The sequence below is a fragment of the Carettochelys insculpta genome, chromosome 33 (genome assembly GCF_033958435.1).
Source record: "Carettochelys insculpta isolate YL-2023 chromosome 33, ASM3395843v1, whole genome shotgun sequence".
Classification (NCBI taxonomy): Eukaryota; Metazoa; Chordata; order Testudines; family Carettochelyidae; genus Carettochelys; species Carettochelys insculpta.
The window spans coordinates 3,117,194-3,256,053 of NC_134169.1; the positions used below are offsets into that span (position 1 = coordinate 3,117,194).

The following is a 138,860-nucleotide window of genomic DNA, read 5'->3' on the forward strand; positions in this document are numbered from 1 at the left end:
TCGTCAATGATTTAGATATTGACATAGGAAGTTCGCTTCTTAAGTTTGCAGATGATACCAAGCTGGGAGGGTTGCAACTGCTTTTGAGGAGAGGATCGTAATTCAAAATGATCTGGATAAATTGGAGAAATGCTCTGAGGGAAACAGGATGAAGTTAATGAGGACAAATGCAAAGTGCCCCACTTGGGAAGGAACAAGCAGTTTCACACACACAGAATGGGGAGAGACTGTCTTGGAACGACTACAGCAGAAAGGGATCTAGCAGTCCCAGTGGACCACAAGCTAAATATGAGTCAACAGCGTGCTGCTGTTCCAAAAAAAGCAAACCTGACTGTGGGACGCGTTCACAGCTGTGTTGTGAACAAGACAGAGAAGTCATTATCCCGCTCTACTCTGCGCTGGTTAGGCCTCAGCTGGAGTATTGTGTCCGGTTCTGGGCAATTTACTTCAAGAAAGATGTGGAGAAATTAGAGAGGTCCAGAAAAGAGCGACAAGAATGATTAGAGGGTTACAGAATGTGACCTATGAAGACAGGCTGAAAGAATGGGGCTTGTTTAGTTTGGAAAAGAGAAGACTGAGGGGGAATTTGATAGCGGTTTTCAGATATCTAAAAGGATGTCATAAGGAGGAGGGAGAAAACTTGTTCTTTTTGGCCTCTGAGGATAGAACAAGAGGCAATGGACTTAAACTGCAGGAAGGAAGGTTTAGGTTGGACATTAGGAAAAAGATCCCAACTGTCAGGGTGGTCAAACAGTGTAATAAATTGCCAAGGGATGTTGTGGAATCTCCATCTCTGGAGATATTTAAGAACAGGTTAGAGAAATGTCTATCAGGGATGGTGTAGACAGTATTTGGCCCTGCCATGAGCGCAGCAGCCTGGACTCGCTGGCCTCTCGAGGTCCCTTCCAGTCAAAGTATTTGATGATTCAGAGTCAGCCAGGTGAAAAAGCAATGCTCCAGGTGAGGTTTGAACTCACAGCCTCAGCATGTCTAGGACAGTACTGCTCTATAAGTACTGCACGCTAACCCATTGCGCCACTGGAGCTCTGTTTTTAGAGGGGACCCAGGTGACTTAGGGGTCAGGTCATATTTCAGCAGCAGAACCTGTTTCGACAAGTCACAGCCCCTCACCTCCATCGCATCCATGTTGCCAAATGCCGCTATGGCCTTGGGACCCACTGGGGGAGTCACAGAGCAGAACCTGTCTGGGGGACCAGTGTGAGGCAGATCACAAACCCTCTCCAAGGCTGTGACATGGCATCAGGATCCTCCCCTCTTTACACTGGGGCAGCAGCTTGGGGCCCATCCCCACTTACCCCCCCTCAGCCCCCTTGGCTGCCTCTCTTCCAACTCCAGCTTGTGCTTCTGCTATTCCACACAGCTGCTGTGGTTAAGGCACTAAAAGGGCTCCTCCGCTGAGAGGAATAAGGGGATTTTGAAAGGAGTTGGGTCCTTTCCAAAAGGACCCCCGTGTAGCCGTGCCGAGCCACGTGCTTCCGAAAGCAGCGCTGTCAAAGTACCGCAGCTGGAAGCGTCCTAATGCTAATGAAGTGCTGAATATTCAACTCAGCACTTCATCAGTAATCTTCAAAATGGCCATCTGCATGGGCATTTCAAAGTTTTGGCCAAGTGTGGCCGCAGCCCAAGTGGATGGGAGAGCTGTCCCCCACTCACATGAAGCCAGCCTCCCTGAGTGATGGCAGCTCTGTGAGTGGGAGAAGCCAGGTCAGTAGGGGGAAGCTGTGGTGTGCACCGGGAGAGAGAAAGTTTAATAAAACCCCATTTGTAAAACCCCTGAGGGTTGGGACAGAAAAGGGAAGCTGGGGAAGAAGGGTTTGTCCAAAGGGGCCGGAAGATCAGTGGCACAAGCTAGAGTGAAATGTGGGGGTAGGTCAGGGTTACGGTGTTTGACTGTAGATCAAGTGGTCTTGTTTCAAGTCCGAGCCTCTCCTTTAAAAGGCAGCTACTTGTATGACTACAGCTGTCTCACCTTTCCCTACACACTCTGGATTTGTATTATATGGGGCGGGGGTTAAAATGGAGATCAGCCCTCATTGTTTGCCAGAGCCATTGCATATATACCTAGCAAATCCCTCCCTCAGTTGAAATCTGGCTAAACAGGGCAACTGAAAGTTGACACCGATATGAATAATTTTGGGTCTCATTTCTCTAAAGAGGTTCTCATTCAGAGTCTATCAAATGGATCACATTCAGCAATGAAGTAGCTGCACATTTTGTAAATGTGTGTGGACAGAGGATGTCAATTTTGTAGGAATTCACAGCCAGAGCCATTGTGTGCTTCCTCAGCTCAATATTCAGACACAAGCACCAACATCCTTCCCCATATCTGTATTTCTGTTAATTTTCTGCAGGCTGGTTATTATAAAAGAAAAATGAATCTGTTTCAAAACTCTGGGGGTTTCAGGGAAAGTCAGTCTCCAGCCAAGTGGAGTGGGCAGCAAGACGGTACGGGCTCAATGTCTCCGGGAGAAGAAGGGTAGAGATGGGGTAGGAAGGAGTGTCCTGAGAAGTGAAACAGCTGGAGGGTGGCATAGAGTGCAGGGTGCCAGCTTACAAAAATCTCAGAGGTGCCCAAAAGAGCCAAAATTTGCCAATCACATTGTGTAAAAGACAGCACACAGGATTCTGAAATCTGAATTCAAATGTCTGTGGTTTGTTCTAAATCTCCCTCCCTCCAAGGGCTGGGCTTTTTTGCACACAGGTGTATCTGAGTTACAGCTCCTCATCCTGCTTAATGAGTGAGGCCCACTGGAGCTAAGCCTCTGGTTGGGCTGACTCACTGTAGACAGACAGCCAGCCCCCTCTCAGACCAGCATTGCTGGGAACACAAGGGAGCCAAAACAACAGGGCACTTAACATAAATTCCAGCACAGCCTTTGAAGCTGTGAGAAGCACAGGTGTGCTGCTACAATGTGCCTCTGGGAACATATACAACGATTAGGCTCACAGCAGACAGAGAAGCTGTGACAGACATGGCTCTTAGCCCCTACTAAATAACGTGATGCACACACACCAACATCCTAGGTGGGAAAATATTTACCCTAATAAAAGGAGTGTCCAGTAGTCGGAACTTATTGTTTCTCTCCCTTGCAAGTGTAAACTACTCTTGCGAGAGCTGGCATCGCCCAGACAGACCAGCCCCAATTTAGCATAAGAAAGGAGAAAGAGAATAAAGGAGTACAGAGGTATAAGTATGGGACCTACAGCACCATGATTTTTGAGTGCTTTTCACTATCTATCTGCTGGTCAGATAAGTGACAGCCTCCCAAGGCTTCTGCAGCTAAAAGGGTCCCTGAGCCTTGTCCCTTATTCGTCTTTCTGCGGAATTGAGTGACCGATCCTGGCTTGGCACCGCTGGAATCGAGAGATGCAAGGAGGGTAAGAAGCACCCACACCTGATCTCCTATCTGTAGTGTACACGTATTTTGACATAGAGCTCTATACTTTGTTTTCTTTCTTTGGGATTGTGGCTTCAGCTTTGTAACTTGTTTGTGTGTGTAACATCTATACATTTAAATAAGTAGGCACTAGCAATTTTGTAACCACATGATTAGAATCTAGTTTAATAAATTTTGGTAACCATTTGTGCATAAGCCTGACTTGTTTCTCTGGTTTACTGTAAAGCAGCCAACACAATTAAAGAACCTCAGCCGTTTTGGCTATAAAGCCTGGCCATTTGGTGAGAGTACTAAGAGCCTAGCGTTGAGTTGTGCCGCCTCCACGGGGCAAACTCTTGGGGCGCCTGTCAGTCAATCCTGACTGCCCACTGCGAAGGGGCTCTGAGCTCTAGCAGTTAAAGTCACGGGTGTTTAGGACCTTGTGGCATCCGTCAGCCTAGCCCGGGCTGCCCGCCGTGAAGGGACAGTGCGTCCTAGCGGTTAAAGTCACGGATGGTATAAAACGGGCATAGCTGGCACCTCACCAAACATCCTCGGCCATCGGCTAACACTCACCCACATGCCTGTAACAGGTTGGGGCTCTAGAACTCATCAGTCTGTGTTGAGATGTCTGAGGTTGTGTTTCCCATAGCTTCTCCTTCGTCTACATGATTGGTGGCGGTGCCTGTACCTGGAGCTGCCAGGCTATTTCTATTGCAGGCGTGGCACTTAAAGGAAGGAGCATGAAGATCAGGCTAAAATATCAGGGGACAGAAGGGGAAAGGAAGAGTCCCAGGCTGGAGCCCAGCTCACCTTTGCTCTTCTGGGCCCCTGGAGGTGGGACTGCTGGTACTGAACCTCTGCGGGATGGCTCAAATGCCACTGAGCACCCGAGAACAGTGCAAGAGAAGGGGAGGTCCATGGCTACATGCAGCCAGAGGACTTCCGTAAAGACCCCTGAGCCTGGAAGCTCCCCCTCAACCCTCACTAATGCCACCCCCAAAGCAGCATTTGTGCTGATGCCATCATCACAAGGTGGTAGGAAATCAGCCAATCCCCAACTGGGGCTCCTTAACTGCAGGCCAGAAGGTATGTCCCAAAGAAGCTTTTCCCTGGCTGCCAAGAAGTGCAGAAGAACCTGGAGTGGGACATTTGAATGGAGACCTGCCCCAGGCCCAAGCTGTAGCTGCATCTCTTGCTGTTAAGGGCAGAGAAACATTCATTCCCCCTGAGCAAGTCTCCTTTCCCAGATGGGCACTGCCCAGCCCACTGCTGGGAGGCACCAGAGACCCTGAGCCAGCCTTGGGGACAGGCCCTTCCCTCAGAGGCAGCTGCCCATTTCACAGGCTGCCCCCTCCTTGCCAAGGCACCACACCCCTGGCTGAGTTTGGGGCCCTGCTGAGCCCCAGGGAGCAGCACACAATTCGGCTGCCTTTGCAGACAGGTTGGGCCCTGTCAGGGTAAATGAAATCATCTCACCCCTCCACTGGCAGCCTCCCCTTGGGGCTGGGGCTCAACAAAAGCAATTTCAACCCTGAAGATGGGATTTGAACCCATTCCTGCCAAGTACAAGGGATTAGCAAACCATCACCTTCGCCACTCAGCTAAATAACCCCACCTGCATGGTGGGTTTTCATACCCACCAAAGTCAATCCTGCCAGGAACCTTCCTGCCACTTGCTGGCTGGCTGGGCACATCGGATGGGCTGGTTTGGCCCACCAATGCTACGCTCACTCCTGTCCCCTGCAGTGCAGCTTCCTGGGGTGAGCAGGGCCCCAGACACAACCAGGGTGCATTGCCACAGCCAGACATGGGGACAAGGTGGGGGCAGCCCTGTCTCAGCTGCAGCCAGTGACATGGGCAGCTGCCTCTGAGGGAAGGGCCCATTCCCAAGGCTGGCTCAGAGGCTCTGGTCTCTCCCAGCTGCTGGGCTGGGCTGGGCTGGGCATCGCGCAGCTGGGAAAGGAGTAGACACTTGCCCAGGGGGATGAATGTCACATTCCCCTCTCTCTGACACTGGGGGCAAGAGATCAGCCTGCAGCACCAGCCACAGGGCCCAAAGCAGGTCTCCATGTGGATGAGTCACCCTGGAGATCCTGGGACCCCTGCTCAGTTCAATGCATTGATTTCTTCTGCTGCCTGGTTAGCAGCTGTTTACCTCCGACCATGTCTCCACTTGGTGCAGATTATTATGAATTCTGAGCGGATCCTCCAAAACAGTTGCAAACCCTCCCAGCTTGATTTCATCTGCAAACTCCACGTGTGCCTGGAGAACACAAGGCCAGGCACATCTGGGGGCATTGTGAAGTCTCCAGGCAAAGTTAAGCCATTCTGCTGGGGTGGGCTCATGCAGGTGAGTTGTGGCTCGCCTGCTTAACAATTATAATGTCTGTTCAGCAACACCCACCAGGTGTTGCTCACCTCCCTTGTCTCTGGCTCTGTCCAGCTAACAGCTGCTGCCTCACAACCCACAGCTTATTTCATTTCTTAACATTTCCTGTGCATTGAGGATTGTCAGATGTCGAGATGAAAATGACTTTCAGCAGCTCCTGACTTTTTGCTGCTCTCTCTCTGGGCTGCTTTCTGTGCCAGATCCCCCTGACACACACAGCAGGGAGATGGGAGTTACTGGTTGCTCTTCCCAGCTCTAGTATGTCACACTCCCCTTGAAGTCCAAGGCATAATTCCTGGGTGCAGCTGTAACCCTCTGCTGGAGCAGCTGAGTGTGTGAGGGGCTCTCCCCATTTCTCGAAGTTTCTCCAGCTGTGTGCGCCAGGGCAATTGGTGCCTCGTGGATGGAACTGCGGGGATGGAAAAGGTGTTTGACAAGGGCTTCTGTAGTGTAGTGGTTATCACGTTTGCCTAACACGCAAAAGGTCCCTGGTTCAAAACCAGGCAGAAGCATCAAATTCTCCATTACTGTGTCTCCCTTTTACACTGGATGGCTCATCTCCTTGTGCCCTAGCCAAAGGCTCCAATAAGTCTGACTCCTGGGTGACAGAAGGTGGTGACATCAGCTGAGCATCCCCTTTGCTCTCAGTGTGGGGAAGCTTCAAGTGTTAGACCAGTCACTTTCAGGAGGCTTGTGGTTTGGACCCTGCTGCCCTCGGTGGTTGGTCTTTGGAGGCCTCCTCTACCTGCTGGCCTCCTTTGCTTGATTTCCTAAGGGAGAAGGGAGGCAGGAATGGTGCACACACAGTCAGCAGCTGGCGCTTTTATTGGCAGTTCCCATCTGCACTTGCCTCGGTGCACATAAAATTTTCTCTCCACATGGAAAGACAAAATTAAAATGAAGGCTGCTCTCATTTCCTTGTCTGCCTGTCCCACCCCATCCCACCCCTGGGAAGGGCAAGTCATTTCCTATGGGGCTCACTCCCTTCCCCACACTCTGCTGTCTCTGCCTTTTGCATCTCACCCACAGGCTGCTCTGAACATGCTCATCAAGTGACAGGTCTTGGGGTACGGCGGGGACGGGATCCTGAGTATCGCTGTCAATCTTGGCTGGGTGCAGACAGACGTGGGGAATTTCAGCTCCGTCTGGGTCGGTACCTCGCTGAAAGAGGCCAGTGGTAGCCACATGTTGGGGCAGATCTTCATTGTATGGGTAATGGTTATGCTGGAACCCATCCTGCCCTCCACCTCTGCCCTGCACGGAGGGATCGTGTCCCACTCAGATGCCCTCAGGGATTCAGTGCTGTGCCCTGGGCTTCCAACCTCCTGCTGCCGCTTGCTTGGTTCCTCAAGCTGCTGGCATCCCAGAGTGAAGGTGAGCTGAGCTTCTGCTGTGAGGAGCTGGAGAGGGGGAGTTGGTTGTCATGGGCACCAGCTCACAGGTACTTCCATGGGGGTCATATCTGTGATCTCCACCCAGTATCCTCATGTACCCCAAAGCCCAATTCCCAGCCTGGACCCTTGACCCCTTCTACATCCCACTCCCGACCAACAGCCTAAACCCACTCCAGAACACCAGCCCAGAGCCTGGACCCCCATTTTCACACCCACCCCCGAGTCTTAGGCACCTTCCACACCCAGAGCTCCCTTCTGGCAGCACAATTCCCTAATTTCCAGCAGCTCCCTAAAGCCCGAACTCCCAGCCAGAGCCCTCACACTCCTGTACCCCAACCCTCTCTCCCAGAAAGGAGCCCCTCCCCCACTCAGACCCCATGGTCCCACTCCCACCACATGAATTGTGTTGTGTGCACCAGGGTGAAGGTGAGGTGTCACACGTCAGCTGTGTATTGCTCTTCCCTCTGCCTTGGGAGACATAAGAAAATTCACGACGCCTGGGAGGGAAAAGTTGAAGAGAAATCCAGATGGGCCAAGGGCTTAAATAGGCCCTGCCTCTGGGCCCCTGAGCCATGTCTACACGTGCACGCTACTTCGAAGTAACGGCACTAACTTCGAAATAGCGCCCGTCACAGCTACACGTGTCGGGCGCTATTTCGAAGTTTCCATCAACGTTAGGCGGCGAGACTTCGAAGCCGCTAACCCCATGAGGGGATGGGAATAGCGCCCTACTTCGACGTTCAACATCAAAGTAGGGACCGTGTAGTCGTTGCGCGTCCCGCAACATCGAAATTGCGGGGTCCTCCATGGTGACCATCAGCTGAGGTGTTGAGAGACGCTCTCTCCAGCCCCTGAGCTCGATGGTGGCCGCGTGGAGCGGCCCCTTAAAGCTCCTCGCCCCCCTCCCTTTCTGTGCAGGAAGCTGAGAGAACGCGCAGGCGGCAGCCCAGACACTCGGCCAGCCTGCACGTCTCTGAGTGCCACAGACACGCACCCCAGCTGTGATGGTCGCATGGCAGCCCCCCCAGCGCCCCCAGGGGACCCCCCCAAGGGGAGCCAGGGCTCACAGCCCAGCAGCAAGGCGGGGAAGCGGCAGCGGGGCCCCTCCTGGACGGAGGCCGAGCTTTGGGACCTGCTGGGGCTCTGGGGCGAGGAGGAGGTGCTCCAGGTAATGGGGAGCAAGAGGCGGAACGCGGATGCATTCGCTTGGCTGGCCAAGGGCCTGGCCACCCGGGGTCACCCTGCCCGCACTCCTGACCACGTCAGGAGTAAGGTGAAGGAGCTGCAGCAGGGTTACGCCCGAGCCTGGGATGCGGCCCACATGGCCATGGCCCCAAGGACAGCAGGGCCATGTCCCTCACAGGAGTGCATCAGCCCCTGCCCGCCCCCCGCACTACAGCGCCATGCCCCATCCCCGGGGCAGAGGGAGCGGAATCTCGAGGGTCCCCCGGGAGAAGGGGGTGGGACACCCCGCAGCAGCAGCAGCAGCAGCAGCAGCATGTGATGGAGTGGGGCGAGTGCAAATGCGAGACTCAGGCTAGATATGAGCAGCAAGAGCCGAATAGCTCCCAGGGGCAAAGGATGATCCTGGGGCTACAACTGGCAGGTGACACCTCTGCCCTGAGCAAAGAGGAGGGAGGAGCCGAGCTGGCTTTGAATCGGGGGTGGCAGGTAGAGGCTAGGGGAAGGGAGAGCTAGAAGGCAGCCAGCCTGAGGAGGGGGAAAGCTGCACTCCAGAGGGGCACCCCTTGGGGCCTTCTCCCCAGGACGGGTTGGAAGGACCGTCTCTGACTGCTGTACTGTCGCTTCTGGGAGAAACTGGGCATCTGTTGCATAATAAACCTCTCCTGTCATACCTGCTGAGTGAGAGTCGCTCCTGCCAGCGGACGTGGTGCAGTGCAGGGGAACCCCTGAACCCCATCACAGCAGCATCTCCCGGGGACGGGGATGGGGAACCTGCAGCAGAGGGGTGGGGGGACAAGGGCCACGGCTCGGGGTCCACACTAATGGCTGTCTCCAATCTTCTTCCCCTCCTCCTGTGTTCCGCAGCTGCACCCTCCGAAGGACCGGAGAGCACCGGCGAGGCGTCAGTGGTCCCAGAAAGCCGTCCAGGGCCATCACTCCAGGCCAGGCCCTCGGCAGAGGACCGACCGGCCCCACGGCGGGCAAGATGGCAGACCCAGCACCAGCAGCTGCCGGCGACGGACCCCCAGCTGCTGGCCATCCACCGCCAGCAGGTGGAGGTCGCCGAGCAGCGGCTGCGGGTGAAGCAACGCCGCCTCCACCTGCAGGAGTGGGTGCTGGCCTGGTGCCAGGAGGCATTGGGGGCCTACATGCAGACTTTCAACCGCATTGCGGACTACCTGGCCCCCCCATGCCATGCCGGCTGCCGCTGCGCCCGCCCTGAGTGATCCACCCACAGCTGCACCCGCTGCACCACCCACTGCTCCAGCTGCCGCGCTGTCCGACGTTGCACCGCCACCTGCCACCGAGGGCCATTCCACCGAGGGGGACCTGGGGCCAGCTGACACTCGCCGGCCGTATCTCCTGGTCCACCTGGCCCCCAGCCAGCCCCGGCCAGGGCTGAGGCCGAGGCAGGGATCCCGGCCGCCCACCCCCAGCGCTGGACTGTAGGGGCCTGGGGCCCAGGACGTGGCCCCCCCTTTGTATATATTCCCCCCACTTTTAAGTCTTTTTTTGCTTTAAATAGTTTGTATTTGTGACCCCCGTTTTCCAATGCTGATCCTTCCCCGCCCCATGTAAATAGTTCTCCCCTTCCTTGACTTCCCCTTTCATATTATCCCTGTTTTTATAATATATACATATATAAGTTAGAATTTCTGTTATAATAAGAGTTCAAAAGATGTTTGATTTGACAAACAACTCTCTGCTTTTATTTTTACAAGAAAAGTGGGGGGGGTGCTCTTGGGTGCTCTGTGGTGTGGGTGTAGGGGCAGGGAGTATTGTGGAGGGTGGGGGGGCATGCCAGCGTTCACCCCGCGGCCTTGTTGAACTGGGCCCGCAGGGCCTCCCAGACCCGGGTCCCTTCGGGGTCCACCTGATGACTGGGGGCAGCGGATGGCTGCACATCGGCCCTGCCAGCCTCCACAGCCCAGCCGTGAAAGAAGGCCTCCCCCTTGCTCTCCACCAGGTTCTGTAGGGCGCTGCATGCACCCACAATCTGGGGGATGTTGGTGGGGCCTGAATCCAGGCAGGTGAGGAGACACCTCCAGCGCCCTTTGAGGCGGCCAAATGAGCGCTCCACCACCTGGCGCGCGTGGTTCAGGCGCTGGTTGAAGCACTCCTGGCTGGCAGACAGATGGCTTGTGTAAGGGTGCATGAGCCAGGGCCGGAGGGGGTATGCCGCATCTGCGATGACGCAGAGGGCATGGTGGTGTCCCCCACAGGGATCTCCCGCTGGGGGATGTAGGTCCCCGCCTGCAGCCGGCGGCACAGGCCCAAGTTCCGGAATACCCGGGTGTCATGGGTGCTGCCAGGCCAGCCCACATAAACGTCATGGAAATGGCCCCGGCTGTCCACCAAGGCCTGGAGGACCACTGAGTGGTAGCCCTTCCTGTTTACGTAGCGTCCTCCACTGTGCTCCGGGGCGCGGGTGGGGATGTGGGTCACATCCAGAGCCCCGAAGCAATTGGGGAAGCCCAGGGTGGCAAAGCCCGCGATGGGGGCATCCGGGTCCCCCAGCCTCACGAGCCTGTGGAGGAGCAGGGCATTGATGGCGCGGACGACTTGCAGGGGAAGCACATAGGAGAGCACCAATGAGGGGTGAGCAGGGTGTGTGTGGCCCTCCCCTGCCAGGGCCCCCCTCCCCTCTCCTGCCCTCCCCTCCCCTGCCCTCCCAGAGCTGCCTCCCCCTCCCCCCGTGGGTCCTCTTACCTACATGAGGACAGCCCCGACGGTGGCCTTGCTGATGCCAAACTGCTGTCCCACGGATCGGTAGCTGTCGGGAGTGGCCAGCTTCCAGACAGCGATGCCGACCCGTTTCTCCACTGGGAGGGCATGCCGCATGGCGGTGTCCTGGTGCCTGAGTGTGGGGGTGAGCCACTGGCACAGCTCCATAAATGTCTGCCGGCTCATCCTAAAGTTCCTGAGCCAGCGGTCATCGTCCCACTCTCCGAGCACCAGCCGCTCCCACCAGTTGGTGCTGGTGGGGTAGCTCCACAGGCGGCGGTGTGTGAGGCGGGGGGGGGGGTCAGGGTGCTGCATGGTTGGGGATTGAGTCCTGCTCTCCTGCAGGCTGCTTCTCCTCCGGTGTGGCAAGGAGGTGCTCAGCTGCCTCCCACATGGCATGGATCAGGGCGAGCACTGCTCCTGCAGGGGCGGCTGGGTGGACCTCTGGCTGCTGCTGCTGCTGCTGCTGCTGGGGGTCCATGACTGTGTCGCTCGAGGTGTGCGTGCCTGTGGCTCTGCAGACCGCGTGCTGTGCAGGCTGCGTGTGTCTGGGAGGGGCCCTTTAAGGGAGCGGCTAGCTGTTGCCCCGGAAGTGCTAGTCCGCCCTGTGACCCTGTCTGCAGCTGTGCCTGGCACCCTTATTTCGATGTGTGCTACTTTGGCATGTAGACGTTCCCTCGCAGCGCCCATTTCGATGTGGTGCTGCTCAACGTCGACCTTGCCAGCCCTGGAGGACGTGTAGACGTTACTCAGCGAAATAGCCTATTTCGATGTCGCTACAACGAAATAAGCTATTTCGATGTTGCGTGCAAGTGTAGACGTAGCTATAGAGGTCAAAGTTATTGCAGGTATATTTGTGAACCAGCCCAACAAGAGACCTAGCTCCAGGGTGCCTCATTCATCAACCAGGAGAAGGAAATCCTCACTCACATGCATAAAGAATCCCCTTTATCTGACAGACAAGAAAGGGGTTTACAGTGAAGAACCAGAAGGTCCCACTGAGATTTGAACTCAGATCACAGGATTCAAAGTCCTGAGTGCTGACCATTACACCATAGGACCTCCCATTTGTTTTTCTCTCAGCTCCAGTAACTCTTTTTGGGCTGGCACCTTGTAGCGCTTGCCACCCTCCAGCTGTTTCTCCTCTCAGGACACTGCTTCCTGCCACATCTCTGATGGTGTCCTCCCCCAGACATCAATCCCTGCCCTTCTCTCTGCTAAGCCCAGAGAGACTAGACAGGTTCATTATTCTTTTAAAGTAACCAGCCTGGAGAGAACTAATGGAGAAGCAGAGACTGGAAAGGCAGGTGGTGACTGTTGAGGAATATCTGGGTGAATAACCCTGGCTCTGAATTCACACACATTTAAAATAGTAACAGAGAGGAAGCCGTGCTAGTCTATACACTATCAGAACAAAAAAACAGTCAAGTAGCACTTTAAAGACTAGGAAAATAGTTTATTAGGTGAGCTTTCGTGGGACAGACTCACTCCTTCAGACCACAGCCAGACCAGAACACATTTAAAAGTGCGCAGATACATGTTACTGAATGTGATACATTTTATAGACTCTCAATGAGCACCTCTTTGTTCACATCACTCTCTAATGTCAGCTGAGGGAAGGGTTTGCTAGGGTTATATGCATTGGCAGTAGCACATGTTGAGGGTTCATCTCCATATGACAAATACACATAGAATAGAAATCCAGAATGTGATGGGAAAAGGGAGGACTTTAGATTTGAACAAAAAATCTCTTAAACTGTATTTAGACAGTCTACCACTGAACTGTACCACCACACAAAGAGTGCCCCTTGGATTCCTTCATCTTCATCCCCCCCGCAGGACAAACACTGTTTCCCCCAGCTTCTGTCCCTTCCCCAGCTCACAGTGGTTTTACAAATGGGGTTTGATTAAGCTTTGTTTCTCTATGCACATATTACAGCTCATCCTCCGCTCACCTGGTTTCTCCCACAAACAGAGCTACCACCACTTAGGGAGACAGCTTACCAGCATATGTGGGGCAGCTCTCTCTCATCTGCTTGGAGCATCATGAATAATTATAAAGAGAACCTACTGAAGGACACCCACAAATCAATCAGATGCTGCTGGGTTTGCAATCACTGGCAGTAACTTCTTTATCTGGCACTTTTGATGATCCTGCAGCTTCCTTGGGGTTGCTGAATAAAGGAGCTTCAACTGTGCTAAAATGTCAGACCTAGTGACAATGTCAATATGTTTTCAGTAAGAGGGTGCTGTGACCTGTTGGATAGTCCCCAGTAGAGTTCCAGTGAAATGTAACCCATTAGTCCATTTAGAGTTTGGACTTAAATCCTGCAGTGATCAATTGGGGAAAAACTTTGTTCATGAAAGTTTAGGGATGGTGAAGCCTGCACCCCCCCACCCCCAACCCCTTATCTAATGAACCAGGAGCAAGCCTCTGGGCAAAAACTACCAAACATGGTGAGTGGTGGCATTGTAGCAGGTCAATTTGTAGATAGAGATAAGAGGAAGGGCACAACATGCACCTATCTTGCATGCTGAGATGTGGTTAAACAAATATGCAGGGTTAAAGGACAAGAAATAACAGAACCAATAACAGATCAATAACTGACAGCTGAGGCAATCGTGTAAATAGCAATGAATGACCTCGCCGAACTGTATTATGAGGCAGAAAAACTGTTCAGACCCAACACAGAAACCAGTGCAATTTGGACCTCACTGATCAGTGTCACACACATTTTAAACTGGTCTCACAGCAGAATTTCCAACAATCTTTTTCCCAGTCTCATAGTCATATCCATGTTCCTACTAGGAAAGCAGAGTGGCCTCTCCACAGTAACAAATCTCTCCCCATTTTCCAGCCATAAAGAGAGCCCAGCTCAGTGGTGGAACACTTGATGCTGATGAAGATATCCCAGGTGCTCCCGTTTGGGTGGTTTTCTGAACAGAAATCAGTTTTCATCTCTTGTCCCAGTATGTTGGGGGGTTGCACTAGATGCTTGAGAAGAATTTAAACTCTTAACATTTTCCTCTGCAAATGTACCAACACCAAGCAAACCTGTCCCTCGGCTGCCTCACCTCCCAGCCTCCGAGGCTCAGGTTTCTGTTCCCATTGATCACACAAAGGTACAATTCAATGCACATGTGCAGGGCCCTGCTGGCCATGGGCTGCACTGGGCAGGAGAACCAGACCCACAGGCAGGGCTCTCAGGAGTCTGACACAGAAATGCCCTTGGTGCAGGCTGAGCTCACAGCACCTTGGCTCTGTCACACACAGTCAGCCACAGTGGAGCCTGCCCTTCACCCAGGAATAAGCTCATGGCTCTGAGCAGGAATTTAGTCATCAGGCAGGGGGCAGAGCTGCCAGGAGTCCCAGAAAGGCCCTGAGCCCAGAGCCAGGCAGAGCCCTTCCTGAGTGGGGGCTGCAGGAGGGACCAATACCAGAGAGAAAAGAACCTGATGGCTCAGAGCTGCCAAGCCACATGCATTGGCCTGGAGCTCCCAAAACAAGACAACAGTTAGCCAGACAAATGCCACTCCAGAACCAGGAGTCAGTAAGTCCCCCTGAGAAGAAAGGATGAGATGCCCTTGGAGGGACTCCTGCAGACAAGGCTCTTTATTAATTAACCTTGGGGCTTCCAGAGAGGCCAGAGTCCTGGGACCACAGCCCCTGCAGAGCACAGGTTAGTGAGCATAAACAGAAGCATAGAAATCTTCCTCAGAGCCCCAATTTAAACTGCTTCTGCCAGAGACAACTACGTGTCCACTGCGGCTGCTCTCACAAAATGGAGAATCCACCAAAACACTCATCAGACACAGACTTTTGCAGTTCACAAAACCATCCCTGGTGTACCTGCCCATGGAGCTGAGCAAACCTGTGAGAGCGGGGAGGGGACAGGCAGAGCAGCGCAGAGGAGACCCAGAGCTGTGACACCAGGCTGCCAATCCCCAGCACCCCAGCACAGGGGCATTTGGAATTGTTATGATTGTGTCAGCAGTGATGCCCAGGGACTCCACCCACCAGGCTGGCCCTGCACAATGCCCTGAGCATGGGAGAGAGCCCCTGGCCAGAGCAGGTAGGACACCTAGCAAAGGCATCCCAGGAGTTGAACCCATAACCAGGGCATGAGTAGGCTCACAACAAGCAGCTGATGGAGCCATCCCTTTGTAAAGGAGCCTTTGGAACAACAATTCATTCAAGTGCATCACCCTGTGCAGGCCCTGAGTTCTTCTGTGCTTCTCAGCAGCTGGGGAAAAGCCTTTTTGGGACTTATCTGCTGCCCCACAGCTGAAAGGAGCCCCACAGTTAAGAGGCCCCTCTTGGGGAGTGGCTGATTTTTTATCAGCAGCTGCTCTCAGAAATGAAGCATCTGCCAAAGCACTGCATGTGACAGACCTCTGCAGCTCACAGAGCCACCCCTGTTGCATGTATATCACCTGCCCATGTAGATCAGTGAAACTCTGAGCCCAGGGAGGTGACACAGGCAGAGGAACCTGTTCAGAGAACACCAGGCAGTGCAAAGCCAGGCTGCCAGGCACCAGCAGCCCCAGGCAGTGGCATTGTGATGCAGGCAGGGATTCCCACACAGCCCTCCCACAAGCCTGGCACTGCACAGCTCTCTGTCTGTGCTGGAGCTTCCCTGTCCATAGCAGCCAGGCCACTTAGTCAAGATGCCCCAAGGGTTCACGTAGAGCTTGAAACTGTCACCATGGCATTTTTAGCAGGTGTGTCTAAAGAGCTCAGCCAGCCAGCTGGTAGGAACTGGGCTAACAAGGGTCATCTTTGGAAAGGAACCAGGGGAGCTTCTGGGACAAAGGAAATCAACAAAGAGGTGGGGAATTAGCTCAAATGGTAGAGCGCTTGCTTAGCATGTAAGAGGCAGTGGGATCGATACCCACATTCTCCAATGAAACTGACATCCTTGAAATTTCCTGTCCAAGAAATGAAGGAGAGCTGCTTTTGCCCCCCCTGCACAAGGAAGCTCACAATGTACATGGGGGTTTGGGGCTCTCTGTGTTGAAGGATGTGCAATGGCACAAGAGAGCACTGTCAACATCTTGTCTCCCAGCTGGTGGGAAGAGGAAGTGCTCTCATGTGCAGGCTGGATTTGAAAAAGGAAGTCAGGGCCATGGGCTGCCTCAGGTGAGAGAAAGTGGTGATGCACAGGTGAGCCGTGTACTGATGAGGGAGATACCCCTGGAGCAGGTGGGAACGAATAGCAGGTGGGTCATTTTGGTGGGCAGGATTCACACCGCACCTGCAGAAGGTTCTGGAGTTGGGGTGACAGCTGTGGGGTCTGCTCCTGTGGGCTCTGTGTCTGTGGTAAGAGAGCAGCCAGGGCAGCTGTTGCTCCAAGGCCATGTGCTGTGGGTGAGCTGGGAGCAGCTGAGCTCAGGAGCAGGCAGCAGACTGGGGTCCCTCTAAAGGAAGGACATTGCAGCAGGTGGTGATGGTGTTACCCCTCTGCCAGGGAACATGGGCCATGTTAATGTCATGCTCAGGGGAAGAGAGGGAGGGGACAGGCAGGGTGTGAGTTGACACCCGGCAGGGGCCCAAGACATAGGGTGAGGGGCAGCAGGGTCTGAGGGAATTCCTAGCCAGGGCTCAGGGCAGTGGGGAATGGGAGACAGAGTCTGAGGGGGAGATTCCAGGTTGGGGTTCAGGGTGGTGGGGGAGGGGTTGAGGGGATGCCTGGGTGGGATGCTGAGCAGTGGGGGAGGGACAACAATCTCGCGCGAGGAACCACACTGCACCTACAGCTGCCTGTTGCTCCTTTCCGAAAGGGCCCTTGTGAGCTGTTTCTCTGTAGCTTGGATAGTTGAGGTGGGTAGCGCATGGTGCTCATAAAACCAAGGGGTCGAGCCCTTGCTAGCCAGTAGACAAGTGCAGGGTGTTCCTCTGTTACCCTTTGCTGGACTGCTATAGGCACCAATGTCCAAAGACATGAAGGAAGTTGAGTGGCTTCTGGAGACCAGACAAGAGTCTTGCTCAGGAGGCTTCACTCTGCTTTGCAGGGAGGATCCCTGCCCTTTATTCTTTTCACTCCATTACCCTTCCGAATGTGCCTTCACTGGGGTGCTGATGAGTGACAACCTGACCTGCAGGGCTTGTTATCTTCTGAGCAGCTGCTGCTGTGCCTGTCACAGCCCTGGATTTATAAGGAGGTTCTACACAACAAAGTTATTTAAAAATAACCATCCCAGCCTCTGCACAAGGCAACCGCTGCTTTGAAATAATTCAGAAATAAATAGGGGACGGCTTACTTTGAAATGGGTAAACCTCCTTGTACAAGTACAAGTAACAGCAGCTGTGTGGAAACGGGCTGCAAAGACAGGGGTAAAACCAAGTTTGAAATAAGCCATAGTGTGTCCATTGGCTGCATCTGAAATTAGCTTCCTGTGTGTAGATGCAGTAGAAGGAAATCTTGGTCTTGCCACTCACTGGTGCTGCAGTTCTCCCAAACACTTCATGCACCCACAGTAATATTACCTAGAGTAAACCTCCTTTAACCAATCGTCTGGATCAGACTCTGACCCTCCCCACACAGACGCTGCCGTCCAGCGCAGTTAGTCGTGGGAAAGGAGAATGGGCCAAAGAGGATCCTCCTTGCGCTCACGTTCCTCACCATGAATTCTCTCCCCAGCCTCCAGGGCAGAGCTCTCAAGAAGGAGACTCCCTGAGCAAAGCCCTGGGGGGTCTCTGAGATGGCCCCGGCCCTGCAGCCTGTCCCACCTGGCCATTGTGCTGGACTGTCTGTGAGGTCACCACCTCCCCACCTCCTTTAACCAATCATCTGAGGTTCTTCCAAAGGCCCTTGTGATGTCACAGACACACCCACCAGTGCCCTGCAGGGCTCATGTCCTGCCCCTGGCAGCCCCCTCTGCAAACGCACCCCAAGGGTCTGCAACAAAAAAGGCACATAAAAAACACAAAAACCCGAACTCCTCCCATCCTCAGTGTCCTGTGGGATCCTGGCACTGGGGCAGGTGGGGAGAGAGGAGGGGAGACTGGTGGATTCTGACCTGTCCACTGCAGACGGCACAATAAGTGAAAGGAGCATTTTAACTCCCCCCATCCTCAATGTCCTCTGGGCAGCAACTCCAGCTTCCCTCTGGCACAATGTCTGTGCTGGGGAATGGGAAGGTGTTGTGGACAGTCCAACCATGTGGGTTGGCCCCACAAAGACATATTTCTTTAAAGTGCAACAAGACCATTTTTTTGGTTTAAGATACAGACTAACACAGTCACCTCCCTATCAGCAAGCAGTGACATAATAAGGTGGCTTAGCTGGCTAACATACCTGACTAATAAACAGGAGATCATGGATTCAGCTCCCAGTGCTGCCCTGTTGTATGTCTTTCTGAATGTTTCCCTACGTCTGGCTGGGGAGCAGAGAAGACCTCCCTTGGCAATGTCTCTCCCTGCTGGGGAAGGTAAAGGCTGATGGAAAAGGAGCTTTGGAAAGAATCTAGTCACAGCCTGGAGCTCGGGAAAAGGCAGTTGTGATGGGTGTGGGGAAGGTGCTGCTGTGGCTGCCAGAAGAGAGTCTGTGCCTCACAGCTTTGTGGTTCTGGGGGCTGCCTCTGCCAGCCAGCTCCTCCAGCACGTTTGTAACACAGACACAATTCCCTGTCGGCAGGAGCTCTGTTCTGCCGTGTCTGCGGGAGCAGCTCCTGCCCCAGCCCTGCTGCTGCAGAGAAACCCCACAGCCCTGTCCCTGCACACCATGTGCACACACTAGTGCGTGACAGGGAGCGTCTCACTCCCAGGCACACCCAGCTGTGCCCCCACCCCAGTGGTAATTCACCTCTCACCCCAGCTGTCCCCAGTGCTGACCTGACACACCTGAGATCCCTCTTGTAGCTTCCTTTTGCTTCCTCACCAACATTTCCTAACCCTGCTGGGAAGCAAAACCCCTGCAGTGGACATGAATTGTGCAGGTGGGAGACGTTGTGACACAGCCCCTGGGCAGGGCCCAAGGTTTCAGCTGGTGACTGTGCAGTGCAGAGGGAGGAGGAGTTTGGCTGCCAGGGGGGAGAGGTGGGAGGTGTGAAGGGGAACCCGGGCAGGGCTTGTGGCTGAGGAAGGAGGGGAAAAGGGCAGTGGGGGGGTTGGCAGGGCCTGAGAGGACAAGGGGATCAGGGCAGTGGGGAGGGGTGGGAGAGACAGGATCTGAGGGACGCACTGCAGGGCCCAGGACAGCTGGCAAGGGGCAGCCGGGGCTGGGGGAACTCCAAGCTGGGCTCCGAGCAGTGGGGGATGGGTGAGAGAGTCTGAAAGGGGAGGCCAGGCTGGTGGGGGAGGGGAGGAAATCCCAGTCCAGTGGCCCTGCAGCTGCCTGTTGCTCCTTTCCAAAAAGGCCCCTTGTGAGACTTTTTGCAACTGGCCGGCTAGCTCAGTTGGTGAGAGCATGGTGCTAATAACGCCAAGGTCATGGGTTCAAGCCCCATGCTGGCCATGGGCAGGTCTTTTCTGCTTTCCTTCTTGTGGCTGCTCTGGGCAGGAGGCCAAAAGAGCTGAAGGAACCAGGCTGAGAGGCTGGCAGGGAGCAAGTCAGAGTCACCACCCCAGGCAGAGGGAAGGGCTGCAGAGTGGGCCTGTGTGAGGTGAGGATCCCCAGCTTCCCAACTCTGCAAAACACACCTCCCACAGGAAGGAGCAGCAGGAGCCCTCTGCCAAGGGCACCAGCCCCCTACAGCAGCTCCAGTGGCTTTCTCTGCTCCCCATCTCCCCCCACAAAGGCCTTCTGACCTCACAGGCTCCCTCCCTGGACACCTGCTACTGCAGCACCACAGGCCCAGGTAACTCACCAGTGGTGCCAGTCCCTGCCTGCCCTGCTCCTCTTCCTGCCTGAGTTCTGCTTCTTCACTCAGGTCCCCCAGCTGCTGCTCTGGTGGGCAGAGGGCTGGGGAAGGCACAGGAAGGGCCCTTGGGGGTGGGATGCAGAAGCACAAGGAGCAGGCCCTGGAGGAAGTCCATGATGAGCAGCTTTGCCCATGGGAGCTCAGGAGAGGGGCCGAGAGGTACAGGTGACAGGGTGGATTGGATGGGTGGGTGTCTGCAGAGGTGGGGTTGGCTGGCAGCCCTTGGGGAATGGGGGGAGGCCTGTGGGGAGGAGAGGAGAGAGCAGCAGGCAGCTGGTGGCAGAGCTCAGGGGAAGAGGTAGAGCTGGGATAGGAAGAGGTGAGATGGGAGGAGGAGCACAGGTGGCCTCAGAGGGAACAGGCCAAGCAAACAAGATCCCCTCCCACTCCTCGGGAGCTTCCAGCACTGGCACCAGCCTCCCCCGTGCAGCTGTCACAGGCCACAGTGGACATTCTGGTGCTTTACATGATGCTGACAGGCACTGACCAGAGAGGTGCAGAGTTATTTCAGAAGAGTTTATTCCAGAATTATTCCTCCAAAATAATCTAGTTTACAATAAAGCCTTCACGCTGCAAGGAAGCCCCAGAATAAACAAAGTATATTTCAAAATGGCACCTCCATGCACAGCAGAGACTGTCTGTGAATAGCGACCCTGGGGGCATGCTGGGGATATCACTGCACAGCAGAGTAGTTTTGGAACACGCTATGCAGCCCCATTCCAAAATCTGTTTTGGAATCTGCACTATGACGAGGAGAATGAGGTTTCGCACCTTGCAAAAATCTGTCTGTTATTTCTGAATTATTTCAGGAACCTGCCCAGCTCTCTCAGGGTTAGGACCTTATTTGGAGGTTTCAGGGTTTGAGGCCCAGGCTGGGAAAGCTGCATTCACCTTGCCTTGTGCATCAGGAACCCAAGAACCCTGCCCATGCCTGGGGCCACGTGCTGGGTCCCAGACTATCAGGTGAAACCCGAGAAAGTAAAAAAGCCCAATACCGGCCTTCTCTAGCGTGCTGTAATCATACAGAGGTTCGTACGCTGCATTGCGGCTACAGCAACCTGGTTTGAAATCCAAGTCACAGCAGTAATAGTCCAGTGTTTGGGTCGTGCTGCTTTTATTTCACCAGGAGGATGGTGAAACACTGCAATGCTTTACCTAGAGAGGTGGTGCAATCTTCATCCCTGGAAGTTTTCTAGTCCTGGCTTGAACAGGCCCTGACTGGGATGATTTAGTTGGGGTTTGTCCTGCTTTAGGCAGGGGGCTGGACTGGATGACCTCCTGAAGTCCCTCCAAGCCCCAGGATTCCGTGATTCTCATCTCATCTCCACAGGAATGAGCCTGGACAGCTCAGTCTCTGGCTGGGGGAAGTGCCGTGGGGCACATGCTCAGGAAGCCCAGGATGGAGAAAAGGAGCTGTGGGAGAAAGAGCAGCTGCAGAGAAGCAATGAGGGCAGAGTGCTACGGCCGGCTGAGGGTGAGAGGTGCCCAGCGTGCAATGCCAGCCTATCCAAAGATGTCAGTAGCATTTGGGGAGGGGTGCAGGCCACCATTCAGGGCTCTGTTTCTTGCAGCCCAAGTTCAAGGTCAGAGGCACCTGCTGGCTACACTGCACTTTTGAAGAGAGATTTGTGTGGTGTGTGTTCTGTTTAGGCCTGTTTGCCCCTCTCCAGAGGAAGGTCCATCAGTGGCTCACAGACTGTTGCACTGAACAGCACTAGGCCAAGGGAGCTGGAAGGAGGACCCTCATTCACTTCCGCTATTTAGTATCACTGGGGACTGCAGAACCGTAACCGAGTGTTTTCCCTGCCTTCGCTTTGCCCAGCACCAGCTGGATCAGACTCTGACCTTCCCCACACAGACGTCTGCCGTCCAGCGCAGTTCGTGGTGGGAAAGGAGAAGACGCCAAAAAGGCTCCTCCTCGTGCTCACATTCCTCATCCTGAATTCTCCCTCCAGCCTCCAGGGCAGAGCTCTCAAGAAGGAGACTCCCTGGGACAAAGCCCTGGGGTGTCTCTGAGATGGCCCCTGTCCTGCAGACTGTCCCGTCCATCCATTGTTCTGCACTGTCTGAGGTCACAGCTTCACAGCCTCTTTTAACCCATCAGCTAAGGTTCTTCAAAAGGCCCTTGTGATGTCACTGCCACAACCACCCCTGCCCTTCAGGGCTCCTGTCCTGCCCCTGACAGCCCCTTGTGTAAACACACTCTCAGGCTCTGGAGCAAAAAGGGCACATAAAACACCCAACAACTCCTCCCATCCTCAGTGTCCTCCAGGCTGCAACTCCCGCTCCCCTCATGTCTGTGCTGGGGACTTGGAAAGTGTTGTTGTGGGCAATCCGCGGTGGTCAGTCCCACTAAAGCTCATCACTTCATCAATTATTTCATTAGTCTTTAAAGTGCCTGTTGTGATCATGAGGGTTAGCCAGCAGCCTGGGAGTAAAAGGGTTAACCTCCTCACCCAGGTGGGGTCGGCCAAAAGGAATGTAGGTAAGAATTGAATTTCGGCTCCTCCAACTTCTGTTCTCTGTTCTTTCTTCTTCTTTCCAGCCATGAGGGTATCTCCCTCCAAGAACAGGCCCTCCCATCTTCTGTAAGTAGGGTAAAGTTTCGATAGATCCATTAGGCTTTATTGTTTTCTGGTTTGGGAAGTGGGATCAGATGTCTGTGCACTTTTTAGAAATCTTCTTTTCCTCTCCTTGTAACTAAGTTCGAGGCCCATGGTGGAGACTCCCCATCTGTTTTACTTTGTGACTCTTCCATCTCGCCATGAGACTTGCAACACAAATATTGTTCTCATAATAAAAGTTCTTTCTTTTTTCTTTTTATTAACCTGGTATTGGTTCATGTTTGTGTCCTGGTTTTTACTTTTGGGGCTGAGATTTCCCAAGTAGTCTCTCCCTGGTTTCCTTATTCTTACTTGGGTGGTGGCAGCAAATTTTATCCCCCAAATCTAAGGTTTCTAGGATTTTTGGGGGGAAGTTTATACCAAAAGCTAGTGGATAAGGTTTTGGAGGTACTTCTGCTGTCCCCCACTTCTGCATTTATCTTGTTAGATGGGGAAGGAGCTATGACAGGGTGGCAGTGGTGTTAAGAACCCAGGACTCTTTTCTGATTGTTAAGATACAGACTAACACAGCTACTTCCCTGACACCAAAGAGAGCTTTTCTAAGAGAAACACTGTGTCTTAGCTGCTCTAACACACCTGCTAGTTCACAGGAGCTCTGGAGTTCAACTCCCAGGGGTTCCTTGCCCTACGTCTCTCTTAAAGTTTTCCTATGTCTGCCTGTGGAACAGAGGGGACCTTCCTTGGCGAGCCCAGTCATTGGTGTGGAAGGAAAAGGATGATGGCAGAGGAGTGTTGGAAAGAATCCAACCACAACCTGGAGTTTGGAGAAAGGCAGCTGTGACAGGCCTTGGGAACGTGGCAACCTCTGCCTGTGGGGCAAGGCAGGACAAGAAGAGATACTCTCCCCTCATGTCCCTTTGTCATTGACAAAACCCACATAAGTTAGGAGAAACGTCCCAGCAGGGCACTGTGGCTCCCCTGGCCCTGTGCCTGCCAGGGAAATGGAGGTTAGGGAAACAGCAGCCAGTGGTGCCTGGCCAAATATTTCTGGGAGCCTCTCACCTGCTTTGCAGAACCACTGGGCTGTGCTGGAGAGTTCAGAGAGGGGGAGCTGTTCCAGTCATTCCCAGTGGTGGGGCACACAGGGACAGGCCTGTCCCTTAAACCCCTTCCCCCATTGCCTCTGCACAGTGGAAAGAAAAAACCTGAGCCACAGCCCCGGGATAAGTCCTGGAGCAAAGCTCCCTCTTCCCCTGCCTCTGCTAAGCTCACAACCCTGTAACAGAGAGACATGAGTGCCACATCTCACCCAACACTGGCTCGGAATGAAGGGAACTGCCTCTTCTCTGACCCACCCTGGGTAAAACCACCCCACTAGCATCTTGCTCATGGCCACAGCTTTCTCTCTGGCCTGGCCAAGTGCCACCTCCCTGACCCTCACCCATCCAGGAGGTGACTGTGATGAGCATTCTCCTGGCCTGCTGCTCACACAGTTCCCCTGTCTTTGTAGCCTCCACAGGCTCCCTCTTCTCCACCTCCTCAACCACAGGCTGCAGCTTTGATGGATGGAAAAGGTCAACAATGAGGTATTCCATTGGCAGATACAGCCAAATAGAACCTGCTCTAGAAGTTTCCACAACCTATTCGGGCTTATTTGCCAAGGGAAGAACGAATTGAAAATCAAGACCCTGGTATTCGGCATAATGGTGGGTTCAAATAAGAGAGGCAGAGCCCAGAGAAAATGGATACATGATATAGTAGATTGGCGTGGAGCTCACCTACAGAAACCAAGGTGCACTGCACTGGACAGGGAAAGATGGAAGGCAATAATGATGGAGTCATTGGACACCAATGGTCACTGAGCTCATGATTGATGATGATGATGGTAATGAAGATGATTATGATGCCAAAAGCCTCCTGGGTGTGTTCCCTCAGCAGTCACATGCCCACCTTTCTGGGCAGGAAGAGAGGACATCCGCCTCATGTTTTGCAGCTTTGTCTGCACTACAGAGTTATTGCAGAATAGCTTATTTAAGAATCATTCCTCCCAAATAAGCCATTTGATAATAACGCCTTCACGCACCAAGGAAGGCCCAGAATAAACAAAACCAATTTCAAAACAGCACGTCCCCACACAAGACAGCCTAGCTCAGATCACAGCCTGAGATACCCGGGCAGGTTACTGAACGAATTTAGAAATAGTGGATGGCTTTTTTTGAGGTCTTTAAACCTCATTCTACTAGGAATAGTGCCTATTCCAAAAGAGAGAATGGGGGCTGTATGGACAGGTAACTGGGGCTCTTTGAAAGAATAGTTTATTCCGAAATAATGCTGCTGTGTCGCCATAGCGCCCGTGTGCTTCAAGATGCTAGTGGGGTGGTTTTACCCAGGGTGGGTCAGAGAAGAGGCAGTTCCCTTCATTCCGAGCCAGTGTTGGGTGAGATGTGGCACTCATGTCTGTCTCTTCCAGAGCTGTGATCAAAGCAGGCTGCTGGGGGCAGAGCTCACTGGAAGAGGCAGAGCTGGGATAGGAAGAGGTGAAATGGGAGGAGGAGCACAGGTGGCCTCAGGGGGAGCAGGCCAAGCAAACCAGATCCCCTCCCACTCCTCGGGAGCTTCCAGCACTGGCACCAGCCTCCCCAGTGCAGCTGTCACAGGCCACAGTGGACATTCTGGTGCTTTACATGATGCTGACAGGCAGTGACCAGAGAGGTGCAGAGTTATTTCAGAAGAGTTTATTCCAGAATTATTCCTCCAAAATAATCTAGTTCACAATAACGCCTTCACGCTACAAGGCAGCCCTGAAATAAACAAAACATGTTTCAAAATGGCACGTCCATGCACAGCAGAGCCTGTTTGTGAATAGAGACCCTGGAGGCCATGCTGGGGATATCACTACACAGCAGAGTAGTTTTGGAATACGCTATTCTTGAATAACTGAATTTTTAATAACTCCAATTACCTGCCCATGCAGCCCCATTCCAAAATCTCTGTTTTGGAATCTGCACTATCGCGAGGAGAATGAGGTTTCGCAACTTGCAAAAATCTGTCTGTTATTTCTGAATTATTTCAGGAACCTGCCCAGCTCTCTCAAGGTAAGGACCTTATTTGGAAGTTTCAGGGTTTGAGTCCCAGGCTGGGAAAGCTGCATTCACCTTGCCTTGTGCATCAGGAACCCAAGAACCCTGCCCATGCCTGGGGCCATGTGCTGAGTCCCGGACTGTCAGGTGAAACCTGAGAAAGTAAAAAAGCCCAATACTGGCCTTCTCTAGCTTGCTGTGATCATACAGAGGTTCGTACTCTGCATTGTGGCTGCAGCAACCTGGTTTCAAATCCAAGTCCCAACAGTAATAGTCCCGTGTTTGGGTCTTGCTGCTTTTATTTCACCAGGAGGATGGTGAAATACTGCAATGCTTTACCTAGAGAGGTGGTGCAATCTTCATCCCTAGAAGTTTTCCAGTCCTGGCTTGAACAGGCCCTGACTGGGATGATTTAGTTGGGGTTGGTCCTGCTTTAGGCTGGGAGCTGGACTGGATGACCTCCTGAAGTCCCTCCAAGACCTAGGATTCTATGATTCTTCCTCGAGTGTCCCCGTGGGTGCTCCACGATAGGTGTCGGGCTCGCCCCAGCGCCGCAGATCGGAAACTTTCCAGCAGTTTCTGCTGGACCGCGCATGCGCCGGCGCGCGCCGCTCCCTTGCGCACCCCCGGCCACGTGCGCGATCCGGTCCCTGCCAGTTCCTTCTTAACCGCCATCGGCTGCAGACGGAATCCGCCCAGGCTGTGGCCACAGTCAGCGTACTTCGAGTTTTTAGTTAGATTATTGGTTTCTTTTCTTGCAAAAAAAAATAACAATAAAATAATATATGTAGAAAGATTAGTAAAAGAGAGGGAGGAGCGGAGACAACGCGGGGACGTGAAGGCCAGTAGGCCTCCTGCCGCGGCAGGGTGGGGTCCGTGAGAGGGGAACAGACACAGAGACAGTGCTAAGTACCCTATTAACAATCCTGTGCTAACAGGAGGGAGTTTTGAGAGGGGAGTTTAGAGGGGGAGCTTGGAGGGAGCCAGTGACTTCTATTGCCCTTAAACTAAATCCTTTATAACAACCTCTATCTGAAACATTTAATTAACCCTCATATATAATTAGAGTAGGAAATGGAGGCAGAAGCCCAGCAGCAGAGTGGGGGCTATCCTGTTTATTGTGTCAAGTGCAGTATGTATGACTACCTACCCTGTGGGTGGGTGGCGTATGTGTGCGCTCGATGCAAGGAGCTGTTGGCCCTCAGAGACCGAGTGCGTGCTTTGGAGGCCAGGGTGGCTGAACTGGAGGAGCTAAGGAAGGCAGAGGTGTTTGTTGATGAGACTTTCCGGGACATAGTAGGGCTGTCCCACCTCCAATCTGACAGTCCTGATGCTGTTACGGAGGATGAAAGGCTCAGGGAAGGAGAGCAGTCAATGGGAGCAGAGGGAAACCATCCCATAGTTGGGACCCTCCTTCCAGAGGGTGATGTTGTATCCTCTCATACCGAGGATACTTCTCCGGGGGAGGGAGCGCCAGCTGTTAGGAAGAAGCAGGTTTTAGTAATGGGGGATTCGATCATTAGAAATATAGATAGTTGGGTTTGTGATGACCGGGAGAACCGTATGGTGACTTGCCTGCCTGGTGCGAAGGTTGCGGATCTCTCGAGGCATCTAGACAGACTTATGGGCAGTGCTGGGGAGGAGCCGGTCGTCGTGGTACATGTTGGTACCAATGACTTAGGGAAGGGTAGAAGAGATGTTCTGGAGGCCAAATTTAGGTTACTAGGAAAGAGACTGAAATCCAGAACATCTTTGGTGGCATTCTCTGAAATGCTTCCAGTTCCACGTGCAGGGCCAGATAGACAGGCAGAACTTCAGAGTCTCAATGCGTGGATGAGACGATGGTGTAGGGAAGAGGGGTTTAGATTTATTAGGAACTGGGGACACTTTTGGGGTAGGGGGAGCCTATACAGGAATGATGGGCTCCACCTAAATCAAGGTGGATCCAGACTGCTGGCATTAAACATTAAAAAGGTCGTAGAGCAGTTTTTAAACTAAGAGGTGGGGGAAAGCCAATTGGTGCGGGGGAGCACCTGGATCGGACGGAGACTTCTCTTACACGAGGCTCCATAGATAGGGATTCCCTAGAAGTTAGTCAGATAGGGAACGTGGGAAATAATATATGGGCAAGATCAGATGTGAAACAATCGCATATAAAAAAATCCAACGCGTCTGTGAAAGGCGGACATATAAATAGTGGTAGTTTTCTAACATGCTTTTACACTAATGCTAGGAGTCTGTCTAATAAGATGGGTGAACTGGAGTACCTCATATCAAAGGAGGAAGTTGACATAATAGGCATCTCAGAAACATGGTGGAATGAGGACAATCAGTGGGACACTATCATACCGGGATATAAATTATATCGGAAAGACAGAACAGGTCGTGCGGGTGGCGGAGTGGTACTATATGTGAAGGATAATATAGAATCAAATGAAGTAAAAATCCTAAAGGAATCAAAATGTTCCATAGAATCATTATGGATAACAATTCATTCCTCTAATATGAATATGGCATTAGGAATATATTACCGACCACCTAACCAGGACAGTGATAGTGATGCTGAAATGATAAGGGAGATTAGAGAGGCTATCAAAATAAAAAACACAGTAATAATAGGAGATTTCAATTATCCCCATATTGATTGGGTGCATGTCACCTCAGGACGGGATTCAGAGATTAAATTTCTTGATGCCTTAAATGACTGCTTCTTGGAGCAGCTAGTACAGGAACCCACAAGGGGAGAGTCGATTCTTGATCTAGTCTTGACTGGAACGCAGGATCTGGTCCAAGAGGTAACTGTTATTGGACCGCTTGGAAATAGTGACCACAATATAATAACTTTTAATATTCCTGTGTTGGGAAGAACACCGCAGCGGTCAAACACTCTGGCATTTAATTTCAAAAAGGGGAATTACACTAAAATGAGGAAGCTAGTTAAACAGAAACTAAAAGGTAGAGTAATTAAACTAAAATCCCTGGAAGCTGCATGGAAACTGTTTAAAGACACCATACTAGAGGCCCAACTTAAATGTATACCCCAAATAAAAAAACACAGTAAGAGACCTAACAAAGAACCACCATGGCTTAACAGCCATGTTAAAAAGGCAGTGAGAGAGAAAAGGGCAGCTTTTAAAAAGTGGAAGTCAAATCCTAGTGAGGAAAATAGGAAGGAACATAAACACTCCCAAATTAAGTGTCATAATGTAGTGAGAAAAGCCAAAAAAGAGTTTGAGGAACAGCTAGCCAAAAATTCAAAAAACGATAGTAAAATGTTTTTTAAATACATTAGAAGCAGGAAGCCTGCTAAAAAAGCAGTGGGGCCCTTGGATGATAAAGATATAAAAGGAGCGATCAGGGAAGACAGTGCCATTGCGGAGCAATTAAATGATTTCTTTGCTTCAGTCTTCACGGCTGAGGATGTTACAGAGGTTCCTAAATCTGAGCCTTTTTAGGTGACAAATCTGAGGAACTCACTCAGATTGAAGTGACATTAGAGGAGGTTTTGGAATTAATTGATAAACTAAATAGTAACAAGTCTCCAGGACCGGACGGCATTCACCCAAGGGTTCTGAAAGAACTCAAATGTGAAATTGCGGAGTTATTAACAGTGGTTTGTAACCTATCCTTTAAATCCACTTTGGTACCAAATGACTGGAAGACGGCCAATATAACACCAATATTTAAAAAAGGCTCTAGAGGAGACCCTGGCAATTATAGACCGATAAGTTTAACATCAGTACCAGGCAAATTAGTAGAAACACTAGTAAAGAGTAAAATTGCAAGGCACATAGAAGAGCACGAATTGTTGGGCAAAAGTCAGCATGGTTTCTGCACAGGGAAGTCGTGTCTAACTAATCTACTAGAATTCTTTGAAGGGGTTAATAAACATGCGGACAAGGGGCACCCAGTGGACATAATATACCTAGATTTCCAGAAGGCCTTTGACACGGTCCCACACCAAAGGCTTTTATGTAAATTAGGTGGTCATGGGATAGGAGGAAAGATCCTTTCATGGATCGGGAATTGGTTAAAAGACAGAAAACAAAGGGTGGGAATAAATGGTAAATTTTCACAATGGAGGAGGGTAACTAGTGGCGTTCCCCAGGGGTCAGTCCTGGGACCGATCCTGTTCAACTTGTTCATCAATGATCTAGAAAATGGTGTAAGCAGTGAGGTGGCAAAGTTTGCAGATGACACCAAGTTGTTCAGGACAGTCAAAAGCAAAAGGGATTGTGAAGAACTACAAAAAGATCTCAGCAAACTGAGTGATTGGGCAGCAAAATGGCAAATGAAATTTAATGTGGGTAAGTGTAAGGTAATGCATGTTGGAAAAAATAACCCAAATTACACGTACTACATGATGGGGTCAAATTTAGCTACGACAGATCAGGAAAGGGATCTTGGAGTTATAGTGGATAGTTCTCTGAAGACATCCATGCAGTGTGCAGCGGCAGTTAGTAAGGCAAATAGGATGTTAGGAATTATTAAAAAAGGGATCGATAATAAGACAAAAGAGATCATACTTCCCCTATATAAAACTATGGTACGCCCACATCTCGAGTACTGCATGCAGATGTGGTCTCCTCACCTCAAAAAAGATATATTGGCATTAGAAAAGGTTCAGAAAAGGGCGAATAAGATGATTAGGGGCTTGGAAAGGGTCCCATATGGGGAGAGGCTAGAGAGACTGGGACTTTTCAGTTTGGAAAAAAGGCGATTGAGGGGCGATATGATAGAGGTATATAGAATCATGAATGGTGTGGAGAAAGTGAATATAGAAAAATTATTTACCTTTTCCCATAATACAAGAACTAGGGGACACCAAATGAAATTGATGGGTAGTAGGTTCAAAACTAATAAAAGGAAATTTTTCTTCACACAGCGCACAGTCAACCTGTGGAACTCCTTGCCCGAGGAGGCTGTGAAGGCCAGGACTCTATTAGGGTTTAAAAAAGAGCTTGATAAATTTTTGCAGGTTAGGTCCATAAATGGCTATTAGCCAGGGATAAAGTATGGTGCCCCAGCCTTCATAAAAAGGGCAGGAGATGGATGGCAGGAGATAAATCACTTGATCATTGTCTTCTGTTCTCCTTCTCTGGGGCACCTGGCATTGGCCACCGTCGGCAGATGGGATGCTGGGCTCGATGGACCTTTGGTCTGACCCAGTATGGCCATTCTTATGTTCTTATGTTCTTATGTTCTTAACACAAAACTGCACAAATGCAGCACTTTAAAGACTAACAAGACAATCTATTTGGTGATGAGCTTCAGCTCAAGGTGATCACGACAGCTTAGAAGGCCAGAACGTTTTCCATTGCACCACACACCTCTGGCACACAGAGACTAGGGGCACCCAGCGTATGAGCTCCCCTCTCTGACTCTCCTGGCTAAGAACCATCCATGTCCCTCTCCCTTTATGTACTGGGACAGAGTTGTGCCCTTCACTCCACAGTGACACACCTCTGGGCCCCAGAATTCAAGGAAACAATTCCAGAACTATGAGAAAGATCCCTGCAGGGCAGAACATTTTGAAGAGAGACACAGGCAGACAGACGGACAGAGACAGACAGATTATTTGGGTTCTTTTTTATGTGGTCTGTTTTGCTCCAGAGCCTTTGGGTGTGTTCACCCAAGGGGCTGCCGGGGGCAGGACGTGAGCCCTGCAGAGCAGGGGTGGGTGTGGCAGTGACATCACAAGGGCCTTTTGCAGAGCAGTCACTGATTGGTTAAAGGAGGTGGGAAGTGGTGACCTCACAGACAGTGCAGAACAATGGCCAGGTGGGACAGGCTGCAGGACAGGGGCCATCTCAGAGTCCCCCCAGGGCTTTGCTGCAGGGAGTCTTTTTCTTGAGAGCTCTGCCCTGGAGGCTGGGGAGAGAATTCAGGGTGAGGAAGATGAGCGTGAGGAGAAGCCTCTTTGACGTGTTCTCCTTCCCCACCACTAACTGCGCTGGATGGCAGACGTCCCTGTGGGGAAGGTCGAGTCTGATCCAGCTGGTGCTGGGCAAATCGAAGGGAGGAAAACAATAGCTTAAGGTTCTGCAATCCCCAGTGGAACCGCACAGTAAATGAATCAGGATTCTCCTTCCAGCTCCCTTGGCCCAGAGCTGGAAAGTGCAACAGTCTGTGAGCCACTAATGCCTTTTTCTCTGGCGCAGGGCTACCAGGCCATCTGACACAGAAAAGTCTCTTGTAATGTGCAGTGCAGCTGTACATGACAAAGAGACCTGTTCTACCGACTGCACGGGCTCCACGCTGAGGTCAATTGTTTCGTCCTTAATTTGTTGTGTCGATATTGTGGGAGGTGTAGGAAGTTTTTGGGAGAGCTGCAGCATCAGTGAGTGGCAAGATCAAGATTTCCAAATACGGCGTCTACACACAGGAAGCCTATTTCAGATGCAGCCATTGGACGTACTATGGCTGATTTCAAAATGGGCTCCAGTCCCTGTCTTAGCAGCCCCTGTTCCCAAGAGCTGCTCTTTCTCATACAAGGAGGTTTACGCCTTTCAAAATAAGCCAACCCCGATTTATTTCTGAATTATTTCAAAGCAGCGGTTGCCTTGCGTAGACTCTGGGATAGTTATTTTGAAATAGCTTTGCTGTGTAGAACCCCCTTATGAACCCAGGGCTGTGACAGGCACAGGAGCAGCTGCTCAGAAGACACCCAGCACTGCAAGTCAGGTTGTCACTCACCAGCATCCCACGGACAGGAGATTTGGAATGGTAAATGAGTGAGGGGAATAGAGGCAGAGCCTCCCCCACACCCAGCAAAGCATCTGCATCCTGCCACCTCCTCTCAGCAGGACTCTGGCCTGCTCCCTACAAGCCACTCAACGCCTTTCCTTGATCTTTGGCCCTTGCTGTCTCTAGCAGTCAAGCAAAGGGGAACAGACCAGCACCCTGAAGCTGTCTCCGAGGTAGCAAAGGGCTGAGTGTTAACCAAACAAGGCAGCCAACCCACAGAGGACCAGGCTTCTCCGAGGTGCTTTCAGAAAGGAGCAACTGGCAGTTGCAAGGACAGTATTACCCCTGCAGTGAGATCGCTGTCCCTCCCCCACAGCTCAGCATCCCACCTGCGCATTCCCAAACCCCCTCCCACCACCATCCTGAGCCCCAACCTGGCTCCCCCCCCCCGCCCCAGTCTGTGTCTCCCATTTCCCACTGCCCTGAGCCCTGGCTAGGAATTCCCTCAGACCCTGCTGCCCCTCACCCGCTGTCCTAGGCCCCTGCTGGGTGTTGCCTCAGACCCTGCCTATCCCCTCCCTCTCTTCCCCTGAGCACAACATTAACGTGGCCCATGTTCCCTGGCAGAGGGGTAACACCATCACCACCTGCTGCAACGTGCTTCCAACGGGGGTACCCCAGTCTGCTGCCTGCTCCTGAGCTCAGCTGCTCCCAGCTCACCCAGAGCACAGGGCCTTAGACCAGCAGCTGCCCTGGCTGCTCTCCTACCCACAGACACAGAGCCCACAGGAGCAGAGCCCACAGCTGTCACCCCAACCCCAGAACCTCTGCGTATGCAGCACTAAACCTGCCCACCAAAATGATTCACCTGCAACTCACTCACACCTGCTCCCGAGGTATCTCCACATGAGGTAAATGGCTCACTTGTGCATCACCACTTTCTCTCAGCCAAGGCAGTCCATGGCCACGGCCTCCTCTTTCAAATCCAGCCTCCACATCAAACGTGTGTCTGTTCCCACCAGGTGGGAGAGGAGATGCTCAAAGGGCTCTCATGAGCCCTTGCCCACAGCTCAGCACAGGGACCTACAGATCCCCTCTGTACCTTGAGAGCTTTTTGGGGGGTAACTGTGAAGGAGGCACTACTCTCACATTACTTTGGAAGAGAAGTGTGGAGAATAAAGTTGTCATTAGAGAATGTGGGTATCAATCCCACTACCTCTTGCATGCAAAGCAAGCGCTCTACCATTTGAGCTAATTCCCCTGGCTATATGCAAGGTGACTAAATAGAGGTTCTGAAATGGGGTGTTAATATTCTTTTTAGAATGACATCATATGAAATAATCATCAGACTCATTGCTCCTTGTCAGTTATCAGCTGCTTAAATCTGATTGTCAGTCCCTATGAGCTGTTCCAAATATGTATTTACAACAAAGATATTTATTTGTACCCATGCGGCAAATCTACACAACACCAGCATTGGTGCCACCCATGAAAAATTCATAAGAACATAAGAACATAAGAACATAAGAATGGCCATACTGGGTCAGACCAAAGGTCCATCAAGCCCAGCATCCCATCTGCCGACGGTGGCCAATGCCAGGTGCCCCAGAGAAGGAGAACAGAAGACAAGTGATTTATCTCCTGCCATCCATCTCCTGCCCTTGTTATGAAGGCTAGGGCACCATACTTTATCCCTGGCTAATAGCCATTTATGGACCTGACCTGCAAAAATTTATTCATTCCGCCCCAAAGGAAATTCCTCCAGCCCGAGGATGGGCAATGTGTGAGGGAACACGGATGTGGCCTTGGTTCTCTGGTGGCTGACAAAGGAAGGGATGAGGGCTGCAGAGGTTGAGCCTCATTGGCTGCTGCCCTCCCACAATGGCTAGACCACTGGATGGAAGCAGTACAGAAGCTGTTATTCTCGATAGTTCTGCAGAAACCTTTTCCTCCCTGCCCTGGAATTGAATGGGGGGAGGAAGGTGAGGAATCTTCCATGTTACACCACTGAGGGGACAATGCTACTCCTTTTGCCTGACACCTCTCAGATATTCATGTGATTTTTCTGGCCAAGGTTGTGAAACTTATTTATTCAGCCTAGTGCACTCCCCTGTGGGAACAAGAGCCCCCAGAATGCAGGTGGGCGCCTCCACTTTGGTCTTCATTTCAACTCCTCTCTCGTGGAACCTATCTACTAAGAAGTGAGTCCAAAAGGCCTTCTGAGCCACGCTCAGAGAGGAGGTGGTGGTGGTAAGAGTCTTGTTTCAGCCAGCTGGCAGTTTACTCTGCTGCTCTACAAGCCTGCAACAAATTTTTTGCAATTAGGGTAGGTAATTTGATGGCTCTCACCATTTGACTGTCAACATTTTCTCCCTTTCTTATTTCTGAGGAAAGCTTTTGAATTTAGATTGTGCAGTATTGGCACAGTCTGCTCTTTTGGGTAAGAAGCTGAGAGGGAAGGCTGCTTCCAGTAATAAAGAAACTCACACAAAGGTAGTCAGTAGCAGACTCTTAACAGCACCATTCCTGGGTGCGCTTGAATCACCATCTTTCCAGTTAACAGCCACAGGACCACCACATGGCTGCAAAGCCACTCGCCAGCAGAACACTCGCCCTCTGCCAGCGTCAGTGCAGGATACCCACCAGACTGCATGCTGGGTAAAGCCTTCACAGCTGAGTGGTGTGGTGTAGCAGAAGTGTGCTGTGCTCATAACCCAGTGGTCAAGGGATGAAAATGGTTCTCTGCCAGCTGTAGAGACTTTGAAGATACCAGCCTGGCCCACTTCTGCTGCAATTCTGCGTCAAAAACTTTGTGACTGGGGTCTGCAATTTGATTGTTTTGGCAATTTTACCCTCCACCTCGTCTTTCTTCTTATTAATAAATGCAAAAGGATTGGCCCAGTGGGCTCTTTTGGGTAAGATCTTCTGGGTACCTTGACCTGGGGCTGCGGCAGGTCCTTTGGAACTGGAAGAACCTGGGTGGATTTGGTGAGGTTGGTTTATGTCTGTGTAAGGAGGATATGGGCTGTGGCACAAGGGAAGTTGGGGTGTGCAAGAAACCTGCTTGTGTGACTTCTTGCTGGCCAGGCTGTCAACAGATGTGCTCTTTGTAACTGATCTGGTGCCATGTGGGGAGAACACCCAGTGCTGGGCTGTAAGCAGCCCTGTGTAGCAAAGGGGTGTTGCACCCCCATCCCCAGAAGAAGGGGACGCCTGCTGGAGGCCTCAGTGGGTGAGCCCAGAACAGCTGTGCCCAGCCCCACAGAGACTGACACAGGAGAAAGGACATGCTCATGGCAGGACCCGGGGCTCACTAAAAGGGTGGCCTCTACGCCAAGCAGAGGAGCCTGGCTGAGGTCCTGGAATCAGGAGACAAAGACCATACACCCAGGTGGCAGATTGGCCAGAAGGGCCCACCTGCTGCTTTGACATGACCCCAGAGGTGGAGATGACCCTCCTGCTTACCTGCTACTCAGAGGTCCTGGACTGACCTGAGCTCTCTGCCCCTCTGTGAAGTCACTCCAGGGAAGGTCCTGATCTGCTGGCTGCCAGCTACCTGTGCATCCCAGACCGACCCAGGGGTCCAGGACCAGCCTGAGCCTACAGCTCTGCTGTCACTGCACTAGCCCAATGACGTAGGCATGCCCGACTTTCCAGACTTGATGGCGGCGACTTACCCAGAAGACATAGAACTGCCCAGCCTCCCAGATAACATGGAGTGGGACCTTGAGACAAGGGAGGTGGAGGTCGGAAGCAGCCGGGGGAACGCCCCATCAGAGCCCATGTCGATGGGTTTTGGGGGATCCCCACTGACCAGAGCTGGTGTGCCTGTGCCCCCTCCCCATCTCCTTTGCCTCTCCCAACCCAGAGTGCCTTGGTGGTGTGCTTGGGGCTGTAACCTGCTTCAGGGAAAACCCACTGGCATAATGTTTGAACCGCTCCGCCCTGCCCCTGCCCCAGGGCTCTTATATTGTTTGGACTGCCCCGCCCTGCGAACAAGCTGCTGAGGCTTATTAAAGGCTGCGCAGCCCTGCCCCAGGCCCATGGCTTCTACACAGACTGGTTGTGTAGAGGCTGAGTCTGACTAAGGGACTGCTCTAGGGCTGCGGCTTCTATCTTGACTGCCCACCTGCAGCCCTGTTAAATGGGACTGGGGCCCATGGAGACTGCTGTCTGCCCAGAACCAGGCAGTGCCTTGATTTGGAGAGCTCTTGTGGCCTGCTCCACCCCAGAGGGGGCGCACATGCCTGACCCACACCTCTACACCCAGTTTGAAGCAATTTGCCCTGGTTTGGCTCTCTCAGCTGTGCCCAGAGTATCCTCCTGTCTTCCAGACACATGAAGAGAGAGAGAGATCCAGTGTATGGAGAGGTTCCTGGCCCCCTTATCCCAGTGACCCCTGCCTGCCTTGGGGACAGGTGCTTCTCGGCCCAGGTTAGGGAGTGTCGGCTGGGATATCTCGGCACAGCTAATTCAACACACTGCATGAGTCCAGGAAAGGTGGTATCATTGCACGTGGGCTCTCCCTGGGCCCTCTTCTCTGCAACAGTGAGGTCCTGGGTGTCCTCCTCACCCCGGCTGCCACCCTCAGCCACCCCCTCCCAGACAGCCACCCACCCAAAGCTCCTCCTTCACAGGCCAGCTCTGCGCTTTGGCTGTGCGGGGAGGAACCAATGGTCACATGGCAGCTCCACCCAGGCGCAGCCAGTGTCTCCCAGGACAGGACAGAGCAGGCCCGGCTCAGGCAGTGCTGCTGCGTTAGCTCAGTGGGTTTATTGAGGACACAGGCACAGCTGACAGCAGGGTCACTGGAACAGCCTGGCCCAGAGCTCCTGGCGCAGGGCTGGGAGCGTCTCACCAGGGAAGAACTTCCCCTTCCCAGTTCCCAAAGGCCCCATTGTCCTTCTCGCAGAGCGTGGAGAGCACGTGCAGCATCCCTCGGACACTCGCCTCCACCGTCAGTAGAGCCTGCGGGGGGAAAGCAGAGTTAGGGGGGAGCCTGCCCTGGGACTGACTCAGGACACCAGGGGCCCACAGGCAGGGTCCAGCTGGCATTCCCTTGAACTGTCCCACACCCGAGTGGCATGAATTTTCTTATGTGTGTCGAGGTGAGGGGGTGCAACACGCAGCTGACGTGTGACTCCTCCCCTTCACCCTGGTGCACATAACACAATTCATGTGGTGGGAGGGGGGCCAATGGGTCTGAGTGGGGGATGGGCTCTGGGCTGGGACAGAGGGTTGGGGTACAGAAGTGTGAGGGCTCTGGCTGGGAGCTCGGGCTTTAGGGAGGTGCCAGACATTAGGGATTCAGGCTGCCAGAAGGGAGCTCTGGGTGTGGAAGGTTCTCAGGACTGTGGGTGGGTGTGAGGATGGGGGTCCAGGCTCTGAGCTGGGGTGCTGGAGTGGGTTTAAGCTCTGGGTTGGCAGTGGGGTGTAGAAGGGATCCAGGGTCCTGGCTGAGACTTGGGTTTTGGGTACATGAGGACACTGGATGGAGATCACAGATATGACCCCCATGGAAGTACCTGCGAGCTGGTGCGCATGACGACCAGCTCCCCCTCTCCAGCTCCTCACAGCAGCAGCTCTGCTCACCTTCACTCTGGGATGCCAGCAGCTTGAGGAACCAAGCAAGCGGCAGCGGGAGGTTGGAAGCCCAGGGCACAGCACTGAATCCCTGAGGGCTTCTGAGTGGGACACGATCCCTCTGTGCAGGGCGGAGGTGGAGGGTAGGACGGGTTCCAGCACAGCCATTACCCCTACAATAAACATCTGCTCCTAACACTTGCCTACCACTGGCCTCTCCCAGCGAGGCACCTTCCTGGATGGAGCTGGAACTCCCCATGTCTGTCTGCACCCAGCCAGGATGGACAGCCACACTCAGGATCCCATCTCCACCATGACCTAAGGCCTGGCACTTGGTGAGCATGTTGAGAGCAGCCTGCGGGTGACATGCCATGAGCAGAGACAGCAGAATGTGGGGGATGGAATGAGCCCTCTAAGAAATGACCCACCCTCCCACAGGTGTACAAGGGTCTGAGAGCAGCGTTCCTTTTAATTTCATCTTTCCATGTGCAGAATAAATTGAATGTACACCAAGGCATGTGCGTGTGGGCACCACCAGTAAAAACACACCCTGCCAGCTGCGGGTGCTCTGTTTATCAGCTGGGCTGCATTTGAATTTCTCCTGGATGGCCCCCCAAGCACTCAGCTTCTAGAAAACACTTGTGAAAAGAAAACAATAGTGTGAGCTGCAATCTCTCAAGAAGGGCAGCAAGACACAGAGATGCAGAGGTAGCTGCACTTTGATGAGCCACTGATGCTGAGAGGCTTCCAGTGGGCTGTGACAGGTGAACACACCTGAGAGCCGTGCTGAGGCAATTCTTGGTTATGCAGGATCTGGGTAGGTCGGGGAAAGTGGAAATGTGACATTGATTCTCCTTTGGATTCCATTTTACCAGGCCCCCTTGAGTTGAACTGGGGATGGTCTCAAAGTGGGGTATGTCCAACCCTAGGATGGGTAAAATTAACAGCTCTGCCCTGGCCCTTCCCTGTGCCAAGACTGGCTAGACTGGGGGTGAGCCATCCCTGGCCCATCTCTGCATGGGGAGTTCTCTGGCAGGATATGGGCACTGTGCCTTGAGTGAGGAGCCACTGCAATCATGATCCACATTGCACTGCTCTCAGTTGTGCTGTGTGTACAGGATGGAGAAAGTGCATGAAAGGCTGGAAGAGCGTGTGCTTGGAGGTCAGGATTTTCCTGTAGAGTTCTATGGCTTGTTAATTTTGGCACCAAAGCGGAGGGCAACACTCTGCACAGCTAAGGATGTAGATGTGCGATTGTCGAGGTAGTGAGAATCAGTCAGGTGCCTGTACCCAGCCGTGCTGCAGCTGGAGAGGTTCCTACACTGTTAGAAGACGCAAGGTCGAGTTCTCCACAAGGGGTCTCTTACACAATGCAAGGCAGCACTTTCCCTTGCATGACCTTATTTCCATTTGCTGCATGCGGGACACATGGTAAAATTACTCAGGTTTGAGCAAGCTCACGAGCAATCCAGCAGACCGCAGGCTGCAGGGTCACACGCCCGCCCCAGATTTCTGTCAGGGTTCCCATCAGAATGTGCCCAGCAGCAATTTTTGTAATCTGTGTGGGAGGAAATGACGGGAGCTGCTTCAGGCCACAGCATATGGGGTGGGTTGGAGGGATGACTTGGCCTATGTCTTTGCAGAGCTTTTCTTTTCTCCTCACCCTCCTCTGTAGCTGGAAATAAGTTGTTTTTTCTTGCCTGCCCAGAATAAAAGACAGCTAACAGCTGCAGGCTGTTGCTGGCCACCAACATTAGCCAGCCACCTCCTGTTCCCAGACACAGTGTGGGCAGGCAGGGATTGAAACCGAAGGCTGCAGTGTTCAGCAGGGTCCAGAGGGCCTGAGTGGGTGGGGTTCAGATGACTCAGCCAGAGAGGGGTCTTAGCACACAATCCATAGAGCAGCCCCTTGCACATTGGGACAGGTGTTGGAGGGGGGCTTGGGAGTGTGTGCAGAAGGTCTTAAGCTCTTGTCCGGGGGTTGCTGTGGATCCTACATGTTTGTGGTGCAAACAGCCTGGAGATGAATATCTCAAGACAGTTCCCACTCAGCAGCACAACGGGCATAAAACAGGTTCCCTGCCTGTTCTAGCTCCGCGCTGCCCCTAAGGTCGCGTCTACATTAGCAAGTACATTCGAAATTAGAACTGGAAGACCGAGCTCTTTCGAAAGAACCCGCTGAGCGTCCACACACACACCCTGCGCCCTTTTGAAAGTAACTTTGAAAGATCTCCCACGTTCTTTCGAAGTCAGCCCTCTGTTCCCAGGATGGGAAGAGCACCCTCCTTTGACAGAGAATTTCGAAAGAGATCAAGTGTAGACGCTCCGCGGCCCACTCATTCGAAAGGGAGAATCCTCCATGGCTGCAATCAGCTGGCAGGCGGTGGCGACGCTCACAGCACAGACGGAGCTCTATGGTTCTAGTGTCCGACCACACTTGAGAGGACGCAAGCTCTCAGAAACCCTCAGGCAGGAAGCTGAGAGCGTGGAGTCGGCAATGAGGCCACATTGCTCTCCAGCTCACCAGCCACCATGACCGACAGCCAGTCCCTCACACCACCCAGACCTATGGCCAGCCACCCAGATCCCCACCCACCCCAGGGGCCCTCCAAAGACAGCGGGGAGTTGTCCCAGGAGGCGGGCCAGGCCCTGAAGCATCGAGCCCCCTCCTGGACAGAAGCTGAGATCCCGGACCTCCTCTCCCTCTGGAAGGATGAGGAGGTCCTCTAACAAAGGGGGGTCCTTTGCTGCTATGCAGTCACCTTCCAGCGGCTGGCAAAGGGGCCGCTCAGCCACAGCCACCCCACCTGCACGCTGGACCAGGTCCGGTCAAATGTAAAAGAACCGCAGCAGGGGTATTGCAGGGCCTGGGACGCACCTGGCGGTTGGGGGCAGCCCCCACAAGCTGCCCCTACTACAAAGAGCTCCACTGCCTCCTAGGGGCTGAAGTAGGCTGGACCTCCCACCATTTTCCTCAACACATCCGTCGGGGACACAGAGCCAGAGACAGCGACCGAGGACGAGGAGCACCTGGGGTCATTCGCCAGTACCAGGCGACCACGGACAGCACAGCCACTCGACCCCACCAGCGATAACAATGGCTCAAGCGAAAGGGCTCCTGTCATTGATCTTCCATCCAGGCCATCCAGCTGGGCCCTGTCTGACTGTGCCTCGCCTGCCTTCCTGGAGGGACCCCTAAGTAGGTGCCATGCACACCAGCCTCCCTAGTGCTCAGGGAGGGGGTGTCAGGTCCCACCCGTGGTGGCCACAGGCATCCCACAGGGCCACCATTCCAGGTGCATGTGGACCCTGTACAGTGATGTTCCCCGGGCTCTCAGGGGGATGATGCGCGGCACTCAGCACCACATAGATGGGACAGCATCACGGGCTGCCCAGACATGGAGGCAGCAGGGAAACAGCATCAAGGAGATAGTTTCAAGCTCCAGGTGAGACCTTGGGGCATCTTGGCTCAGTGGCCTGGCTCCTATGGACAGGGAAGTTCCAGAACACACGGGGAGCTGTGCAATGTCAGCCTTGTGGGAGGGCTGTGTGGGGATCACTGCCCATCACTGCCCGCATCACAATGCCACTGCCTAGGGCTTCTGGTGCCTGGTGTCCTCTGACCAGGTTCCACTGGCTGTGTCACCTTCCTGGTCTCAGGGCTTCACTGGTCTACATGGGCAGGTGATATACACACAGCAGGGGTGGCTCTGTGAACTGCAGAGGTCTGTAGCATGTGGTGCTTTGGCAGATGCTTCATTTGTGAGAGCAGCTGCGGAGGAGATCAAGGACAGTCAGTGTCTGTTGGAGGAGGGGTTCACATTGGGGCTCTGGGGCATATTTTTATGCTTTTAATTACTGGCCATGTGTGTGATTTGTTCCTAGAGCTGTTTTCGGAGCACCCCATCTGGGTGTCTTTACTAGCCAGAGCTGTTAGAAAGCACCACCAGCACCCCCAGGCAGTGGCATTGTGATGCAGGCAGGGATTCCCATAGAGCCCTCCCACAAGGGTGGACCTGCACAGCTCCCTGTGCGTGCTGGAACCTCCCCATCCATAGCAGCCAGGCCACTTAGTCAAGATGCCCCAAGGGCTCACCTGGAGCTTGAAACAGTCACCGTGACGTTATTAGCAGCACTGTCGAAACCGCTCAGCCAGCTGACTGGAACTGGTTTTACAAGTGTCATCTTAGGAAAGGAGTCAGGGGAGCCGCAGGGACATATGGATTCAATAATGAGGTGGCTGGGGCAGAGCATCTACCAGCCTAGAGGGGAATTAGCTCAAATGGTAGAGCGCTTGCTTAGCATGCAAGAAGTAGTGGGATCGATACCCACATTCTCCAGTACAGACCTTTCCCCCAAGAAAACAGGAGACCCCTCCCCACTTCCTTCTTCTTGGCTGCTCCCCAGGAAGCTCTCCATGGAGAGGGGCTTTTGGAGGTGTCTGTGCTCAGCTGTGTGCAAGGGCACAAAAGAGCCCTTGGACCATCTTCTCTCCCACCTGCTGTGGGGATTCTGAGCAGTGGGGGAGGGGTAGCAAGTTAATTCCAGAGGCCCCAGGGACCCTGCAGCTGCCTCTTGCTCCTTTCTGAAAGGGCCCTTGTGAGCTGTCACTGTGCAGGCTGGCTCACTCGGCTGGTGTGAGTATGATTCTCCGAACACCAAGAGTGGGGTCCCAGTAAAAGGGAGGGCCAGATCTGATAAGGTCTATTCTGTCCAGGTGGAAATGGCCCATGATCAGTAGTTTGGATCAAAATAGGAAAAAGCAAGTCAGATCACACAGGGGGATGTGGCCCATTGTCAGAGTCTAATGTGGAGCTGTTAACACCCAGGGCAGAGAAGCTGCTTTTGGAAGGAGCCAGCCACTCCCAGTCTCTGTTTAATCCTTGGTTGATGGAGTTAAATTTGCAAATAAATTGCAGCTCAGAGATTTCTCTCTCCATTTGATTTTTAAAATGCCTTTGTTGTAGAACTGCAACTTTCAAATCTGTTCCTGAGTGTCCAGGGAGATTGAAGTGCTCTCCCACAGGTTTGTCTCCATTACCCTTTCTGATGTCTGGTTTATGTCCATTTAGTTTTTCATATAGAGACTATCCAGTTTGGCCAAAGTAAATTGCAGTGGGGTATTGCTGGTGCCCGATGGTATATATTATATTAGCAGATGTGCAGGTAAAGGAGCCCCTGATGGTATGGTTGCTGTTAGGTCCTGTGAGGATATTCGTGGTGTAGATATGTGAGAAGAACTGGCAGCAAGGTTTGTTGCAGGGCTTGGTTCCCTGTTTAGTGTTACTGTGTTGTGATCTTTAGTTGGTGGTGAGGATTTGTTTCAGGTTGGCAGGCTGTCTGTAGGCGAGGACAGGCCTGCCTCTCAAGGGCTGTGAGAGTGAAGAGTCATTGTCCAGGATGGTTTGCAGATCACTGATGATGTGTTGGAGAGGCCTTAGGTAGTGGCTCTTTGTGATGGCCAGTGGTGTTCTCTTGTTTTCCTTGAGAGACCTGTCTTGTAGCAGGTGGCTTCTGGGTACCCGTCTGGCTCTGTCAATCTGTTTCCTCACTTCCTTCGGTGGATATTTTAGTTTGAGGAAAGCTTGGTAAAGGTCTTGTAGATGTTTGTCTCTGATGGAGCAGAGCAAATATGGTTGTTCCTTAGTGCCTTGCTGTATACAATGGATCATGTAGTCTCCTCTGGATGGAATCTGGAGGCGTATAGATAAGCAAAGAGGTCTCTGGGTTTTCCGTATAGGGTGATATTTAAGTGACCATCGCTTATCTGCACAGTTGCAGTAGTGTGCAGGAAGTGGATCACTTTTGTGGACTGGTCCAGACTAAGGTTGATGGTGGGGTAGAAAATTGAAATTCTGGTGGAATACTTCAAGAGCCTCCTTCCCAATCAATGAAGCAGTTGCAGATGTTCTTTCAGTGAGCTTTCTCTGTTATTAATCTTAGCGTCTATATTTGCTGTATGGTCCTTTTATCTTTCCCAAATCCCACCTGCTTGCCTGTTAGATGTTCTTTTATTTTTTATCTCAATCTCTCCATCAGTATCATCAGCAGTAGCTTGCCTAGACGACTTGTTAGGGCAATCCTTCTGTGCACTGCCTTTCTTGTGTATTGTCGCTAGCGCGGTTGTTGTCCATTCCTCAGTGGACTTTCCTTCCTTCCATGCAATCTTATATAGTCGGTGTATTTCCTGACACGTACTTTCTCTGCTGTTTTTGATCATCTCGCGCATGATCTTATTTCTTGAGCAGTTGTTTTTCTATAGTCATACCATTACTCTTTCAGATTCTTTCCTTGAAATATCAGATAAAGCTCTGCTATGGGCCCACACCTGACTCCCTGCCAGACCCAACACTTGGGGCTGCCCAGCTTTGATGGTGTTTGGATCTTATAAGGCACCGGAGGAAGCTCAACTTGTGCTAAGTGGGGTCACACAGACCAGGCAGAGCTGTGAATGACAGCCCAGCAGCACCAGCTGAATCTCCCTCCAGGCAGGAGGAAGTGTGAGGAAGGCTTTGGCAAGGAGAAGTCAAGTGCAGCTGGGGTTTGTGTGGCGGGGTTGGTTGGTTTTGTTATGTCTAAAACTCTGATATGTGATGTTTGCTTTTCCTCCAAAGATGAGTTTTGCAAGGCCGAGTGTTGCTCAGGGAGCAAGAAGGCTTGAGTTGAACTCCCTGATGCTCCCGCCACAGAGTGTGTTTGCTGCTCTCCCTGACTTTGTGTTCCCTGTGTTTCTCTTACCATCATATGCCAACAATGCCCAGATGCTTTGTGTATTGGACAGACTTCTAATTCCCTTCAACAAAGGGTTAATGGGCATAAAACAGGCATCAAAACACTCCAGATCCACAAACCAGTTTGTCAACATTTTAATGGAGTCACCATTCTATTAATGACTTAAGAGTATGCATGTTACTGAAAAAAAAAATCCCACCCCTATTCAAAGGGAAACAGCTGAGCTGTCTTTTCTGCTCAAATTCAGGACATTGACACATTGTTTGAACTGGGATGGGGATTTTCTGATTCACTAAAGAGGCTTATTTGCATACTTGACTTAATCTAATTCTTGACCACCGCCCCCCCCGGCTTCCACCCCTCTGCTCTGTGATATGCTCACCTTGATCATTTTTTTCTGAATTGTCCTCCTTGATTACTGTTTTAGGGTCTCTGTGCCTTTAATATCGAGTCTGTTCTGGTATGGCTATGGTCTGCAGAAGTGGGTCTGTCCCATCAAAGTTTGCCTCCTAAATTGTTTTCCTTGTCCTTAAAGTGCTACTTGACTGATTTTTGTTTTGACAGAGTGGTTTGTGACCTGTTCCAAGTGGGAAGCTGGTTTCTTGCTTCAGGACTGTGAAGAGAGCTTGGAAATGACCTTGGAAAGGTAAAGTTAGGTGCAGGACTTCTCAGAGCACTGGCTGTGTGTTCCAGACTGGTTCTGGAGTATGCCCAGTGCCTCCATTCTGATGGTGGCTTGTTCCTCAAGGGGTGGGAGAGCTCCGGGGCTCAAGTCCCAGACAAGCCCTTCTTCTGCCTTTCTCTGATATCTTACCCAGACATCTGGGGGGACTGATGTCTCTTTGCATGTTTTCCCTCTGTTCATTTGCTCAGTATGATGAAGCAGCCTTTTGCTACTGGATGGCTCAGCTCAGGCATGAGCTCTGTTAAGACGTTGTCCTCCCAGCGTTTATGTCCCTCCTTGTCACTGGGGCAGCACCACTTGCTGGTGGAAGCCGCAAATGTCCAGCTTCCGGCTTTGCCTTTTTCCTGGATAACTTGGCATTTCCCCCTTTCTAGGCTACAGTCCTTTAAATCACTGTCACTCCCACAGTGACCCAGGCAGTCCTCTTGTTCCCTGCCACAAGCCACATCTATGCCACACCCTCAGTGGCTGTTGGAGGAATCCCTTCTTCTGGTTGCGGCTCAGCATGGACTCCACATGCAGCACTTCTCGGCTTTCCCTTCTCAGCTTCCACTTCTCCTTCCCTGGACTGCTTCCTGCAACTCCCCTTCATTTGGCTGTGCTGGCTATGAACCCTCAGCCCTACAAGGGGCTGCCCTTTACCTGAAGCCTCTGTCTTACCAGCTTCCATCCCTGATTTCTAGCCCCATCTGCTCCTGCTGACAATCTCTGCTGCCAGCCTCTTCCTGCAGGTGCAGCCTGGGCAGTGATTCAGCCAGACACTTAGACACTTGAATGTCACTGAAGAGGATTTCCAGAGTTCCACAACAACCTCTGCAGAAGTGCTGGGGACCATGGCTGGCTGGGGCAGTGGTCTCCTGTGTTTATCACTTCCCTGATTCCTGGAGCTTTGAGGCCAGCAGAACTGGGGAGGAAACGGAGATTAAAGAAAACCACTGGAACTGCTGTGGAGGGCAGGTGCCCCTGGCAGGGTGCTCCTGCTGCACCTTCCTGTGGGAGGTGTGTAGAGCAGTGCGAGCTCCTGGGGGTCTGGCTTTGTGCTTTGTCCAGCCTCACCTGGTCTAGACCCACTAGGAAGCCTGTCGCTTATGTAGAGGTAGTGACCATTAAGCCTTCCTCTGAGACATGGGCTGGAGACCCGGGCTCTGGTTGGGTGTTCTTGGACAGCAAGAATTTTGGCAGTCAGGTCACCAGAGTGGGGACAGAACAAGACCCCTGTGATGAACAACATTTCCTGGGATGGAGAAAGGCTGGCCAGGCTGTGTCCAGGGCCCAAGTCCTTCTCAGTCAGGAGAAGTAAATAGCCGAGCGAGGGGAAGGATGGAGATGGGCAAAGCCCCTTCCCAACAGGCTGGCCAGCCTCACCCCATGTGCATGCTGGAATCTCCTCCCATCAGGGCTCTAGATTGCTCCCTGCCAGCGAAGTACACGGTGGCAGGGCCGTCCTTACCCATATGCTGACTGCACAGCTGCATAGGGCACCTCAGCATTTCCCATTTCATTCCATTCATTGCAATGGGAGCTGGGCACCTGAGTCCCCAGTCCCAGCCCTGTGTTCCTTCTGTGCTGTGTGGGCCATGCTGCCAGAGAACAGAGAGGCCCTGGGGATGCCAGACCTGATATACAGGCTCAGAGACTCTGCGTAGACAGTCCTGTGCCTCCAGCAAATCCTCCGGGGCTGCAGGGCATTGGGTAGCAGCAGTGTACCTTGTGCAGCAGCGTAGATTGGGGCCATATCAAACTCTGGTTAAGCTGTCTGGTTGTGCAGTGGGGTAAAGCAGGTTCACCACCCACTGACAGCAGCTCCTGGGGGCGAGAGGAAAGTGTCTCCATGCACTCCCTGCCACTCGTAGGCACCACCCACCACTTCCTATTGGCTGTGGTTCCCCCTTCGTGGCCAATGGAAAATGGAGGGGCGATTCCTGCATTTGTGATGTCCCCCTTCACTGCCTTCCCCAGGGGCTGCAGGGGATGTGTCAGACACTAAAGAGAAGAGTTGAGACTCCAAGGCCAAGCAGCAGCGCATAGAATTTCCAAAGTCTGGAGAAGTGAAGCAGGGCCAGGGTCAGTGGGAGTCACAGACTCATAGGACTCAATAATTGGAAGGGACCTGAAGTTCCCATCGAGTCTAGTCCCATTTTCTCATGGCAGGACCAAGCACCATCTCTAGTGGGGTGAGCAAACCTCAGGGGGCCTGAAATTTCATAAGGGGGGCACAGCCCAGTGAGCTGCTGGGTCTCAGGCTCATCCACCTCATTAAAAATGACAAAATCTGTGACTGTTTCGTTGTCTGCGTCATCATATTTATACACCGATGAATGAAGTTTTTCCGTTCTACAGACTTGTTTTCTTACACACGCCCAAATGGGCTTTTATATATATGAACATCACTGACATTTCGGTAGGTTCTGATCACATGAGACAGGTTGTGGGGGAGCTGCTCATTTCAGGGATGAAATGTGGGGACCAACGTAAAAAGTTTCCTTCTTTATATTTATCCAAATTCTAAAATATCTCCAAAGATGGAGATTTTGCCCTTACCCGAGGCAATTTATTCCAGTGCTTAACTGCCCTGACAGGAAATATCTCCTAATCTCCAACCTCCCTTGCTGCAATTAAAGGGGAATTCAATTTAACTAAAATTAAAGGGAAGGAATTTTATGATTTGTAGCTGTATTCCCAATTCGATAGATTGATTGATGTTTGGTATCTATCTATCTATCTATCTATTGGTCATTACACTGGCCAGATTAGGGATTGTAGAACTCACTGCTCAAAGAATTAAATTTAATCTTGAGAGAGAAATAAAACGGTGAAATGTGCAGACCTGAGCACAGAGATGTTCTTGCATCCAGAGGAGCCACCTTCCCAACACCTCTTACACCTGCCTTTGACTGAACTCTTGTCTGTGACTGGATTCTTCCCAATGCTCCTCTCCCATCCACCTTTGCCTTCTCCGCCAATGACTGCGATTGCCAAGGGAAGGCTCTGTGGTTCCCCAGACACATGAAGGAAAACATTGCTCATGATGTGCGACAAGGCACCACTGGGAGTTGAACCCAGGATCTCTTGTTTACAAAACAGGTGCTTTACCCAGTTAAGCCTGGGTGCCCCCCCTTGTTTCACTGGTGGGTCCTGACATGCAGGTACCTGTATTAGTCTGTGTCATCAGCCAAAGAGCAGTCCTGGAGCACTTTAAAGACAACCAACCTAATTTATCAAGTGATGAGCTTTTGTGGGAGCCGACCCACTCTGCTGGACTGCCCACAACAACCCCTTCCCGTTCCCCAGCACAGACATTATGCCCGAGGGAAGCTGGATTTGCCGCCGAGAGGACATTGAGGATGAGAGGAATGAAAAACCCCCTTTCACTTCCTGTCCCCTCTGCAGTGTGCAGATCAGACTCCACCAATCTACCCTCCTCCCACCTCACTTGCCCCAGTGCTGTGCATTCTGTCTGGACTGTCCGTGTGCCTGGATCATAAGAAATAACATAAGCTGTTTGTGACCCTGACCTACCCCCACATTTCACTCTTGCTTGTGCCACTGATCTTCCGGCCCCTTTGGACAAACCTTTGTTCCCCAGATTCCATTTACTGTCCCAGCCCTCAGGGGTTTTACAAATGGTTTTTTTTTTAAACTTTCTCTCCCCAGGTGCACACCACAGCTTCCCCCGACTGACCTGGCTTCTCCCACGCACAGAGCTGCCTTCACTCAGGGAGGCTGGTTTCATGTGAGTGGGGGACGGCTCTCCCATCCACTTGGGCTGTGGCCACACTTGGCCACAACTTTGAAATGCCCATGCAGATGGCCATTTTGAAGATTACTGATGAAGTGCTGAGTTGAATATTCAGCACTTCGTTAGCATTAGGACGCTTCCAGCTGCAGCACTTTGAAAGCGCTACCTTCGAAAGCACATGGCTCAGCACAGCTACAGGGGGGTCCTTTTCGAAAGGACCCAACTCCTTTCTAAATCCCCTTATTCCTCTCAGCGGAGGAGCCCTTTTAGTGCCTTACACACAGCAGCTGTGTGGAATAGCAGAAGCACAAGCTGGAGTTGGAGGAGAGGCAGCCAAGGGGGCTGAGTGGGGGTAAGTGGGGATGGGCCCCAAGCTGCTGCCCCAGTGTAAAGAGGGGGAAGGATCCTGATGCCATGTCACAGCCTTGGAGAGGGTTTGTGATCTGCCCCACACTAGCCCCCCAGACAGATTCTGCTCTGTGACTCCCCCACTGGGTCCCAAGGCCATAGCGGCATTTGGCAACATGGATGCGATGGAGGTGAGGGGCTGTGACCTGTCCAAACAGGTCCTGCTGCTGAAATATGACCTCACCCCTAAGGCACATTGGTCCTTTTAAAAACACAGCTCCAGTGGCGCAATGGGTTAGCACACAGTACTTATAGAGCAGTACTGCCCTAGACATGCTGAGGTTGTGAGTTCAAACCTCACCTGGAGCATTGCTTTTTCACCTGGTTGGCTCTGAATCATCAAATACTTTGACTGGAAGGGACCTCCAGAGGCCAGCGAGTCCAGGCCGCTGCGCTCATGGCAGGACAAAATACTGTCTAGACCATCCCTGGTAGACACTTCTGTAACCTGTTCTTAAATATCTCCAGAGGTAGAGATTCCACAACCTCCCTTGGCAATTTATTACACTGTTTGACCACCCTGACAGTTGGGAACTTTTTCCTAATGTCCAACCTAGACCTTCCTTTCTGCAGTTTAAGTCCATTGTCTCTTGTTCTATCCTCAGAGGCCAAAAAGAACAAGTTTTCTCCCTCCTCCTTGTGACACACATTCCGATATCTGAAAACCGCTTTCAAATTCCCCCTCAATCTTCTCTTTTCCAAACTAAACAAGCCCAGTTCTTTCAGCCTGTCTTCATAGGTCACATTCTAAGAACATAAGAACGGCCATACTGGGTCAGACCAAAGGTCCATCTAGCCCAGTATCCTGCCTGCCAACAGTGGCCAGGGCCAGGTGCCCCAAAGGAGGTGAACTGAAGACAATGATCAAGCGATTTGTCTCCTGCCATCTGTCTCCAGCCTTTGACTAAAGGCTAGGGGCACCAAACTTTACGATTGGCTAACAGCCATTTATGGACCTAACCTCCAAAAATGTATCAAGCTGTTTTTTAAATTCTGTTAGAGTGCTGGCCTTCACAGCCTCCTCCAGCAAGGAGTTCCACAGGTTAACTGTGCACTCTGTGAAGAAAAATTTTCTTTTATTAGTTTTGAACCTACTACCCATTAATTACATTTGGTGTCCTCTAGTTCTTATATTATGGGAACAAGAAAATAACTTTTCAATATTCACCTTCTCCACACCATTCATGATTTTCTCTAGACCTTTAATCATTCTTGTGTCTCTTTTCTGGACCCTCTCTGATTTCTCCACATCTTTCTTGAAGTGAAGTGCCCAGAACCGGACACAATACTCCAGCTGAGGCTGATTCAGCGCACAGTACAGCAGAAGAATGACTTCTTGTGTCTTGTTCACAACAGACCTGTGAATGCATCCCACAATCATGTTTGCTTATTTTGGAACAGCATCACACTGTTGGCTCATATTTAGATTTTGGTCCACTATTTCCCCTAGATCCCTTTCTGCTGTTGTCATTCCAAAACAGTCTCCCCCCATTTTGGGCTGGTACATTTGCAGAGGAAAATGTTAAATGTTTAAATCCAGTTCAAACATCTAGTGTAACCCCCCACATACTGGAGAGGGAGATGAAAAGATATTTCTTTTCAGGAAACCCTGTGAAAAGGAGCTTTTGGGACCTCTTCAGCTGCAGCCAAGTGCTCCACCACTTTGCTGTTTACCAGTGGAAAATTGTGAGACATTTGTGGAAGCAACTTGACCTTTCTCTGAAGGAATGTGCACATGACAGTCTGGCTAGCCAAGGAGTACATGGTACCGGCCTCCCAAGACTGTCCAGAAAAGGCTTAAGTTGCAGGTTGCCTGGTGTAATGGGCAACACTCAGCAATCTTAACTGTGTAATCTGAGTTGAAATTTCAGTGGGACCTCCTGGTACAGTGAGTGTTGGCTGTAAATCTCTGTCTGTTCAAGGACTGGGCCTTTTTTATCCACAGGGACACCTGAGTGTGGGACTTTGCCTCACGCTGAATGAATGAGGCCATCTGGAACTTCACAAAGAGTATCTCACCTTCAGAGGAACCGTCTGGAAATTGGCCCATGTCCCCCACTGGTTCAAAGCCCTCCCCACGGACCCAACCAAAGGGGAATTTTTTGCTGTGTTTAGCTCAGCTGCTCTGAGGGAGGCTGTGGCTGAAACCCTCCTGCAATCTCCTGCCACTCAGCCAGCCACTGTTTTCCTGAGAGAGGGGCCCCTCCTAATCTCCACTATCTCCCCTCCACCAGCAGCCACCACAAACCTGGCACTGCACTTAGTTAGCTGGAGTAAATGCAAGTCGTTGTCATGCCACCATTTCCCACTGGTGTGGTCTGTCCCCTGGCTCAGCCACCCACCAGCCTGGCCCACTTTCCTCCTCAGCCAGCACTGGAAAGCTGAAAACCAGCAAAGCAGACCCCACAAACCAACATGCTCTTTCTTGTTCCTTCCACTGTACCAACTGATCTGTTAACAGAAGGGAAGGAAGAAACTCTGGCATTGAACGCAGACCACCTGCTCGGAAGACAACCAGGCTAACACTTACACCACACCCTCTTTGCCCTCCTTGTAACACCCAGAAATAGGGATCACTGAGAACCTGTCTTCATCCCCGGTGCAGCCACAGCACCTCTGGTGCAGTTCAGTCGTCTTCTCCGCTGGATATTAACTTTCTCTGAGAGGCGCGGGGGCTGGCTCCAAGCACAGTGCTCTGGTTTGGCTGCCACTTGCTGCGTGGACAGTCTCAGGTGAGACTTTGACAGGGACTCTGCACCAGTCACACCTAACGTAGGTGTCATACGGCCAGCTGCCTTCTGCTCTGTAGGGGCTATTTTGGGATTGGCAACAAACAAGGAAGAGGAAAGGCCCGGAAAGGCTGAGCGGTTGTAACTGAGAGAAAGGCTGCAGGTGGATCTCAAAATAACTTACACATTTTGCATATTTGGAGATACGTTATTTTGAACTTGGGGGATTGGAGGATTTGGAGGATTCCATTGGCCCTCTTGTGATGAGGGGAAGTGGAACTGGAATACCACATTGAACATCTCTGTATCTCGGTCTGATGAGCTAGCTGCTGCAGCCTACTGTTGGGAGTAAGGGACCTTGGATGTTTGGCAGGTACTTCGAAGCACCTGCTGCTACACTGCCTGTCAGTGCCTCAAGGTCAGCAGCTTTGAAGTTCCCAAGGTGGCCATTATGCTTATGAAGTGCTACATATGCATCACAGCACCTCATTTGTCTCCTCCGACATGCCTGCTTAGCACACCCCATTGGATGGAGGGGGCTTGTATGGAAGCACCCAGAGAGGAGTTACTGACACTGAACGCAAACCCAGCAATACCTGTTGGATAACGTGGTATCCGTCACTAGGTTCTCCCCTACTTCTTTGTAATCACTGCTGAGGCTCCAGGCAGATGGGAGAAAGCTGCCCTTCATGCACAAATCATCTGCCTCCCTAAGCTGCGGTAGCTCTGTGGGTGGGAGAAGCCAGGTCAGTGGGGGGGCAGCTGTAGGGTGCCCCTGGAGAGAGAAAGTAACAGAGAGAAAGCCGTGCTAGTCTGTATACTATCCAAACAAAAAAGCAGTGAAGTAGAACTTTGAAGACTAACAAAATAATTTATCAGATGAGCTTTCGTGGGACAGACCCACTTCTTCAGACCAGAGCCAGACCAGAACAGACTCAATGTATAAGGCACAGAGAACCAAAAACAACAATCAGAGTTGACAACTTCAGACTCTCTCAGACAAAGAAGAATGTTCAGTCTGCTTTGGAAAAAGAGACTGCTGAACTCTCTTTCGTATTCAAATTCGACACATTAACATGCGGTTTGAATCAGGATGCAAATTTTCTGAGATACTGTGGGGCGCTTTTGCATACTTGGCTTCATCTAATACTTGACTCCCAACCCCCAACTCCACCCCTCTGCTCTCTGATTTGCTGACCTTGATAATAATTTTTTTCTGATTTGTCAACCATGATGACTATTTTTGGTTCTTTGTGCCTTAAATATTGAGTGTGTTCTGCTATGGCTCTGGTCTGAAGAAGTGGGTCTGTGCCACGAAAGCTCACCTAATAAATTTTTTTTTTTGTCTTTAAAGTGCGACTTTACTGTGTTTTTGTTCCAGAGAGAGAAAGTTTAATTAAACTCCATTTGTAAAACCACTCTGGACATGGAGAGGAAAAGGAGCTGGGGAAGCCAGGTTTGTCCTGCAGGGGCCTGAAGATCAATGACTCAAAAGAGAGTGTCTGTCACTTGCGTACAGAGGAACGGCAAAGCCCAGGGCAGGAAGAGGAAAGTGCTTGTGCTGCCAGCGGGAGAGAGCTCACTCCATCAGTCTCCTCAGGCTGAAGGCAGGTGGTAACAGGAGCCTCTTGGGTACCCACAGCTTTGAGTCTCTTCCTTTCCCACAGTGGCCCATTTTCACCAGGTAACACCTTTGTACTGCAGACAAAGGGGGAGGTGGAGCCCAAGGAGTTTAGATTGAAACTGGGAGTTGGGAAGCAGTTAAGTCTGGGCTGGGAGGAAGAAAGACAAAGGAGGGGGCAAGGCCTCAGCTCTGGGGGCCCTCAGGGCCTCCTCTCCCCAACATGGATTGGACTGGCTGTCTCCGCCTGCTGTACTGACTCTTCTGTAAGACGCTGTGTCCTGTCAGCTAATAAACCTGCTCTTCTCATGCTGAGTAAGAGTCACTCCTGCCTGCAGATGGGGTGCAGAGCTTGGGGAAGACTGAACCCCATCACAGATGCAAACAAGGAAGTGATATGAATATGCAACAACTCATTTGCATAAAGGCAACCACATGCATTTCTAGAAGTACCCCTAATGCACCATTGCTCCTCTCTGGTTTTCAAAGCCCCCATTTTTATTTACCTTGAGACTGACAGTAGGGTCAGAGAGCTTCACCCCAGGTGGGATTTGAACCCGCAATCCTTGGCTTAGAAAGCCAAGGCCTTATCCATTAGGCCACTGAAGTAAGAAAAAACAATGAGGGATAAAATTCTCTCTCAAACATGTACATTTCTTACTTTGGAAGACAAGAAGTTGCTCTTTCTCTGTGTTTGTTCTTTCTTTGTTGTGAATCTGAGAAACACCCAGGGACTAATTCTGCAGTAGCAACAAAGGAGTGACCCACACCCACCTAGATGTTAAGTTACCATCCCTGGCCATTCACCAGGAAGGGACATGTAGGAGACAGGTTCACAATGGCCATGAAAGGCAGCTGCTCAATAGGCTGTTCGCCCTGAGGTGCCTGGCTCTGAGACACACCCAGGATCTTTCTGGCACCCAGTGGAGCATGTAAAGTAAGGGACATTGACATGATCATTTCTCCTCTCCTCCTGTACCTACACTGAAGGCAGCAACAATGTTGGAAAGACAAAGAAATCTTTGACTTGGCCTAATTGGAAAAGCATCCCAGGAAGCACAAACTGCTCGAAGTTATGGGGAAGGGAAACCTTCCAATCTGGCTCAGCATGAGCACATTTAGGAATTAGACTGGAATTTCTCTTGTAACAGTTCTGGACTCCTGCACCAATTCCACCTCGAAAGACATACAACTGATCTTTTTGTGGGGAATAAATCTCAGCTACTGAAGTTTTGATTGACATTTGGGGAGTGTGAGCAAGGAAATGTGCAGGGAACTGGGCTTGTTGACCTCGTGAGGTCCCTTCCACTTCTAGTACTCTATGAAAGAGACTGGAGGATAGTCAGCCCTTTGATTTACTGAGGGACTCATGAAGGAGCTCAGTCTGATAAGAGGGTCTACAGCTGTGAAATGTAAGCCTTTTGTCAGAATAAGTCGGGAGCAACCAGGGTCTGTTTCAACATCGAGGGGTCCCTTTTCATCCATTTCACATAGAACCGGCTGCAGCCCCCACCCAGAAGCCTGGGAAATTTGCAGAGCCCTGGGTGCCTCGCAGGGGCAATGCTTCCCCACTCACAAGCACAGAGTCTGAGTGTAGAAAATGAGCTTTTAATGAAGAGGCAGAAAAGTCATATGGCATAAGCTTGGGAAAATACCACACCCAGAGTTCACAACCAAGCCTCAAGTAAGTATCCCAGCTCAAGCAGATGGAGCAGTGCCCTTTGCCTCTCAGGCTCAGCAGTCCTATACTGGAAAGAGCCAATCCACACACCCAAGCTTTCTCCGTACCCACTTCAAAGTCTTCCCAGTCCCTGCACTCCCTGACACATCACTTTCGACTTGTCTACACTCGCCCCTTCATAAAACTGAACAGGAAGAGGGGACATTTGAAGAATAGGTGGTCCTTTCGACAGGCCCCCCCCACACACAGATGGTACAAGATTCGAAAGTGGCACTTTTCAATCGCCCTGTGCTCCATTATGCTTATGAGGCACTGCACGTTGATGGCAGCACCTCATCGTCATCTTCCGACCTCACTCATCACCATGCCCCTTCCGAAAGGAACAGGCTAGTGTAGACATGGCCCTTGCTGCATTCCCTCTCTGAACTGGAGGTAATGCAACCTTTGTGCTGGACCGGCGTTCCGCATCCCCTGCCAGCTGCCCACCCGCCGCTCACACCTGCTGGCTGCTTCTCACACCAGATGTCCCTCTCCTGTCTTGTGGGTTTTGCAATAGGCAGAACCCTGTGTTTGAAGCACTCCAGGGCCTCAGCTACCAGCTCATAGGGGATTTCAGTTCACACTGGTATTCAGCTCTGCATCGAGGTGCAGCATCTCGATATTCACCAGGATGAATTCTAGCAGAATAGTTATTGACCCATCTTTAGGTCCACCTTCTAACAGCGGGGGGAAGAAATAGTCAAACCAGTTTTACCGCTGTATAGCCCAAAGGCTTCCAGCAAGCTGAATCAACCACTAGTCCTACCCTTTTTCACTTCATAAGGCTTCCATGAAGGGATCCCTCTGTAATCCATATCTGACACAGCAGTCATGAGTGCCCTGTAGCCCACAACAACTTCAAGCACTGGTGAGATTCCACAATTCTCACATTGGGGAAAGTCATAAAATGTGACTTTCCAACAACAAGCTATTTACAAGACATGAAAACGCTTTGCTTCACTTGCTCCCATCAGGCTTTGTTTTCAAGGCATTACATGGGCTCACCTTTACATTTGAGGACACATTCCCCAAATCCTTCACCAGTACAAAGCTCCTGTTGGCACATTCTTTACAGGAAGAAGAAAATTTCTGAGAAGCAGGAGATTAGCTGGTGTCTCCCTGCAGAGAGTTCATGAGCAGGGCGGGGGACCGTACATGCACTTCACCGAGCTGTGCCTCTTCACACTGACAGCCATGTGACAAAAAAGCAAAAAGGGGCTACTTGCTAGTGAAGAGGAGACAGTAAGGTGTGTTCTGGGGCACTCAGAAATCCCAAAGTCAGACTGTCAGGGTTTAAAGGAGAAACAACCCTCCAGACCACACTCTGGCAAGCAAGTAATGAAGCCTCGGTCTCTGATGAGACAGCTCCCTGCAGCCCTATTGACAGTCCCAGAGCAGCTGACTGGCTGGCTGGCCCTACTTTAGCCAGCACAGGAATAAAAAGCTGTGGAAACAACCAGTGAGAACTCACAAATGTTACAGCTTCTTACCAAGGCCATTGATGACCTCTGTCCCTACACAACTTGCAGGGGAAAGAAGAACCAGGCAGCAGTTCTCTCTCTGTGCTGGAGTCCACAGAAGCAATGAATGCTGGTTTCCCTCCCCTGGGACTCAGCAGGTACAGTTACAGTCCCCCCTATCCGGCACCCAATTCTCAGTCTGATAATCTTTTGGTTGATCTGGAGCTGCTGGACTTGTGGAGGGTATTTCATCTCCTCCAGCAGTTACTTTCTTTCCCATTCTCAGAGTCTGGGCCGGGCTCAATGGGTGGGGAACCAGCCAGAGGGGAATTTTAACCCAAACTTGGCTCTTCTGAGCGTCTCGAGCACAATGGTTCTCAACTTGTTCACTACTGTAGGCTGCATATGAAACCACAGTGTGTAATGTGGGCTGTGTCCAATACTACCTGTGTGTTTGTGAGGATGTCACAAGTGGGTGCTGACTGAGCTGCAAACAGGTCACAGACTGTGAACCACTGCTCTGGTGTGGAGCTACTGGAGCTGATGTGGAGGCAGACAGAGGAGGCAAGTGTCCTTTTGCACACAAAGAGGGCAGAGCAGGGACAAGGGAACTCAGCTTTTCAATCTTCTAAGCTGATTGTGACGCTCCTCAGGGACACCCAGGATTGTGAGGGACCTGCTCCCACCAGCCTGTGCTACCGTACAAGCAAGGCGCTAACACACATCCACACACTGTATTTCCAAAAGTGAGACCTCTTGACAAAGCTGCTGCACTATTTTGTAGCTCTCTGTAAGGCCCCTGCTAATCTTCTAACTTCTTCTTCATGTTTTCTGTGTTTCCAGATTCCCAGCAGCCTGGATTCACAGTTCTGGTAATTACAAGCAGTCTTGCACCTAAAGCACCACATTCCCTCCCCTCTTGAGAAGCCCTCTTCATTTTAAAATAAAACTGATTCTAACTACAGCAACAAATATGGAATAAGCCACTCTACTGTTGGCAGAAATCCTACATCGAAAACACTGTAAATACTACACACCATGGTCTCTAGTCTAGACAGGGGGTCGTTTGGATCTGGCAGACCTTCTCTCAAATCCAGTTCCTGATGCAATATCTTCTTGTGTTGGCAACTACGATGAAGTCATCCAATGGGGTTGGGTGTTGGCATCATCTCCTTTTGGTGCACAGGCAGGTTTCCAAAGGACCCCGCAGACTTTGAAATCCCCCCATTCCTATCAGCAGAGTAGCTGGCCATTAGCATGGCTATTTTGAGGTTTTGGCCAAATGTGGCCACAGCCCATTTGTCCTTATTGATCCTCATGACATTTCTTTTGACCCCACCCTGCAATTTATCCAAGTCACTCAGGACCTACCCTCCAGCAGATCAACCTCTTCCCCTCGTTTAGGGTCATCTGCAAATTTGCTAACGGTGTAGTACTCCCCCTCATCCAGCTTTTCAATAAAGATGTTGAACCTTGCAAGACAGAGAATTGATCATGAGGACATTATACTTGAAACCCATCTCCAAACAGAGATGTCAGTTTCAACTGTTGGGGTCTGGCCATCAATGCAGCTTTCTATCCATCTTCCTGTTCATAAAGAAATGGCAGTGGTGGGATTTGAACCCACGCCTCCGATGAGACTGGAGCCTAAATCCAGTGCCTTAGACCACTCGGGCACACTACCTACAAAAGGCACTTTAAGCGAGCATCAACCTCTCTTGACATTTCCTGAGTTTCAGAACAGTTTACACCGAGTACATACAAAGTTTTAAAACGCCTCATATGTCATACCTAGTGAAAATGTCAGCATGTTTTCAATAAAAGGGGGCTGTGACACAGTATTCCAAAAAGATGGCTTTTAGCACATCCTAACCTTCCCCTGCCGTCTCTCTTGGCTGCTTTTTATCCCAGATCACACTGACACACAGAGGAAGGTGATGGGGATTACTGGTCATGATACTCTTAAAGCTGGAGTCACAGTTCCTGAGTGCAGCTGCCATCCTCTGCTCTAGCAGCTGAGCCTTTGAAGGGCTCCCCACGTGGGCCAAGGTGAGCAGTGACTTGTGGATGGACGTGATGGGAGGGGAACCCAACCCAGATAGAACTTCTGTAGCTTTGTGGTTGTTACATTTGCTTTACATGTGCAATGTACTTGTTTAAAGCCCCATGAAAACAGCAGTGCTTTGGTTGCTTTGCTCCCCTTTGGGGCTGAGAAGAGCTGGTCTCATTCTGTCTCCGGAGTAAACCCAACTGCTGTGTGAAAAAGGGTAGAGGTATCAGCAGAGCTTATACGTCGCTCTCAGACTGGAGAAGCTACACAAGTTCAGCCGTTCTTTTTCAGGAGGCTTGTGTCTTGGCCTCCTCTGCCCTTGAGGATTGACTGACTGAGGCCGGCTCTCCTGCTGGCCTCCTTTGCGTGACTTGCTAAAGGAAGAAGTGAGGCTGGAACGGGGCAGAAGAAGGAAGTAAAGCTGAGGCAGGCAGGAGAGCAGCTTAGCACCTCAGTGCAGTTAATGGAGCACCACTCTTTCTCCTGCCAAAGCCTGTGCAGGTGAGGCTGGCTGCAGGGAGGCAGAATCCTGTGCCTGTCCAATGGTGCTCCAGGAGTGGCTCCTGGTAACCCAGGAAGAGAAGTGGGATTCTGGGTGGAAGGAAAACCAGCAAAGCTCTGTCTGAGTGAGTAAGGAGCAGGTCCTGGGTGGATTGGGCAGTGGTGGTCTTGAGGGGCTCTCTGTCAGCCTTGGGGCAGCAGGGACCCCTGTCCCTTTGTGACTGAGCCAGGCTGGTGGTTCATGGCTTTGGATGTGTCTGGTTGTGAGCAACTGGGACCACAAACCCTCCACCTGCCTGTGTGATGGGCAGATGTGCTTAATATGACATTTGAGGGAAATGGTTTAGCTTTCAAATATCATAACCTCTTTTCTGTCTGTGAACAGCCTTTGTAGCTGGGTGCAGGATGTGTCTGTCCGTCTGTCTGTCTGTGCTACAGAGCGTGTGGTAGGTTTCTGGGTCACACTCACAGACGATTGGGCAATACGCTGCCTCGCCTGCTTCATGGCCCATCCTGTAGCACCTGCTCTCTTGTTGGCTCATTGGGAAAGCGAGGGGTACAGCTGAAGGCTCAGCAGCTCGGCTTTGCATGAAGTGTGGGCGTCTCAATTATCGGTAGCAGCCGAGGGCAGTTTGAGGCCCTGTGGTCAACATCTAGCCTGTTAGCCCCCTTGTCTGTACGCTTCAGTCCAGGGTCATGCTGACACTGCACATCTGTGTTCTGAAGCATCTAAACGCTGGGCTTGAGATAGGCGCGTCTGTGCTTTCCAACGCTCTAAGACTGTGCTGTTCCTTTGTGCTGTGTGCTCAGCGGCACCGAAAAGGGGCAAGATGGAGTAGAGCAGGGGGATTGTGTCTGGTTACAGGACCCCAGGGGCTCCCGGGCGGGACAGTCACACGGACACCTGCCTCAGGCCCTGTGGCTGGTGCTGCAGGCTGATCTATTGCTCTCAGTGTCAGAGAGAGGGGAGTTTGACATTCAACCCCACAGGCAAGTGTCTGCCCCTTTCCCAGCTGTGCACAGCCCAGCTCATCCCAGCTGCTGGGAGAGACCAGAGCCCCTGAGCCAGCCTTGGGGACAGGCCCTTCTCTCACAGGCAGCTGCCCATGTCAGTGGCTGCAGCTGAACCAGGGCTTTCCAAACCAAATCCCCATGTCTGGCCGGGGCACTGCACCCCAGCTGTTTTGGGGGCCATGCTCACCCCAGGAAGCCGCATTGCAGGGGACAGGAGTGAGAGTAGAACTGTTGGGCCAAATCTGGCCATCCTGTGTCCCTGGCCAACCAGCGAGGTGCAGAAAGGTTCCTGTCAGGGTTGAGTTTGGGAAGAATGAAAAACTTGCAGCACATGAAGATGAGGTGGTGAAGGTGATTGATTGCTAATCCATTGTGCTCTACCTACAGGGGTTCAAATCCCATCCTCACTGCATCTTTCTTTGTTGATTTCCAGCCCCATTGTTTGCAACTTCCAGCACACCTGAGTTTGCTGCCTCCCAGCTCCTGTGTTGGGCAGACTCCAAGCACAGGACACCTCTGTGAGGCTGAGCTGAGCTCTGGCTGCAAGAGGTGGGGGGTGGGATGATTTCATTTGCCCTGAAAGTGCCAAGCCTGACTCCAGTGTCAGCTCCACTCACCTCTGCCCCCTTCAGGGCTGCTGTGTGGGGCTCAGTAGGGCCCCAAACACAGCCAGAGGTGTAGTTCCCTGGCAAGGAAGGGGCAGCCCTGACTCAGCTGAGGCCAGGCACAGGTGCAGCTGCCTCTGAGTGAAGAGCTGGTTCCCCAAGGCTTGATGCAGTGCTCTGGTCTCTCCCAGCTCCTGGGCTGGGCAGTGCACATCTGGGAAAAGAGCAGATACTTGCCCAGGGGGAAGGAATGTTTCTCTGCCAACTGACAGCAATAGATCCAGCCACAGGGCCTGGGGCAGGTCTCCATTCAACTGCGCCATCCTGGGCAAGTCCTGAGTTCTTCTGTGCTTCTCAGCAGCTGGGGAAAAGCCTCTTTGGGACATATCTCCTGCCCCACAGCTGAAAGGAGCACACAGGAGCTGCTGGGTTCAGCTGCCAGGGGTGCCAGGCTGCGACCTTCTGCGGCACCTGGTGTTGGCCCTGACAGGACATGGGGCTGGAGGGACCTTTGTTTTGACCCACAATGGATGTTCTGGAGGTTCACATGCTGGTGACAGGCCAGTGCTCCAGGCCCCCCTGGGACACTCCTGTCCTCATGGGAAAGGAGCAGCTCTGGGCTTTCAGGTCAAACCGCACATGGCGGCTGTCACACTGTGGGGTGGCAATTGCAGTGCTGCTGAGCCCGGCTTTGTGTGCTGTGTCTGAGACTGGAACCCCCAAGCCTCTTTGGGGTAATGACTGCAGCAGGATAGGTCAGTGTCCCGGCCCCAAAGCAGCCAGACCCACTAAAATGCCGGAGAGTCCAGGGAAACACCTCCCTGCCCCTGGGCTGTTTTCATGGGCGAAACTCTCTTCCAGCCTTGACCTGAGTGAGACACTGACATGGCCACTTCCCAGCCCCAGCCCTGCGCACTGAGCCACGAGCACTAGTAAATGTTCTACCCCTGGAGCTCATGACCCTCGGAATAAGCAAATGTCCTGACCCGCACAGCTCATTCCAGAGACCACAAACTCTCTGCAGCTGCCCATGGCTCCTTTCCACCGAGGCTGGCGAGATGAACTGGTTATTGGGAGTCTCCTAATGCTCCCATGAGGGGTTCAAGTCCTGCTGTACCTTTTAGCTCACCTTTGCTTGTTGTCCTGGCTGCAATGGACAAATAGGCTCTACGATGCCCAGGGGGCTGTGCAGGGGTCAGCCTGGAGGGTGGGGGGTTGCTGGGTGTCACTGTTGGTATCACCATAAGAATTCCAAATGCCTCTGTCCAGGGGTGCTGGTGACTGGCAGTAACCTGCTGTTACTGTTCTTGGCATCCTCTGTGTTCCTGTGCCTGTCACCTGCCTGGTCACACAGATTTGCTGAGCTACTTGGGCAGGTGAGGTACATGCAACAGGGCTGGTTGTGTCAACCGCACAACTCTGCCACTTGCGAGCATTTTGGTGGGTGCTCCATGTTCTGAGAGCAGCCGCAGTGGAGATGTCGTTGTCTCCGGCAATAAGAGTTCAAACTGGGGCTTGTGGGGTAGATTTTTGTGCTTCCTTTCATGCTTACTAAACTGTGCTGTGCATGGGCTGTGCCCCAAGGGGTCTGTTCCCTCTGGGTGCCCAGAGGTAAACTCACAAATGAGCCTTTTGGGGGAAGGAGTCACTCACTGGACCTCTCGCCCCTTCAGTCTCAGGGCGAATTACTGACCCATGGCTGTGGGGCTGGCATCAGCCTGGCTCACTCGTCTCTTGCTTCGGTAGCTCTGAGCCAATGTGTGAGACTCGGCAGTTATGTTTCTTTGTTTCTCTGCTGCATTGGTCTTTTCTGCAGCTCCCTCTGTGGGAGGACTCTGCCTGGCCCTCTGCCCAGCTCTGCCCCCTGCCTGGTGACTATTTACTGCTCAGAGCCACAGGCTTGTTCCTGGGCCTGGGTCAGTCTCTGTTGCTGCTGGCTGAGTGTGACACGGCCTAGGTGTGTCAGCCTGCACCAAGGGCATTTCTGTGTCAGGCTCCTGAGCCCCCCGGCTGTGGGTCTGGTTCTCCTGCCCAGTGCAGCCCATGGCAAGCAGAGCCCCGCGCATGTGCATCGTACTGCACCTTTGTGTGATCGATGGGAACAGAAACCTGAGCCTCAGAGGCTGGGAACTGAGGCAGCTGAGGGACGGGTTCGCTCAGTTTTTGTACGTTTGTAGAGGAAAATGTGAAGTGTTTAAATCCATGTCAAGCATCCAGAGCAACCCCAAAACATACTGGAGCCAGAGGTGAAAATGGATTTCCATTAAGAAAACCATCCAAACAGGGGCATCTGGTAAAGCTTCATCTGCAGTCAAGTGTTCCACCACTGAGCCAGGCTCTCTATCACTGGAAAATGGTGAGAGGTTTGTCCCCAGCCCATCTCAGCGTGGGGATTTCTCCGGCGGGATACAGGCACAACAGAAAGTTCCTCACCGGATGGGAATTCTGATCTAAAGCCCATGTGAATTGCAGGCAGACAAAATCTGACGGCCCTGCCCAGCACTGCGCTGGAGGCTGGAATGATGGCAGCAGGATGGGGAACAAGGGGAATACACCGAGTGACAGGGATTTGTGCAAGTAGCAAACCCAGGCAGCAGTCAGGCCCTGCTGGGTGTGCCCTGTACCTTGCTGCAGCGATAGGAGATGATTTGGACCATTTCCCAGCCACAGACATTCTGGATGGAGCCAGCCATGCTGCACATGTTGACGACGGCCGCCTTGCTGCAGCTCAGCCCTCTCTGGGGGCTTCCCTGGGCAGCCTGCTTCAGCAAGGGCAGGAAGGCCTGGGCAGAGGGGAGAGCAGAGCAGCCGTGGGGTCAGAAAAGGAACCAGAGTTCTGCTCGTGAGGCTGGGCACCAGAATGGAGGGTGGGTCTCTGCTCTTCCCACTGATGCCCAGCCCCCAGCCAGCCCAGAAGCAGGAGCCTCACCCAGGAAGGTGTGCGGAGCCATGGATCCTACTCATACCCTGTAGAGGCCAACAATGATCCCCAGCTCATGTCCCTGCATTCACAGTCTTCATCCAGGGCAGATTGGGGGGGTCTGTGGCTCCCCACTGATGCCCACTTGGGTCTTGCCATGGCCCACCTGCAGCTGTTCAGCAAGGAGGATTTGCCCAGGCAAGGGTACCCCCAACTGCGGCAGTGGACGGTCAGGTATGTACCCCACACGGCACACACCTCTGTGACATGGGGCGGGGGCACCAGACATGACTCGGAGCCCCACACCCCCAGCGGACCCCGACCTGCAACTGCACAGTAACAGCCCCAGGCCCTGCTCAAAGGTTTCACACAGGGAAAGCGGGGAAGTCAGCCCCACCCCCAGGGCACAGTGATTTGCACTGGGCTGGTAATAAAGCAAAGGGGTTGTGTGGAGGGTCACAAGTGGGACTGAAGGGCAGAAGGAGACAGAAAGGCAAAATGTTCTGCTAGTTACACCGCAGCAAATGCTCACCCTGAAAAGCTCCAACCGGGGCGGCACAGCCCATCCCCCACTCCGTGAGAGACAGGAGATAACTCTGCCCCACAGCTGGGCCCTCCTCGCCCCACCCCTGGGGTGTGAAGAGGGAGAAAGGAGGGTGTGGGGATCACAGAGTGAAATTCAGGCTGAGGGAGCAAAGGGGGGCAGGACTCCAGGCTCTGCTGGTGGGACCCTGGCACTGGGGCAGGTGGGGTGGGAGGAGGGTAGATTGGTGGAGTCTGATCTGCACACGGCAGAGGGGAGAGGAAGTGAAAGGGGGTTTTTCGTTCCTCTCATCCGCAATGTCCTCTCGGCGGCAACTCCAGCTTCCCTCAGGCACAATGTCTGTGCTGGGCAATGGGAAGGGGTTGTTGTGGGCAGCCCACCAGAGTGGGTCGGCCCCCACAAAAGCTCATCACTTGATAAATTCGTTTGGTTGTCGTTAAAGTGCTGCAGGACGGCTTTTTGGCTGAAGACACAGACGAACACAGATACCTCCTTGTCAGGACCCACAGCTCAAGCAAGGGGGGCATCATGGCTTAACTGGTAAAAGCGCCTGCTTTGTAAACAGGAGATCCTGGGTTCAACTCCCAGTGGTGCCTTGTTGTGCATCATGAGCAACATTTTCCTACAGGTGTCTGGGGAACCAAAAAGCCCTCCCTTGGCAATCCCAGTCGTGGCTGGGGGAGGCAAAGGCTGATGGGAGAGGAGCATTGGGAAGAATCCAGGCACAGACAAGAGCTCACACAAAGGCAGCTGAAACTGGCGTTGGGAAGGTGGCTCCTCTGGCTACAAGAACAGAGGCTGATCCTCCCAGCCCTGTGGCTCTCTGGCACTGCCTGTGCACAGCTGCTGACAGCGCAATCTCAGCTGGGCAGGAGAGGGAGAGTTACTCTCCTCTCACATCCCTTTGTTTGTCACTGACAAAACCCAAACGAGTTAGGAGAAAAGTCCCAGAGGCTCTGTGGCTCCCCTGCCCATGGACCTCCCAGGTAAGGGGAGATTAGGAAAGCAGCACCCAGTGGTGACTGGCCAAATCTTTCTGGCTGCCTCTCACCTGCTTTGCAGCACCTCTGGGCTGTGCTGGAGAGTTCAGAGAGCTGCAGGAGGCGGCTGCCGTCCTTCTGGAGGAAGAAGTAACAGACACTGACAGGTGGACAGCTGAGGTGGCTGCAGAGTGGGTGTGGGGAGCATGGGAGGAACCCCAAAGCCCTTTGTCTGTTACTAAGGCAGGGAGGTGATGCCCTTGATTCTTGTTATTCACCAACAGGTCTATGCAGCCAAGGGCTCAGCATTAGGTCCTGGGCCACTGAGCACTAGGGAATCCCATTTACAGTGTGTATTGCCTCCTGGCCCTCTCCTGCCCCAGACCTGCCTCTGCAGAGACACCCCCCACACTAGTGAGCAGCAGTGTTGGCCTGTGCTTGGAGTCTGCCCAGCACAGGAGCTGGGGGGGCAGCAGGCTCAGCTGTGCTAGAAGTAGCATCACACAATAGGACTGGAACTCAACAAAGCTCAGCAGGATGGTGCCTATAAAGGTTCAGTGAGGATGGGATTCAAACCCTGCAGAGCACAATGGATTAGCCGTCCATCCCCTTCACCACTCGGCACCTCACCCACCGTGCCTGGAACGTTTTTAATATGTCCCAACTTCAACCCTGCCAGGAACCTTTCTGCCACTCACTGGCTGGCCGGGGACACGGGATGGGCAGGTTTGGCCCAACAGGGCTGTGATCAATCATGTCCCCTGCAGAGCTGCTTCCTGGGGTGAGCAGGGGACTGTGGTGCCCTGCCCTGGGAGCAGCACAGCTCAGCCCATGTGTCCCTGCTGGGTGGGTCCAGAGCAGGGCCATGGGCAGGGTTTGCAGCCTTTGTGTCTCCTCTTGACACGCTCTGCTCCTTTCCAGCTGCTCTGTTAGCACAGCAGCTCCAGCTGGATTGGCCCCTTCTCTGCCAGGTCAGTCTGTCAGGGGCTGATGGGAGGCAGGTTCAGGAGCAGGCTGTGGCTGGGTCTGGCTGGGACTGAACATGTGGGATCGGGCAGGGGCACTTGCCTGGCACAGCTTCTTTTGGCTGAGGGGCAAAGATAGCTCTGTGATTCCCAGCCAGTGACATCAGTGAGGGAAAAGCCTTCAAGTACATTCTGGGACAGAGTTTCTGTGCACTAGCAGCAATGCATCTGCTGGGCTCTCCTGCTGTACAACACAGTCTGGTTCAACATCTTCTTGTCACATGGGTGCTGGGCTTATCTGTAAGAGAGGTTATAGGAGAAAGAGATGAGCCCTTCTGGGCGTAAGAGTGAGCCCCACAAACAGAGGCATTCATGCTTCTGCCTGGTTTTGAACCAGGGACCTTTTGCGTGTAGCCAGCACCTGTACCAGTCACCTATTTTCTGCTCTGAGAACTACAAGAATGCCAGGTTTGTAATACACCAAAGGAGATTTTGCCCCTGTAGGTCACTTCCCCACCTTGCGGTTGTGCTCTAAGATAGCTGTTTGGTCTCAGCCTGTGGCCAGAACAATGCCATGAGAGAGGGAGGGAGCCACACACCTGTCTGTGGTGCTTGTGGTGCCCTCATGTGAGAATGGGCCAGCCCTCCCCTTGTGGCCTTGTGGGACAAGGGAAACACAAGGGCCCACTCCTCGGGACCTTCCAGCACTGCCACCAGCCTCCCCAGTGCAGCTGTCACAGGCCACAGTGGACATCTTGAGTACCGGTTCTGTTCAATATCTTCGTCAATGATTTAGATATTGACATAGGAAGTTCGCTTCTTAAGTTTGCAGATGATACCAAGCTGGGAGGGTTGCAACTGCTTTTGAGGAGAGGATCGTAATTCAAAATGATCTAGATAAATTGGAGAAATGCTCTGAGGGAAACAGGATGAAGTTAATGAGGACAGATGCAAAGTGCCCCACTTAGGAAGGAACAAGCAGTTTCACACACACAGAATGGGGAGAGACTGTCTAGGACCGACTACAGCAGAAAGGGATCTAGCAGTCCCAGTGGACCACAAGCTAAATAGGAGCCAACAGCGTGATGCTGTTCCAAAAAAAGCAAACGTGACTGTGGGATGCGTTCACAGCTGTGTTGTGAACAAGACAGAGAAGTCATTCTCCTGCTCTGCTCTGCGCTGGTTAGGCCTCAGCTGGAGTATTGTGTCCAGTTCTGGGCACTTCACTTCAAGAAAGATGTGGAGAAATTAGAGAGTTCCAGAAAAGAGCGACAAGAATGATTACAGGGTTAGAGATTGTGACCTATGAAGACAGGCTGAAAGAATTGGGCTTGTTTAGTTTGGAAAAGAGAAGACTGAGGGGGAATTTGAAAGCGGTTTTCAGATATCTGAAGGCGTATCATAAGGAGGAGGGAGAAAACTTGTTCTTTTTGGCCTCTGAGGATAGAACAAGAGGCAATGGACTTAAACTGCCGGAAGGAAGGTTTAGGTTGGACATTAGGAAAAAGATCCCAACTGTCAGGGTGGTCAAACAGTGGAATAAATTGCCAAGGGAGGTTGTGGAATCTCTATCTCTGGAGATATTTAAGAACAGGTTAGAGAAATGTCTATCAGGGATGGTGTAGACAGTATTTGGTCCTGCCATGAGCGCAGCAGCCTGGACTCGCTGGCCTCTTGAGGTCCCTTCCAGTCAAAGTATTTGATGATTCAGAGCCAACCAGGTGAAAAAGCAATGCTCCAGGTGAGGTTTGAACTCACAACCTCAGCATGTCTAGGGCAGTACTGCTCTATAAGTACTGCGCGCTAACCCATTGCGCCACTGGAGCTCTGTTTTTAGAGGGGACCCAGGTGACTTAGGGGTCAGGTCATATTTCAGCAGCAGAACCTGTTTCGACAGGTCACAGCCCCTCACCTCCATCGCATCCATGTTGCCAAATGCCGCTATGGCCTTGGGACCCACTGGGGGAGTCACAGAGCAGAACCTGTCTGGGGGACCAGTGTGAGGCAGATCACAAACCCTCTCCAAGGCTGTGACATGGCATCAGGATCCTCCCCTCTTTACACTGGGGCAGCAGCTTGGGGCCCATCCCCACTTACCCCCCCTCAGCCCCCTTGGCTGCCTCTCTTCCAACTCCAGCTTGTGCTTCTGCTATTCCACACAGCTGCTGCGGTTAAGGCACTAAAAGGGCTCCTCCGCTGAGAGGAATAAGGGGATTTTGAAAGGAGTTGGGTCCTTTCCAAAAGGACCCCCGTGTAGCCGTGCCGAGCCACATGCTTCCGAAAGCAGTGCTGTCAAAGTACCGCAGCTGGAAGCGTCCTAATGCTAATGAAGTGCTGAATATTCAACTCAGCACTTCATCAGTAATCTTCAAAATGGCCATCTGCATGGGCATTTCAAAGTTTTGGCCAAGTGTGGCCGCAGCCCAAGTGGATGGGAGAGCTGTCCCCCACTCACGTGAAACCAGCCTTCCTGAGTGATGGCAGCTCTGTGAGTGGGAGAAGCCAGGTCAGTAGGGGGAAGCTGTGGTGTGCACCGGGAGAGAGAAAGTTTAATAAAACCCCATTTGTAAAACCCCTGAGGGTTGGGACAGAAAAGGGAAGCTGGGGAAGAAGGGTTTGTTCAAAGGGGCCGGAAGATCACTGGCACAAGCTAGAGTGAAATGTGGGGGTAGGTCAGGGTTACGGTGTTTGACTGTAGATCAAGTGGTCTTGTTTCAAGTCCGAGCCTCTCCTTTAAAAGGCAGCTACTTGTATGACTACAGCTGTCTCACCTTTCCCTACACACTCTGGATTTGTATTATATGGGGCGGGGGTTAAAATGGAGATCAGCCCTCATTGTTTGCCAGAGCCATTGCATATATACCTAGCAAATCCCTCCCTCAGTTGAAATCTGGCTAAACAGGGCAACTGAAAGTTGACACCGATATGAATAATTTTGGGTCTCATTTCTCTAAAGAGGTTCTCATTCAGAGTCTATCAAATGGATCACATTCAGCAATGAAGTAGCTGCACATTTTGTAAATGTGTGTGGACAGAGGATGTCAATTTTGTAGGAATTCACAGCCAGAGCCATTATGTGCTTCCTCAGCTCAATATTCATACACAAGCACCAACATCCTTCCCCATATCTGTATTTCTGTTAATTTTCTGCAGGCTGGTTATTATAAAAGAAAAATGAATCTGTTTCAAAACTCTGGGGGTTTCAGAGAAAGTCAGTCTCCAGCCAAGTGGAGTGGGCAGCAAGACGGTACGGGCTCAATGTCTCAGGGAGAAGAGGGGTAGAGATGGGGTAGGAAGGAGTGTCCTGAGAAGTGAAACAGCTGGAGGGTGGCATAGAGTGCAGGGTGCCAGCTTACAAAAATCTCAGAGGTGCCCAAAAGAGCCAAAATTTGCCAATCACATTGTGTAAAAGACAGCACACAGGATTCTGAAATCTGAATTCAAACGTCTGTGGTTTGTTCTAAATCTCCCTCCCTGCAAGGGCTGGGCTTTTTTGCACACAGGTGTATCTGAGTTACAGCTCCTCATCCTGCTTAATGAGTGAGGCCCACTGGAGCTAAGCCTCTGGTTGGGCTGACTCACTGTAGACAGACAGACAGCCCCCTCTCAGACCAGCATTGCTGGGAACACAAGGGAGCCAAAACAACAGGGCACTTAACATAAATTCCAGCACAGCCTTTGAAGCTGTGAGAAAGCACAGGTGTGCTGCTACAATGTGCCTCTGGGAACATATACAACGATTAGGCTCACAGCAGACAGAGAAGCTGTGACAGACATGGCTCTTAGCCCCTGCTAAATAACGTGATGCACACACACCAACATCCTAGGTGGGAAAATATTTACCCTAATAAAAGGAGTGTCCAGTAGTCGGAACTTATTGTTTCTCTCCCTTGCAAGTGTAAACTACTCTTGCGAGAGCTGGCATCGCCCAGACAGACCAGCCCCAATTTGGCATAAGAAAGGAGAAAGAGAATAAAGGAGTACAGAGGTATAAGTATGGGACCTACAGCACCATGATTTTTGAGTGCTTTTCACTATCTATCTGCTGGTCAGATAAGTGACAGCCTCCCAAGGCTTCTGCAGCTAAAAGGGTCCCTGAGCCTTGTCCCTTATTCGTCTTTCTGCGGAATTGAGTGACCGATCCTGGCTTGGCACCGCTGGAATCGAGAGATGCAAGGAGGGTAAGAAGCACCCACACCTGATCTCCTATCTTTAGTGTACACATATTTTGAAATAGACTCTATACTTTGTTTTCTTTCTTTGGGATTGTGGCTTCAGCTTTGTAACTTGTTTGTGTGTGTAACATCTATACATTTAAATAAGTAGGCACTAGCAATTTTGTAACCACATGATTAGAATCTAGTTTAATAAATTTTGGTAACCATTTGTGCATAAGCCTGACTTGTTTCTCTGGTTTACTGTAAAGCAGCCAACACAATTAAAGAACCTCAGCCGTTTTGGCTATAAAGCCTGGCCATTAGGTGAGAGTACTAAGAGCCTAGCGTTGAGTTGTGCCGCCTCCACGGGGCAAACTCTTGGGGCGCCTGTCAGTCAATCCTGACTGCCCACTGCGAAGGGGCTCTGAGCTCTAGCAGTTAAAGTCACGGGTGTTTAGGACCTTGTGGCATCCGTCAGCCTAGCCCGGGCTGCCCGCCGCGAAGGGACAGTGCGTCCTAGCGGTTAAAGTCACGGATGGTATAAAACGGGCATAGCTGGCACCTCACCAAACATCCTCGGCCATCGGCTAACACTCACCCACATGCCTGTAACAGGTTGGGGCTCTAGAACTCATCAGTCTGTGTTGAGATGTCTGAGGTTGTGTTTCCCATAGCTTCTCCTTCGTCTACATGATTGGTGGCGGTGCCTGTACCTGGAGCTGCCAGGCTATTTCTATTGCAGGCGTGGCACCTAAAGGAAGGAGCATGAAGATCAGGCTAAAATATCAGGGGACAGAAGGGGAAAGGAAGAGTCCCTGGCTGGAGCCCAGCTCACCTTTGCTCTTCTGGGCCCCTGGAGGTGGGACTGCTGGTACTGAACCTCTGTGGGATGGCTCAAATGCCACTGAGCACCTGAGAACAGTGCAAGAGAAGGGGAGGTCCATGGCTACATGCAGCCAGAGGACTTCCGTAAAGACCCCTGAGCCTGGAAGCTCCCCCTCAACCCTCACTAATGCCACCCCCAAAGCAGCATTTGTGCTGATGCCATCATCACAAGGTGGTAGGAAATCAGCCAATCCCCAACTGGGGCTCCTTAACTGCAGGCCAGAAGGTATGTCCCAAAGAAGCTTTTCCCTGGCTGCCAAGAAGTGCAGAAGAACCTGGAGTGGGACATTTGAATGGAGACCTGCCCCAGGCCCAAGCTGTAGCTGCATCTCTTGCTGTTAAGGGCAGAGAAACATTCATTCCCCCTGAGCAAGTCTCCTTTCCCAGATGGGCACTGCCCAGCCCACTGCTGGGAGGCACCAGAGACCCTGAGCCAGCCTTGGGGACAGGCCCTTCCCTCAGAGGCAGCTGCCCATTTCACAGGCTGCCCCCTCCTTGCCAAGGCACCACACCCCTGGCTGAGTTTGGGGCCCTGCTGAGCCCCAGGGAGCAGCACACAATTCGGCTGCCTTTGCAGACAGGTTGGGCCCTGTCAGGGTAAATGAAATCATCTCACCCCTCCACTGGCAGCCTCCCCTTGGGGCTGGGGCTCAACAAAAGCAATTTCAACCCTGAAGATGGGATTTGAACCCATTCCTGCCAAGTACAAGGGATTAGCAAACCATCACCTTCGCCACTCAGCTAAATAACCCCACCTGCATGGTGGGTTTTCATACCCACCAAAGTCAATCCTGCCAGGAACCTTCCTGCCACTTGCTGGCTGGCTGGGCACATAGGATGGGCTGGTTTGGCCCACCAATGCTACGCTCACTCCTGTCCCCTGCAGTGCGGCTTCCTGGGGTGAGCAGGGCCCCAGACACAACCAGGGTGCATTGCCACAGCCAGACATGGGGACAAGGTGGGGGCAGCCCTGTCTCAGCTGCAGCCAGTGACATGGGCAGCTGCCTCTGAGGGAAGGGCCCATTCCCAAGGCTGGCTCAGAGGCTCTGGTCTCTCCCAGCTGCTGGGCTGGGCTGGGCTGGGCAGCGCGCAGCTGGGAAAGGAGTAGACACTTGCCCAGGGGGATGAATTTCACATTCCCCTCTCTCTGACACTGGGGGCAAGAGATCAGCCTGCAGCACCAGCCACAGGGCCCAAAGCAGGTCTCCATGTGGATGAGTCACCCTGGAGATCCTGGGACCCCTGCTCAGTTCAATGCATTGATTTCTTCTGCTGCCTGGTTAGCAGCTGTTTACCTCAGACCATGTCTCCACTTGGTGCAGATTATTATGAATTCTGAGCGGATCCTCCAAAACAGTTGCAAACCCTCCCAGCTTGATTTCATCTGCAAACTCCACGTGTGCCTGGAGAACACAAGGCCAGGCACATCTGGGGGCATTGTGAAGTCTCCAGGCAAAGTTAAGCCATTCTGCTGGGGTGGGCTCATGCAGGTGAGTTGTGGCTCGCCTGCTTAACAATTATAATGTCTGTTCAGCAACACCCACCAGGTGTTGCTCACCTCCCTTGTCTCTGGCTCTGTCCAGCTAACAGCTGCTGCCTCACAACCCACAGCTTATTTCATTTCTTAACATTTCCTGTGCATTGAGGATTGTCAGATGTCGAGATGAAAATGACTTTCAGCAGCTCCTGACTTTTTGCTGCTCTCTCTCTGGGCTGCTTTCTGTGCCAGATCCCCCTGACACACACAGCAGGGAGATGGGAGTTACTGGTTGCTCTTCCCAGCTCTAGTATGTCACACGCCCCTTGAAGTCCAAGGCATAATTCCTGGGTGCAGCTGTAACCCTCTGCTGGAGCAGCTGAGTGTGTGAGGGGCTCTCCCCATTTCTCGAAGGTTCTCCAGCTGTGTGTGCCAGGGCAATTGGTGCCTCGTGGATGGAACTGTGGGGATGGAAAAGGTGGTTGACAAGGGCTTCTGTAGTGTAGTGGTTATCACGTTTGCCTAACACGCAAAAGGTCCCTGGTTCAAAACCAGGCAGAAGCATCAAATTCTCCATTACTGTGTCTCCCTTTTACACTGGATGGCTCATCTCCTTGTGCCCTAGCCAAAGGCTCCAATAAGTCTGACTCCTGGGTGACAGAAGGTGGTGACATCAGCTGAGCATCCCCTTTGCTCTCAGTGTGGGGAAGCTTCAAGTGTTAGACCCGTCACTTTCAGGAGGCTTGTGGTTTGGATCCCCCTGCCCTCGGTGGTTGGTCTTTGGAGGCCTCCTCTACCTGCTGGCCTCCTTTGCTTGATTTCCTAAGGGAGAAGGGAGGCAGGAATGGTGCACACACAGTCAGCAGCTGGCGCTTTTATTGGCAGTTCCCATCTGCACTTGCCTCGGTGCACATAAAATTTTCTCTCCACATGGAAAGACAAAATTAAAATGAAGGCTGCTCTCATTTCCTTGTCTGCCTGTCCCACCCCATCCCACCCCTGGGAAGGGCAAATCATTTCCTATGAGGCTCACTCCCTTCCCCACACTCTGCTGTCTCTGCCTTCTGCATCTCACCCACAGGCTGCTCTGAACATGCTCATCAAGTGACAGGTCTTGGGGTACGGCGGGGACGGGATCCTGAGTGTCGCTGTCAATCTTGGCTGGGTGCAGACAGACGTGGGGAATTTCAGCTCCGTCTGGGTCGGTACCTCGCTGAAAGAGGCCAGTGGTAGCCACATGTTGGGGCAGATCTTCATTGTATGGGTAATGGTTATGCTGGAACCCATCCTGCCCTCCACCTCTGCCCTGCACGGAGGGATCGTGTCCCACTCAGATGCCCTCAGGGATTCAGTGCTGTGCCCTGGGCTTCCAACCTCCTGCTGCCGCTTGCTTGGTTCCTCAAGCTGCTGGCATCCCAGAGTGAAGGTGAGCTGAGCTTCTGCTGTGAGGAGCTGGAGAGGGGGAGTTGGTTGTCATGGGCACCAGCTCACAGGTACTTCCATGGGGGTCATATCTGTGATCTCCACCCAGTATCCTCATGTACCCCAAAGCCCAATTCCCAGCCTGGACCCTTGACCCCTTCTACATCCCACTCCCGACCAACAGCCTAAACCCACTCCAGAACACCAGCCCAGAGCCTGGACCCCCATTTTCACACCCACCCCCGAGTCTTAGGCACCTTCCACACCCAGAGCTCCCTTCTGGCAGCACAATTCCCTAATTTCCAGCAGCTCCCTAAAGCCCGAACTCCCAGCCAGAGCCCTCACACTCCTGTACCCCAACCCTCTCTCCCAGAAAGGAGCCCCTCCCCCACTCAGACCCCATGGTCCCACTCCCACCACATGAATTGTGTTGTGTGCACCAGGGTGAAGGTGAGGTGTCACACGTCAGCTGTGTATTGCTCTTCCCTCTGCCTTGGGAGACATAAGAAAATTCACGACGCCTGGGAGGGAAAAGTTGAAGAGAAATCCAGATGGGCCAAGGGCTTAAATAGGCCCTGCCTCTGGGCCCCTGAGCCATGTCTACACGTGCACGCTACTTCGAAGTAACGGCACTAACTTCGAAATAGCGCCCGTCACAGCTACACGTGTCGGGCGCTATTTCGAAGTTTCCATCAACGTTAGGCGGCGAGACTTCGAAGCCGCTAACCCCATGAGGGGATGGGAATAGCGCCCTACTTCGACGTTCAACATCAAAGTAGGGACCGTGTAGTCGTTGCGCGTCCCGCAACATCGAAATTGCGGGGTCCTCCATGGTGACCATCAGCTGAGGTGTTGAGAGACGCTCTCTCCAGCCCCTGAGCTCGATGGTGGCCGCGTGGAGCGGCCCCTTAAAGCTCCTCGCCCCCCTCCCTTTCTGTGCAGGAAGCTGAGAGAACGCGCAGGCGGCAGCCCAGACACTCGGCCAGCCTGCACGTCTCTGAGTGCCACAGACACGCACCCCAGCTGTGATGGTCGCATGGCAGCGCCCCCAGGGGACCCCCCCCCCAGGGGGAGCCAGGGCTCACAGCCCAGCAGCAAGGCGGGGAAGCGGCAGCGGGGCCCCTCCTGGACGGAGGCCGAGCTTTGGGACCTGCTGGGGCTCTGGGGCGAGGAGGAGGTGCTCCAGGTAATGGGGAGCAAGAGGCGGAACGCGGATGCATTCGCTTGGCTGGCCAAGGGCCTGGCCACCCGGGGTCACCCTGCCCGCACTCCTGACCACGTCAGGAGTAAGGTGAAGGAGCTGCAGCAGGGTTACGCCCGAGCCTGGGATGCGGCCCACATGGCCATGGCCCCAAGGACAGCAGGGCCATGTCCCTCACAGGAGTGCATCAGCCCCTGCCCGCCCCCCGCACTACAGCGCCATGCCCCATCCCCGGGGCAGAGGGAGCGGAATCTCGAGGGTCCCCTGGGAGAAGGGGGTGGGACACCCCGCAGCAGCAGCAGCAGCAGCAGCAGCATGTGATGGAGTGGGGCGAGTGCAAATGCGAGACTCAGGCTAGATATGAGCAGCAAGAGCCGAATAGCTCCCAGGGGCAAAGGATGATCCTGGGGCTACAACTGGCAGGTGACACCTCTGCCCTGAGCAAAGAGGAGGGAGGAGCCGAGCTGGCTTTGAATCGGGGGTGGCAGGTAGAGGCTAGGGGAAGGGAGAGCTAGAAGGCAGCCAGCCTGAGGAGGGGGAAAGCTGCACTCCAGAGGGGCACCCCTTGGGGCCTTCTCCCCAGGACGGGTTGGAAGGACCGTCTCTGACTGCTGTACTGTCGCTTCTGGGAGAAACTGGGCATCTGTTGCATAATAAACCTCTCCTGTCATACCTGCTGAGTGAGAGTCGCTCCTGCCAGCGGACGTGGTGCAGTGCAGGGGAACCCCTGAACCCCATCACAGCAGCATCTCCCGGGGACGGGGATGGGGAACCTGCAGCAGAGGGGTGGGGGGACAAGGGCCACGGCTCGGGGTCCACACTAATGGCTGTCTCCAATCTTCTTCCCCTCCTCCTGTGTTCCGCAGCTGCACCCTCCGAAGGACCGGAGAGCACCGGCGAGGCGTCAGTGGTCCCAGAAAGCCCTCCAGGGCCATCACTCCAGGCCAGGCCCTCGGCAGAGGACCGACCGGCCCCACGGCGGGCAAGATGGCAGACCCAGCACCAGCAGCTGCCGGCGACGGACCCCCAGCTGCTGGCCATCCACCGCCGGCAGGTGGAGGTCGCCGAGCAGCGGCTGCGGGTGAAGCAACGCCGCCTCCACCTGCAGGTGTGGGTGCTGGCCTGGTGCCAGGAGGCATTGGGGGCCTACATGCAGACTTTCAACCGCATTGCGGACTACCTGGCCCCCCCATGCCATGCCGGCTGCCGCTGCGCCCGCCCTGAGTGATCCACCCACAGCTGCACCCGCTGCACCACCCACTGCTCCAGCTGCCGCGCTGTCCGACGTTGCACCGCCACCTGCCACCGAGGGCCATTCCACCGAGGGGGACCTGGGGCCAGCTGACACTCGCCGGCCGTATCTCCTGGTCCACCTGGCCCCCAGCCAGCCCCGGCCAGGGCTGAGGCCGAGGCAGGGATCCCGGCCGCCCACCCCCAGCGCTGGACTGTAGGGGCCTGGGGCCCAGGACGTGGCCCCCCCTTTGTATATATTCCCCCCACTTTTAAGTCTTTTTTTGCTTTAAATAGTTTGTATTTGTGACCCCCGTTTTCCAATGCTGATCCTTCCCCACCCCATGTAAATAGTTCTCCCCTTCCTTGACTTCCCCTTTCATATTATCCCTGTTTTTATAATATATACATATATAAGTTAGAATTTCTGTTATAATAAGAGTTCAAAAGATGTTTGATTTGACAAACAACTCTCTGCTTTTATTTTTACAAGAAAAGTGGGGGGGGTGCTCTTGGGTGCTCTGTGGTGTGGGTGTAGGGGCAGGGAGTATTGTGGAGGGTTGGGGGGCATGCCAGCGTTCACCCCGCGGCCTTGTTGAACTGGGCCCGCAGGGCCTCCCAGACCCGGGTCCCTTCGGGGTCCACCTGATGACTGGGGGCAGCGGATGGCTGCACATCGGCCCTGCCAGCCTCCACAGCCCAGCCGTGAAAGAAGGCCTCCCCCTTGCTCTCCACCAGGTTCTGTAGGGCGCTGCATGCACCCACAATCTGGGGGATGTTGGTGGGGCCTGAATCCAGGCAGGTGAGGAGACACCTCCAGCGCCCTTTGAGGCGGCCAAATGAGCGCTCCACCACCTGGCGCGCGTGGTTCAGGCGCTGGTTGAAGCACTCCTGGCTGGCAGACAGATGGCTCGTGTACGGGTGCATGAGCCAGGGCCGGAGGGGGTATGCCGCATCTGCGATGACGCAGAGGGCATGGTGGTGTCCCCCACAGGGATCTCCCGCTGGGGGATGTAGGTCCCCGCCTGCAGCCGGCGGCACAGGCCCAAGTTCCGGAATACCCGGGTGTCATGGGTGCTGCCAGGCCAGCCCACATAAACGTCCTGGAAATGGCCCCGACTGTCCACCAAGGCCTGGAGGACCACTGAGTGGTAGCCCTTCCTGTTTACGTAGCGTCCTCCACTGTGCTCCGGGGCGCGGGTGGGGATGTGGGTCACATCCAGAGCCCCGAAGCAATTGGGGAAGCCCAGGGTGGCAAAGCCCACGATGGGGGCATCCGGGTCCCCCAGCCTCACGAGCCTGTGGAGGAGCAGGGCTTTGATGGCGCGGACGACTTGCAGGGGAAGCACATAGGAGAGCACCAATGAGGGGTGAGCAGGGTGTGTGTGGCCCTCCCCTGCCAGGGCCCCCCTCCCCTCTCCTGCCCTCCCCTCCCCTGCCCTCCCAGAGCTGCCTCCCCCTCCCCCCGTGGGTCCTCTTACCTACATGAGGACAGCCCCGACGGTGGCCTTGCTGATGCCAAACTGCTGTCCCACGGATCGGTAGCTGTCGGGAGTGGCCAGCTTCCAGACAGCGATGCTGACCCGTTTCTCCACTGGGAGGGCATGCCGCATGGCGGTGTCCTGGTGCCTGAGTGTGGGGGTGAGCCACTGGCACAGCTCCATAAATGTCTGCCGGCTCATCCTAAAGTTCCTGAGCCAGCGGTCATCGTCCCACTCTCCGAGCACCAGCCGCTCCCACCAGTTGGTGCTGGTGGGGTAGCTCCACAGGCGGCGGTGTGTGAGGCGGCGGGGGTCAGGGTGCTGCACGGTTGGGGATTGAGTCCTGCTCTCCTGCAGGCTGCTTCTCCTCCGGTGTGGCAAGGAGGTGCTCAGCTGCCTCCCGCATGGCATGGAGCAGGGCGAGCACTGCTCCTGCAGGGGCGGCTGGGTGGACCTCTGGCTGCTGCTGCTGCTGCTGCTGGGGGTCCATGACTGCGTCGCTCGAGGTGTGCGTGCCTGTGGCTCTGCAGACCGCGTGCTGTGCAGGCTGCGTGTGTCTGGGAGGGGCCCTTTAAGGGAGCGGCTAGCTGTTGCCCCGGAAGCGCTAGTCCGCCCTGTGACCCTGTCTGCAGCTGTGCCTGGCACCCTTATTTCGATGTGTGCTACTTCGGCGTGTAGACGTTCCCTCGCAGCGCCCATTTCGATGTGGTGCTGCTCAACGTCGACCTTGCCAGCCCTGGAGGACGTGTCAACGTTACTCATCGAAATAGCCTATTTCGATGTCGCTGCAACGAAATAAGCTATTTCGATGTCGCGTGCAAGTGTAGACGTAGCTATAGAGGCCAAAGTTATTGCAGGTATATTTGTGAACCAGCCCAACAAGAGACCTAGCTCCAGGGTCCCTCATTCATCAACCAGGAGGAGGAAATCCTCACTCACATGCATAAAGAATCCCATTTAGCTGACAGACAAGGAAGGGGTTTACAGTGAACAACCAGAAGGTCCCACTGAGATTTGAACTCAGATCACAGGATTCAAAGTCCTGAGTGCTGCCCATTACACCATAGGACCTCCCATTTGTTTTTTTCTCAGCTCCAGTAACTCTTTTTGGGCTGGCACCTTGCAGCCCTTGCCACCCTCCAGCTGTTTCTGCTCTCAGGACACTGCTTCCTGCCCCATCTCTGCTGCTGTCCTCCCCCAGACATCAATCCCTGCCCTTCTGTCTGCTAAGCCCAGAGAGACTAGACAGGTTCATTATTCTTTTCAAGTAACCAGCCTGGAGAGAACTAATGGAGAAGCAGAGACAAGACAGGCTGGTGGTGACTGTTGAGGAATATCTGGGTGAATAACCCTGGCTCTGAATTCACACACATTTAAAATAGTAACAGAGAGGAAGCCGTGCTAGTCTATACACTATCAGAACAAAAAAACAGTCAAGTAGCACTTTAAAGACTAGGAAAATAGTTTATTAGGTGAGCTTTCGTGGGACAGACCCACTCCTTCAGACCACAGCCAGACCAGAACACATTTAAAAGTGCGCAGGTACATGTTACTGAATGTGATACATTTTATAGACTCTCAATGAGCACATCTTTGTTCACATCACTCTCTAATGTCAGCTTAGGGAAGGGTTTGCTGGGGTTATACGCATTGGCAGTAGCACATGTTGAGGGTTCATCTCCATATGAGACATACACATAGAATAGAAATCCAGAATGTGATGGGAAAAGGGAAGACTTTAGATTTGAACAAAAAATCTCTTAAACTGTATTTACACAGTCTACCACTGAACTATACCACCACACAAAGAGTGCCCCTTGCATTCCTTCATCTTCATCCCCCCGCAGGACAAACACTGTTTCCCCCAGCTTCTGTCCCTTCCCCAGCTCATAGTGGTTTTACAAATGGGGTTTGATTAAACTTTGTTTCTCGATGCACATATTACAGCTCATCCTCCGCTCACCTGGTTTCTCCCACAAACAGAGCTACCACCACGAAGGGAGACAGATTACCAGCAGTTGTGGGGCAGCTCTTTCTCATCTGCTTGGAGCATCATCAATAATTATAAAGAGAACCTACTGAAGGACACCCACCAATCAATCAGATGCTGCTGGGTTTGCAATCACTGGCAGTAAGTTCTTTATCTGGCACTTTTGATGATCCTGCAGCTTCCTTGGGGTTGCTGAATAAAGGAGCTTCTACTGTGCTAAAATGTCAGACCTAGTGACAAGGTAAATCTGTTTTCAGTAAGAGGGTGCTGTGACCTGTTGGATAGTCCCCAGTAGAGTTCCAGTGAAATGTAACTCATTAGTCCATTTAGAGTTTGGACTTAAATCCTGCAGTGATCAATTGGGGAAAAACTTTGTTCATGAAAGTTTAGGGATGGTGAAGCCTGAACCCCCCACCCCCCACCCCTTATCTAATGAACCAGGAGCAAGCCTCTGGGCAAAAACTACCAAACATGGTGAGTGGTGGCATTGTAGCAGGTCAATTTGTAGATGGAGATAAGAGGAAGGGCACAACATGCACCTATCTTGCATGCTGAGATGTGGTTAAACAAATATGCAGGGTTAAAGGACAAGAAATAACAGAACCAATAACAGATCAATAACTGACAGCTGAGGCAATAGTGTAAATAGCAATGAATGACCTCGTCGAACTGTATTATGAGGCAGAAAAACTGTGCAGACCCAACACAGAAACCAGTGCAATTTGGACCTCACTGATCAGTGTCACACACATTTTAAACTGGTCTCGCAGCAGAATTTCCAACAATCTTTTTCCCAGTCTCATAGTCATATCCATGTTCCTACTAGGAAAGCAGAGTGGCCTCTCCACAGTAACAAATCTCTCCCCGTTTTCCAGCCATAAAGAGAGCCCAGCTCAGTGGTGGAACATTTGATGCTGATGAAGATATCCCAGGTGCTCCCGTTTGGGTGGTTTTCTGAACAGAAATCAGTTTTCATCTCTTGTCCCAGTATGTTGGGGGGTTGCACTAGATGCTTGAGAAGAATTTAAACTCTTAACATTTTCCTCTGCAAATGTACCAACACCAAGCAAACCTGTCCCTGGGCTGCCTCACCTCCCAGCCTCCGAGGCTCAGGTTTCTGTTCCCATTGATCACACAAAGGTACAATCCAATGCACATATGCAGGGCCCTGCTGGCCATGGGCTGCACTGGGCAGGAGAACCAGACCCACAGCCAGGGCTCTCAGGAGTCTGACACAGAAATGCTCTTGGTGCAGGCTGAGCGCACAGCACCTTGGCTCTGTCATCCTCAGTCAGCTACAGTGGAGCCTGCCCTTCACCCAGGAATAAGCTCATGGCTCTGAGCAGGAATTTAGTCATCAGGCAGGGGGCAGAGCTGCCAGGAGTCCCAGAAAGGCCCTGAGCCCAGAGCCAGGCAGAGCCCTTCCTGAGTGGGGGCTGCAGGAGGCAGCAATACCAGAGAGAAAAGAACCTGATGGCTCACAGCTGCCAAGCCACATGCATTGGCCTGGAGCTCCCAAAGCAAGACAACAGTTAGCCAGACAAATGCCACTGCACAGCCAGGAGTCAGTAAGTCCCCCTGAGAAGAAAGGATGAGATGCCCTTGGAGGGACTCCTGCAGACAAGGCTCTTTATTAATGAACCTTGGGGCTTCCAGAGAGGCCAGAGTCCTGGGACCACAGCCCCTGCAGAGCACAGGTTAGTGAGCATAAACAGAAGCATAGAAATCTTCCACAGAGCCCCAATTTAAACTGCTTCTGCCAGAGACAACTACGTGTCCACTGCAGCTGCTCTCACAAAATGGAGAATCCACCAAAACACTCATCAGACACAGACTTTTGCAGTTCACAAAACCACCCCTGGTGCACCTGCCCATGTAGCTGAGCAAACCTGTGAGAGCAGGGAGGGGACAGGCAGAGCAGCGCAGAGGAGACCCAGAGCTGTGACACCAGGCTGCCAATCCCCAGCACCCCAGGGCAGGGGCATTTGGAATTGTTATGATTGTGTCAGCAGTGATGCCCAGGGACTCCACCCACCAGGATGGCCCTGCACAATGCCCTGAGCAAGGGAGAGAGCCCCTGGCCAGAGCAGGTAGGACACCTAGCAAAGGCATCCCAGGAGTTGAACCCACAACCAGGGCATGAGTAGGCTCACAACAAGCAGCTGATGGAGCCATCCCTTTGTAAAGGAGCCTTTGGAACAACAATTCATTCAAGTGCATCACCCTGTGCAGGCCCTGAGTTCTTCTGTGCTTCTCAGCAGCTGGGGAAAAGCCTCTTTGGGACCTATCTGCTGCCCCACAGCTGAAAGGAGCCCCACAGTTAAGAGGCCCCTCTTGGGGAGTGGCTGATTTTTTATCAGCAGCTGCTCTCAGAAATGAAGCATCTGCCAAAGCACTGCATGTTACAGACCTCTGCAGCTCACAGGGCCACCCCTGTTGCATGTATATCACCTGCCCATGTAGATCAGTGAAACTCTGAGATCAGGGAGGTGACACAGGCAGAGGAACCTGTTCAGAGAACACCAGGCACTGAAAAGCCAGGCTGCCAGGCACCAGCCGCCCCAGGCAGTGGCATTGTGATGCAGGCAGGGATTCCCACACAGCCCTCCCACAAGCCTGGCACTGCACAGCTCTCTGTCTGTGCTGGAGCTTCCCTGTCCATAGCAGCCAGGCCACTTAGTCAAGATGCCCCAAGGGTTCACGTAGAGCTTGAAACTGTCACCATGGCATTTTTAGCAGGTGTGTCTAAAGAGCTCAGCCAGCCAGCTGGTAGGAACTGGGCTAACAAGGGTCATCTTTGGAAAGGAACCAGGGGAGCTTCTGGGACAAAGGAAATCAGCAAAGAGGTGGGGAATTAGCTCAAATGGTAGAGCGCTTGCTTAGCATGTAAGAGGCAGTGGGATCAATACCCACATTCTCCAATGAAACTGACATCCTTGAAATTTCCTGTCCAAGAAATGAAGGAGAGCTGCTTTTGCCCCCCCTGCACAAGGAAGCTCACAATGTACATGGGGGTTTGGGGCTCTCTGTGTTCCTATTGGTGTTACTGGGGGGGGGGGGGGTGGGCAGGTATGGCCTGCCCGCGGCTAAAAGGCCCCTCTCACAGTGAGGGGGGGCCCACTAAAAATGCCCAGGCACCAAATGAATACGGGGGACAACAAAGGAAAAAAACAGGAACGGGAGTGAGGGTCAAAGGTTTAGAACGAGGGAGCCGGAGGGGGATACCGAGCAGAGAGCCCCGGACAGCGCCCACCGCTCCTCGAAGGTGTCCAGGGAGTCGGTGGACGCCGCCCAGAGGAACTCTGCCAGGATTCGTGAGCGAAGGGAGGAACGGAAATAGGCCCCACAGTCGCAGGTCGCCCCCTCTGCCAGCCTCCTCTCCCTGGTTTTATAGATGGCCATTTTGGCCGTGGCCAGGAGGAGGCAGACGAGGAGGTCCCGCGACTTTGTGGGGCCGCGGATAGGGTGTGACAGGATAAGGAGGTGCGGGGAAAAGTGCAGCCAGAACCTCAAGAGGAGGTTCTGGAGGAGCCGGAAGAGGGGCTGCAGCCTGGCGCACTCAACATAGATGTGCGCCAGGTTCTCCCTCATGCCGCAGAAGGTGCAGGTGTCTGGGATGGGGGTGAACCGCGCCAGGTACACGCCCGTGCTCACCGCTCCATGGAGGATTCTCCAGCTGACGTCCCCGGCGGGCCGCGGGACCAGGGTGGAATAGAGGCTGGCCCACCGGGGCTCCCCACCCTCCGATGGCGGCAAGAGGTCCCGCCACTTGTGGTCGGGGCGGGACACGAGGGTGGGGAAGTGGAGCGTGTGAAGCACGAGCGCGTACAGAAGGTGCCTAGGCGCGGTTCGGAAGGGGACCGGCTGCATGGTATGCAGCCGGCTGGGGTGGTGGAGGGGAGGGGGGCGGGCAGGATCACGAAGCCGGGGGCCCACGGAGAGGTCCGGAGGGCTAGGAGTGAGAGGGGGGCGGGGCGCACCCTCTCGCAGGACCCGGCCGAGGTAAACGTGAGCAGTGGGCGGCAGGGCGGCCTTCACCTCCTCGAGTATGCGACGGGGGGAGCGTAGGCTGGAGAGCCCCATGCGCTGGGCGAGCGCCGGGGCCTCCATCCAGTCTCCCCGGTCGTAGTCCAGGAGGTCTCCGACCCTGGTGATTCCACCTAGGACCAACATCCGGCGCACCACGGGAGACTCCGCCACCTGCACACGAAGGTGGGGGTTGTGTAGCAGGGGCTCCGCGAGGAGGTCTTCCCCCGCGGTGGCCCCTAAGGACCTGGAGGCTGCGAGCAGCCGCCAAGTGCGGAGGAGGTCCTGGTAGAAGGCCGGCAGCTCCGAGAGGCCTCGCGGACGGTCTCTCCAAGATAAATAAAAGAGCTGCCGGTCGTATCGGAGCCCTCGGTGACGGCGGAGGAAAGCGTGCGCCAACGTACTCCATGCCGGACTATCTGCACTGTTGGTGTTGGCGTTGAGAAGTCCCTGCAGGGCCCGGAGGCGGAAGACATGGACCTGAGTGCGCATGCAGGTCAGGCCCTGTCCTCCCTCCTCCGGGGGGAGGTGGAGTACCCCTGCAGAGACCCAGTGCAGTCCTGGCCAGAAAAACTCCAGGATTGACTTCTGGAGCTGGTCCAGGAACTTCGGGGGTGGGACCAGGGTGCTGAGGCGGTACCAGAGCATGGACAGGACGAGTTGGTTCAGCACCAGTGCTCTCCCCCGTAGGGAGAGACACTGGAGCAGCCCTGTCCACCTCCGTAACCGCTCAGCGACCCTGCCCTCTAAACCCTGCCAGTTTTCCGGCGGAGAGGGATGCGTGGCGGATAGAAAGACGCCGAGATAGAGCAGCGGACCCGCGCTCCACCGGATGGCCTGAAGCGCGGGCGGGAGGCGGCTCGTCTGCCATCCAGTCCCGACCACCAGGCCAGAGCTCTTGACCCAGTTGACCCGGGCGGAGGAGGCTGCCTAGTAGATAGCTTGGCAAGCCTCCAGACGCGCCAGGTCTCCCGGGTCCTGAACCACGAGGAGCACGTCGTCGGCGTACGCCGACAGGACTAGCCACAGCCCTGCCTCTGGAAGCACCAACCCCATCAACCGTCGACGAAGGAGACAGAGGAAGGGCTCGATGGCCAGAGCGTACAGCTGTCCTGAGAGCGGGCAGCCTTGTCGTACTCCCCGTCCGAAGCTGACCGGAGCGGTCAGGGTCCAGTTGAGCTTGACCATGCACTCCGAGGCAGCGTACAGCACCCGGAGAAACCCGACGAAGCGGGGTCCGAAGCCGAAGGTCTCCAGGGTGCCCAGGAGATACCCGTGGTCCACCCTGTCGAACGCCTTCTCCTGATCCAAGGACAGGAGGGCGAACGACAGGCCGTCCCTACACCCAAGCTCTAGGAGATCCCGGACCAAGGACAGATTATGGAGGATAGTGCGGCCCGGGACGGTGTAGGTCTGGTCGGGGTGGACCACGTCCTGCAGCACGGACCCCAAGCGACAGGAGATGGCTTTAGCGATGATCTTGTAGTCCGTGCTGAGGAGCGAGATGGGACGCCAGTTCCTGAGGTCGCGGGGGTCCCCCTTCTTAGGCAGCAGGGCGAGGACGGCACGCCTGCATGACAGGGGGAGGACCCCGCTTTGCAAGGCCTCGGCCCAGACGCTGAGCAGGTCTGGGCCGAGGACGTCCCAAAACACGCGGTAAAACTCCACGGTCAGCCCGTCCATGCCCGGGGATTTGTTGGTGGGCATGAGACGGAGGGCTTCCGAGAACTCGGCCAGAGTGAGAGGGAGCTCTAGCCGGTCCCGGTCGCCCGTGCTGACCGACGGCAGTTGGTCCCAGAGCACCCTGCAGGCGTCAGCGTCGGTCGGATCCGGGGAGAAAAGGGTGGCGTAGAAGGCGCGGGCCCTCTCGCGCATCTCCACCGGATCCGTAAGAGGGGTGCCATCCTCCGCAAGAAGGCAGAGGATGTGTTTTTCGGCACCCCTCTTTTCCTCCAGGGCATAGAAGAAGCGGGAGCCGTGGTCCATCTCCCGGAGGAGTTGGATTCGTGACCTCACCAAGGCCCCCTGTGCCCGGAGGGCGTCGAGGGCCCTGAGCTCGTCCCTCTTCTCCTGGTACGTGCCGCAGAGGGATGGATCGCTGGGGCTGGCGGCTAAACGCCTCTCCAGCTCAAGGACCTCCCGTTCCAGGTGCCCTATCAGCGCATCCCGTCGCCGGCTGGCCCCCCGAGTATAGTCGCGGCAGAAGAGCCGCGCGCGCACCTTTCCCAGATCCCACCATCGCCGTGCGGAGGGAAAGGCACGCCGTTGCTCGCGCCAGGCCAGCGAGAACTCCCGGAAGGACGCCGCGAAGCCCACGTCCTCCAGCAGGCTGTTGTTGAAGTGCCAGTAGGCCGACCCCCGCTTCCCCAGCGAGAGGGAAGCCTTCACGGCCACCAGGTGGTGGTCCGAGAAGGGGGCCGGCCGCACGCTGGAGGCGTGGGCCCGGGAGAGGTGGTGCCGTGAGATGTAAATGCGGTCCAACCGGGAGTGTACAGATTTATGGCCCACCACTCGGACGTAGGTGAAGCCAGCGTCCTCGTCCGAGTGGTGGCTGCGCCAGACGTCCACCAGGGAGCGATGGATGAGAAGCTCCCTGAGGACGCCCGCAGCGGCCTGGCACTGCTCGGTCCCCGTGCGGTCCCGCTCCTCGAGGGTGCAGTTGAAATCCCCGCCGAGGACCAGGCACTCGCGAGGATCGATGCTGTCGAGGAAGGCTGCCGCCTGCCGGAAGAAGGGGGTTCTCTCCGGGTGGCGTGCCGGGGCATAGACATTGACGAGATGGAGAGGCAGCCCCTCCACCCGCACCTGGAGATACAGCAGGCGGCCGGGCACAACCTCGACGCTCCCCAGCACCTCGGGCCGCAGGTCTGGGGAGAACAGGGTCGCCACCCCGGCCCGGTGGGCCGAAAGGTGACTGAGGTGGACCCCGTCTCCCCACTCCAGCCGCCACTTAGCTTTGGCGGCTGGGGTAGTGTGGGTCTCCTGTAGGAAGGTGACCGAGTACCCCCCCTCCCGAAGGAAGGAGAGCACTCGGCACCTACGGAGACCCGACCCGCAGCCCCTGGCATTTAGAGTGGCAAGGATGATCGGCGCCATTTGGAGGGCTGGGGAGGATCCTCGCCAGAGGGAGTACCGACGGTTCCCGTGGGGCCACGCAGCAAACCGTGACCAACCCCGAAGGTGACGAGGGCGTCACGGAAGCTGCGGGCCCGTTGGTAAGCCGTGGCGTCCCTCCTCCCGGTCCCCGTGCCCTCCTTGAGAAGGGCCCTCACGGATCCCAGGATGGTATGAAAGTCCCCCCAGCGCTGGAGGGAGAGAGCAACCTTGTTCTTGGAGCCACGAATGTCCTCCAAGAACTGGCGCATCTCTCCCACTAGCGCACGGGGAGCCGAGGCCTCGGGGTCTCCAGTACCCGTCGGCCTTGTGTTCCTTTGGGCCCCACGGCCAGAGAAAGGATTGGGGTGGGGGCTGGGGTCTGGTTTTGGGGGGGATGAGGGCGGCGGAGGGAGATCAGCCCCGGAAGTGCTGGGAGAGGGCGATACAGGGGGAGCCTCCCGAGGGATTACGGTCTCGGGGGCAGGTGTGAGTGGGCAGGGATCAAGGGGAGGGGTGGGAGGAGGAGGGGTGGGGGTGAGGGCAGGGGGGATGAGACTCATCAGAGGAGGGGGAGGTTCATGAGGGGGAGGGGGAGGAGGCAGAGGAGGGAGGGGAGGGTCTGGAGGGGGCAGGGTTGCAAGTTCTGTGGCGGGGCGTTGGCTAGGAGAAGGTACGGGAATGATGGCAGGTGATGGGGCTAAGATGGGAGCAGGGGCGGGGGTATGGAGAGAAGGTGTCTCGGGAGGAGGGGCTTCCTGGGACGGTGGGGCGGGGGAGGGGGGCATGGGCGAAGTGCCGACATGCTCGGCAGGAAGTGCCAACTGCTCGAGGGGGTAGGTGTTGGGGTCTTTGGTTTCGGGGCCAAAGGCGGGGGACATGGGGAACTCTGCTTCCCCCAGGGTGCCCAGGGGCTGGCCGGCTCCCATGGGGAGGTCATCCCTAATTAAGGGGGGGGTCGCCTCCTGGGACGTCCCAAGGCAGAGGGGGGTGGTAATCAAAGGGTCGCTGGTAGATGGGGAGGGGGAGAGTGGAGAGAGTGGGGGTGAGTGGATGGACGGCCCACAGACCTCCAGTAGGAGGCTGTCCACGTCCAGGGCCACCGGCGTGAGGCCTAGGGCCTCGACCTCCTGTGAGAGGAGGGCGAGGCCGGGGCTCACCTCCTCCGGATGCTCCGCAGCAGTAGTCTGGGTCGCGGCCGGAGGGGTGTCGGGGGAGGGCGCGGGTGCACAAAAAACCCTCTCGGCTTCCTGAGGCTCTGGCTCCGGGGCGGAGAGGATGTCGCCTTTCTCAGCCGCCACCGCGGCAGCCCCCGTCGCCCCCGGCAGATGATCGGTAGCCGGGGGTTCGGCAGGTGGGTCTGGGCTGGTGGCTCTTTTTAGCGCTTTGCGCGGTGCCTCCACCTCGTCCTCCGACAGGGTGGGGGGCCGGGTGCGCGCACTTTTCTTCTTTCGTTTCCCCCCCACCAGCACCCAGCCCTCCGAGGGGGCGGGCTGGGCAGTAGAGGAGGAGGGGCCAGGGGACAGGGCCGACGAGGAGGGAGGGAGGTAAGAGGGGGGCGGGGCGGCAAGGGGGAGGGACGACCCGCCCCGGGACGGGCCCTCTTCTGGTCCTGCCGCCGGCCCCTCCTCCCTCTCCTCCGCAGGCCCGGCTCTTGTGCCCGCTCGGGCGCCAGCGCCTGCTTCTTCTTGCCCGGCACCATGCGGTCGGGCATCCTCCGACGCCCGAGCGGCGATGGATCCGTCCGGGACGAGAGGAGGAGGGTCGGTCCCGGGGCCTGTCGCGGTCGGGGCGCCGCCGATCCCGTGGCTGACGCCCCCCGGGTCGGAGGAGGTCCCGGGCTCCCCTTCGCGCCGGGCCAGGGGGCAGTCCCTCTGGACGTGCCCCGCCGCCCGGCACATAAAGCACCGGGCCTCCCCCAGGGTATAAAAGACCCGGTACTGGGCCCCTTGATAGGGCACCAGTATAGTCCCCTCCTGGGCCACCCCGCCCTGTGCTGCCGCCGGCGGCAGTTGGACCCGGGCCTGCCGGCGGAAGGAGAGCACGTGCCGTAGGGCGGGGTCTTTACAGCCTAGGGGGAGGGGACTCAGGACCGTCAAAGGCCGGCCCAGGGCGGTGAGGAAGGGCAGAAGGGCAGAGTTGGGAAGGAAGGGTGGAACAGAAGAAAAAACCACCCGCACGCCCAGGTCTTCCAGCGGCTCCAGGGGCACGTGCACGCCCCCAACCGCCAGGCCCCTCTCCACCGCCTCCTGGGCAGTGGCCTCCGAAGCCAGGAAGAAAACGATCTTCCCGAACATCCGGGAGGCCGCCACCACGGCCGCGGGCCCCACCACCCGTGCCAACGCCCGCACGTAGGTCTCCACGTGGGACGAGGCAGCCACCAGGAGGCAGCGGACTCCGTGCCTCCTGGTGAGCGCGGGGAAGGGGCCGCGACCGTTGGGGATGGTAGTCCCGGCGGAGGCGGCAGGAGTAGGGTGCGAGGCGGCGGCTGCCGCCTGGGCGTACGACCTGGGGGCCGAGAGGTCGGGGCCCCCAGGAGCGGTGGAGGGAGCGGGGGGAAGGGAAGAAGGGGAGGCTGCACTCGGTGTTTGGGCAGCCTGGGGGAGAGTCCCCGCCATGGGAGGTTTGGCCTTCCGGGCGGGGCTCTTGCCCTTTCTTTTCCCCTGGCCCTTCCTGCCCTTTTGGGGGCGCCGCGGCGGAGGCAGTAGGAGCCCCGGAGCCTGCGCCCGCACCCTCAGCCGACAGGGTGGTAGTAGAGTTCTGGGCAGCCCTGGACGAGTGGGCCGCCGTTTCGGGGATAGGAGGGGTGACCGTGGAGGGGAGAGGGAGGGAGGGGTTACCGGATGACCCTCCAGTGGGCGTGGGGGCCATATTGGTGGGTCTTGAGAGGGAAAAAGTTTATTGAGGGTGGGGGCCTTTAAGAGAGAGCGGGGGAGGGGGAGGAGAATGGAAGGGAAGGAAGGAGTGAGGCGTGGCTGCCCCTCCCCCACCGGCCGGGCTGAGGGCCCAGTCAGATGGGGGAAGGGCAGGGCAAGGGGGGTGAGGTCAGGGAAAGGGAGACACAAAAGAAAGGCCACAACTCCCAGCACAAGGTGGTAAGATGGCTCCTGTTTCTGCACTGGGATGTGGAGGGAATCAAAGTTTGTGTGTGGGGGGGGGGGGCTCAGGCGCTTAAGTAAACAGAAGTAAGGTTTTTGCTTACACATTTCTTTGTTATAAGCTGTTGCAATTGTTTTGGCTGCAGCCTGGCTCTCCTTTACTACTTCTTTCCCCATGGCTATGTCTGCACGAGAGAGTTTTATTTCAAAAAAGCCACAGCTCTTTCAAAAAGTCCCGTGGAGCAGCTACACAGCAAGGCTGTGGCTACAGTGCCCAGCCCTTTTGGAAGTGGCGTGGAAATGTGGCCGATAGGAAATGCAAATGAGGTGCAGACTTAAATATTCCATGTCCTATTTGCATAACCGGTCAGGACCTCAATTCTGGAAGAGCTGATATTGAAAGTCCCAGTTGTGAGTGCAGTTGCTTCCCTCTCCTTGAGCAGCTGAGCCAGTAAAATACTTCCCTCAATTTCTATAAGGTCCCCCATCCACATGTGGCAGGGCAAGCCGTGGCTTGAGGATGCAATTTAGGGGAGGGCAAGAGACAGGAAAGTAGAGCTTCTGTAGTGTAGTGGTTATCACATTTGCCTAACACGCAAAAGGTCCTTGGTTCAAAACCAGGCAGAAGCATGAATGCCTCTGTTTGTGGGGCTCACTCTTATGCCCAGAAGGGCTCATCTCTTTCTCCAAAAACCTCTCTTACAGATAAGCCCAGCACCCATGTGACAAGAAGATATTGAACCAGACCCTGTTGTACAGCAGGAGAGCCCAGCAGATGCATTGCTGCTAGTGCACAGAAACTCTTTCCCAGCATGTACTTGAAGGCTTTTCCCTCACTGATGTCACTGGCTGGGAACCACAGAGCTATCTTTGCCCCTCAGCCAAAACGAGCTGTGCCAGGCAAGTGCCCCTGCCCGATCCCACATGTTCAGTCCCAGCCAAAGCCTGCTCCTGAACCTGCCTCCCATCGGCCCCTCACAGACTGACCTGGCAGAGAAGGGGCCAATCCAGCTGGAGCTGCTGTGCTAACAGAGCAGCTGGAAAGCAGCAGAGCGTGACAGGAGGAGACACAAAGGCTGCAGACCCTGCCCATGGCCCTGCTCTGGACCCACCCAGCAGGGACACATGGGCTGAGCTGTGCTGCTCCCAGGGCAGGGCACCACAGTCCCCTGCTCACCCCAGGAAGCAGCTCTGCAGGGGACATGAGTGATCATAGCTCTGTTGGGCCAAACCTGCCCTTCCTGTGTCCCCGGCCAGCCAGTGAGTGGCAGAAAGGTTCCTGGCAGGGCTGAAGTTGGGACATATGAAAAAGTTCCAGGCACGTTGGGTGAGGTGCCGAGTGGTGAAGGGGATGGACGGCTAATCCATTGTGCTCTGCAGGGCTTGAATCCCATCCTCACTGAGCCTTTATAGGCACCATCCTGCTGAGCTTTGTTGAGTTCCAGTCCTATTGTGTGATGCTACTTCTAGCACAGCTGAGCCTGCTGCCCCCCAGCGCCTGAGCTGGGCAGACTCCAAGCACAGGCCAACGCTGTTGCTCACTAGTGTGGGGTGTCTCTGCAGAGGCAGGTCTGGGGCAGGAGAGGGCCAGGAGACAATACACACTGTGAATGGGATTCCCCAGTGCTCAGTGGCCCAGGACCTAATGCTGAGCCCTTGGCTGCATAGACCTGTTGGTGAATAACAAGAATCAAGGGCATCACCTCCCTGCCTTAGTAACAGACAAAGAGCTTTGGGGTTCCTCCCATACTGCCCACACCCACTCTACAGCCACCTCAGTTCCCATGTTCCCCAGGACCACTCTGCAGCCACCTCAGCTGTCCAGCTGTCAGAGTCTGTTACTTCTTCCTCCAGAAGGATGGCAGCTGCCTCCTGCAGCTCTCTGAACTCTCCAGCACAGCCCAGAGGTGCTGCAAAGCAGGTGAGAGGCAGCCAGAAATATTTGGCCAGGCACCACTGGGTGCTGCTTTCCTAATCCCCATGTACCTGGGAGGTCCATGGCCAGGGGAGCCACAGAGCCTCTCTGGGACTTTTCTCCTAACTTGTTTGGAGTTTGTCAGTGTCAAACAAAGGGATGTGAGAAGAGAGTAACTCTCCCTCTCCTGCCCTGCCCCACCTGGAGAGGTTGCACTGTCACCCTCTGTGCACAGACTGCCCCAGAGCTGGAAGAATCAGATTCTGTTCTTGCAGGCAGAGGCACCACCTTCCCCACACCAGTTACAGCTGTGTTTTCCTGAGAGCTGCTCTGTACCTGGATGCTTTCCAGTGCTCCTCTACCATCAGCCTTCACCTTCCCCAGCAATGGCTGGGATTGCCAGGGGAGGGCTCTTCAGTTCCCCAGACATGTGGGAAAATGTTGTCAAAGGCTTTCCATAAGGCACCACTGGGAGTTGAACCCAGGATCTCCTGTTTACTAGACAGGGGCTTTAGCCAGCTAAGCCATGGTGCCCTCCTTGTGTGCAGTGTGGCTCCTGACAGAGAGGTATCTGTGTTCGTCTGTGTCTTCAACCAAAAAGCAGCCCTGCAGCACTTTGAAGGTTGCCAAACTAATTTACCAAGTGATGAACTTTCATGCAGCTGAAACACTGTGCTGGATGCCCACAGCAACCCCTTCCCAATGCCCAGCACAGACATTGTGCCCGACGGAAGCTGGAGTTGCACCGAGAGGACAGTGAGGATGAGGGAACAAAAAGGCCCCTTTCACTTACTGTCCCCTCTGCAGTGTGTGGGTCGGACTCCACCAATCTACCCTCCTCTCTCCCCACCTGCCCCAGTGCCAGGGTCCCACCAGCAGAGCCTGGAGTCCTGCCCCTCCTTTGCTCCCTCAGCCTGACTCCCCCCCTCACTTTCACTCTGTGCTCCCCACACCCTCCTTTCTCCCTCTTCACACCCCAGGGGTGGGGCGAGGAGGGCCCAGCTGTGGGGCAGAGTTATCTCCTGTCTCTCACGGAGTGGGGGATGGGCTGCGCTGCCCCAGCTGGAGCTTTTCAGGATGAGCGTTTGATGCAGTGTAACTAGAAGAATAAGATTTTGCCTTTCTGTCTCCTGCCCTTTAGTCCCACTTGTGACCCTCCACACAACCCCTTTGGTTTAGTACCAGCCCAGTGCAAATCACTGTGCCCTGGGGGTGGGGCTGACTTCCCAGCTTTCCCTGTGTGAAACCTTTGAGCAGGGCCAGGGGTTTGGCAGCCAATCAATGGCCTCCCTTGGGCTCTTGGCTTTTCCAGGAGATCCCACAGGCAGCCCGGTCCCAGACTCCTCTTACAGGGACCAGCTGCCCTTTGGACCCTCCACACGACAGTCCCTCACCTGCAGGCAGTGTGGAGCTGTGTAGATAGAAGTGGCATTGGGAGCCTAGCTCGAAAGTGCCCTCAGGCCAAGTCTTTCAGTGTCCTTCACCCCGAGGAGAGGCGATATCTGCCCCTTCCCCACCCGCCTGGTGCTTCGGTGTCACCTCAGTCTGACGGTGCAGGAGTGGGGGTGCACAAGAGCTTGTGCACAGCAGACAGGTGGGTGGACGCCCGGCTGGTGCTCCGGGAATGGAGGTCTATGAGGATTCCCCCTGCCTTGTTGCTGGACCCCTCCTCTGCTGTCCTTACGGCTGGCTCCTTGAGTGGGCCCTGGGGTGCTGGGCTGGCCTCCGGGATGGACTCCAGCTCCAAGACCTGCTGGGATTCCTCTGCTGCTGTTTCCAATGTACCCTGGGGGGAGCAGGTGTCTTGGGGCCCAGGATGGCCCTGAGCTCCCTGGAACAGGGGTAAGCAGTGGGGGCAGCCCCAGACTGGCTGGCGAAGTCCCGGGTCCAGGCATAACCCTTCCACAACTGCTTCACCTTGCTATGGACATGATCCGGCATGCGGGCAGGGTGACTCCAGGTGGCCAGGCCCTCGGCCAGTAAGGTGAATGCTTCTGCTTTCCGCTCCATGCACCCCATCACATGCAGCACGTCCTCCTCAACCCAGAGCCCCAGCAGGTCTCAGAGCTCGACCTCCAACCAGGAGGTGTCCCACCTCTTTTTGTCCCCCGTTTGGCTGCTGGGGGTCCCTGGGTCCCCTCGGGGGGGCAGCCTGGGGGCACTCAGGGGGCTGGCTCAATGCCATGGTGCTGGGTGGTTGGGTCGAGGTCGGTGGAGGGCTTGCAGGGCTAGCATGTGCGTGTGCTGCTGCCTGCATGCTCTCAGCTTCCTGCCACAGGAAATCTGGGTCCTTGGTGCTTTAAGGGCTGCTGCGCGCAGTAATCATAGAGCTGCACAGGGGCTGGACAGCACATCTCAAACCCTCAGCTGATTGCTGCCATGGAGGACCCTGCTATTTCGAAGTAACAGGATGTGGATCGTCTACACACGCCCGACTTTGACGTTCAACATTGAAGTAGGGCGCGATTCCCATCTTTGGATGAGAATAGTGATTTCGATGTCTCGCCACCTCACTTCCATTTCAACGTCGAAATAGCTGATGGTGCATAGAATCACAACACGTAGACACAACACGCTATTTTAACATTTTGCCTGTTTCTTTGACGTTGCCAGCTAGTGTAGACACACTCTGAGGGTGATAGAAATATGAATTACTCCTCTCTGGAGCTGAGGACAAGAAGACACTTTTCCTGCCTAAGGCCAGGAGTTCAAAGGAGAGAGAGAAAGAGAGGGAGAGAGCAGAGCCTTGGCTGGGCATCTCTTTGCATCATGATTCTAGCTCATTCAAATCGCTCTTTTGAAGCAGGGGCTTCGGAACAGACTCCTTTGTTTATAGGTGCTGAATGTCGAAATAGCAGAGCAGTATTTCCAAATCCATGTTGTGTGTTACTGAGCTATATTGGAATCAGCTACTGTGGAATACCTCGTCTGCAATCGCTTATTCAGGAGTAAAGCTGCTGTGCAGACAAAGCCTTTAGGTCCCTTAGCAAGAGCCATGAGCAGTCATGGGGATTTTGTGGCCTCTGGAATGAGATTGGTGGATTAGAAAGTATTCCTTTCGCATAGGAATTTGCTCAAATGGTAGAGCGCTTGCTTTATGTGCTTGAAGAAGCAGGATCAATACCCACATTCTTTAAAAGCACTTGCATTTCTTTTCCAAGACAGGGTCAGATGAGAAGCTAACCTCCAGTGTCCCCTTCTTCTTCCTACCCGATAGCCCCCTGTAAAAAGAGAAGCCCATTTGGGTTAGAAAGCTGCTGGACCCCAGCCTCCTTGTCCTTACATATTTCTGTTTAAAACACAGGTTAACCTGGGGCATGTGCTATGATTACTTAACGTTTCAGATGTCACTGTTTCCTCATTTCTCGGGCACTGCCAGTACTGACCACAGCCTCCCCAGTACAATGGTTTTTATACCCTTGTGTCATGGAGTGACACCACCTAATTTTCTAGCCCAGACCTGTCCAAAGAATCAACCCCCGCTTGGGAGTTAAACTCCACAGGCTTCTCTGCTTGACAGGATCTAAATTCCAGCTGAGCTAAGCAGGCCCAGGTGGGGCTGGCAGGAGTCAGGCCTGGACAGACAGCAAACCTTACCCAGATGCAGGCACCATGGCTTAGCTTCTTAAAACAGCTGCCTTGTAAAAACGAGACCCTTGGTTCAACTCCCAGTGGTACCTGGCTGTGGGGCTTTTGGGGCACCTGGTGTTTGCCAGTCTCGGCAGATAGGACATTGGGTCATGTGGATGTGAGATATGACCCACAATGTGCATTCTCCTGGTTTCCATGATGCTGAAAGGGATTTGTTACAGAGCTGCTGACCCCTCAGTGCTCCTGGCTCCTGTACGGAGCTCCAGGGGTCCGAGATTCAAGTCTGTTGCTGAGTAGTTATTGCATTACTTCAGGCTGGTGGGGTCAGGGGCCTGGTGGTTGGGAGGATGTTTGTGGCTGTCTGCAGGCCAGACCTCTCCCCACCTTTGCTATTCTGTGTTTTTTAAGCCTCCTCATGGAGTTGTCCACATTAGTTGCCTCCTGCTGCAGGTGTCCCAAGGAGGGGGGCTGTGCTGGGCTGAAGCCTGCGACTCCTCCTCCCTCCTGCTTTCACCTGACTTGTCTGCCTGGCCTGAGTTGCTTTTTCCTTTAGCATCACGGAGACAAAGGACAAAGCTGAGTGGAAGTGAAAGGGCCAAACTTGTGGGCTTGAGGTGAAGCAGTGAGAAAAGCAATGACTGAGAGTGTGCGCATGAGCTTATCCACTTCGCTTCTCAATCCTGGACTAATCTTGAGCTTCAGAACACCCTCTGCTGAGGAGTTCCACTCGTTGAGTGTGAGTTGTGTGAAAAATGCTTCCTTTTGGTTCTGGGAGATCTGTTGCCTACTAATTTCATTCAGTGATGCTAGTTCTCATGTTGTAAGGAGTAAATAGTGTTTTCATCTTTATGGTCTTGTCGGGGTGGTGTATTCCGAACCCCCTTTATGTTTCTCAGGGCAGTGTAAACTAGCGGCCACAGTCAATACTCCAAATGCTCTCTGCAGGGCAGCACAGCCTTATGGACAGAATCAAGACAGCAAGGCCCGTAATGGATCGGTGCTTTGGAAGGGTGTATGGGGGTCACAATCACAGACCGCCCACAGCAGGAAGCTGGTTTGTGGTTTAATCACATGGCTGAGCAGGTACAGCTGTCCCTCCAACTCTGCCAGGATTGTGTTCCCAGCACCATCACATCACTTGAATTTTGCATAAGTTAGGACCCAGCTTTTTTCCCACAAGAAGGCCCATTCTGCAGCCGGGAAGCAGCAGGAGCATCTGAGCTCCTGGAGCTCCTTTGGAAAGGTAAGTCCTGGGGTTGTGGGGGCAGCTGGGGCCGTGACAGGGGAGTAGTGGGGTGAAGCCGGGCTGGGTTACAGCTGCAGATGATTTAGATGAGCCAGGGCCATGCAGCCCTGCAGGGGATGGAGCTGGATCTGCACATGGCTGGGGTGAGTCAGAGCTGCACAGTGGGTGGTGAGCCAGGGCTATGCAAAGGTTTGAACTGGGACTACACCAGGCTGGGGGTGGTGATCCCGTACCGGGGGAGAGGGAGTGGGATTTTGAGTTGTGCTTAACTCACATTAATGTTACTTACACATTTTGAGGGACTCCTGTACACCCCCAAACCCTCCTGTGCGCTGGAAGAAACGGAGCTGTTGGAATTCTTTATTTCAGATGATATCAGGCCTAGACCCTGTGATCTCTGGCCTGTGCAGATGTATTTTTTCCCTGGCTGTGATGGCTGAATGGTTAAGGCATTGCACTAAAAAGCCCATAGGGTTTTCTTGTGCACATTCAAATCCTGCTCACAGGGAGGTGTATCCTTTAGCCACACCCCTAACCAGGGTAATCCAGCTCCACGCTCCTCAGACAGGCTACTCTCCTTACCCTCTACACCCCAGAGAAATCCCCTTTACCTTCCCAGCCAGGGCGGAGAAAGAACACGAGAACAGACATGCGGTGAGGTGCGGCGGCCTGGGATGTGCAGGGGCTTAGAGTAGATGTTCTGGGGCTTCCTTGTAGTTTTAAATGCTACCAGTGTGACTCAAACCTTCGTGCTTTTCTGCCGTTATAAACTATTCCATCTGGGGAAAACACCCAGTGGGACAAGTCCCTAAGCTGAAACCGTGATGGTATCTCCAGGGGAATGGGAAGGAAACACTTGCTTCTTTAGGAGTACAGATGAACGACTGACCCAGCCCACTCTTTCAGAAGGGCTGTGCCTACACTTGGAGAAATCTTTGAAACTGCCGTGCTAATGGCCATTTGGAAGATTACTTCTGAGGCACTGAAATGTATATTCAGCACCTCATTAAAAAGCTGCCAGCTGCAGCACTTTGCAATTCCCACTTCCTGCTCCCACGTGGCACCTCCAGAGGGGGGTCCTTTTCAAAAGCACCCCGCCATCTTTGAAATCCCCTTAGTCCATAGAAATAAGTCCAGGAAGCCAACCGTCAGTCCACGAGATCCCCAAAGACCTGCCGCTATTAAGAACTACTGGAAGTGCTCCTCGGGGGGACCCAGCCACGTTGCCCCATCTGAATTTTGACACTTCTGGGGGCCTTGTTCTGGAGTCCAGCCCTTCTCACCTTTAAACCTGTTAAATATTGTTCCATTATTTCAGCAGTGACAGGGCAGAGCTGGAGGAGTCGGTGCCTGTCCTGGTGGTATTTGATCTCCCAATATTGGAATGCCTGGGGGCCACATAATAACCACAGGTAAGATTACAAGCATACGGTCCAGTGCACCACCCAGGCTGTGCCCGCCAGCACCTCCTTCTTGGCTGTGACTTCATTTGACTTAAACCCTTCTGCTCTGAGTGGCGTAGGTCATCTAGAAAAAAGTGGTAGGATCTGAGGGGACAGCAGGCAGGAGCCCAAGAGAGTGGGCACAGGACAGCAGGGTGTGAGGGGACTCCTGGCTGGGCACAGGACAATGAGGAGAGAGTGACAGTCTGAGGGGAGGCCAGACTGGGGTGCAGGGTGGTAGGGGAGGTGCAGCAATCCCATTCCAGAGATCACAACAGCCCAGCAACTGCCCTTTTTATTGTCCAGAAGGATCCCTTGTTTGCTTATGTCCCGTAAGCTACCGAGCACAGTTGGTTAGAGGGTGCTTCTAACATGACTCAAGCCATGTGTTCAAGGGCCCTGTGTGTTGCCAGACAACACTTGGGTGTGTGTGGTTTCACCTTTCCCTTTCTTCCCCCAAATCACCTGAATGTGGGGTTGTTGGCCTGGGGTGGAATAGCAGCTGACAAGTCTGTGGGTTTGCTGGTGGGAGTTCTGGCTGGCCAGTGGGGGTGGAAGAGTGGCTGTTGGGATTTCCCTTAGAAAGAAGGAAATCCCAGCCTGGGGTTGTAAGTGGCCTGGGTTTTGAGCAAAGGTCGCCTGGGCTGGTTTCTTCACATGTGCCTATGACTCCTGTCCTATTACACACCATCCCTGCTTTCTCTGACACTGTTGAATGCTCCTGAGAAGAACGTTGTCAGCCTGTGCATGGTGTCTAGGTGGCAGCGTGTGATGGGGTTTTGGGGTCCCCCAAGCTCTGCACCCTGTCCGCAGGCAGGAGAGTCTCTTACTCAGCAGGAAAACAGCAGGTTTATTAGCCGATAGGACACAGCATTGTACAGAGGAGTCAGTACAGCAGGCCGAGACAGCCAGTCCAATCCATGTTGGGGAGAGGAGGCCCCGAGGGCCCCCCAGAGCTGGGGCCTGGCCCCCTCCTTTGTCTCTCTCTTCCAGCCCAGACTAACTGCTTCCAACTCCCAGTTTCAATTCAAACCCCTCAGGCTCCACCTTCTCCTTTGTTTGCAGTACAAAAGTGTTACCTGGTTGTCAGGGTTACCCTCAACAGGAGCCCCACACCCTCTGTGAGCCACACACACACACATAGGTATCCCCCACTCCATCACATCTCTCCCCCCTTCCAGACCGAACTGAGCGGGGTCACTCAGCCAGTGACCTGGGGAAGTTTGGGGCCCTCCCCTCGTGATTGGGCATCGGCTGCACCCTTAGTGCTCCCCTTGATGTGCACCACCTCCATGTCATAATCCTCCTGGGGGAGGCTCCAATTTAGGAGCTTGGTATTGGCCCTTTTCATGTGATGCAGCCGGGCAAGTCCCTTTAGTTCCCTCAGGTTGGTCGGTCTCCCTGCTTCTGTCTCTGGTCCATCAGCCACGTTCTCAAGTCAGGCAGGCAGAGCCCATACAGCTGCTGCAGCACCAAAGGATTAAATAGGTTTTTTTTGGTCTGGGCCCTGCCCTGTCTGCCCACCAGTCCATACAGCTGCTCCGGCCAATGTTTGGAATTCAGTTACAGTCCAGTAAAGGAAGGTACAAATGCTTCCACCCTTGGCATTTAGCCAGACCGCCACAATGGTTGTGTGCCTCAGTTTCCCCTTCCATGCCACACAATAGGTTTGGAATGTTCCTTCTCACGTGAGAGGTTGCAAAACTAGTTACAGGGAACAATGGTGACATTTTAGAGTTACAGACTCCTTTAACATACAACTCATGCTTCTACATCAATGTCATCATGTCAAATGGCTCTTTCCAAACATTCAGTGCATGGTACAATTCTACAGCTTTTGGTAGCAGCACCCACTGATTACAGCAGTCAGCGTGAGTAACAGAACAAACCCCATTGCAACTGCACATTTACGTTGCTCTTTGGTAGACCACAACCTTTGTGCAACATCCTTGAGAATTTGGATTTTTGGGGATAAATGGCTGAGGCCTTTCTTAGCACCATCAAGTTCTAATCTTCTCCCTTGCCCCCTGGGGTGGAAATTTGATCTCTCTGGCTGTGCCCTCCCTTCTAACAAGAGCTGGGCCATTGATGATCTCAGGGAGACGGCCCCCTCCCTACCAGTCTGGAAATTTGCAAACCAAACTGCTTTTTGAGAGTTGTTTTGTGAGTCCCAGACGCAGAATCCACATGAAGGAATCCCTGTTTATCCCTTACTGGCCCACCAGGCCCAAAGCTTCTTTGTCCTTCCACCTCCAACTACTGCCTCCCCATGGAATCAGAAGTGGAGTCCAGTATAAGAATATAAGTGTTTTCACCATCTGGAGATGGGGAATTGCTGAACCTCTCCTGCATCCTACAGAGACTGACTGTGCAGCTGTTTTACTTGGTTCTTACAGGGCTGCTCACATTCCCTGATAGTTTTCACTTTACTTGCACCAACTTCCAGTTCCTGAGAAACTTTTACCCTGCCTGCTTTGGACCCTTCCAGAGCACAGCCAGTGGTTTCATACTTAGGCAGGTCCTGGCCATCAGGAGCTGAAACAAACTTCTCCCCAGGCAAAGGGCTGCTCTGGCTCTTACAGACAAGCACCTTTCCTGTTCACTCACCTTTACCTCACTCCCATTTTCTTCAGTCCCCACAGACGGGTCAGGAAAAGTTTCAGGGAAATTCTTTTCCTCAAGAGCTCCCGCAAACAACAACTCACCCCTGTCTGCCTCCACAGGGGCACTGCTCCCTTGAGCCACAACCAGCTCCTGGGTTTCACCTACACCCCAGATCACTTCTGGCCCATTAGGCAGATTCCCATGTAATCCCCCTCCAGGCAGACAGCCAGTACCACCGGACAGAAGGTTAGGATCCCTTTCCTCCCTTCTGCTACCAGCTTCTTTATCTTCATCAGTCAGCGTAACTCCATTGCCCGTCTGTTCTTGTGTCCTGGTGAGAGGATGACTCTGGTAGGACAGAGTCCTCTCACCCCCTCCCAGTAACACCTCAGCATCAGGCAAAGAACAAGTACCAGAATCGTCTGGTCTCTGGGATTCCCTGATGATACTAACTGGATTAGACCAAGTTAAAGCATCATCTCCCCTGAGAGACACAGAGGTAGGCCCACTTCCCATCTGGGCTTCAGCTGCCCTCAGATCCAGCTCTGGGATCTTGGCTCCATCTTGAGCCCCCACAGGCTCAGGCAAAGGATTCACTTCCTCAGAAGCAGAAGCACTTTTCTTGCACCAAGGACCAGTGTCCTTAGCAGGGACACCACTGCCCATCCCAGAGCCATTCCCTCTGCTCCAGCCCCCATGGCAGGATTCAGAGTCACACCTGGAATGCTCTTTTCTGGTGGTTTCTTCTCCAGCCACCCCAGGCTGGTGAATCTTCCTCAGACAATGGGCTAGTTTCCTCATTGGCACCTTTTCCAAACGCAGGCTCTGCTCTCTCCCCAGGCTGCTGCTGCTGTTCAACACAGACAGACAATGGGAGACACTCTCTCCTTTGTCCCAGCCCCCCGGCTGGTCTCCACACACACACAGAGAAGGTGAAGCAGCTTCTCTCACAGACAACTTGCCATTGCCAGTGGATCAGCTGCTTTCCTGCGCAGACACACAGGGACCTTCCTCGGCCCAGGCCTGGAAAACTCTTCGCAGGTCTGTCTTGGCCACTAGTAGATGATGGGTTGGAATCGCTGCTTCCCTCCTTGAGCTGTGGCAGGCCACTCGGTTCAGAGCTCCAGGCAGTCCAGGGTTCCCTGCCCCGATCCGGGCTCACCTCTGCAGGATTCTCCCCAGCCCTCAGCTCCGCCACCGCACATCCACGCTGCCTTGTCCAGCTTCTTTAATCTCGATTCGGTTTCCAGGTGCTGCCACTTCACAGCGGAGTTGCTCAGCGTGGTTGCAGGCTCTCAGGCTGATGCCCTCTGCACCCCACGATTCCTGGAAGAATCCCTTCAGTGTGCCAGGCTCCTTGCGGGTCACAAGCTGCCCGGGGTTAGGCAGTAGGCCCCTCTGCCCTCTGGGACCGACTCCAACAGGCTCCCAGCGGAACCCCTTCTTCAGTGTGACACCCGCTCTCAGGGACCATGAGCACCCTGTCTTGGGAAGGACTCATTCAGCGTCAGCCTCCTCAGGGGTCACTTGTTCCTGGGGGTTGGGCTCTCGGCCCCTCCACCTTCTGGGACCGACTCCAACAGACTCCCAGGAGTAACCCCTCCTCGGGTGTGACACCCCCTCTCGAGGACCACAACCGCAGTTGCTTGGGTTTGGCCGCAGGCCCCTCCGCCTTGAGGAACTGCACCTCACTGCCCTTCAGCACACCTGGGTCTCGCAGGCCCCACTTCTTCCAGGGCCCCGGTCACTTACTGCTGGATGCTCCATCCTCGGGGTGCAGAACATCCCACTTCTGACACCAGTGTGATGGGGTTTTGGGGTCCCCCAAGCTCTGCACCCTGTCCGCAGGCAGGAGAGTCTCTTACTCAGCAGGAAAACAGCAGGTTTATTAGCCGATAGGACACAGCATTGTACAGAGGAGTCAGTACAGCAGGCAGAGACAGCCAGTCCCATCCATGTTGGGGAGAGGAGGCCCCGAGGGCCCCCCAGAGCCGGGGCCTGGCCCCCTCCTTTGTCTCTGTCTTCCAGCCCAGACTAACTGCTTCCAACTCCCAGTTCCAATTCAAACCCCTCAGGCTCCACCTTCTCCTTTGTTTGCAGTACAAAGGTGTTACCTGGTTGTCAGGGTTACCCTCAGCAGGAGCCCCACACCCTCTGTGAGCCACACACACACACACAGGTATCCCCCACTCCATCACACAGCGTCCTGCTCCTTTCTTCTCTTTGTCTTTCTCAGCAAGGGGAGGAAAAAGAAGAGCCCACTTGCACTGGACATGAAGTAAACAACTGAGGAGAACTTGCTGAATACTCCCTATTGTCCTCCGTTCTACCAGCTGAGCTATTGAAATGCAGCACTTACCCCTCTGCCCGCTCCTGTAGCTAGTTCAACCCACCCACGTGTTATGACAAGTGCCACCCAGGTGATGGCATTTCAGCAGAGAGGAAGAAGAATCCAGGTGAGATTCTGTGGGACACTGGATATCACACAAGTTCCCCCAGTGAACTCAGCAACAAACACAGCAACTCATTTCTACCCTGGCAGGGATTTCTGCTTCTATGTTTCGTCTGTGACTGAGCATCCCCTGCTCCTATGAGTTCCTGAAAGTGAGAACCTGCAATACCTTTTGGCAAGACGGAGCAGTTTTGTAATTAATGAACCAAAAACATCTGCCAACAGCCCTGGCCAGCTTGACTGTGCTCTCTGCACTGGCTGCAATGGACAGAGAGGCTCAAAGAGAAACAGACCAAATGGCTTGTAGGGAGCAAACTAAAGTCTGATGGAAAGTGACTCCAGCATGTGACAGGGAACACAGCCAGAGACACAGAATCCCACCCAGCCCTGCCCTGCTTTGGGTCACTCCAGGGCACCAGGGCTCACTCTCTGGGATGCACTGAGTGCGGGAGCCAGCTGGTGGGAGGGACCTGATGACCTTACATCTGTAGGGCAGGTTAACCACATGTCCCTGAGCTCAGCCCATGCTGGAGGGAGCCGGGCAGCTTTAGCAGAACACAGTGTCAGATGAGGAGTAGATACGTGTATTTGGGGAAGGGATCCTGAGTGCTGCATCCCAGCCATGTACTTTGTCCATGGTCCTGACTTCCCCTTATAATCCAGCCTCCAGGTCAGAGCTGTTCCCGTTCCCTCCAGAGGGCTGGGGGATGGTCAAGGTGCTCTCTTGTGCCATTGCACCTGGCTGAGCACAGAGAGCCCCAAATCCCCGCTCTGCTGGGAGCCAGGTTGCTGTTTGAATTCTGTATTGCCAATGACATTGTCTCATTATTGTCCAGTATCCATGATAACAAAACACAGAAGGGCTCAGAGCTGTGATGACCGAGTGGTTAAGGTGTTGGACTCGAAATCCAATAGGGTTTCCCTGCGCAGGTTCAAATCCTGCTCACAGCGAAGCCTGTCTTTTACCCCCACCCAGGGCAATTCATCCACACGCACCCTGTGTGCGAGGCAAATACAAGCGGCTGGGTCCCTAATCCTGCTGCACAAAGGCTGGCTGCTTCGGGGGAGAAATGCCACAGTTGTGATGTGGTCCGTGCTCCAGACACAAGCTGGCTGCTGCCACCTGCTGTGAGCAAAGCTCCAGACAAGTAGGCGTCTCTCCCGTGCCCCACTCTGCTCTGCTTCTGCAATGCTGTCCTGCTCTGCTCTGTCTCTGCCTGCACCCATCTGCTTCATCCCCCAGTGTCTGCTGGTGTCTGCCTCCACCAGTCCCTGCCCCACCTTCTCCCCCGGGGCCACCTCCTGCTCCGCTCACACAGGAAATAGTGGCAAAGGCCTGTCCCATGGCCCTCGTAGCCCCACTGACAGTGTAGGGCTGGGGGGAGCCTGAAGTGGGGCAGAGGAACCCCTAGGGGAGAGCCTGACAGCAGGGAGAGGCAGGTGCAACGTGGACAGAGGGGGCTGTGGGGTGAAGAGGGTAAAAGCTGGGGTGTGGTTGGCTGAACTGTCTAAGATGGTGTCTTCTGGTCACAGCCGTCTCTGGAGATGGGAGTTCAAGCTGCTAGATGGGGAGGGGTGTGGGCCAGGCCAGTGAGTGGCTGAGGCATGGGCAGGCCAGGCCCAGTGGAAAATATTGGGGTGACGAGGAGGTTCATAGTTGACTAAAGTTTTCCATCCCACTTGGTGCAGTGCCAGGGTTGGGGGCTGCTGGTGGGGGAAGGTAGCACAGATTAGAAGGACCCCCCCCTTTATTAACACAGCCTGTCCACTCCGATACCAGGTCAGACTTGCCTTTCAGGGTATGGCACAGTGGGGTGTGAGGGCAGGAAGGTTTGAGCCACAGCAGTGGCCTCCCTCAGGGCAGCTGAGCTGAACACAACAGCAAGGCCCCTTTGGGTTTGGTCCATGGGAGGGCTTTGTACCAGTGGGGGATACAGGCTGATTTCTGGGAGGTTCCTCTAATGCCGAGACTCCGTCCCCACCACTTACTGATGGGAGCCCAGAGAGTCTCTGCTCATTGCAAAATGGCATAAGAAGCACAACATCTGCCTGCCAGAAGGGAGGGCTCAGGTGCCGCTTTTCTGTGTGGCCAGTTGGATGCAGTGTTGGACTTCAGATGAGACCATTGGTGGTCTGAGTTCCTATGTGGTCCTACTTGCTCTACACTCACTCTGTGCGGCCTTTGCCCACAGACTGCAACCTTCTCCTTGGCTGCTCTGAGCAATGGTTTGGCTCCAACTGGACTCTGGGAAGCAGTCGCTGGGCAGGCATGAGCCCTGGCTGCTCCCACTGAGCCATTACCTTTCTGGACTTGCCAAAGAAGATGAGGGGTAAATCAGGCTTGTGTGTGGAGCAGTTTCCCTCTTCCAAATGGTGCTCATCCTTGTGCTGGAGGGAGCTCATTTACTAGCCCCTTTGCAGTACTGGGGGTTTTCTCTGCTTCTCATTCGAAGGCGAGAAACCTCTTGAGGCCACATCCCCTGCTCCACTGCCACACTGAGTCCCATAAGCGGGAGCGGTGACGGAGCTGCTGAGGAGCTGGCTTACCACTGCCTTACCACTTACCATTCTTACCACTGCCTGAGCATTGTTGTTGATACCTATCAACAACCGATCAGTCTGCTATTCACTCCCTGTGACTCCAACAGCGCCCAAGTCACTGTCTGATCTATCCTCTCAAATGCCTTTTGAAAATCAACAAAGCTACTGCAGATGCTGGAGAACCTCTCCAGGTGCAAGCCTGGGCAATTTTTGGGACGCTGGGCTGCCCAGACGCCAGCGTCCCCCTCTCGGCTTTACTGATATCGTCCAAAGGAGAGGATAACCTCTACGTCTGGTACCAGCTCAGCTGCAGGAACTGCCAGGTCAATGCCAGAAGTTGGCACAGAACCGCCTTAGGACTCCCCTCGGGATTTTCTGTCAGGGTTTACTCCCTCAGCCTTGCTCCTTCCCAGGATAAACCACAAGGCAGTGGGGCGGGTTGCACACAAGCTATCCACAACCTTTAGCTGACAGAACTTGGCTCACACCAAGCATCACAGCTGAAAAAGCCACGACACCTCCCATTTCACCAAGGAGCAGGACATCTCCTCTCTCCGCTTCCAACAGAGAAATTGAAAGAAAAGAAGAACTAAACCTGAGAATTGAACCCAGACCAACTGCTCGGAAAGCAGCTGTGCTAGTCACTACACCACCAACGCCGCCCTGAGGAAAGTGTGCAACAACCAGAAATATGAATCACGGAGCATGTGTCTTCAACCCCATGTTCTGTTTTCATTTGCTTTAGATCACTCAGCTGATGGGAATAAGGGGACTTCGAAGTAGGCGGGGCCCTTCCGAAAAGGAGCCCCAGCAGGACAAGCCGCGCGGCGGTGAGGCGCGTCAATTTCGAAGTGCCGCGGCCACCCGCATGCTAATGAAGCACTGAATATGCATTTCAGCGCTTCATAAGTAAACTTCGAAGTGGCCATTTGCATGCCCGTTTCGAAGTTTGGGGCTAGTGTAGACACGGCCCCTGAGTGATAGTAGCTTTCTGAGTGGGAGAAGCTAGGTCAGTGGGGAAGCTGTGGTGTGCACCTGGGGAGAGAAAGTTTCATCAACCCCCATTTGAAAAACTACTCTGGGCTGGGACAGAAAAAGGAGCCTGGGGAAAAAGAGTTTGTCCGACAGGGACCTGAAGATGAGTGATTCAAGCAAGAGTGAAATGTGGGTGTAGGCCAGTGGCAGAGTGTTTGATTTCAGATGAAGTGATCTTCTTTCTAATCCATGCTCCCCTTTTCAAAGGCAGCCACTTGTATGACAAGAGTTGTCTCACGTTAACCAACATGCTCTGGATTTCTATAGTACGGGGATCCTGAAAATGGAAATGAACCCTTAACATTTGTCAGTGCCCATGCAGACAAACTTAGCAAATCCCTCCCTCTGCTGAAATCTGGCTCCACAGGGAAACTGACATTTGACACTGACATGAGGGATTTTGGGTCTCATTTCCATAAAGAGATGCTCGTTCAGAGTCTATCCAATACGTCACTTCCAGCAGGAAAGGTCTTTGCACACTTTGTAAATGTGTGTGTTGAGAGGATGTCAATTACTCTGGGAATTCACAGCGAAGGCCATTACGTCCTCCCTCAGCTCGATATTCATACACACGCACCACCAAGCTCCCCAGTCCCTGCATTTCTCTTCATTCTCTGCAGGCTGCTTATTGTCAAAGAAAAATTAACCCTTTTAATCTTTCCGGGGGCTTGAAAGAAATGTTGCCTTACAGCCAGGTGGAGATGGGTAAGTTATTGAAGAACAGTGTCTTCCAAACCAACGCTGCTGTGCAGCGATATCCCCAGCATGGCCCCAGGGTCTCTATTCGCAGACAGGCTCTGCTGTGCATGGACCTGCCCTGATGAAACATGTTTTGTTTGTTCTGGGGCTGCCTTGTAGCGTGAAGGCGTCATTGTGAACTAGATTATTTTGGAGGAATAATTCTGGAATAAACTCTTCTGAAATAACTCTGCACCTCTCTGGTCAGGGCCTGTCAGCATCATGTAAAGCACCAGAATGTCCACTGTTGCCTGTGACAGCTGCACTGGGGAGGCTGGTGCCAGTGCTGGAAGCTCCTGAGGAGTGGGAGGGGATCTGGTTTGCTTGGCCTGCTCCCTCTGAGGCCACCTGTGCTCCTCCTCCCATTTCACCTCTTCCTATCCCAGCTCTGCCTCTTCCCCTGAGCTCTGCTGCCAGCTGCCTGCTGCTCTCTCCTCTCCTCCCCACAGGCCTCTCCCCGTTCCCCAAGGGCTGCCAGCCAACCCCACCTCTGCAGAGAGCCACCCACCCATCCTGTCACCTGTACCTCTCGGCCCCTCTCCTGAGCTCCCATGGGCAAAGCTGCTCATCATGGACTTCCTCCAGGGCCTGCTGCTTGTGCTTCTGCACCCCAACCCCAAGGGCCCTTCCTGTGCCTTCCCCAGCCCTCTGCCCACCAGAGCAGCAGCTGGGGGACCTGAGTGAAGAAGCAGAACTCAGGCAGGAAGAGGAGCAGGGCAGGCAGGGACTGGCACCACTGGTGAGTTACCTGGGCCTGTGGTGCTGCAGTAGCAGGTGTCCAGGGAGGGAGCCTGTGAGGCCCAAAGGCCTTTGGGGGGAGGTGGGGAGCAGAGAAAGCCAATGGAGCTGCTGCGGGGGGCTGGTGCCCTTGGCAGAGGGCTCCTGCTGCCCCTTCCTGTGGGAGGTGTGTGTTGCAGAGTTGGGGATCCTCACCAACCCCAGATCCACTCTGCAGCCCCCCCCTTAGCCTGGGGTGGTGACTCTGACTTGCTCCCTGCCAGCCTCTCAGCCCGGTTCCTTCAGCTCTTTTGGCCTCCTGCCCAGAGCAGTCGAAGAAGAGCAGAAAAGACCCACCCATGGCCAGCACGGGGCTTGAACCCACGACCTTGGCGTTGTTAGCACCACGCTCTGACCAGCTGAAAAGGGAATCACAAGGGGCTTTTTTGGAAAGGAGCAACAGGCAGCTGCAGGGCCCCTGGACTGAGATTTCCTCCCCTCCCGCACCAGCCTGGCCTCCCCTTTCAGACTCTCTCACCCATCCCCCACTGCTCGGAGCCCAGCTGGGGGTTCCCTCAGCCCCGGCTGCCCCTTGCCAGCTTTCCTGGGCCCTGCAGTGGGTCCCTCAGATCCTGACTCTCCCACCCCTCCCCAGTGCCCTGATCCCCTTGTCCCCTCAGACCCTGCCAACCCCCCCACTTCCCTTTTCCCCTCCTCCCTCAGCCACAAGCCCTGCCCGGGTTCCCCTTCACACCTGCCACCCGTCTCCCCTGGCAGCCAAACTCCTCCTCCCTCTGCACTGCACAGTCACCAGCTGAAACCTTGGGCCCTGCCCAGGGGCTGTGTCAGAACATCTCCCACCTGCACAATTCATGTCCACTGCAGGGGTTTTGCTTCCCAGCAGGGTTAGGAAATGTTGGTGAGGAAGCAAAAGGAAGCTACAAGAGGGATCTCAGGTGTGTCAGGTCAGCACTGGGGACAGCTGGGGTGAGAGGTGAATTACCACGGGGGTGGGGGCAGAGCTGGGTGTGCCTGGGAGTGAGATGCCCCCTGTCATGCACTAGTGTGTGCACATGGTGTGCAGGGACAGGGCTGGGGAGTTTCTCTGCAGCGGCAGGTCGAGGGCAGGAGCTGCTCCCGCAGACAGGGCAGAACAGAGCTCCTGCCGACAGGGAATTGTGTCTGTGTTACAAACGTGCTGGAGGAGCTGGCTGGCACAGGCCTCCCCAGAATCACAAAGCTGTGAGGCACAGACTCTCTTCTGGCAGCCACAGCAGCACCTTCCCCACACCAATCACAACTGCCTTTTCCCGAGCTCCAGGCTGTGACTAGATTCTTTCCAACGCTCCTTTTCCATCAGCCTTTACCTTCCCCAGCAGGGAGAGAGATTGCCAGGGGAGGTCTTCTCTGCTCCCCAGCCAGACGTAGGAAAACATTAGGGAAGACACACAAAAGGGAACCACTGGGAGTTACCCTGAGATCTCCTGGTTTTTTAGCAGATATGTTACCCAGCTAAGCCACAAGAACCACCTTGTTAAAATACAGCTTGCTGATAGGGAGGCGACTGTGATAGTCTGTATCTTAAACCAAAAAACAGCCCTGTAGCACTTTAAAGAAATGCATTTTCGTGGGGCCAACCCACACGGCTGGACTGTCCACAACAACACCTTCCCATTCCCCAGCACAGACATTGTGCCGGAGGGAAGCTGGAGTTGCTGCCCAGAGGACATTGAGGACGGGAGGAGTTAAAATGCTCCTTTCACTTATTGTCCCGTCTGCAGTGTACAGGTCAGAAACCACCAATCTCCCCACCTCTCTCCCCACCTGCCCCAGTGCCAGGACCCCACAGGACACTGAGGATGGGAGGAGTTCGGGTTTTCGTGTTTTTTATGTGCCTTTTTTGTTCCAGACCCTTGGGGTGCGTTTACAGAGGGGCTGCCAGGGGCAGGACATGAGCCCTGCAGGGCACTGGTGGGTGTGTCTGTGACATCACAAGGGCCTTTGGAAGAACCTCAGATGATTGGTTAAAGGAGGTGGGGAGGTGGTGACCTCACAGACAGTCCAGCACAATGGCCAGGTGGGACAGGCTGCAGGGCCGGGGCCATCTCAGAGACCCCCCCCCAGGGCTTTGCCTCAGGGAGTCTCCTTCTTGAGAGCTCTGCCCTGGCGGCTGGAGAGAGAATTCATGGTGAGGAACGTGAGCGCAAGGAGGATCCTCTTTGGCCCTTTCTCCTTTCCCACGACTAACTGCGCTGGACGGCAGCGTCTGTGTGGGGAGGGTCAGAGTCTCATCCAGCTGGTGGGGGGCAAAACAGAGACAGGAAAAACACCAGGTTAAGGTTCTGCCCTCGTCAGTGCTAAATTGTCTCAGCCTTAATGTGTTGTGCCAATATTACTGTGGGTGCATGAAGTGTTTGGGAGACCTGCAGCACCAGTGAGTGGCAAGACCAAGATTTCCTAATACTGCAGCTACACACAGGAAGCTAATTTCAGATGCAGCCAATGGATGCACAATGGCTTATTTCAAAACAGGCTCTAGCCCCTGTGTTAGCAGCCCCTGTTTCCACATAGCTGCTATTACTTGTACTTGTGCTTGTACTTGTACAAGGAGGTTTACCCATTTCAAAATAAGCCGTCCCCTATTTATTTCTGAATTATTTCAAAGCAGCGATTGCCTTGTATAGATGCTGGGATGGTTATTTTTAAATAACTTTCTGGTGTAGAACCCCCTTTTAAATCCAGGGCTGTGACAGGCACAGCAGCAGCTGCTCAGAAGATAACAAGCCCTGCAGGTCAGGGTGTCACTCATCAGCACCCCAGTGAAGGGGCATTCGGAAGGGTAATGGAGTGAAGGGAATAAAGGTCAGGGCTCCTCCCTGCAAAGCAGAGTGAAGCCTCCTGAGCAAGAGTCTGGTCTGCTCTCCAGAAGCCACTCAGCTTCCTTCATGTCTTTGGACATTGGTGCCTATAGCAGTCCAGCAAAGGGTAACAGAGGAACACCCTGCACTTGTCTACTGGCTAGCAAGGGCTGGACCCCTTGGTTTTATGAGCATCATGCGCTACCCACCTAAACTATCCAAGCTACAGAGAAACAGCTCACAAGGGCCCTTTCAGAAAGGAGCAACGGGCAGGTGTAGGTGCAGTGTGGTTCCTGGAGTGAGATTGTTGTCCCTCCCCCACTGCTCAGCATCCCACCCAGGCATCCCCTCAGCCCCTCCCCCACCACCCTGAACCCCAACCTGGAATCCCCCCCTCAGAGTTTATCTCCCATTCCCCACTGCCCTGAGTCCTGGCTAGGAATTCCCTCAGACCCTGCCGCCCCTCACCCTCTGTCCAAGGCCCCTGGCGGGTGTCCACTCACATTCTGCCTATCCCCTCCCTCTGCTCCCCTGAGCATGACATTAACATGGCCCATGTTCCTTGGCAGAGGGTAACACCATCACCCCCTGCTGCAACGTGCTTCCTTTGGAGGGACCCCAGTCTGCTGCCTGCTCCTGAGCTCAGCTGCTCCCAGCTCACCCACAGCACATGGCCTTGGAGCAGCAGCTGCCCTTTCTGCTCTCCTACCACAGACACAGAGCCCACAGGAGCAGACCCCACAGCTGTCACCCCAACTCCAGAACCTTCTGCAGGTGCAGTGTGAAACCTGCCCACCAAAATGACCCACCTGTAACTCGTTCCTACCTGCTCCAGGGGTATCTCCCTCATCAGGACATGGCTCACCTGTGCATCACCACTTTCTCTCACCTGAGGCAGCCCATGGCCCTGACTTCCTCTTTCAAATGCAGCCTCCAGGTGAGAGCACTTCCTCTTCCCACCAGGTGGGAGACAAGACATTGATAGTTCTCTCTTGTGGCCATTGCACAACACAGAGAGCCCCAAACCTCACTGTACATTGAGAGCTTCCAGGGGGGGGGGTGAAAGCAGCTCCCCTTGATTCCTTGGGCAGGAAGTTACAAGAATGTCAGTTTTATTGGAGAATGTGGGTATCGATCCCACTGCCTCTTACATGCTAAGCAAGCACTCTACCATTTGAGCTAATTCCCCACATCCTTGTTAACTTCATTTATCCCAGCAGCTCCCCTGGCCCCTTTCCAAAGATGACCCTTCTTAGCCCAGTTCCTACCAGCTGGCTGGCTGAGCTCTTTAGACACAGCTGCTAATAATGCCATGGTGACAGTTTCAAGCTCTGTGTGAGCCCTTGGGGCATCGTGATGAAGTGGCCTGGCTGCTGTGGATGAGGAGGTTCCAGCACGCACAGGGAGCTGTGCAACGCCAGCCTTGTGGGAGGGCTGTGTGGGGATCCCTGCCTGCATCACAATGCCACTGCCTGGGGGTGCTGGTGCCTGGCAGCCTGGCTTTGCAGTGCCTGGTGTCCTCTGACCAGGTTCCACTGGCTGTGTCACCTCCCTGGGCTCAGAGTTTCCCTGATCTACATGGGCAGGTGATATACACACAACAGGGGTGGCCCTGTGAACTGCAGAGGTCTGTAGCATATGGTGCTTTGGCAGATGCTTCATTTCCGAGAGCAGCTGCAGAGGAGATGATGGACAGTCAGTGTCTGTGGGAGGAGGGGTTCACATTGGGGCTCTGGAGCATATTTTTATGCTTTTAATTACTGGCCATGTGTGTGATTTATTTCTAGAGCTGTTTTCGGAGTGCCCCATCTGGGTGTGTTTACTAGCCAGAGCTGTTAGAAAGCACCACCAGCACCCCCAGGCAGTGGCATTGTGATGCAGGCAGGGATTCCCATAGAGCCCTCCCACAAGCCTGGACCTGCACAGCTCCCTGTGCATGATGGAACCTCCCCATCCATAGCAGCCAGGCCACTTCGTCAAGAGGCCCCAAGGAAATTAATACATCAGGGCACAGACTATCCAGTAAATTCTTGGATTAAATTGGAGACAATTTTTTTTCCAAAAGTTTCAAAAAGCTACCGGGGGGAGGCTGTTCTCGATTTGATTTTAACCAGTTGGAAAGAATTGGTAGAGAACTTGAAAGTGGAAAGCAGCTTGGATGAAAGTGATCATGGAATCATAGAGTTCACAATTTGAAGGAAAGGAGAAAGAGAAAACAGCAAAATAGAGATAATGGATTTGAGGAGGGCAGATTCAGGTAAACTCTGAGAGGTGGTAGGTAAGGTCCTGTGGGATGCAAAACTGAGGGGAAAAACAGCTGAAGAGAGTTGGCAGTTTTTCAAAGTGACTTTATTAAGGGCCCAAAAGCAAGCAATCCCGCTGTGTAGGAAAGATAGAAAATATGACAAAAGACTGGCTTGGCTTGACCAGCACATGTGGCATGATCTCTAAATAAAAAAGGAATCATATAAAAAATGGAAACAAGGACAAATTACCAAGGATGTATACGGGCAAATAGCACAAGAATGTCGGAGCAAGAAAAGCTAAGGCACAAAATGAGCTCAAACGAGCGACAGGAATAGAGGGAAACAAGAAGGCTTTTTATAAATATATTAGAAACAAGAGGAGGACCAGGGACAGGGTAGGGCCATTGCTCAGCGAAGAGGGAAAAACAGTAACAGGGAACTTGGAAACGGCAGAGATGCTTCATGACTTCTTTGTTTTGGTCTTCACTGACAAGTCCGATGGAGGAATGCCCAACAAAGTGAATGCTCGGGGGAAAGGGGTTGGGTTAGAAGTTGAAATAAAAAAAGAACAAGTTAAAAATCACTGAGGAAAAAGTAGATGTCTGCAAGTCACCAGAGCCTGATGAGATGCATCCTGGAATACTCAAGGAGCTGATTGAGGAGGTATCTGACCTTTAGCTATCATGTTTGGAAAATCATGGGAGACAGTTGAGATTCCAGAAGACTGGGAAAGGGCAAATCTAGTGCCCATCTATCAAAAGAGAAATAAGAATAACCCGGGAAACTACAGGCCAGTCAGCTTAACTTCTGTGCCAGGAAAAATAATGGAGCAGACAATTAAAGAAATCATCTGCAAGCACTTGGAAGGTGTTGAAGTGACAGGGAACAGCCAGCGTGGGTTTGTAAAGAACAAATTATGTCAAACCAATCTGATAGCTTTCTTTGATAGGATAACGAGCTTTGTGGATAGGGGAGAAGTGTTAGATGTTGGATACCTAGACTTGAGCAAAGCATTTAATATGGTCTCGCATGATATTCTTATAAAAAAAACCTAGGCAAATACAATTTAGATGAGGCTATGATAAGGTGGGTGCACAACTGGCTGGATAATTGTACTCAGAGAGTAGTTCTTAATGGTTCTCAATCCTGCTGGAAAAGTAGAACAAGTGGGGTTCCTCAGGCTCTGGTTTAGGACCGGTTCTGTTCAATATCTTCGTCAACGATTTAGATATTGGCATAGGAAGTTCGCTTCTTAAGTTTGCAGATGATACCAAGCTGGGAGGGGTTGCAACTGCTTTTGAGGATAACTCAAAATGATCTGGATAAATTGGAGAAATGCTCTGAGGTAAACAGGATGAAGTTAATAAGGACAAATGCAAAGTGCTCCACTTGGGAAGGAACAAGCAGTTTCACACACACAGAATGGGAAAGGACTGCCTAGGAATGAGTACAGCAGAAAGGGATCTAGGGGTTCTAGTGGACCACAAGCTAAATATGAGTCAACAGTGTGATGCTGTTGCAAAAAAAGCAAACATGATTCTGAGATGCATTAACAGGTGTGTTGTGAACAAGATACGAGACGTCATTCTCCCGCTCTACTCTGTGCTGGTTAGGCCTTGGCTGGAGTATTTTGTCCGGTTCTGGGCACTTCACTTCAAGAAAGATGTGGAGAAATTAGAGAGGGTCTAGAAAAGAGCGATTCAAGGGCTAGAGAATGTGACCTATGAAGACAGGCTGAAAGAACTGGGCTTGTTTAGTTTGGAAAAGAGAAGATTTGAGGAGGAATTTGATAGCGTTTTTCAGATATCTGAAGGCGAGTCGTAAGGAGGAGGGAGAAAACTTGTTCTTTTTGGCCTCTGAGGATAGAACAAGAGACAATGGACTTAAACCCCAGGAAGGAAGGTTTAGGTTGGACGTTAGGAAAAAGTTCCCAACTGTCAGGGTGGTCAAACAGTGGAATAAATTGGCGAGGGAGGTTGTGGAATCTCCACATCTGGAGATATTCAAGAACAGGTTACAGAAGTGTCTATCAGGGATGGTGTAGACAGTATTTGGTCCTGCCATGAGCTCGGCGGCCTGGACTCGCTGGCCTCTCGAGGTCCCTTCCAGTCAAAGTATTTGATGATTCAGTCAACCAGGTGAAAAAGCGATGCTCCAGGTGAGGTTTGAACTCACAACCTCAGCATGTCTAGGGCAGTACTGCTCTATAAGTACTGTGCGCTAACCCATTGCGCCACTGGAGCTGTGTTTTTAGGGGGGACCCAGGTGACTTAGGGGTCAGGTCATATTTCAGCAGCAGGACCTGTTTCGACAGGTCACAGCCCCTCACCTCCATTGCCTCCATGGTGCCAAATGCTGCTGTGGCCTTGGGACCCAGTGGGGGAGTCACAGAGCAGAACCTGTCTGGGGGGCCAGTGTGGGGCAGATCACAAACCCTCTCCAAGGCTGTGACATGGCATCAGGATCCTCCCCCTCTTTACACTGGGGCAGCAGCTTGGGGCCCATCCCCACTTACCCCCTCTCAGCCCCCTTGGCTGCCTCTCCTCCAACTCCAGCTTGTGCTTCTGCTATTCTACACAGCTGCTGTGGGTAAGGCACTAAAAGGGCTCCTCCACTGAGAGGAATAAGGGGATTTAGAAAGGAGTTGGGTCTTTTCCAAAAGGGCCCCCGTGTAGCCGTGCCGAGCCACGTGCTTTGGAAAGCAGCGCTGTCAAAGTACCTGTAGTGGGTCAGTCTGGCCTCCCGCACCTATTGGTGTTCCTGGGGGAGAGATGTGGGCAGGCATGTCCTGCCCACGGCTAAAAGGCCCCTCTCACAGTGAGGGGGGGCCCACTAAAAACACCCAGTCACCAAATAAATACGGGGGACAACAAAGGAAAAAAACAGGGATGGGAGTGAGGGTCAAAGGTTTAGAACGAGGGAGCCGGAAGGGGATACCGAGCAGAGGGCCCCGGACAGCGCCCACCGCTCCTCGAAGGTGTCCAGGGAGTTGGTGGACGCCGCCCAGAGGAACTCCGCTCGGATTCGTGAGCGAAGGGAGGAACGGAAGTAGGCCCCACAGTCGCAGGTCGCCCCCTCTGCCAGCCTCCTCTCCCTGGTTTTGTAGATGGCCATTTTGGCCGTGGCCAGGAGGAGGCAGACGAGGAGGTCCCGCGACTTTGTGGGGCCGCGGATAGGGTAGGGTGTGACAGGATAAGGAGGTGCGGGGAGAAGTGCAGCCAGAACCTCAAGAGGAGGTTCTGGAGGAGCCGGAAGAGGGGCTGCAGCCTGGCGCACTCAACGTAGATGTGCGCCAGGTTCTCCCTCATGCCGCAGAAGGTGCAGGTGTCTGGGATGGGGGTGAACCGCGCCAGGTACACGCCCGTGCTCACCGCTCCATGGAGGATTCTCCAGCTGATGTCCCCGGTGGGCCGCGGGACCAGGGTGGAATAGAGGCTGGCCCACCGGGGCTCCCCACCCTCCGATGGCGGCAAGAGGTCCCGCCACTTGTGGTCGGGGCGGGACACGAGGGTGGGGAAGTGGAGCGTGTGAAGCACGAGCGCGTACAAAAGGTGTCTAGGCGCGGTTCGGAAGGGGACCGGCTGCAAGGTATGCAGCCGGCTGGGGTGGTGGAGGGGAGGGGGGCGGGCAGGATCGCGAAGCCGGGGGCCCACGGAGAGGTCCGGAGGGCTAGGAGTGAGAGGGGGGCGGGGCGCACCCTCTCGCAGGACCCGGCCGAGGTAGACGTGAGCAGTGGGCGGCAGGGCGGCCTTCACCTCCTCGAGTACGCGACGGGGGGAGCGTAGGCAGGAGAGCCCCATGCGCTGGTGCGAGCGCCGGGGCCTCCATCCAGTCTCCCCGGTCGTAGTCCAGGAGGTCTCCGACCCTGGTGATTCCACCTAGGACCAACCTCCGGCGCACCACGGGAGACTCCGCCGCCTGCACACGAAGGTGGGGGTTGTGTAGCAGGGGCTCCGCGAGGAGGTCTTCCCCCGGGGTGGCCCCTAAGGACCTGGAGCTGCGAGCAGCCGCCAAGTGCGGAGGAGGTCCTGGTAGAAGGCCGGCAGCTCCGAGAGGCCTCGCGGACGGTCTCTCCAAGATAAATAAAGGAGCTGCCGGTCGTATCGGAGCCCTCGGTGACGGCGGAGGAAAGCATGCGCCAGCGTACTCCATGCCGGACTATCTGCACTGTTGGTGTTGGCGGTGAGAAGTCCCTGCAGGGCTCGGAGGCGGAGGACATGGACCTGAGTGCGCATGCAAGTCAGGCCCTGTCCTCCCTCCTCCGGGGGGAGGTGGAGTACCCCTGCAGAGACCCAGTGCAGTCCTGGCCAGAAAAACTCCAGGATTAACTTCTGGAGCTGGTCCAGGAACTTCGGGGGTGGGACCAGGGTGCTGAGGCGGTACCAGAGCATGGACAGGACGAGTTGGTTCAGCACCAGTGCTCTCCCCCGCAGGGAGAGGCACTGGAGCAGCCCTGTCCACCTCCGTAACCGCTCAGCGACCCTGCCCTCTAAACCCTGCCAGTTTTCCGGCGGAGAGGGATGCGTGGCGGATAGAAAGACGCCTAGATAGAGCAGCGGACCCGCGCTCCACCGGATGGCCTGAAGCGCGGGCGGGAGGCGGCTCGTCTGCCATCCAGTCCCGACCACCAGGCCAGAGCTCTTGACCCAGTTGACCCGGGCGGAGGAGGCCGCCGAGTAGATAGCTTGGCAAGCCTCCAGACGCGCCAGGTCTCCCGGGTCCTGAACCACGAGGAGCACGTCGTCGGCGTACGCCGACAGGACTAGCCGCAGCCCTGCCTCTGGAAGCACCATCCCCATCAACCGTCGACGAAGGAGACAGAGGAAGGGCTCGATGGCCAGAGCGTACAGCTGTCCTGAGAGCGGGCAGCCTTGTCGTACTCCCCGTCCAAAGCTGACCGGAGCGGTCAGGGTCCAGTTGAGCTTGACCATGCACTCCGAGGCAGCGTACAGCACCCGGAGAAACCCGACGAAGCGGGGTCCGAAGCCGAAGGCCTGCAGGGTGCCCAGGAGATACCCGTGGTCCACCCTGTCGAACGCCTTCTCCTGATCCAAGGACAGGAGGGCGAACGACAGGCCGTCCCTACACCCAAGCTCTAAGAGATCCCGGACCAAGGACAGATTATGGAGGATGGTACGGCCCGGGACGGTGTAGGTCTGGTCGGGGTGGACCACGTCCTGCAGCACGGACCCCAAGCGACGGGAGATGGCTTTAGCGATGATCTTGTAGTCCGTGCTGAGGAGCGAGATGGGACGCCAGTTCCTGAGGTCGCGGGGGGTCCCCCTTCTTGGGCAGCAGGGCGAGGACGGCACGCCTGCATGACAGGGGGAGGACCCCGCTTTGCAAGGCCTCGGCCCAGACGCTGAGCAGGTCTGGGCCGAGGACGTCCCAAAACACGCGGTAAAACTCCACGGTCAGCCCGTCCATGCCCGGGGATTTGTTGGTGGGCATGAGGCGGAGGGCTTCCGAGAGCTCGGCCAGAGTGAGAGGAAGCTCTAGCCGGTCCCGGTCGCCCGTGCTGACCGACGGCAGTTGGTCCCAGAGCACCCTGCAGGCGTCGGCGTCGGTCGGATCCGGGGAGAAAAGGGTGGCGTAGAAGGCGCGGGCCCTCTCGCGCATCTCCACCGGATCCGTAAGAGGGGTGCCGTCCTCCGCAAGAAGGCAGAGGATGTATTTTTCGGCACCCCTCTTTTTCTCCAGGGCGTAGAAGAAGCGGGAGCCGCGGTCCATCTCCCGGAGGAGTTGGATTCGCGACCTCACCAAGGCCCCCTGTGCCCGGAGGGCGTCGAGGGCCCTGAGCTCGTCCCTCTTCTCCTGGTACGTGCCGCAGAGGGATGGATCGCTGGGGCTGGCGGCTAGACGCCTCTCCAGCTCAAGAACCTCCCGTTCCAGCTGCCCCTATCAGCGCATCCCGCCGCCGGCTGGCCCCCCGAGTATAGTCGCGGGCAGAAAAGCCGCTGCGCGCACCTTTCCCAGATCCCACCACCGCCGTGCCGAGGGAAAGGCACGCCGTTGCTCGCGCCAGGCCAGCCAGAACTCCCGGAAGGACGCCACGAAGCCCACGTCCTCCAGCAGGCTGTTATTGAAGTGCCAGTAGGCGACCCCCGCTTCCCCAGCGAGAGGGAAGCCTTCACGGCCACCAGGTGGTGGTCCGAGAAGGGGGCCGGCTGCACGCTGGAGGCGTGGGCCCGGAAGAGATGGTGCCGTGAGATGTAAATGCGGTCCAACCGGGAGTGTACAGATGTATGGCCCACCACTCGGACGCAGGTGAAACCAGCGTCGTCGTCCGAGTGGTGGCTGCGCCAGACGTCCACCAGGGAGCGATGGATGAGAAGCTCCCTGAGGACGCCCGCGGCGGCCTGGCCATGCTCGGTCCCCGTGCGGTCCCGCTCCTCGAGGGTGCAGTTGAAATCCCCGCCGAGGACCAGGCACTCGCGAGGATCGATGGTGTCGAGGAAGGCTGCCGCCTGCCGAAGAAGGGAGTTCTCTCCGGGTGGCGTGTCGGGGCATAGACATTGACGAGATGGAGAGGCAGCCCCTCCACCCGCACCCGGAGATACAGCAGGCGGCCGGGCACAACCTCGACGCTCCCCAGCACCTCGGGCCGCAGGTCTGGGGAGAACAGGGTCGCCACCCCGGCCCGGTGGGCCGAAAGGTGACTAAAATGGACCCCGTCTCCCCACTCCAGCCGCCACTTAGCTTCGGCGGCTGGGGTAGTGTAGGTCTCCTGTAGGAAGGTGACCGAGTACCCCCCCTCCCGAAGGAAGGAGAGCACTCGGCACCTACGGAGACCCGACCCGCAGCCCCTGGCATTTAAAGTGGCAAAGATGATCGGCGCCATTTGGAGGGCTGGGGAGGATCCTCGCCGGAGGAGTACCGACGGCTCCGGTGGGGCCACGCAGCAAGCCGTGACCAACCCCGAAGGCGACGAGGGCGTCACGGAAGCTGCGGGCCCGTTGGTAAGCCGAGGCATCCCTCCTCCCGGTCCCCTTGCCCTCCTTAAGAAGGGCCCTCACGGATTTCAGGATGGTGTGGAAGTCCCCCCAGCGCTGGAGGGCGAGAGCAACCTTGTTCTTGGAGCCACGAATGTCCTCCAAGAACCGGCGCATCTCTCCCACCAGCGCATGGGGTGCCGAGGCCTCGGGGTCTCCAGTACCCATCGGCCTCGTGTACCCTTGGGCCCCACGGCCAGAGAAAGGATTGGGGTGGGGACTGGGGTCTGGTTTTGGGGGGGATGAGGGCGGCGGAGGGAGAGCAGCCCCGGAAGTGCTGGGAGAGGGCGATGTAGGGGGGGCCTCCCGAAGGATTACGGTTTCGGGGGCAGGTATGAGTGGGCAGGGGTCGAGGGGAGGGGTAGGAGAGGGGGGGTGGGGGGAGGGCAGGGGGGATGGGACTCATCAAGGGAGGGGAAGGTTCATGAGGGGGAGGGAGGGGGGGCAGTGGGGGAGGGGGAGGAGGAAGTGGAGGGGAGGAGGGTCTGGAGGGGGTAGGATTGCAGGGTCCTGGGGCGGGGTGTTGGCTGGGAGAAGGTGCGGGGATAATGGCGGGTGGTGGGGCTAAGATGGAGCAGGAGCGGGGATATGGAGAGAAGGTGTCTCGGAGGAGGGGCTTCCTCGGATGGTGGGGCGGGGGAGGGGGATAGGGGCGAGGTGCCGACATACTCGGCAGGAAGTGCCAACTGGTCGAGGGGGTGGGTGTTGGGGTCCTCGGGTTCGGGGCCAAAGGTGGGGGGCATGGGGAACTCTGCTTCCCCCAGGGTGCCCAGGGGCTGGCCAACTCCCGTGGGGAGGTCATCTCTGATTAAGGGGGGGGTCGCCTCCTGCGACGTCCCAAGGCAGAGGGAGGCGGTGGTTGAGGGATCACTGGTAGACGGTGAGGGGGAGAATGGAGGGGGTGGGGGTGAGTGGATGGACGGCCCACAGGCCTCCAGTAGGAGGCTGTCCACGTCCAGGGCCACCGGGGTGAGGCCTAGGGCCTCGACCTCCTGCGAGAGGAGGGCGAGGCCGGGGCTCACCTCCTCCGGACGCTCCACAGCAGTAGTCTGGGTCGCGGCCGGAGGGGTGTCAGGGGAGGGCGCGGGTGTGCAAAAAACCCTCTCAGCTTCCTGAGGCTCTGGCTCCGGGGCGGAGGGGGTGTTGCCGTTCTCAGCCACCACCGCGGCAGCCCCCGTCGCCCCCGGCAGAGGATCGGCAGCCGGGGGTTCGGCAGGTGGGTCTGGGCTGGCGGCTCTTTTTAGCGCTTTGCGCGGCGCCTCCACCCCGTCCTCCGACAGGGTGGGGCGCCGGGTGCGCGCACTTGTTTTCTTTCGTTTCCCCCCCACCAGCACCCAGCCCTCCGAGGAGGCGGGCTGGGCAGTAGAGGAGGAGGGGCCAGGGGACAGGGCCGACGAGGAGGAAGGGAGGTAAGAAGGGGGCGGGGCGGCAAGGGGGGGGGACGACCCGCCCCGGGACGGGCCCTCTTCTGGTCCTGCCGCCGGCCCCTCCTCCCTCTCCTCCGCAGGCCCGGCTCTTGTGCCCGCTCGGGCGCCAGCGCCTGCTTCTTCTTGCCCGGCACCATGCGGGCCGGGCATCCTCCGACGCCCGAGCGGCGATGGATCCGTCCGGGACGAGAGGAGGAGGGTCGGTCCCGGGGCCTGTCGCGGTCGGGGCGCCGCCGATCTCGTGGCTGACGCCCCCCGGGTCGGAGGAGGTCCCGGGCTCCCCTTCGTGCCGGGCCAGGGGGCAATCCCTCCGGACGTGCCCCGCCGCCCGGCACATAAAGCACCGGGCCTCCCCCAGGGTGTAAAAGACCCGGTACTGGGCCCCTTGATGGGGCACCAGTATAGTCCCCTCCTGGGCCACCCCGCCCCGTGCTGCCGCCGGCGGCAGTTGGACCCGGGCCTGCCGGCGGAAGGAGAGCACGTGCCGGAGGGCGGGGTCTTTACAGCCTAGGGGGAGGGGACTCAGGACCGTCAAAGGCCGGCCCAGGGCAGTGAGGAAAGGCAGAAGGGCAGAGTTGGGAAGGAAGGGTGGGACAGAAGAAAAAACCACCCGCACGCCCAGGTCCTCCAGCGGCTCCAGGGGCACGTGCACGCCCCCAACCGCCAGGCCCCTCTCCACCGCCTCCTGGGCGGCGGCCTCCGAAGCCAGGAAGAACACGATCTTCCCGAACATCCGGGAGGCCGCCACCACGGCCGCGGGCCCCACCACCCGTGCCAACGCCCGCACGTAGGTCTCCACGTGGGGCGAGGCAGCCACCAGGAGGCAGCGGACTCCGTGCCTCCTGGTGAGCGCGGGGAAGGGGCCGCGACCGTTGGGGATGGTAGTCCCGGCAGAGGCGGCAGGAGTAGGGTGCGAGGCGGCGGCCGCCGCCTGGGCGTACGACCTGGGGGCCGAGAGGTCGGGGCCCCAGGAGCGGTGGAGGGAACAGGGGGAAGGGGAGAAGGGGAGGCTGCACTGGATGTTTGGGCAGCCTGGGGGAGAGTCCCCGCCACGGGAGGTTTGGCCTTCCGGGCGGGGCTCTTGCCCTTTCTTTTCCCCTGGCCCCTCCTGCCCTTTTGGGGGGGGGGGTTTGGGGCTGGGTCGCCGGGGGGCGCCGCGGCGGAGGCAGTAGGAGCCCGGAGCCTGCGCCCGCGCCCTCAGCCGACGTGGTTGTGATGTTCTGGGCAGCCCTGGACGAGTGGGCCGCCATTTCGGGGATAGGAGGGGTGACAGTGGGGGGGAGAGGGAGGGAGGGGTCACCAGATGACCCTCCAGTGGGCGTGGGGGCCATATTGGTGGGTTTGAGGGGGAAAAAGTTCATTGGGGGTGGGGGCCTTTAAGAGAAAGCGGGGGAGGGGGAGGAGAGAGGAAGGGAAGGAAGGAGTGAGGCGTGGCTGCCCCTCCCCCACCGGCCGGGCTGAGGACCCAGTCAGATGGGGGAAGGGCAGGGCAAGGGGAGTGAGGGCAGGGAAAGGGAGACACAAAAGAGAGACCACAACTCCCAGCACAAGAGGGTAAGATGGCTCCTGTTTCTGCACTGGGGTGTGGAGGGAGTCAAAGTTTGTGTGTGTGTGTGTGTGTGTGGTTGTGGGGGGGCCTCAGGCGCTTGAGTAAACAGAAAAAGGGGGGGGAAGGGGCGTGGGCACGTGGGGGGGCAGGGAGGAGGCACAGCCCGCTTAATGGGGATGGCGGGGTTAATGGGGGGAGGGGTGTGCCCACGTGCGCCTGAGGGGTGGGCCCGTAGCAGCTGCTGCTGCAGAGCCTCGAGATGGCAGGGGAGAAGGCAGGGGCAGCTGATTGGAGGGGCCCAGGTGGAGGGGGCCCCAGCGGCAGCTGGGTGGGGGGGGGGGCAGTAGGAGGGGGGGGTGGCTGCAGGGGTGGGGCAGGGGCCACGCCCTAACACCCCACCCCTGGCTATGCAGCTCCCCCCCGGAGCCCCGGTGGAGAGGGGCCCTGCCCAAGCTCACCCCTCCCCAAGCCACTCCACAGGAGGCTGTGTGGAGGGAGCCCAACCGCCGCTTTGAGAGAGCCCCCTACCTTCTCCAGGTGGTGAGGATGCAGCAGCTGCTGGATGGAAGGTGGGCCCAAATGGGGGGCCAGCAGTGTCTCCCCCAAAAGATGGAAGAAGGGGGGGGGGGGGCCCTGCTGTAGGGCAGGGGGCAAGAGGCCCCCACCCTCCACCCACTCAGCAGTTCCTAAAAGGACTGGGGTGAGGGTTGGGGGGAGAAGATAGACCCTACCTGCCCGAGGCAGGAGGGAGGCTGACCCCAGAAAGGGGGGGGGGGGGGGAAGGCAGCCCTGTGGGGCTTCAGCCAGCCAAGGCCCGCCAGCCCCCAGATGCTCGCCTTCCAGCCGTGGGAGAGGGTCCCACGGCGGCGGTGGCAGCGGCGGCAGCAGCCCTGCAGGAGCACCTGCAGCTGGCCTCCTGCACCTATTGGTGTTCCTGGGGGGAGAGGTGTGGGCAGGCATGTCCTGCCCACGGCTAAAAGGCCCCTCTCACAGTGAGGGGGGGCCCACTAAAAACCCAGTCACCAAATAAATACGGGGGACAACAAAGGAAAAAAACAGGGATGGGAGTGAGGGTCAAAGGTTTAGAACGAGGGAGCCGGAAGGGGATACCGAGCAGAGGGCCCCGGACAGCGCCCACCGCTCCTCGAAGGTGTCCAGGGAGTTGGTGGACGCCGCCCAGAGGAACTCCGCTCGGATTCGTGAGCGAAGGGAGGAACGGAAGTAGGCCCCACAGTCGCAGGTCGCCCCCTCTGCCAGCCTCCTCTCCCTGGTTTTGTAGATGGCCATTTTGGCCGTGGCCAGGAGGAGGCAGACGAGGAGGTCCCGCGACTTTGTGGGGCCGCGGATAGGGTGTGACAGGATAAGGAGGTGCGGGGAGAAGTGCAGCCAGAACCTCAAGAGGAGGTTCTGGAGGAGCCGGAAGAGGGGCTGCAGCCTGGCGCACTCAACGTAGATGTGCGCCAGGTTCTCCCTCATGCCGCAGAAGGTGCAGGTGTCTGGGATGGGGGTGAACCGCGCCAGGTACACGCCCGTGCTCACCGCTCCATGGAGGATTCTCCAGCTGATGTCCCCGGTGGGCCGCGGGACCAGGGTGGAATAGAGGCTGGCCCACCGGGGCTCCCCACCCTCCGATGGCGGCAAGAGGTCCCGCCACTTGTGGTCGGGGCGGGACACGAGGGTGGGGAAGTGGAGCGTGTGAAGCACGAGCGCGTACAAAAGGTGTCTAGGCGCGGTTCGGAAGGGGACCGGCTGCAAGGTATGCAGCCGGCTGGGGTGGTGGAGGGGAGGGGGGCGGGCAGGATCGCGAAGCCGGGGGCCCACGGAGAGGTCCGGAGGGCTAGGAGTGAGAGGGGGGCGGGGCGCACCCTCTCGCAGGACCCGGCCGAGGTAGACGTGAGCAGTGGGCGGCAGGGCGGCCTTCACCTCCTCGAGTACGCGACGGGGGGAGCGTAGGCAGGAGAGCCCCATGCGCTGGGCGAGCGCCGGGGCCTCCATCCAGTCTCCCCGGTCGTAGTCCAGGAGGTCTCCGACCCTGGTGATTCCACCTAGGACCAACCTCCGGCGCACCACGGGAGACTCCGCCGCCTGCACACGAAGGTGGGGGGTTGTGTAGCAGGGGCTTCCGCGAGGAGGTCTTCCCCCGTGGTGGCCCCTAAAGACCTGGAGGCTGCGAGCAGCCGCCAAGTGCGGAGGAGGTCCTGGTAGAAGGCCGGCAGCTCCGAGAGGCCTCGCGGACGGTCTCTCCAAGATAAATAAAGGAGCTGCCGGTCGTATCGGAGCCCTCGGTGACGGCGGAGGAAAGCATGCGCCAGCGTACTCCATGCCGGACTATCTGCACTGTTGGTGTTGGCGTTGAGAAGTCCCTGCAGGGCCCGGAGGCGGAGGACATGGACCTGAGTGCGCATGCAAGTCAGGCCCTGTCCTCCCTCCTCCGGGGGAGGTGGAGTACCCCTGCAGAGACCCAGTGCAGTCCTGGCCAGAAAACTCCAGGATTAACTTCTGGAGCTGGTCCAGGAACTTCGGGGGTGGGACCAGGGTGCTGAGGCGGTACCAGAGCATGGACAGGACGAGTTGGTTCAGCACCAGTGCTCTCCCCCGCAGGGAGAGGCACTGGAGCAGCCCCGTCCACCTCCGTAACCGCTCAGCGACCCTGCCCTCTAAACCCTGCCAGTTTTCCGGCGGAGAGGGATGCGTGGCGGATAGAAAGACGCCTAGATAGAGCAGCGGACCCGCGCTCCACCGGATGGCCTGAAGCGCGGGCGGGAGGCGGCTCGTCTGCCATCCAGTCCCGACCACCAGGCCAGAGCTCTTGACCCAGTTGACCCGGGCGGAGGAGGCCGCCGAGTAGATAGCTTGGCAAGCCTCCAGACGCGCCAGGTCTCCCGGGTCCTGAACCACGAGGAGCACGTCGTCGGCGTACGCCGACAGGACTAGCCGCAGCCCTGCCTCTGGAAGCACCATCCCCATCAACCGTCGACGAAGGAGACAGAGGAAGGGCTCGATGGCCAGAGCGTACAGCTGTCCTGAGAGCGGGCAGCCTTGTCGTACTCCCCGTCCGAAGCTGACCGGAGCGGTCAGGGTCCAGTTGAGCTTGACCATGCACTCCGAGGCAGCGTACAGCACCCGGAGAAACCCGACGAAGCGGGGTCCGAAGCCGAAGGCCTGCAGGGTGCCCAGGAGATACCCGTGGTCCACCCTGTCGAACGCCTTCTCCTGATCCAAGGACAGGAGGGCGAACGACAGGCCGTCCCTACACCCAAGCTCTAAGAGATCCCGGACCAAGGACAGATTATGGAGGATGGTACGGCCCGGGACGGTGTAGGTCTGGTCGGGGTGGACCACGTCCTGCAGCACGGACCCCAAGCGACGGGGAGATGGCTTTAGCGATGATCTTGTAGTCCGTGCTGAGGAGCGAGATGGGACGCCAGTTCCTGAGGTCGCGGGGGTCCCCCTTCTTGGGCAGCAGGGCGAGGACGGCACGCCTGCATGACAGGGGGAGGACCCCGCTTTGCAAGGCCTCGGCCCAGACGCTGAGCAGGTCTGGGCCGAGGACCGTCCCAAAACACGCGGTAAAACTCCACGGTCAGCCCGTCCATGCCCGGGGATTTGTTGGTGGGCATGAGGCGGAGGGCTTCCGAGAGCTCGGCCAGAGTGAGAGGAAGCTCTAGCCGGTCCCGGTCGCCCGTGCTGACCGACGGCAGTTGGTCCCAGAGCACCCTGCAGGCGTCGGCGTCGGTCGGATCCGGGGAGAAAAGGGTGGCGTAGAAGGCGCGGGCCCTCTCGCGCATCTCCACCGGATCCGTAAGAGGGGTGCCGTCCTCCGCAAGAAGGCAGAGGATGTATTTTTCGGCACCCCTCTTTTTCTCCAAGGCGTAGAAGAAGCGGGAGCCGCGGTCCATCTCCCGGAGGAGTTGATTCGCGACCTCACCAAGGCCCCCTGTGCCCGGAGGGCGTCGAGGGCCCTGAGCTCGTCCCTCTTCTCCTGGTACGTGCCACAGAGGGATGGATCGTTGGGGGCTGGCGGCTAGACGCCTCTCCAGCTCAAGAACCTCCCGTTCCAGCTGCCCTATCAGCGCATCCCGCCGCCGGCTGGCCCCCCGAGTATAGTCGCGGCAGAAGAGCCGCGCGCGCACCTTTCCCAGATCCCACCACCGCCGCGCCGAGGGAAAGGCACGCCGTTGCTCGCGCCAGGCCAGCCAGAACTCCCGGAAGGACGCCACGAAGCCCACGTCCTCCAGCAGGCTGTTATTGAAGTGCCAGTAGGCCGACCCCCGCTTCCCCAGCGAGAGGGAAGCCTTCACGGCCACCAGGTGGTGGTCCGAGAAGGGGGCCGGCCGCACGCTGGAGGCGTGGGCCCGGAAGAGATGGTGCCGTGAGATGTAAATGCGGTCCAACCGGGAGTGTACAGATGTATGGCCCACCACTCGGACGCAGGTGAAACCAGCGTCGTCGTCCGAGTGGTGGCTGCGCCAGACGTCCACCAGGGAGCGATGGATGAGAAGCTCCCTGAGGACGCCCGCGGCGGCCTGGCCATGCTCGGTCCCCGTGCGGTCCCGCTCCTCGAGGGTGCAGTTGAAATCCCCGCCGAGGACCAGGCACTCGCGAGGATCGATGGTGTCGAGGAAGGCTGCCGCCTGCCGGAAGAAGGGAGTTCTCTCCGGGTGGCGTGTCGGGGCATAGACATTGACGAGATGGAGAGGCAGCCCCTCCACCCGCACCCGGAGATACAGCAGGCGGCCGGGCACAACCTCGACGCTCCCCAGCACCTCGGGCCGCAGGTCTGGGGAGAACAGGGTCGCCACCCCGGCCCGGTGGGCCGAAAGGTGACTAAAGTGGACCCCGTCTCCCCACTCCAGCCGCCACTTAGCTTCGGCGGCTGGGGTAGTGTAGGTCTCCTGTAGGAAGGTGACCGAGTACCCCCCCTCCCGAAGGAAGGAGAGCACTCGGCACCTACGGAGACCCGACCCGCAGCCCCTGGCATTTAAAGTGGCAAAGATGATCGGCGCCATTTGGAGGGCTGGGGAGGATCCTCGCCGGAGGGAGTACCGACGGCTCCGGTGGGGCCACGCAGCAAACCGTGACCAACCCCGAAGGCGACGAGGGCGTCACGGAAGCTGCGGGCCCGTTGGTAAGCCGAGGCATCCCTCCTCCCGGTCCCCTTGCCCTCCTTAAGAAGGGCCCTCACGGACTTCAGGATGGTGTGGAAGTCCCCCCAGCGCTGGAGGGCGAGAGCAACCTTGTTCTTGGAGCCACGAATGTCCTCCAAGAACCGGCGCATCTCTCCCACCAGCGCATGGGGTGCCGAGGCCTCGGGGTCTCCAGTACCCATCGGCCTCGTGTACCCTTGGGCCCCACGGCCAGAGAAAGGATTGGGGTGGGGACTGGGGTCTGGTTTTGGGGGGGATGAGGGCGGCGGAGGGAGAGCAGCCCCGGAAGTGCTGGGAGAGGGCGATGTAGGGGGGGCCTCCCGAAGGATTACGGTTTCGGGGGCAGGTATGAGTGGGCAGGGGTCGAGGGGAGGGGTAGGAGGAGGGGGGGGTGGGGGGGGGGAGGGCAGGGGGGATGGGACTCATCAAGGGAGGGGAAGGTTCATGAGGGGGAGGGAGGGGGGGCAGTGGGGGAGGGGGAGGAGGAAGTGGAGGGGGAGGAGGGTCTGGAGGGGGTAGGATTGCAGGTCCTGGGGCGGGGTGTTGGCTGGGAGAAGGTGCGGGGATAATGGCGGGTGGTGGGGCTAAGATGGGAGCAGGAGCGGGGATATGGAGAGAAGGTGTCTCGGGAGGAGGGGCTTCCTCGGATGGTGGGGCGGGGGAGGGGGATAGGGGCGAGGTGCCGACATACTCGGCAGGAAGTGCCAACTGGTCGAGGGGGTGGGTGTTGGGGTCCTCGGGTTCGGGGCCAAAGGTGGGGGGCATGGGGAACTCTGCTTCCCCCAGGGTGCCCAGGGGCTGGCCAACTCCCGTGGGGAGGTCATCTCTGATTAAGGGGGGGGTCGCCTCCTGCGACGTCCCAAGGCAGAGGGAGGCGGTGGTTGAGGGATCACTGGTAGACGGTGAGGGGGAGAATGGAGGGGGTGGGGGTGAGTGGATGGACGGCCCACAGGCCTCCAGTAGGAGGCTGTCCACGTCCAGGGCCACCGGGGTGAGGCCTAGGGCCTCGACCTCCTGCGAGAGGAGGGCGAGGCCGGGGCTCACCTCCTCCGGACGCTCCACAGCAGTAGTCTGGGTCGCGGCCGGAGGGGTGTCAGGGGAGGGCGCGGGTGTGCAAAAAACCCTCTCAGCTTCCTGAGGCTCTGGCTCCGGGGCGGAGGGGGTGTTGCCGTTCTCAGCCACCACCGCGGCAGCCCCCGTCGCCCCCGGCAGAGGATCGGCAGCCGGGGGTTCGGCAGGTGGGTCTGGGCTGGCGGCTCTTTTTAGCGCTTTGCGCGGCGCCTCCACCCCGTCCTCCGACAGGGTGGGGCGCCGGGTGCGCGCACTTGTTTTCTTTCGTTTCCCCCCCACCAGCACCCAGCCCTCCGAGGAGGCGGGCTGGGCAGTAGAGGAGGAGGGGCCAGGGGACAGGGCCGACGAGGAGGAAGGGAGGTAAGAAGGGGGCGGGGCGGCAAGGGGGGGGGACGACCCGCCCCGGGACGGGCCCTCTTCTGGTCCTGCCGCCGGCCCCTCCTCCCTCTCCTCCGCAGGCCCGGCTCTTGTGCCCGCTCGGGCGCCAGCGCCTGCTTCTTCTTGCCCGGCACCATGCGGCCGGGCATCCTCCGACGCCCGAGCGGCGATGGATCCGTCCGGGACGAGAGGAGGAGGGTCGGTCCCGGGGCCTGTCGCGGTCGGGGCGCCGCCGATCTCGTGGCTGACGCCCCCCGGGTCGGAGGAGGTCCCGGGCTCCCCTTCGTGCCGGGCCAGGGGGCAATCCCTCCGGACGTGCCCCGCCGCCCGGCACATAAAGCACCGGGCCTCCCCCAGGGTGTAAAAGACCCGGTACTGGGCCCCTTGATGGGGCACCAGTATAGTCCCCTCCTGGGCCACCCCGCCCCGTGCTGCCGCCGGCGGCAGTTGGACCCGGGCCTGCCGGCGGAAGGAGAGCACGTGCCGGAGGGCGGGGTCTTTACAGCCTAGGGGGAGGGGACTCAGGACCGTCAAAGGCCGGCCCAGGGCAGTGAGGAAAGGCAGAAGGGCAGAGTTGGGAAGGAAGGGTGGGACAGAAGAAAAAACCACCCGCACGCCCAGGTCCTCCAGCGGCTCCAGGGGCACGTGCACGCCCCCAACCGCCAGGCCCCTCTCCACCGCCTCCTGGGCGGCGGCCTCCGAAGCCAGGAAGAACACGATCTTCCCGAACATCCGGGAGGCCGCCACCACGGCCGCGGGCCCCACCACCCGTGCCAACGCCCGCACGTAGGTCTCCACGTGGGGCGAGGCAGCCACCAGGAGGCAGCGGACTCCGTGCCTCCTGGTGAGCGCGGGGAAGGGGCCGCGACCGTTGGGGATGGTAGTCCCGGCAGAGGCGGCAGGAGTAGGGTGCGAGGCGGCGGCCGCCGCCTGGGCGTACGACCTGGGGGCCGAGAGGTCGGGGCCCCCAGGAGCGGTGGAGGGAACAGGGGGAAGGGGAGAAGGGGAGGCTGCACTGGATGTTTGGGCAGCCTGGGGGAGAGTCCCCGCCACGGGAGGTTTGGCCTTCCGGGCGGGGCTCTTGCCCTTTCTTTTCCCCTGGCCCCTCCTGCCCTTTTGGGGGGGGGGGTTTGGGGCTGGGTCGCCGGGGGGCGCCGCGGCGGAGGCAGTAGGAGCCCCGGAGCCTGCGCCCGCGCCCTCAGCCGACGTGGTTGTGATGTTCTGGGCAGCCCTGGACGAGTGGGCCGCCATTTCGGGGATAGGAGGGGTGACAGTGGGGGGGAGAGGGAGGGAGGGGTCACCAGATGACCCTCCAGTGGGCGTGGGGGCCATATTGGTGGGTTTGAGGGGGAAAAAGTTCATTGGGGGTGGGGGCCTTTAAGAGAAAGCGGGGGAGGGGGAGGAGAGAGGAAGGGAAGGAAGGAGTGAGGCGTGGCTGCCCCTCCCCCACCGGCCGGGCTGAGGACCCAGTCAGATGGGGGAAGGGCAGGGCAAGGGGAGTGAGGGCAGGGAAAGGGAGACACAAAAGAGAGACCACAACTCCCAGCACAAGAGGGTAAGATGGCTCCTGTTTCTGCACTGGGGTGTGGAGGGAGTCAAAGTTTGTGTGTGTGTGTGTGTGTGGGTTGTGGGGGGGCCTCAGGCGCTTGAGTAAACAGAAAAAGGGGGGGGAAGGGGCGTGGGCACGTGGGGGGGCAGGGAGGAGGCACAGCCCGCTTAATGGGGATGGCGGGGTTAATGGGGGGAGGGGTGTGCCCACGTGCGCCTGAGGGGTGGGCCCGTAGCAGCTGCTGCTGCAGAGCCTCGAGATGGCAGGGGAGAAGGCAGGGGCAGCTGATTGGAGGGGCCCAGGTGGAGGGGGCCCCAGCGGCAGCTGGGTGGGGGGGGGGCAGTAGGAGGGGGGGGTGGCTGCAGGGGTGGGGCAGGGGCCACGCCCTAACACCCCACCCCTGGCTATGCAGCTCCCCCCCGGAGCCCCGGTGGAGAGGGGCCCTGCCCAAGCTCACCCCTCCCCAAGCCACTCCACAGGAGGCTGTGTGGAGGGAGCCCAACCGCCGCTTTGAGAGAGCCCCCTACCTTCTCCAGGTGGTGAGGATGCAGCAGCTGCTGGATGGAAGGTGGGCCCAAATGGGGGGCCAGCAGTGTCTCCCCCAAAAGATGGAAGAAGGGGGGGGGGGCCCCTGCTGTAGGGCAGGGGGCAAGAGGCCCCCACCCTCCACCCACTCAGCAGTTCCTAAAAGGACTGGGTGAGGGTTGGGGGGAGAAGATAGACCCTACCTGCCCGAGGCAGGAGGGAGGCTGACCCCAGAAAGGGGGGGGGGGGGGGAAGGCAGCCCTGTGGGGGCTTCAGCCAGCCAAGGCCCGCCAGCCCCCAGATGCTCGCCTTCCAGCCGTGGGAGAGGGTCCCACGGCGGCGGTGGCAGCGGCGGCAGCAGCCCTGCAGGAGCACCTGCAGCTGGCCTCCTGCACCTATTGGTGTTCCTGGGGGAGAGGTGTGGGCAGGCATGTCCTGCCCACGGCTAAAAGGCCCCTCTCACAGTGAGGGGGGGCCCACTAAAAACCCAGTCACCAAATAAATACGGGGGACAACAAAGGAAAAAAAACAGGGATGGGAGTGAGGGTCAAAGGTTTAGAACGAGGGAGCCGGAAGGGGATACCGAGCAGAGGGCCCCGGACAGCGCCCACCGCTCCTCGAAGGTGTCCAGGGAGTTGGTGGACGCCGCCCAGAGGAACTCCGCTCGGATTCGTGAGCGAAGGGAGGAACGGAAGTAGGCCCCACAGTCGCAGGTCGCCCCCTCTGCCAGCCTCCTCTCCCTGGTTTTGTAGATGGCCATTTTGGCCGTGGCCAGGAGGAGGCAGACGAGGAGGTCCCGCGACTTTGTGGGGCCGCGGACAGGGTGTGACAGGATAAGGAGGTGCGGGGAGAAGTGCAGCCAGAACCTCAAGAGGAGGTTCTGGAGGAGCCGGAAGAGGGGCTGCAGCCTGGCGCACTCAACGTAGATGTGCGCCAGGTTCTCCCTCATGCCGCAGAAGGTGCAGGTGTCTGGGATGGGGGTGAACCGTGCCAGGTACACGCCCGTGCTCACCGCTCCATGGAGGATTCTCCAGCTGATGTCCCCGGTGGGCCGCGGGACCAGGGTGGAATAGAGGCTGGCCCACCGGGGCTCCCCACCCTCCGATGGCGGCAAGAGGTCCCGCCACTTGTGGTCGGGGCGGGACACGAGGGTGGGGAAGTGGAGCGTGTGAAGCACGAGCGCGTACAGAAGGTGTCTAGGCGCGGTTCGGAAGGGGACCGGCTGCAAGGTATGCAGCCGGCTGGGGTGGTGGAGGGGAGGGGGGCGGGCAGGATCGCGAAGCCGGGGGCCCACGGAGAGGTCCGGAGGGCTAGGAGTGAGAGGGGGGCGGGGCGCACCCTCTCGCAGGACCCGGCCGAGGTAGACGTGAGCAGTGGGCGGCAGGGCGGCCTTCACCTCCTCGAGTACGCGACGGGGAGAGCGTAGGCAGGAGAGCCCCATGCGCTGGGCGAGCGCCGGGGCCTCCATCCAGTCTCCCCGGTCGTAGTCCAGGAGGTCTCCGACCCTGGTGATTCCACCTAGGACCAACCTCCGGCGCACCACGGGAGACTCCGCCGCCTGCACACGAAGGTGGGGGTTGTGTAGCAGGGGCTCCGCGAGGAGGTCTTCCCCCGTGGTGGCCCCTAAAGACCTGGAGGCTGCGAGCAGCCGCCAAGTGCGGAGGAGGTCCTGGTAGAAGGCCGGCAGCTCCGAGAGGCCTCGCGGACGGTCTCTCCAAGATAAATAAAGGAGCTGCCGGTCGTATCGGAGCCCTCGGTGACGGCGGAGGAAAGCATGCGCCAGCGTACTCCATGCCGGACTATCTGCACTGTTGGTGTTGGCGTTGAGAAGTCCCTGCAGGGCCCGGAGGCGGAGGACATGGACCTGAGTGCGCATGCAAGTCAGGCCCTGTCCTCCCTCCTCCGGGGGGAGGTGGAGTACCCCTGCAGAGACCCAGTGCAGTCCTGGCCAGAAAAACTCCAGGATTAACTTCTGGAGCTGGTCCAGGAACTTCGGGGGTGGGACCAGGGTGCTGAGGCGGTACCAGAGCATGGACAGGACGAGTTGGTTCAGCACCAGTGCTCTCCCCCGCAGGGAGAGGCACTGGAGCAGCCCTGTCCACCTCCGTAACCGCTCAGCAACCCTGCCCTCTAAACCCTGCCAGTTTTCCGGCGGAGAGGGATGCGTGGCGGATAGAAAGACGCCTAGATAGAGCAGCGGACCCGCGCTCCACCGGATGGCCTGAAGCGCGGGCGGGAGGCGGCTCGTCTGCCATCCAGTCCCGACCACCAGGCCAGAGCTCTTGACCCAGTTGACCCGGGCGGAGGAGGCCGCCGAGTAGATAGCTTGGCAAGCCTCCAGACGCGCCAGGTCTCCCGGGTCCTGAACCACGAGGAGCACGTCGTCGGCGTACGCCGACAGGACTAGCCGCAGCCCTGCCTCTGGAAGCACCATCCCCATCAACCGTCGACGAAGGAGACAGAGGAAGGGCTCGATGGCCAGAGCGTACAGCTGTCCTGAGAGCGGGCAGCCTTGTCGTACTCCCCGTCCGAAGCTGACCGGAGCGGTCAGGGTCCAGTTGAGCTTGACCATGCACTCCGAGGCAGCGTACAGCACCCGGAGAAACCCGACGAAGCGGGGTCCGAAGCCGAAGGCCCGCAGGGTGCCCAGGAGATACCCGTGGTCCACCCTGTCGAACGCCTTCTCCTGATCCAAGGACAGGAGGGCGAACGACAGGCCGTCCCTACACCCAAGCTCTAAGAGATCCCGGACCAAGGACAGATTATGGAGGATGGTACGGCCCGGGACGGTGTAGGTCTGGTCGGGGTGGACCACGTCCTGCAGCACGGACCCCAAGCGACGGGAGATGGCTTTAGCGATGATCTTGTAGTCCGTGCTGAGGAGCGAGATGGGACGCCAGTTCCTGAGGTCGCGGGGGTCCCCCTTCTTGGGCAGCAGGGCGAGGACGGCACGCCTGCATGACAGGGGGAGGACCCCGCTTTGCAAGGCCTCGGCCCAGACGCTGAGCAGGTCTGGGCCGAGGACGTCCCAAAACACGCGGTAAAACTCCACGGTCAGCCCGTCCATGCCCGGGGATTTGTTGGTGGGCATGAGGCGGAGGGCTTCCGAGAGCTCGGCCAGAGTGAGAGGAAGCTCTAGCCGGTCCCGGTCGCCCGTGCTGACCGACGGCAGTTGGTCCCAGAGCACCCTGCAGGCGTCGGCGTCGGTCGGATCCGGGGAGAAAAGGGTGGCGTAGAAGGCGCGGGCCCTCTCGCGCATCTCCACCGGATCCGTAAGAGGGGTGCCGTCCTCCGCAAGAAGGCAGAGGATGTATTTTTCGGCACCCCTCTTTTTCTCCAAGGCGTAGAAGAAGCGGGAGCCGCGGTCCATCTCCCGGAGGAGTTGGATTCGCGACCTCACCAAGGCCCCCTGTGCCCGGAGGGCGTCGAGGGCCCTGAGCTCGTCCCTCTTCTCCTGGTACGTGCCGCAGAGGGATGGATCGTTGGGGCTGGCGGCTAGACGCCTCTCCAGCTCAAGAACCTCCCGTTCCAGCTGCCCTATCAGCGCATCCCGCCGCCGGCTGGCCCCCCGAGTATAGTCGCGGCAGAAGAGCCGCGCGCGCACCTTTCCCAGATCCCACCACCGCCGCGCCGAGGGAAAGGCACGCCGTTGCTCGCGCCAGGCCAGCCAGAACTCCCGGAAGGACGCCACGAAGCCCACGTCCTCCAGCAGGCTGTTATTGAAGTGCCAGTAGGCCGACCCCCGCTTCCCCAGCGAGAGGGAAGCCTTCACGGCCACCAGGTGGTGGTCCGAGAAGGGGGCCGGCCGCACGCTGGAGGCGTGGGCCCGGAAGAGATGGTGCCGTGAGATGTAAATGCGGTCCAACCGGGAGTGTACAGATGTATGGCCCACCACTCGGACGCAGGTGAAACCAGCGTCGTCGTCCGAGTGGTGGCTGCGCCAGACGTCCACCAGGGAGCGATGGATGAGAAGCTCCCTGAGGACGCCCGCAGCGGCCTGGCCATGCTCGGTCCCCGTGCGGTCCCGCTCCTCGAGGGTGCAGTTGAAATCCCCGCCGAGGACCAGGCACTCGCGAGGATCGATGGTGTCGAGGAAGGCTGCCGCCTGCCGGAAGAAGGGAGTTCTCTCCGGGTGGCGTGTCGGGGCATAGACATTGACGAGATGGAGAGGCAGCCCCTCCACCCGCACCCGGAGATACAGCAGGCGGCCGGGCACAACCTCGACGCTCCCCAGCACCTCGGGCCGCAGGTCTGGGGAGAACAGGGTCGCCACCCCGGCCCGGTGGGCCGAGAGGTGACTGAAGTGGACCCCGTCTCCCCACTCCAGCCGCCACTTCGCTTCGGCGGCTGGGGTAGTGTAGGTCTCCTGTAGGAAGGTGACCGAGTACCCCCCCTCCCGAAGGAAGGAGAGCACTCGGCACCTACGGAGACCCGACCCGCAGCCCCTGGCATTTAAAGTGGCAAAGATGATCGGCGCCATTTGGAGGGCTGGGGAGGATCCTCGCCGGAGGGAGTACCGACGGCTCCGGTGGGGCCACGCAGCAAACCGTGACCAACCCCGAAGGCGACGAGGGCGTCACGGAAGCTGCGGGCCCGTTGGTAAGCCGAGGCATCCCTCCTCCCGGTCCCCTTGCCCTCCTTAAGAAGGGCCCTCACGGATTTCAGGATGGTGTGGAAGTCCCCCCAGCGCTGGAGGGCGAGAGCAACCTTGTTCTTGGAGCCACGAATGTCCTCCAAGAACCGGCGCATCTCTCCCACCAGCGCATGGGGTGCCGAGGCCTCGGGGTCTCCAGTACCCGTCGGCCTCGTGTACCCTTGGGCCCCACGGCCAGAGAAAGGATTGGGGTGGGGACTGGGGTCTGGTGTTGGGGGGGATGAGGGCGGCGGAGGGAGAGCAGCCCCGGAAGTGCTGGGAGAGGGCGACGTAGGGGGGGCCTCCCGAAGGATTACGGTTTCGGGGGCAGGTATGAGTGGGCAGGGGTCGAGGGGAGGGGTAGGAGGAGGGGGGGTGGGGGGGAGGGCAGGGGGGATGGGACTCATCAAGGGAGGGGAAGGTTCATGAGGGGGAGGGAGGGGGGGCAGTGGGGGAGGGGGAGGAGGAAGTGGAGGGGGAGGAGGGTCTGGAGGGGGTAGGATTGCAGGTTCTGGGGCGGGGTGTTGGCTGGGAGAAGGTGCGGGGATAATGGCGGGTGGTGGGGCTAAGATGGGAGCAGGAGCGGGGATATGGAGAGAAGGTGTCTCGGGAGGAGGGGCTTCCTCGGATGGTGGGGCGGGGGAGGGGGATAGGGGCGAGGTGCCGACATACTCGGCAGGAAGTGCCAACTGGTCGAGGGGGTGGGTGTTGGGGTCCTCGGTTTCGGGGCCAAAGGTGGGGGGCATGGGGAACTCTGCTTCCCCCAGGGTGCCCAGGGGCTGGCCAACTCCCGTGGGGAGGTCATCTCTGATTAAGGGGGGGGTCGCCTCCTGCGACGTCCCAAGGCAGAGGGAGGCGGTGGTTGAGGGATCACTGGTAGACGGTGAGGGGGAGAATGGAGGGGGTGGGGGTGAGTGGATGGACGGCCCACAGGCCTCCAGTAGGAGGCTGTCCACGTCCAGGGCCACCGGGGTGAGGCCTAGGGCCTCGACCTCCTGCGAGAGGAGGGCGAGGCCGGGGCTCACCTCCTCCGGACGCTCCACAGCAGTAGTCTGGGTCGCGGCCGGAGGGGTGTCAGGGGAGGGCGCGGGTGTGCAAAAAACCCTCTCAGCTTCCTGAGGCTCTGGCTCCGGGGCGGAGGGGGTGTTGCCGTTCTCAGCCGCCACCGCGGCAGCCCCCGTCGCCCCCGGCAGATGATCGGCAGCCGGGGGTTCGGCAGGTGGGTCTGGGCTGGCGGCTCTTTTTAGCGCTTTGCGCGGCGCCTCCACCCCGTCCTCCGACAGGGTGGGGCGCCGGGTGCGCGCACTTGTTTTCTTTCGTTTCCCCCCCACCAGCACCCAGCCCTCCGAGGAGGCGGGCTGGGCAGTAGAGGAGGAGGGGCCAGGGGACAGGGCCGACGAGGAGGAAGGGAGGTAAGAAGGGGGCGGGGCGGCAAGGGGGGGGGACGACCCGCCCCGGGACGGGCCCTCTTCTGGTCCTGCCGCCGGCCCCTCCTCCCTCTCCTCCGCAGGCCCGGCTCTTGTGCCCGCTCGGGCGCCAGCGCCTGCTTCTTCTTGCCCGGCACCATGCGGCCGGGCATCCTCCGACGCCCGAGCGGCGATG

At 55.8% G+C, this 138,860-nt stretch overlaps 17 non-coding genes across 17 annotated transcripts; 10 read left to right on the forward strand and 7 right to left on the reverse strand.

Annotated features, from left to right (window-relative positions):
* Positions 1 to 952: 952 nt before the first annotated feature.
* Positions 953 to 1,045, reverse strand: TRNAI-UAU (transfer RNA isoleucine (anticodon UAU)). The gene is given in 2 exon segments: positions 953 to 988; positions 1,008 to 1,045. It is a non-coding gene; the product is annotated as a tRNA-Ile (tRNA).
* A 5,184-nt stretch (positions 1,046 to 6,229) lies between these two features.
* TRNAV-AAC (transfer RNA valine (anticodon AAC)) lies at positions 6,230 to 6,302 on the forward strand. Its single transcript has one exon. It is a non-coding gene; the product is annotated as a tRNA-Val (tRNA).
* A 5,781-nt stretch (positions 6,303 to 12,083) lies between these two features.
* Positions 12,084 to 12,155, reverse strand: TRNAQ-UUG (transfer RNA glutamine (anticodon UUG)). Its single transcript has one exon. It is a non-coding gene; the product is annotated as a tRNA-Gln (tRNA).
* Positions 12,156 to 15,924: 3,769 nt separating this feature from the next.
* Positions 15,925 to 15,997, forward strand: TRNAA-AGC (transfer RNA alanine (anticodon AGC)). The gene has a single exon. It is a non-coding gene; the product is annotated as a tRNA-Ala (tRNA).
* A 3,478-nt stretch (positions 15,998 to 19,475) lies between these two features.
* Positions 19,476 to 19,549, forward strand: TRNAI-AAU (transfer RNA isoleucine (anticodon AAU)). Its single transcript has one exon. It is a non-coding gene; the product is annotated as a tRNA-Ile (tRNA).
* A 22,587-nt stretch (positions 19,550 to 42,136) lies between these two features.
* On the forward strand, positions 42,137 to 42,209 carry TRNAA-AGC (transfer RNA alanine (anticodon AGC)). The gene has a single exon. It is a non-coding gene; the product is annotated as a tRNA-Ala (tRNA).
* A 7,440-nt stretch (positions 42,210 to 49,649) lies between these two features.
* Positions 49,650 to 49,742, forward strand: TRNAI-UAU (transfer RNA isoleucine (anticodon UAU)). The gene is given in 2 exon segments: positions 49,650 to 49,687; positions 49,707 to 49,742. It is a non-coding gene; the product is annotated as a tRNA-Ile (tRNA).
* An 8,823-nt stretch (positions 49,743 to 58,565) lies between these two features.
* Positions 58,566 to 58,647, reverse strand: TRNAL-UAG (transfer RNA leucine (anticodon UAG)). The gene has a single exon. It is a non-coding gene; the product is annotated as a tRNA-Leu (tRNA).
* Positions 58,648 to 65,119: 6,472 nt separating this feature from the next.
* TRNAT-UGU (transfer RNA threonine (anticodon UGU)) lies at positions 65,120 to 65,193 on the forward strand. Its single transcript has one exon. It is a non-coding gene; the product is annotated as a tRNA-Thr (tRNA).
* A 3,082-nt stretch (positions 65,194 to 68,275) lies between these two features.
* Positions 68,276 to 68,368, reverse strand: TRNAI-UAU (transfer RNA isoleucine (anticodon UAU)). The gene is given in 2 exon segments: positions 68,276 to 68,311; positions 68,331 to 68,368. It is a non-coding gene; the product is annotated as a tRNA-Ile (tRNA).
* A 5,184-nt stretch (positions 68,369 to 73,552) lies between these two features.
* Positions 73,553 to 73,625, forward strand: TRNAV-AAC (transfer RNA valine (anticodon AAC)). Its single transcript has one exon. It is a non-coding gene; the product is annotated as a tRNA-Val (tRNA).
* Positions 73,626 to 79,394: 5,769 nt separating this feature from the next.
* TRNAQ-UUG (transfer RNA glutamine (anticodon UUG)) lies at positions 79,395 to 79,466 on the reverse strand. Its single transcript has one exon. It is a non-coding gene; the product is annotated as a tRNA-Gln (tRNA).
* A 3,767-nt stretch (positions 79,467 to 83,233) lies between these two features.
* On the forward strand, positions 83,234 to 83,306 carry TRNAA-AGC (transfer RNA alanine (anticodon AGC)). The gene has a single exon. It is a non-coding gene; the product is annotated as a tRNA-Ala (tRNA).
* Positions 83,307 to 91,159: 7,853 nt separating this feature from the next.
* TRNAV-AAC (transfer RNA valine (anticodon AAC)) lies at positions 91,160 to 91,232 on the forward strand. The gene has a single exon. It is a non-coding gene; the product is annotated as a tRNA-Val (tRNA).
* A 1,745-nt stretch (positions 91,233 to 92,977) lies between these two features.
* TRNAT-AGU (transfer RNA threonine (anticodon AGU)) lies at positions 92,978 to 93,051 on the reverse strand. Its single transcript has one exon. It is a non-coding gene; the product is annotated as a tRNA-Thr (tRNA).
* An 11,670-nt stretch (positions 93,052 to 104,721) lies between these two features.
* On the forward strand, positions 104,722 to 104,803 carry TRNAS-CGA (transfer RNA serine (anticodon CGA)). Its single transcript has one exon. It is a non-coding gene; the product is annotated as a tRNA-Ser (tRNA).
* Positions 104,804 to 116,137: 11,334 nt separating this feature from the next.
* On the reverse strand, positions 116,138 to 116,230 carry TRNAI-UAU (transfer RNA isoleucine (anticodon UAU)). Its single transcript is given in 2 exon segments — positions 116,138 to 116,173; positions 116,193 to 116,230. It is a non-coding gene; the product is annotated as a tRNA-Ile (tRNA).
* Positions 116,231 to 138,860: the final 22,630 nt, after the last annotated feature.